Below are 144,179 nucleotides of genomic sequence, written 5' to 3' on the forward strand. Positions count from 1 at the left end.
TTTCTTAAGATTGCTTTGGCTATTCGGGGTCTTTTGTCGTTCCAAACAAATCTGATGATTTTTTGTTCTATTTCTTTAAAAAATGCCATTGGGATTTTAATGGGGATTGCATTAAATCTGTATATGGCTTTGGGTAATATGGCCATTTTAACTATGTTGATTCTTCCAATCCATGAGCACGGAATGTCTTTCCATTTCTTTGTGTCTTCTTCAATTTCTTTCAAAAATGTCTTATAGTTTTCAGCATATAAATCCTTCACATCCTTGGTTAAGTTTATTCCTAGGTATTTTATTCTTTTTGCTGCAATTGCAAAAGGAATTGTTTTTCCTATCTCTTTTTCTGAGATTTCATTGTTGGCATATAAGAAAGCAATGGACTTTTGTACGTTGATTTTGTAGCCAGCAACTTTACTGTATTCATTGATTGTTTCTAATAGCTTTTTGGTGGAGTCTTAAGGGTTTTCTATATATAGCATCATGTCATCTGCAAAGAGTGACAATTTAACTTCTTCATTCCCAATTTGGATGCCTTTTATTTCTTTCTCTTGCCTGATAGCTCTGGCGAGGACTTCCAACACTATGTTGAAAAGCAGAGGTGATAGGGGACAACCTTGTCGTGTTCCTGAACGTAGAGCAAAGGGCTTCAGCTTTTCACCATTAATTATGAGATTAGCTGAGGGCTTGTCGTATATGGCCTTTATTATGTTGAGGTATTTTCCTTCTATACCAATTTTAGTAAGTGTTTTAATCATAAATGGATGTTGTATCTTATCAAATGCTTTTTCTGCATCAATTGATAGAATCATATGATTTTTGTCCTTTATTTTGTTTATGTGATGTATCACATTGATGGATTTGCGAATGTTGAACCATCCTTGTGCCCCGGGGATGAACCCCACTTGGTCGTGATGAATAATCTTTTTAATGCATTGTTGTATTCGATTTGCTAGAATTTTGTTTAGGATTTTAGCATCTGTATTCATCAGAGATATAGGTCTCTAGTTTTCTTTTTTTGTGTTGTCCTTACCAGGTTTTGGTATCAGGGTAATGTTGGCCTCATAAAATGAGTTAGGGAGTACTGACTCATCTTAAATTTCTTGGAAAAGTTTGAGCAGGATTGGTATTAGATCCTCTTTGAAGGTTTGGTAGAATTCACTGGTGAAGCCATCTGGTCCAGGACTTTTGATTTTGGGAAGGTTTTTGATGACTGATTCAATTTCCTTACTGGTGATCGGCCTGTTAAGATTTTCCAGTTCTTCATGATTCAGCCTTGGAAGGCTATATGTTTCTAAGAACTTGTCCATTTCTTCTAAGTTATTAAATTTGGTGGCATATAGTCCTTCATAGTATTCTTGGATAATCCTTTGTATTTCTGTGGTGTCCGTGATAACTTCCCCTTTTTCATTTCTGATTTTGTTAATTAGTGTCTTCTCTCTTTTTATCTTAGTGAGTCTAGCCAAGGGTTTGTCGATTTTGTTAATCTTTTCAAAGAACCAGCTTTTTGTCACATTAATTTTTTCTATTGTCTTTTTGTTCTCTATTTCATTTAGTTCTGCTCTGATTTTTGTTATTTCCTTTCTTCTGCTGACCTTGGGTTTCGCTTGTTCTTCTTTTTCTAGTTTTTTAAGGTGTAACATGAGATTATTTATTTGGGATTTTTTTTGTTTCTTGAGATAGGCCTGTAATGATATAAATTTCCCTGTTAAAACTGCTTTCGCGGCATCCCAAAAATTTTGGTAGGATGTATTTTCATTGTCATTTGTTTCTATGTATCTTTTGAGCTCTCCTCTAATTTCTTCTTTGACCCAGTCGTTCTTTAAAAGTATGTTGTTTAATCTCCATGTATTTGTGTTTTTTTCCTGCTTTCTTTTTGCAGTTGATATCCAATTTCAAAGCTTTGTGATCAGAGAATATGCTTGGTATGATTTCAATCTTCTTAAATTTGCTGAGGCTGATTTTGTGTCCCAATATATGGTCTATCCTTGAGAATGTTCCATGTACACTAGAAAAGAATGTATAGTCTGATGTTTTAGGATGAAGTGCTCTATATATGTCAATGATGTCCAATTCATCTAATGTGTCATTTAGGGCTGCGATTTCGTTATTTATCTTTGTTTGGATGATCTAACCATAGCTGTCAATGATGTATTTAAGTCCCCTAGTATAATTGTGTTTTGGTCAATTACTCCCTTGAGTTCTGTTAGTAGTTGCTTGGTATATTTTGGTGCTCCCTGATTGGGGGCATAAATATTGATGACTGTTATGTCTTGTTGTTGTATAGTCCCCTTTACCATTATGAAATGTCCATCTTTGTCTCTTGTTATCTTTTTCACCCTGAAGTCTGTTTCATCAGAAATCATTATGGCTACGCCTGATTTTCTCGGGGTACCATTTGCTTGGAGTGTCAATTTCCACCCTTTCACTTTGAGTCTATGCTTGTCCTTGTAGCTGAGATGTGTCTCTTGTAGGCAGCATATGGTTGGGTTTAGTTTTTTGATCCAATCTGCTACTCTGTGTCTCTTTATTGGTGAGTTCAGTCCATTTACATTTAGGGTGATTATTGATATGTGAGGATTTCCTGTCATTCTGTCTTTAGTTTTCTGGTAAGGCTGTGTCTCCATTGTTTCTTTGCCTTTTTGTTGTTGTCTGTTATTTCTGTGTGGTGGTATTCTATGATGTTTCCCTCTGTTTCTTCTTTTATTACAGTATATATTTCAGATTTGGATGTTTTTTGAGTGGTTACCCTTGAGTTTATGTAAAAGAAAGTTTGATATTTAGAGTATTCCAGTTTCTTCAGTACGCTTACTTTCTCTATTTCCATATTCCAGTTCAGGCCTTTACGCTCCCCCTTTTTATGTTTCGGTTGCCACAAGTTGTCCCTGTTGATGGTGGTCTAATAGCCTCCTTTAGTATTTCTTGTAGTGCAGGTCGTGTATTAGAAAATTCCCTCAGCTTCTGGATGTCTGGAAAGGTCTTTATTCCTCCTTCATATCTAAAGGAGATCTTTGCTGGATATATTATTCTTGGCTCATGATTTCTCTCTTTCAATAGTTTGAATATTTGGTTCCATTCCCTCCTAGCTTGTAGAGTTTCTGCTGAAAAATCTGATGATAATCTAATGGGCTTTCCTTTGTAAGTTACCGTCTTCTTTTCCCTGGCTGCCTTGAGGATTCTTTCTTTGTCATTGATTTTAGACAGCTTCAATACAATGTGCCTTGGTGAAGGCCTGTTGGGATTGAGGTAATTAGGTGTTCTATTTGCTTCTTGGATTCGAGGATCCAGTTCTGTCCACAAGTTTGGTAAGTTCTCATCGACGATTTGTTTGAATATATTCTCTGTTCCCTTCCCTCTTTCTTCTCCTTCTGGTATGCCCATTATTCTTATATTGCTCTTTCTGATGGAGTCAGAAAGTTCTTGTAGAGTTCTTTCATTTCTTTTAAGTCTCAAGTCTCTTTCTTCTTCCCTCTGTGTAAATTCCAGGTTCCTATCTTCGATGTCACTGATTCTTTCCTCCATCTGGTCAACTCTACTACCTAAGCTGGATATTTTATTGTTAATTTCTTCTATTGAGTTCTTAATCTCCAGAAATTCTATTTGGTTCTTTTTCAAGATTTCAATCTCTTTTGTAAAATGCTCATGGTGTTCTTTGATTGTGTTTCTGAGTTCATTAAACTGCCTTTCTGTGTTTTCTTGCATCTCGTTCAGTTTTTTCAGAATTGCGATCTTGAATTCTCTGTCATTTAAATCACAAAGGTCCATATCTCTAAGTTCCTTTTCTGGAGACTTTTCACTTTCTTTCTGAGCTATCTTGTTGCCTTGGTTATTCATGGCAATCACTGATTTACTATTTCTCTTCCTAGACATCTACAGGAGTGTCTTCTGCAACAGGTTGATAGGTATGCGAAGAGCTTTTGGTGTTCCAAAGCTCTTTCTGCACCAGATTCAGAGCCCGTTTGTTTCAGCAGTTCTGTTTACTCCTGCAGGGATCCGCCCAGATAGGTGGGGCCAGGGGCGGGGTGAGTTGTGAGAGGTGGCCCAGAGCAATGGCGGCGACCACCACCACAGCCAGTCCTGCTTCCACAGCTCCCTCCCCTTTGCCGGAACTAGTTGAGCTGCGAATCTGTGTCTGCGGTCCACAGTTCTCAGAGCAGCAAATATTCTGTCCTTTGATCCGACACTGCTACTTTATTGCTTCTAGCACCGGGCAGGTGGGGGTGGGGCGAGCTCTGGGAGGGTAGGGAGGGGGTGGCTAGTCTCCGTGCCTAAGGCTTCCGTTCTCCGCTCGGCAGTGAGGGCTTAAACCACCGATTTCAGCCCTCTTCCCTCAGTCTTTGCTCCGAGGTCTGCCGTGAGTGAGAGTTGGGTTCAGCGGTTTTGTATGCTGCCCCCTCAGCCCTGTGGGCCGTAAGCGGAGCCCTAGCAGTCCGAGTCCTTCCCTCTCCCGCAGCTGCGGAAGATCTGGGAGCAGCGGGCTCCGAGCACTGAGCTAGGTCTGTGTCCTGCTCCCGCGCGGCTCCGTCTCTGCACTTCTCCTCTCCCTCCTCCCCCGCTCGCGCGATTCACCCACCTGGAGGTGAATTCAGTAGTCGGCCTCTTCGTCTTGCCTGTCTGCTGTGCAAGGAGTCCTTTGTGGAGTTATTGTTGTCCGATTCGTTGTAAATTCCAGGGGAGCATTACAGAGGCTCACCTCACGCTGCCATTTTTCTCCTCTCTCCCCCTTTTCAATTCTTTTAGAAAATATTCTATTGATAGTTGCTTCTTGGATACAATGAAGATTGCATATAACACCCTAAAATTATAACAGTTTATTTTATAGTAATACGAACTTAAATTCAATCTCATACAAAAAGTCCACTTTCATATTTTAAGTTATCGATTTCAAAACTTTTATATTTAGCTATTGTATACACATTAAAATGGATTTATTTTAATTTTAAGCATGTGTCTTTTAAATACTATAGAAAATTAAGAGTAGAGTTACCAGCCAAATTACATCACACCAGTTTTTATGTTTGCTCACATACTAACTTTTACCACATATCTTTATGTCTTCATATGGCTTTGAGTTACTGTCTAGCATATTTTTACTTCAACTTGATGGATTCCCTATAGCATTTCTTTGTGGCTAATTTAGTGGTAATAATCTCTCTCAGCTCTTGATTCTTTATCTGGAAATATAATAATTTCTTCCTCATTTTTGAAGGACAGTTTTGCCACATATAGAATTCTCAGTTGATAGTTTTAATATATCATCGTATTCCTTTCTGACTTAAAAGATTTATAAATGCAGAGAAATCCACTCATAATCTTATTAAGGATCCATTGCATATAATGAAAGTCACATTTCTTTTGTTGTTTTCAAGATTCTGTATATTGACAATTTGATTATAATGTGTTTCTATTGTGGGTGTTCTTTGATTTATTTTAATAGGTTGATTGAGTTTCTTGAATTTTTAGATTCATGTATGAGGTGTGAAAAAAAATTACGGTGAATGCTGCTGCTGAGTGCCATCCAATGGAAAGGGATCTTCAACATGGGAAGCAGCGTGTCAAACTTTAGTAACAGTGTGTGACAAGTTCCAACTTGTTCAGTGTTGTCAGTCGGGTGTGAGATACAGTTGAGAGAAAGTGTGTTTTAAAATGCGCTGTAAATCATCCTCCATTATGAAAACACTCCATGTCAGGCATCGCTTCTGGCATATGCCAATTTTCTGTCAAATTAAAACATTATGGTGTGTCCTCATCCACCTTATTCACCGGATCTGGCACTGTGTGACTTCTTGCTCTTCCCCAAAGTCAAAATGACCATGAAAGGTAAACATTTTGAATCTATTCAAGACATCGGGCAGCCACGACAGCGCAACTAAAGTACTCATGAAAGAGGACTTTGAGAACTGCTTCAGAAAGTGGAAAGGATGATGGGATGAATGTGTTCGAAGCAAGAGGGAGTGATTTGAGGGGGGATTGATGGCAATGTGTCTTTTACTGTAATACATTTTTTAAATTTAAACATTCACCATATGTTTTGATCACAACTCATATTTAATCAAATTTGGGAAGTTTTCAAAATCTCACTAGTTCTTCAAATAATCTCTATCACTTCCTCCCCTCACACTTTTTTTTTTTTTTTTTTTTCTGGTACTCTCATATTGCTATATTTGGTCTTTTAAATGTGTCCCAAAGAGCTCTGGGGGTTTTGTTGTTGTTGTTATTCAGTTGTTTTTTTATTTTTTTGTTTTTTTTTCCCCTCAAATTTGATCATTTTAAATGTTCTTCTTTCAAGTTTACAGATTCTTCTTTCTGTCCAATTTAGTTTGCTATTGAAACACTCTAGTAAATATTTTCAATTTAGTTATTGTAGTTTTCAGCTCGAGAATTAATTATCTCCATTGATATTCCTATCTTGTTCATGTATCAGTATCCTGATTTACTTAACTTTTTTTTTCCTTTTAATTCTTAGAATGTATTTAAGAAAGTTGTTTAAAATTTGTTCTAGTGCATCAGATGCATATGTTTTTTCAGTGCCTGTTTGCCACATTAATTGATTCATATCAATGAGCCATATTTTCCTTGTTTATTTTATACCTTGGGATTTTTTTTTGTTGTGGAAAATGGCATTTTAAAAAAGTTCCTACAGCCCCCCATTCCCCGCAGCCCCAGTTTTCAGACTGTCTATTTTCTGAGGAAAACCTTCAGTAATTGTCAGGATATATTGTGACCAGGTGTCTTGAAACATCTGTGTGTACTCTTTTCAATTCTTTCGTATAAACAGCTGCTTTTAAATCTTAAATTTCCAAAGATCCTAATTGCAACTTCTCATTGGGGCCCCAGATAAGCTAGTGTATGTCTCTACCTGTAATCTCTTATCCCAGGGTCCATGGTTCTGTAATCCCTTAGCATGAGTACATGACTTTTGTTAAATAAATGAAGTGTACTTTAATTACAATGTCTCTATCTCTCTTTCTCCCTCTCTCTCCAATCTAACATTCTGGATTAAATTCACCTGCTCCTAATTTTCATTTGTTATTAATTTTATTTTAAATTATTAAGGTATAGTTGATGTAGAATATTATATTAGTTTCAGTTGTACGACAAATTTATTTGACATTTGCATATCTTACGATTTAATGAACACAAAAAGTCTAGTAAACCTCTGTCACCACACAAAGTTATTGCAATATTATTTACTATATTTTCTCTATTCTGTGTATTATATCCCATGACTTATTTATATTATAACTGGAAGTTTGTACTAATACTCCTTATTTTAGTAAAATATCTGTAAGTGTAAGCTTACTTAGTATTTTATATCTGAAATTGTTTTAATTTTGGCCTATATTTGAATGATAGTTAGCTTTGATAGAGAATTCAAGGTTGACAGTTATTTTATATATGCATTTGGTTCAATTGTTCCATTTTGTTCTGGCATTTATTGGTGATAAGTCATCTAGTTGTCTTGATGATAATACATTCTAATTGTCATTCTCTGGCAAGTAATGTTTCTTTTCTCTATGGAACATTAAAGATTTTGTTTGTTTGTTTTTGTAGATTTTCCTTTTGTATCTTAGATGTATCTTAGATTAGTATATGTTTATTTTAGATTTATTTAGATTCGTCTTCTTTAATACTCCATGTGTTCTTTCAATTTGAGCTCCATGATTCTTGTAAATTCCAGAAAACTCTCAGTCAAAAGCCGATTATGAATATTGATTTTTCTGTCATTCCCTTCATTGTCTACTTATTAGGCATATGTCTTACTAGCCATATGTAATCTATTCTTCTGTTTTGTTTTAAACTTCCTTTTTATAATATTCCTCTTTTTAACTTTTTGATGGTGTTTTACACTGTACTCCAAGTCAATTTAAATATTCTAGATTTCACATCATCCTTTGAAGATTTTGTTTTACTGTCATGGTTTTATTCTCCAGATTTCTATTTGGCTGTTTTGTTTTGTTTTTCCCTCTATTCAGGTCATTTCTCATATCACTGTCTCAAAGAGACCTTTATTATACCACCTTATCTAATGATCCCCTCCCCATCTCTCTTATTACCCTTTTTTGTTTTGTTTTTTGCTTCATTGCTCTTCATAGTTTTTCCTACTTTGTGAAATGTTTGTTCTTAATTTCCTTTTTTCCTTCCTGTCATCTTTCCGGCCTTCTTTATTTCCTTTCCCCAAGTCACTCTTGACTTTCTCTCTCACTACAAGTCAGCAGTTATAGACTTCTCTGTTTTATTCATGGTCATATTTCTAGCTCCTAGAACAGTAGCCTGATAGGAGATGCTCAGTAAATCATTGATGAATGCTTCTCTTTTATTGTCTCTTCTGTTGAATCAAATCTGTCATTTTTTATATTCAAATTTATTTTTTAAATAATATTATTGATTTTTCTAACTTTTGAGGATTTTTAAACATATAATTATCCTTTGGGCATTATTTTCAGTCAGTTAATCTCCTGACTTTGAATAAGTTGAGTGCCTTACTTAGCCTAACTTTATCCAAGTTTCTTGGGGTCTCAGTTTTCTTTCCAATGGACACAGTCTTTTCTCCTTTGCTCCCTTTGTGCTACCCTTTCTATCGAGTAATTCAATGACTCCAAAAATATTCCAAAATCAGGTTTCAGAGTGTCACTTTGAGCTTCTAACTGCAATGCTATCATAGTTCCCTCACTAATCATGAGGGTTCTTTGATGAAATACTGATTGTCAGGTTTTCTCTGTTATTTCTTACCACTCTAATTGTGCAGGTTGACATGAAGAAGCCCTGACAGTGGTGACTTCTTTTCCTTCTTGCTTTTTCATGGATGGGAGCTCTGTTTTAGCTGCTCTTTAGGCACTGAGTCTAGATCTAATCTCCTTCATGAATGAAATGAATTTTCCCTCTGTTATGCTAAGAAGAAAATCTCCCAGTTACCTCTACCTATTTGGGTATCAGGAACTCAGAATTTCAGCTTTTGGCTTCAGCTCATCTACCGAAGTGCATTTTAAGAGTAACAAAATCTTTTTATTAAAAAATAAAGAAGACTACTTATCAAAATTATGTGCTAAGAACAGAAAGGTAAGGAAGAAATTTAAAGCAAGAAAATATGCAAAGTTTATCACTGTTAAGTATAATACAATATGGAAGCACATCGAATAAGTGTACAAATTAGGAAGTTGTTATAATATAAACCAAAGATTAAAGATCAACTAAATCAGGAAATAAAACATTGCCAGCATTCTAAAACCACTTTCATGCTCATCTGTTATTATGCATAGTTATAATTTGCTTCCATTTCTAAAAAAATATGTATATCAGAGCAAAGTATAGTCTGTGTCAAATTCAGCCCACCATTTTTTTAAATAAAGTTTTATTACAACAACCATGCCTTTTCATTTACATATTGTGTATAGCTGCCTTTGTGCTAAAATGGCAGTTGACTAATTGCAACAGAAATCAGATGGTTCAGAAAGCTGAAAATATTTAGTGTCTAACCCTTTACAGAAAATATTTGCCAATCATTTCATTAGATGATTATATTGTAATATTTTATCCATTCTAATATTCATAGAAATATAGACTGTTATTAATTTTTGATACTTGAAGCAATGCCACCATGAACATTTGTCTGTACTTCCCCAGCATCACACATGCATCTATCTATCTATCTATCTATCTATCTATCTATCTATCTATCTATCATCTATCTATCTATCTATCTATCTATCTATCTATCTATATATATATATATATATATATATCTGTATGGGTATATTTAGGAGAGGAGTGATTGGGGTTTTGGTACACATACCTTCAGTGTTATGAGATAATTCAAATAGTTTTCCCAAGTGACTTATCAATTGACATATCTACTATCGATGTGTTGAAGTTTATCTTATTCTGTATCCTTGGAAACACTTGATATTATCAGACTTTTTAATTTTAGTTATTTTGATAGGTGTGTAGTTTGAATTTGCATTTTCCTGAAAACTAATGAGATTGGTCATATTTTCATGTTTATTGGCTATTTGGACATTCTCTTTTCTAAAGTCCATATTTCAAATTTCTAGTCCACTTTTTTCTGGATTATCCTTTTATTTTCAGATTTTAAGTGTAAAAGTTATTTGTTAATTATATATGGATGTGTGTGTGTGTGCGTGTGTGTGTGTGTGTGTGTGTGATATATATGACAAATATTCTATTCTACTTGTATCTTGGCTTTCATCTTTAAGTAGTTTCTTTTGATGGCAAGAAATTCACAATTTTAACATGTTACACTTGATTGAGATTTAAGATTATTTCATTCTACCTATTTTCTGTTAAAAAAATATTTCTCAAAGTTATGAAGTCTCCTATATTAGGCATTAGTTCTAGAAGATGTATTACTTCACATTAAACCTTCCCCCCATTGTTCCATAATAACACATTTAAAAAAAAACCTACAACAAATAAACATAAGTTTATGGTCTCATTTCTAGCTCACTGTCCCAATATATTCTGTCCCAATACTATATTATCTTTAGTCTTGATATTTAGGGGAGCAAGTCCTCCTGACTTGTTTTTCTTTATGTTCTTGAGTCTTTACCTTTTCATTTTAATTTTAGAACTAGCTTTTCAGTTTGCACACATGCACATACAAAGTCTGCTCTGATTCTAATGCAGATTATATGTATAGATCAATTTGGGGAAATTTTTATTAACCTGTTTTCTTTAGCTTCCAGGAATCTCCAAAAAACAATTTTGATTTAATAAAAAATGCATATTTTTTAAACTTTCTCCGTGTCTTTGACCTTTTACTACATTTTGCATATTTCTTTAACATTCTCTCAAATTATTCTTAAAATGAAGTAAGGCATATTTGCAGTTAAAATTGGAAGAAAACAATATGGTGTAACTCAATACTATTTTTTTCTGTGATTAGGAAAATAGTACTAAAACCTGTGTTATTTAAAAGATAATACAGATATAATTTTGGATTCAAGGCATAAATATTTTAATTTATGTACACCTGAGATTTGACTCTGCTATCGATATTTTTATAAGCTGAATAAGTGTTTCAAATAGTAAGTCTAGGTTGAGCACTGTTGTTTTAGTATGTTGTACTAAGGCAGGGCCTCTTTAAATGCTAACAGCAGCATCCCCTCTAGCCTGGAACAATACATTGAAACTTGTATTTGGAGTCACAGTTAATTAATTTCCAAATAAATGAATCATAAGTATGTCTGCCTAAATCTTTATGTACTACAATAAAATTCTGCCACCCTATGGGCATGAATTGATGTGAACATGAAAGTTTAGGTCTTTTTTTTTTCTTTTTCTTTTTTATTCTTTTTATGTGTGTGCACAAACGCAGTCCTCAAAAATTAATTCAGTCCTTGGTGGATAATTTTTGGCATATGTCTGTTCTCACTACACAAACACAGAAGAAATACATTAGACTAAATTAATGAAGTGAAAAAGCAGCATATTTGGTAAACCCATAAATTCTCAAGTATGGATTAAAAATCTTATTTCCTTCTCTATTATATTCAAATGTATCACTTTGAGAAAATTTCTTCAAAAAGGCACTTTTAAGACAAAGTAATGTTTCTTGGATTTGTGTATCACACGATGGGCTTGTTATCTTTTAATATTTAATTGCTTTAAGCAGTCTGAATTAAGCAGATATTTTTATTTTAAAAATTAAAGATATTGAAATCATCAAACTTAAATAAAAAATTTAAATTCTCTGAGCAACTAGGAGCAGAGTCAGGGTTTGAATCTTGGTTTTAGTCTCAGTGTATGGCCCTCGCACCACATTATTTGTCAAAGGGATCTTGATGATGGAAACACTAAAGACCATATATACATATATCAAAAAAGACTATATATGTACCCCCCAAAAGTATACACATTTTAAGAAGGGAAAACTGTATTAAAATTGTAATATTCAATACATACCAAAAACAAAAGATAAATACATGCTGCGTTAGAGATTGCATCAGTGTCCAGACACTTTTGATTATGTCAAACTACTACTTGAGCAGTGTTGAGCAAAGTGTCCACTTGTATACATTTTTTGGCTCTCTCTCTCTCTCTCTCTCTCTCTCTCTCTCTCTCTCTCTCTCTGTCTCTGTATATATATATATATATATATATATATATATATATATACTCTCTTTATATATATACTCTCTCTATATATATATACACACACACACACACACACACACACACTAACACAATGGAATATTACTCAGCAATATAAAAGAATGAATCTCACCATTTGCAAAAACATGGAGACTTCATAATTTTGAGAAATAAATTTTTTAACAGAAAATAGGTAGAATGAAATAATCTTAAATCTCAATCAAGTGTAACATGTTAAAATTGTGAATTTCTTGCCATCAAAAGAAACTACTGGAGGATCAAAAAAAAAATGGCGGCGTGAGGTGAGCCTCTGTAACGCTCCCCTGGAATTTACAACTAATCGGACAACAATAACTCCACAAAGGACTCCTTGCATAGCAGATAGGCAAGACGAAGAGGCCGACTACTGAATTCACCTCCAGGTGGGTGAATCGCGCGAGCGGGGGAGGAGGGAGAGGAGAAGTGCGGAGACGGAGCCGCACGGGCGCAGGACACAGACCTAGCTCAGTGCTCGGAGCCCGCTGCGCCCGGATCTTGCGCAGCTGCTGCGGGAGAGGGAAGGACTCGGACTGCTAGGGCTCCGCTTACGGCCCACGGGAGTGAGGGGGCAGCATACAAAACCGCTGAACCCAACGCTCGCTCACGGCAGACCTCGGAGCAAAGACTGAGGGAAGAGGGCTGAAATCTGTGGTTTAAGCACTCACTGCCGAGCGGAGAACGGAAGCCCTAGGCACGGAGACTAGCCGCCTCCTCCCTACCCTCCCAGAGCTCGCCCCACCCCCACCTGCCCGGTGCTAGAAGCGATAAAGTAGCAGTGTCGGATCAAAGGACAGAATATTTGCTGCTCTGAGAACTGTGGACCGCAGACACAGATTCGCAGCTCAACTAGTTCCGGCAAAGGGGAGGGAGCTGTGGAAGCAGGACTGGCTGTGGTGGTGGTCGCCGCCATTGCTCTGGGCCACCTCTCACAGCTCACCCCGCCCCTGGCCCCACCTATCTGGGCGGATCCCTGCAGGAGTAAACAGAACTGCTGAAACAAAGGGGCTCTGAATCTGGTGCAGAAAGAGCTTTGGAACTCCAAAAGCTCATCGCATACCTATCAACCTGTTGCAGAAGACACTCCTGTAGATGTCTAGGAAGAGAAATAGTAAATCAGTGATTGCCATGAATAACCAAGGCAACAAGATAGCTCAGAAAGAAAGTGAAAAGTCTCCAGAAAAGGAACTTAGAGATATGGACCTTTGTGATTTAAATGACAGAGAATTCAAGATCGCAATTCTGAAAAAACTGAACGAGATGCAAGAAAACACAGAAAGGCAGTTTAATGAACTCAGAAACACAATCAAAGAACACCATGAGCATTTTACAAAAGAGATTGAAATCTTGAAAAAGAACCAAATAGAATTTCTGGAGATTAAGAACTCAATAGAAGAAATTAACAATAAAATATCCAGCTTAGGTAGTAGAGTTGACCAGATGGAGGAAAGAATCAGTGACATCGAAGATAGGAACCTGGAATTTACACAGAGGGAAGAAGAAAGAGACTTGAGACTTAAAAGAAATGAAAGAACTCTACAAGAACTTTCTGACTCCATCAGAAAGAGCAATATAAGAATAATGGGCATACCAGAAGGAGAAGAAAGAGGGAAGGGAACAGAGAATATATTCAAACAAATCGTCGATGAGAACTTACCAAACTTGTGGACAGAACTGGATCCTCGAATCCAAGAAGCAAATAGAACACCTAATTACCTCAATCCCAACAGGCCTTCACCAAGGCACATTGTATTGAAGCTGTCTAAAATCAATGACAAAGAAAGAATCCTCAAGGCAGCCAGGGAAAAGAAGACGGTAACTTACAAAGGAAAGCCCATTAGATTATCATCAGATTTTTCAGCAGAAACTCTACAAGCTAGGAGGGAATGGAACCAAATATTCAAACTATTGAAAGAGAGAAATCATGAGCCAAGAATAATATATCCAGCAAAGATCTCCTTTAGATATGAAGGAGGAATAAAGACCTTTCCAGACATCCAGAAGCTGAGGGAATTTTCTAATACACGACCTGCACTACAAGAAATACTAAAGGAGGCTATTAGACCACCATCAACAGGGACAACTTGTGGCAACAAAAACATAAAAAGGGGGAGCGTAAGGCCTGAACTGGAATATGGGAATAGAGAAAGTAAGCATACTGAAGAAACTGGAATACTCTAAATATCAAACTTTCTTTTACATAAACTCAAGGGTAACCACTCAAAAAACATCCAAATCTGATATATATACTGTAATAAAAGAAGAAACAGAGGGAAACATCATAGAATACCACCACACAGAAATAACAGACAACAACAAAAAGGCAAAGAAACAATGGAGACACAGCCTTACCAGAAAACTAAAGACAGAATGACAGGAAATCCTCACATATCAATAATCACCCTAAATGTAAATGGACTGAACTCACCAATAAAGAGACACAGAGTAGCAGATTGGATCAAAAAACTAAACCCAACCATATGCTGCCTACAAGAGACACATCTCAGCTACAAGGACAAGCATAGACTCAAAGTGAAAGGGTGGAAATTGACACTCCAAGGAAATGGTACCCCGAGAAAATCAGGCGTAGCCATAATGATTTCCGATGAAACAGACTTCAGGGTGAAAAAGATAACAAGAGACAAAGATGGACATTTCATAATGGTAAAGGGGACTATACAACAACAAGACATAACAGTCATCAATATTTATGCCCCCAATCAGGGAGCACCGAAATATACCAAGCAACTACTAACAGAACTAAAGGGAGAAACTGACCAAAACACAATTATACTAGGGGACTTAAATACATCATTGACAGCTATGGATAGATCATCCAAACAGAAGATAAATAACGAAATCGCAGCCCTAAATGACACATTAGAGGAATTGGACATAATTGACATATATAGAGCACTTCATCCTAAAACATCAGACTATACATTCTTTTCTAGTGTACATGGAACATTCTCAAGGATAGACCATATATTGGGACACAAAATCAGCCTCAGCAAATTTAAGAAGATTGAAATCATACCAAGCATATTCTCTGATCACAAAGCTTTGAAATTGGATATCAACTGCAAAAAGAAAGCAGGAAAAAAACACAAATACATGGAGATTAAACAACATACTTTTAAAGAACGACTGGGTCAAAGAAGAAATTAGAGGAGAGCTCAAAAGATACATAGAAACAAATGACAATGAAAATACATCCTACCAAAATTTTTGGGATGCCACGAAAGCAGTTTTAAGAGGGAAATTTATATCATTACAGGCCTATCTCAAGAAACAAGAAAAATCCCAAATAAATAACCTCATGTTACACCTTAAAAAACTAGAAAAAGAAGAACAAGCAAAACCCAAGGTCAGCAGAAGAAAGGAAATAACAAAAATCAGAGCAGAACTAAATGAAATAGAGAACAAAAAGACAATAGAAAAAATTAATGTGACAAAAAGCTGGTTCTTTGAAAAGATTAACAAAATCGACAAACCCTTGGCTAGACTCACTAAGATAAAAAGAGATTAGACAGTAATTAACAAAATCAGAAATGAAAAAGGGGAAGTTATCACGGACACCACAGAAATACAAAGGATTATCCAAGAATACTATGAAGGACTATATGCCACCAAATTTAATAACTTAGAAGAAATGGACAAGTTCTTAGAAACATATAGCCTTCCAAGGCTGAATCATGAAGAACTGGAAAATCTTAACAGGCCGATCACCAGTAAGGAAATTGAATCAGTCATCAAAAACCTTCCCAAAATCAAAAGTCCTGGACCAGATGGCTTCACCAGTGAATTCTACCAAACCTTCAAAGAGGATCTAATACCAATCCTGCTCAAACTCTTCCAAAAATTTGAAGAAGAGTCAGTACTCCCTAACTCATTTTATGAGGCCAACATTACCCTGATACCAAAACCTGGTAAGGACAACACAAAAAAAGAAAACTAGAGACCTATATCTCTGATGAATACAGATGCTAAAATCCTAAACAAAATTCTAGCAAATCGAATACAACAATGCATTAAAAAGATTATTCATCACGACCAAGTGGGGTTCATCCCCGGGGCACAAGGATGGTTCAACATTCGCAAATCCATCAATGTGATACATCACATAAACAAAATAAAGGACAAAAATCATATGATTCTATCAATTGATGCAGAAAAAGCATTTGATAAGATACAACATCCATTTATGATTAAAACACTTACTAAAATTGGTATAGAAGGAAAATACCTCAACATGATAAAGGCCATATACGACAAGCCCTCAGCTAACCTCATAATTAATGGTGAAAAGCTGAAGCCCTTTGCTCTACGTTCAGGAACACGACAAGGTTGTCCCCTATCACCTCTGCTTTTCAACATAGTGTTGGAAGTCCTCGCCAGAGCTATCAGGCAAGAGAAAGAAATAAAAGGCATCCAAATTGGGAATGAAGAAGTTAAATTGTCACTCTTTGCAGATGACATGATGCTATACATAGAAAACCCTAAAGACTCCACCAAAAAGCTATTAGAAACAATCAATGAATATAGTAAAGTTGCTGGCTACAAAATCAATGTACAAAAGTCCATTGCTTTCCTATATACCAACAATGAAATCTCAGAAAAAGAGATAGAAAAAACAATTCCTTTTGCAATTGCAGCAAAAAGAATAAAATACCTAGGAATAAACTTAACCAAGGATGTGAAGGATTTATATGCTGAAAACTATAAGACATTTTTGAAAGAAATTGAAGAAGACACAAAGAAATGGAAAGACATTCCGTGCTCATGGATTGGAAGAATCAACATAGTTAAAATGGCCATATTACCCAAAGCCATATACAGATTTAATGCAATCCCCATTAAAATCCCAATGGCATTTTTTAAAGAAATAGAACAAAAAATCATCAGATTTGTTTGGAACCACAAAAGACCCCGAATAGCCAAAGCAATATTAAAAAAACAGAACAATACTGGAGGTATCACACTCCCTGATTTTTCCTTGTACTACAGGGCTACAATAATCAAAACAGCTTGGTATTGGCGGAAAAACAGACACATAGACCAATGGAATAGAATTGAGAACCCAGAAATAAAACCATATAAATATGGACAGATAATTTTTGACAAAGAAGCTAAAAACATACGATGGAGGAAAGACAGCCTCTTCAATAAATGGTGCTGGCAGAATTGGATAGCTACGTGCAAAAGAATGAAACTGGACTGCTATCTGTCACCATGTACCAAAATTAATTCAAAATGGATCAAAGACTTAAGCATAAGATCTGACACAATAAACTGCATCGAAGAAAACATAGGTACTAAACTTATGGATCTTGGGTTCAAAGAGCATTTTATGAATTTGACTCCAAAGGCAATGGAAGTAAAAACTAAAATAAACAAATGGGATTGTATGAAATTGAAAAGCTTCTGCACAGCAAAAGAAACTATTGACAAAATAATGAGGCAACCAACTGAATGGGAGAAGATTTTCGCAAACAGTTCCTCTGATAAGGGGCTAATATCCAAAATATACAAGGAACTCATGAAACTCAACAACAAAAAAACAAACGACCCAATTGAAAAATGGACAGAGGACCTGAAGAGACATTTCTCCAAAGAGGATATACAAATGGCAAATAGACATATGAAAAAATGCTCAACATCGCTAATCATCAGAGAAATGCAAATGAAAACCACAATGAGATATCACCTCACCCCAGTCAGAATGGCTTTCATCAACAAAACAAATAGTAACAAGTGTTGGAGAGGCTGTGGAGAAAAAGGAACTCTCATACACTGTTGGTGGGAATGCAGACTGGTGCAGCCGCTATGGAAGGCAGTGTGGAGGTTCCTCAAGAAATTACGAATAGAATTACCATATGACCCAGCAATCGCTCTCCTGGGTATCTACCCCAAAAATATAAAAGCATTTCTCTATAGAGACACGTGTACGCCAATGTTCATTGCAGCTTTGTTTACGGTGGCCAAGACATGGAAACAACCAAAATGTCCTTCGATAGATGAATGGATAAAGAAGTTTTGGTACATATACACAATGGAATACTATTCGGCGTTAAGGAAAGATGATATAGGAACATTTGTGACAACATGGATGGATCTCGAGAGAATAATGCTAAGTGAAACAAGTCAGACAGAAAAAGCAGAGAACCCTATGATTTCACTGATATGTGGTATATAAACCAAAAAGAACAAGACAAACAAATGAGAAACAAAAACTCATAGACACAGACAATAATTTAGTGGTTACCAGAGGGTAAGGGGGTGGGGGTGGGTGATGAGGGTAAAGGGGATCAAATATATGGTGATGGAAGGAGAACTGACTCTGGGTGGTGAACACACAATGGGATTTATAGACGATATAATACAGAATTGTACAACTGAAATCTATGTAAATTTACTAACAATTGTCACCCCAATAAAATTAATAAAAAAAAAAAAAAAGAAGTTCACAAACAGGCACATCATAGTAAAAATGCTAAAAATCAAATGAAAGGAATATCTTACAAGCCATGAAAAAACTGGCTCATCACTTACAGGGGAAGCACAGTAAAATTAACAGCAGAATCCTCAGTGTGAACATTGGCAGCCAGAAAACAGTGAGATAACAAATTTTAAGTGCTCAAAGAAAAAACTGTCAACCCAAAATCATAAATGGAGCAAAATTGTGTTCCAAAAATGAAGATAAAATAAAGGCTTTCTTTCCAAGATAAACAAAAGCTGAGAGGATTTTTGCTAGTAGACCTTCCATACAACAAATATTGAAAGAAGTTCTTTAGGGTAAAAGCAAGTAACCCCAGATGTTAAAATCCACAGGAAAAAGACAAAGGGCACCTGTCAAGGTAATAATATAATTATATAAAACAATTTAAAGGCATGCATATTTTCTCTTTTCTTCTTCTAATAGATTTGAAAAGCGATTGTATGAAATAGTACGTCCATAACGTATTGTTTGGCCTGTAACATATACAAATGTAACATGTATAATATATTTGCAGTAATAGCACAAACAACATGAGTGGGAGCAAGGCTGTATTGGCTAGGAAAATCAATATAAATGGTAAAGTAGCAAATATAACATTGTATTATTTAAAAATATGTAACATTAACAGGTATAACTTATAAAAACAATAAGAGAGAGAGACAGAGACAGAGAGAGAGAGAGAGAGAGAGAGACAGAGAGAGAGAGAGAAGGGAATGACGTTATATAGAATCACATCTGTGAATCTCCTGGAATTTGGCTAGTATAAATCTGAAACTGATTCTGATAAGTTAAGATGTATGTGGTAATCCCTAAAGCAACCACTGGGGGAAAAAATTAGAAAAGTATAGTGAATAATCATTAAATAAATTAAAATACTACAATAAAAATATTCAGTTAATGCAAAAAAATCCATAAATGAGGAATAGAGTAAGACATGAAACATAGAAACCTAAAATAGAATGGAGGATGTTTCCAGCTATTTCAATATTTCAATAATAGCTCTGTCATAAGACAGAGATTGTCATATTGAATTAAAATGAAAAAAGCATGCTCTATGTGCTCTTTATAGGGGACACAATTTAGATTCAAAGATACAAATAAATTTAAAATTAAAGGACGAAAGGAGATAAATCATGGAAATAGCACCTACAAGAAAACTGGAGTATTGTCTGATATTAATATCAGATACAAATAAATTTAAAATTAAAGGACGAAAGGAGATAAAATCATGGAAATAGCACCTACAAGAAAACTGGAGTATTGTCTGATATTAATATCAAACAATATTAATATCAGACAATATAGACTTTAAAACAAAAAAAAAGGGTTACCAAAAAAAAAAAAAAAAAAAAAAAAAGGAAACTACTTTTTCCTCAATCTTCAATGCTGAGAAACCTCTATCAAAACAGTTTGACCATCAAAATAAAACTATCATTCAGTTTTTTAAATATTTTTTACTTAAACCAAGCCACTGTCATATCAGCTGGAATTATGTTCACATTGAGTTTTGTTTTACTTTGATTTTAAAAGTCACAAACACAGGATCCTATAGATAAATAATTCATGGCAACTGTATTATAAAGTTAATTCTAACAAGTAACATGTCATTAAAATAAGAATGTGCAAATAGTCCAATTTTATTTTTTAATTAACACTTCAGTAGTAATAGCTGACAACAGTCCTTGATCAGGTCAAATGTTGTTCTTAAATGTGTGATGGTTTCAAGTCTGTATTGGAAATCAATGGGAAAATCTTCCTGAAATGTTTTATGCACTTTTGTCTTCTAGCCTGTTTTTAATAAAGAACAGGACTTAAAAATAACTTCCAGAAGACTCTCTGGCTAGAGTTGTCTATTTTTCCCCTGATAAATTCACAGTAGGCACTTACCCCTCTGGTATCTTCCCCACAATACCCAGCTCCTATTCACCAGTTCCCTTTCCTTTTTTCTTGCTACCTATATACCAGCTTGTCTTTCCAGGATCAACATGAATTCCACTTCCTGCAATCGCACCTCTAGCCCACACTGATCTCATATAATTCAATGTGAGATTTTATATGTGAATTATTATTTTCACATGAAATTTAAATATGCTTTGAAAACAGTCATTTGTAAGCAGCCATTCTAAGAAAGCAAACGTTTACATTTTACATATCACTTCTTCTTTTCAGTGATATTTGCAGTTAGTGTCCTAGAGTGGACACACGACAAGTTCATGACTCTAGTGGGCTTTAGTGAGTCTCTTACTGAAATATTCTGAACCATTAGAGCTTAAGAATGCCTGATCCTGCAGTACAGAAAATAGGTGGAGCTGGGACTCAAGGTATGAAAGTTGGGTTTGGCAACCTGTACTCCCTTTATTTGCTGTGGTCCTGATATACTATGGAAAGGAATTGGGTTTAAGGCTTGAGCTCTTTTGCTGATGTTTATGGCATGACTTACAACATAAAACTAGTAATAGGGGGCTGAGGTGTGCACAGGGAGAGGTGAAGCCCAAACTGTAGCTTGCTAATGGACTGTGTATGAAGAAGACAATAAGTACAAACTCCTGCACCCAAAGAGAAAGTTGATGATATTGTGAAAGGGAGAGTAGTTTTGCAGAGCCATGTCCATGAAGCAAGAATCTACCTGTAATCACTTCATGCCATGGCCTCACATCAGGGTGATGGGTGTGAGAAGGCGAGGTGTGCAGAGCTGACCCTGCCTCTCCTTGACAACCTGCAAGGTCAGTCACATCTGAGAATTGTTAATGGGAAATGAGATTGAGGTTTGTAAATGAACAGTGAGCCTTAAGAAGCAACAACTCTTCTAATAACCCTCTCCCAAAAAAAGTCTTAACTTTATGAATTCAGGAGGAAGTTTTGTTAGGGGAACCCACTATCCAGTAATGAAAGAAAAGTTTGACATAAAAAGGCGTATTTGGGGGCAAATAAAAACAGTTAATGCTTATAGTGCAATAATTTGAGTTTTCTTATTAAGTTGGCTATTTTCTAAGCCTATTTTCCTTCTTCAGAAAAGGGAATAACAATACCTTGCAGAGATGCTGAAAAGTGCTGAGAGAAAAGGGCTACTAACAGTAATCAGAAAATGCTGATTCTCCATACCTGGCAGTTTCAAGGGCACACTTGAGCAATGGAGATGAATTCTATCTCTCTATCAGCATTTGTAATGTGCATATATTTAGTGAATAAATGTTGTCTCACAGTCTGTCTATTCCTGTAATATTCCTATAAGTGGCAACCATCTAATGAGTATCACACACTTGGTCTGATGTTAAAAGAAAACTTCTTTTATCTTTCCATTTGCATTTTGTTCTGAACTGTTTGTGTCAACGCTTCATCCCTCTTATTTGTACTGCCATTTCTCCCAACTTCCTAAATTGTTATTCATTCTCAAATTTCTGGCCTTGGTCTTTCTTTACCTTTGGCACTGATTTCCAGCATAAAACTATGGCTTTTCTTCAATCACCATACGGGTTTTCTGATTCTCAGACTACCTTGGTAAGCATTATTCAGTTCTATTCAGCAAAGCATATTTACCAAGCTTACTCAGGCTAGTCAGAAGTTAACTGGTCATTAATGTTTTGTTATTTTATACATTTATATGTACCAAATCCTCTCTAAAGATTGCTGAATAAAGATTACAGTCTCAACACTCTAAATGAAAAGGTTACTCACTAGCTACCTACTTCTTGACCAATTTGATTGTATTGGGAGGCTTTTCATACAGATTCTAAACAAGTAAACATACATAAGGAATCAACACCAGTTTTCTAACAACATGGATGGAAAGAAGAACAAGGACATTTATGCTGGCCATCAGTAAATTAAAAGAAAACCATATTGGAAATTGCTATCCTCTGATTATTTTAATGTAAGCAGCTTTTTACAAATCTTTCTTTCTCTCCTTTCAAGTAGTTTTTTTTTTTTCTTTTCTTTTCTTTTTTTTTAAGAATGATCAGGATGCATTGAGCAATTCATCATCTAACCATTCATTTATGACTTGAACCTCCAAATCAAAATGATTAGACATAGTGATTCTGAGTATATACTGTGATTATTGCTTTTTCAATTTGGCCTGCTGAAGAGAAATTTATTTTATACATGCACTTATTTTACTCTGCTTTTTTAGATACGTTTTATAAATGTTTTTTAAAAATATATTTTATGGGGATAAAATGTGATTCCTTTGGTACAAGGGAGATTTCTCATAGTAAATTGACAGAAAGAAATCTAATCAGCAATTACAAAAACATTGTTTTGGTTGATTCTCTAGGGTTATTTTCATCCACAGGGCTAGCAAGTAGTTTTTTGTTGTCCCCTACCTGATATTGACCCAATCTTGTCTCACTGTGGAATAAGGCAGATGAAATGTGCTTATGATGTTTTAAGAGGCAGCAAGGCAGGTGAAAAATCAGTCTTTGGGGTGGGTCAAATCTGAATTAAGTACATATTTTATCACTTCATCATTGAATGTTTTTCTGGGACATATTACTGTACCTCTTTGAGTCTCAATTTCTTGGTTTACAAATGGGGTTAATAATGACTCCTACTCTTCAACAGATACTGTCTACTAAGTGACTAGACTAGAGCATTTATAGGATATTGAATCATTTGGGACACTTTCAAATATGGTATTGAGTACACAAAGTGGATATATCATATTTTATCTTCAGCATTTTGAAGGAACTGACTTGATGGGAGACACTTCAATACAGCCAATATAAACAAGCAATTAAACATTGACCTTTATGTGTGATGCAACTAAAAATTAGAGCAGTAACTATATTGCTCAAAGTCACTCACTAGCAGGGCAGAGGAAAGGCCAGACTCTTGATCGCATGGGCTAATATATACATATTTTTATCCTGACTTAAGACGTGTTTAATGCACATTATGTCTGAAAATTGTAGAGGATTTGAGAAATAATTGTCTTTGTCACAGTTAGATGTTTGATTGTATAGACGAGATCTTAACATTAAATAAAATTAATAATTATCTTTCAAAAATAAAATGTTGCAAAACAGAATCATAAAACTAAGTTATGTGATCAGTGATGTTTATGATTGCATTCACAATCTACATATCCTTTCTAATATACTTGACATTTTATTTAATCTTTAAGTGGTACATATTAAGCAAAAGCAGTAATAAAGTTGATGTGTAGTTATTTATTCTTATGGGCACTTTTTCCTATGTGCAAAATGGGAGTTTGGGCTATTTGGTCTCTAAGGTTGCTTTTAAGTTTGTCACTCTTGATCATAATATTTTGGGCATCTGCCTCTGGCAGGTGGAAGGAACCCTATCTATTATTGATTGTCCAATATGTCCCTTAGAAATTTCTTCCACCCCACATATTCTGGGAGGCCTGCTATATTTGTACCACATAAACCTGATCCTCTGGTCATTGTCCCAAGATGGAAGCCTGACAGAGAGAGGAATTAACCCATAGCATGCACTGAACTTTTCTGGTAATCTGCCTTGAGAAATTGAATTTGATTTATTGATTGGATTGTAATATCATATAGAAATAAATGGATATAGTTGACAGAAACATGAATGAAAGCTGCCAATAGAGGAAGGGTAGTTTAGACCCTCAGGAAGAGTGACTTTGAATAATTGAGATTGAGGCAGATGTGACAAGAGATGCACAAGACAAAAGGAATCCTGCAGCTGCAGAAAGAGAAGAGAGATTGGAAAGGAGAGGGAGGTGGAAAGGTTGCAGTCTTCATTAGACACACCTGAAATTTTTGCCTGTGTTTTCTTGATATTTTATTAAATCTTTCTAATAAGTCACTATTTTGGTGTAAATCTGCATTGGTTTTGATTGTTGCAACCAAAGGATAAAGATCCTAAGACGAATTTTCGATTGTCCTTTAAACATATGGCTATCTTCTCAATTCAGTGATGGAGAGAAAAGGTGCTACACAATTCTAGAAGTTCTTCTATTTTTGTCACAGACTCTTTAACTGAGTAGATTCCTAATATGTATTTGATTTGAACACTCAACATTGTGAATAAATGTGCTCTGAAATGATATAAGCTAAACTTTTATGTGTAACCATCTTTTCAAGTCAATTTCTTTGCAACACAGAACAGAAGAGATTTTCCAACATCAGTTGGTAGGACTCATTATCATGATGGGAAAATAAAAGATACAATGAGAAGAAGATGAGGGCCTACAAAACCGAAATAAATAAATAAATAAATAAATAAATAAATAAATAAATAAATAAATAAATACATGCATACATACACAGTGTCAAAGAAACTGGATTTTCTACTAAACACAGAATAGCAAAATTGGAACCTAAAAGGTCTGAAGAAGGTTGTTTATTAAGTAATGCACACACACACACACACACGCACACAAAGGTCTGACAATTAAGTTCACAAATTTGTTGCAATGATATCGGTAACCTTTTTTATATCAGAGGGAGTATTCATTATAAATTTGTACCAACTGGACAAACAGTTCACCAAGTTTGCTATTTGGAAGTGCTAAAAAGGCTGCATGGAAAAGTTAGACAAAAATGACCTGAATTTTTCACCTACAATTCATGGCTCTTGCATCGTGACAATCCAGCAGTTCACACGGCACTGTCTGTGAGGGAGTTTTTAGCCAGTAAACAAATAACCGTATTGGAACACCCTCCCTACTCACCTGATCTGGCCCCCAATGACTTCTTTCTTTACCCAAAGATAAAGGGAATATTGAAAGGAAGACATTTTGATGACATTCAGGACATCAAGGGTAATATGACAGCTCTGATGGCCATTCCAGAAAATGACTTCCAAAATTGTTTTGAAGGGTGGACTAGGCTCTGGCATTGGTTCACAGCTTCCCAAGGGGAGGACTTCAAAGGTGACTGTAGTGATATTCATCAATGAGGTATGCAGCACTTTTTCTAGGGTGAGTTCTAGAACTGAATTGCACTACATTCATGTTTGTGTGCGTGTGTGTGTGTGTGTGTGTGTGTATTCATTTAAAATATGTTCAGTAGATACTAAAACATCTGGTTAAAAAGTGAAATCTTCAGTATCACATCTGGATATTTTCTCCGTAAGATGTCAAACATGAGGATAATTGAAAATGTAGTGCTAAATTACTTAAATGTGAAGCTTTCATCCAGATGCTGCATGCTACATTAAACCAAAAGTAATCTTTACGTTAGAAATTAAAATGATTAGAAATATATAAATGCCACCATACATAAAATAGCATTTCTAATATGGTTCATTGGAGAGAAGTATTAACCAATGATTAGAGACTACACAAGAAATTTGCTTGTTAATTAAAATCTTATTTTTTATCTGATTAGTAGTAACTAGTGAAACATGGAGGATAACTGGCCAAACTGACAAACAACTGTATTTCGTTTCCAAACTGAATACTTTTTTTTAGTTTTTAAGTTTTTATAGATAGGTATCATGAGCTAGTTTTGGGCTATTAAAGAATGTATTAGTTTATTTTTGGAAATGCATTAGAGAAATGGGACAAACTTTTGAATTTCAATGCTTGGCAATGTTTATTTGTAAGGATAAAGTCCAAGTAGGTATAACTTGTGGCTAAAATTGAGCGTTAGAAGTACTAGATGTCATAACCAAGGTTGACACACAATTATATCCTATGGGAGAATGGGGAGACTGAGGCCCAGAAAACCAAGCATAGCAGGAGGCAAGTAGCTGGCACTGCAGGTTTAGACAGATGAGTTGTCTCCTATAGGCAGGAGAGTAGGTGCAGAGAAACAAGGACAGTATATTTTGGGTGATGCTGACAGGAAGCAACATCTATAGTCAAGGGGGCAAGAGGAAGTTAAAGGGGCCACAAAATCATCCTAGTGGTCAGAAGCAAATACTCCTCAAGGGCAAATATTCTCTATGTTTTCTGTTAGATTTTTTAATTGGCTTTATTTATTTAGGATGAATTAAAATGTCTCCCTTCAAAACAGCTCCATTAAAGTGCTGGTAACAAATCATGGAAAATAAGGCCCAATTGCTTAAGAGAAAACTAGGCTCAGAGAAGTCCAGCGACACATACAAGTAGAACACTCAATTGTGAAGTAGCGGGATGTGCACACCAATCCAGGTCTGGCTAACTCCAAAGACCACATTTTGTCTCACTTATCGTGCTTCCTCTTAAAATATCATAACACCAGTTGTATTTTTTTGCACTGAAGTAAAAATTGCTACATTGAATCATTTATGGATTAAAGTAGATATATAGATTATAGATGTGCATCACAAATTGACTTCAGAAACAAATCTGATTATTGAAAAGATTGAACATGTACAGACTACTGTATGTATGAAAAATGAAGTGTGGAATAATGAAGAGATGGTAGATTTTATGGTCAGAAAAATATAGGTTTAAGTTTCAATTTTACCACTTTAAATTTGGGCAGATAAACATGTACAGTCATCCGCTGCATAATGATGTTTTGGTCAATGACGGACCATGTATATCATAATGGTCCCACAGATTGTAATGGAGTTGAAAAATTCCTATTGCCTGCTGACGTCATAACTGTTTTAACATAGCAGCACAATACATTATTCATGAATTTGTGGTGATGCTGGTGTTAACAAACCGACTGCCCTGCCAGTCATGTAAAAATATAGCACTTATAGCAGTAGGCTATGTAATCTAGGTTTTATGTAAGTACACTCTAAAATATTTGCATAAGGATGAAATTGCATAACAATGACACATTTCTCAGAACATATCATTTATAAGTGGTGTATGACTATTTATAAAATGAAGGTGACTCTAAAATGAATTTTTCTCTAGATAATCATATATTTTAAGAATATGTGTTTTTTTAAATGTGTAACTTCATTAACTTGACTCAGTGTTTGATGCATAAAAATCAATAAATAAGGAATGAATGACCACCTGAGGTAGTTAGTTTTCTATCTATGTCTATATTTATAGATATACGAAGCTGTAACCTTACTAGTCTTTATCAATATTCCTCTCAATGTCAAGGTCCAGATTGGAGGCAATACATTAGGGTCCAATTATGTTGTCTCATTTAGGGAATCATTTCAGGAGTAGGTCAAGGGTTAAATATCTTGGCAGACAGAGCATGGTTTTGCCCATTCTAGATTCTTCTCCGTAGTTTGTAACCCTTTGGGAGTTGTCCAGACAGGGGACTTAGATGCCTGGAGCCAGTGCCTTTAGCTGGTTCAATAGTATAGAGAGAGTTTAAATTAAATCTGCCTGGGTCAGTCTCAAGACATTATAACCCAGATGACTTCTGGAGCCTCTCAGCCCTTAAAAGCAATGTTAAGATATTTTAACGTTCAATATTCAATGATATCTTCTTATGTTTTATTTTCTTGTTTGATGTTTTTTAAATAGCAACAAAAATATGTGTGGGAAGGTGGAATAAGGAAAGAACTGTGTTTTTATGAACTTTTTATCAGAATCTGGCTTCTGCAGATTTTAATTTATTAATTGACTTTTTCCTCTTCCTTGTGATGTTTGAGTTTTGTGCTGGAAAACCCATGAGCAGAATTCTATATTTTTAAATATTGGCAAAGTCCTCATTCACAGGCATCTGCATTTTGCTATTTTTACTAGAGATTTAGTAAAATAAGAGGGGACAAGAGGTGGCGTTCACAAAGAGATAACCAAAACCCTTCAAAGTTTTTGATCGATGGTGTTCTTTCAAGTCTGTTGGACATTCCACTGTGAGTACTTTTTCCATGCCATCATGTCCACAATTTCAGAATATGTTTGGCTTGATTCTCTACCTTCTCCATCCCTCCTTCTTTTTTTCCTTTTCTTCTCATTTTTTCACATAATGCTCCTTATCCATCATCTGTGTTCTCCCAATTGTTGTTTTGAGGGTTTTAAATTCTACTGCAAGGTGATTATCAATTATTTGCTTAAATAAATATCTTCCAAAGTAGATTCTTGTGTGAAGCTATTATTTTATCTCTCATTTAATGTAAATTATCTTTTGCTGATATTCACCTAGGTACTTTTCAAATATTTTAAATATCTAATTAGTGACTTTTAGATTTTATTTATTTACTTTTAGGATTTTTGTTAAAATATAGCTAACGTACAGTATTATATGAGTTCCAGGTGTATACCATAGTTACTCAACATGTATATACATAAAGAAGTGGTCACCATGATAAGTCCAGCAACCATCTGACACCGTACCATGCTGTCATAATATTGACTGTGTTCTCTATACTGTACATTATATGCCCATGACTTATTTGTTTTATGCCCAGAAATTTGAACTTCTCCTTCACTCCACCCCACTTTTTACATTTTTCAATTACAGTTGACACTCAATATTATTTTATATTAATTTCAGGAGTACAACATATAGTTAAACATTTATATAATTTAAGAAGTGACCCCCTTGACTTGTCTAGTACCCACCTGGCACTATACATAGTTATTACCATGTTATTGACTGTACTCCTTATGCTTCCCTTTACATATCCGTAACTGTTTTGTAACTACTAATTTGTATTTCTTAATCCCTTCAGCTTTTTCACCCTGCCCCCAAATCTCCCTCCCTTTTTCCACCCTAATAAATCTAGTACCCATCAGACATCAAACATAGTTATTACAATATCATTAACTATATTCCTTATGCTATACCCTACATCCCCATGACTACTATGTAATAACCAATTTGTACCTCTTAATCCCTTCTCCTTTTTCATTTACCCCTGCAACCCTCAACCCATCTGGCAACCATCAAAATGTTCTCTGTATCTATGAGTTTGTTTCTGTTTTTCGTGTTTATTTATTTGTTCTTTATTTGTTCTTTATTTATTTGTTCTTTCACTTATAAGTGAAATCATATGACATTTGTCTTTCGCTGTGACTTACTACACTCAGCACAATACACTCTAGGTCCATTCATGTTGATACAGATGGCAAGATTTCATTCCTTTTTATGACTGAGTAATATTCCATTGTATATATGTACCACATCTTCTTTCTCCATTCATCCATTCAGGGACAGCCAGGTTGCTTTTGTATATTGGCTATTGTAAATAATGCTGCAGTGAACATATGGATATACATAGCCCCTTGAAGTAGTGTTTTGCATTTGTTTGGTCATAACCCAGAAGTGGGATTATTAGGTCCTTCTTTGTCTCTTGTGATAGCCTTTATGTTAAGTTTATTTTGTCTGGTATAAGTATTCCTGCCATAGCTTTTTTGTTTGTTTCCATTTTTTATGAAACATCTTTTCTCACCCCTTTACTTTCCAGTCTGTATGTTTTTTGTCCTGAAGTGAGTCTCTTATAGGCAGCATATATAAGGGTCTTGTTTTCTTATCTATTCAGCCACCCTATGTGGCTGAATGTCTTTTGATTTGAGCATTTAATCCATTTACATTTAAAGTAATTGTTGATAAATATGTAGTTATTGACATTTTATTATTTATATATTTATTATTATTATTATTTTTTATTGGTCTTGTAATACTAGCTTGGTGGTGATGATCCCCTTTTGCCTTTTCTTGTCTGGAAAACTCTTTATCTGTCCTTCAATTCTAAGTGATAACCTTGCTGAGTAGAGTAATCTTAGTTGTAGTAATCTTGCTTTTTAACACTTTTAATATTTCCTACCAATCCCTTTGGCCAGCAAAGTTTTTATTGAGAAATCAGCTGACAGCCTTATGGGAGCTCCCATGTAGGTAACTAACTGCTTTTCTCTTGCTGCTTTTAACTTTCTGTCTTTGTCTTTAACCTTTGGCACTTCAATTATGATGTGTCTTGCTGTGAGTCTCTTTGGGTTCATCTTGTTTGGGACTCTCTGCCTTTCCTGGGCTTGAATATCTCTTCCCTTTACCAGATTAGGGATGTTTTCTATCATTATTTCTTCAAATAGATTTTCAGTTCCTTTCTTTCTCTCTTGTCCTTCTGGTAATCCTATGATGTGAATGTTGGTATGCTTCATATTGTCCTAGAGGCCCCTTGAACTTTCCTCATTTTTTTGGATTTTTTTTTCTTTCTGTTTTGATTGAGTGTTTTCTGATACATCTTTAAATTGCTAATTCAAACTTCTGCTTCATTGAATCTACTATTGATGTCCTCTAATATATTATTTATTTCAGTTATTGTATACTTCATTTCTGACTGGTTCTTTTTTATGTTTTCTATTTCTATTTTTATGTTTCCTATTTCTCTGTTGAAGTTCTCACTGAGATCATTGAGCATCCTTATAACCAGTGCTTTTAACTCTGCATATAGTAGATTGCCTGTCTCCATTTTGTTTAGTTGTTTTTCTGGAGCTTTCTTCTATTCTTTTATTTGGGATATGCTTTTTTCTCTCTAATTTGTCTGCCTCCCTGTTTTTGTTTCTATGTATTAGGTAGGGCTGCAATTTCTCCTGGTCTTACTAGAGTGGGCATTATGTGGGAACAAAGCCCCAGAGAGCAGTTTCCAGGCTCTCGGTCTCATTTGGAGAGGTGCTGGCTTGGGTAGTAGATGGCCGTTGGCTGTGGCTAGTTGGCCGTCAGCTGTAGCTGGTTAGCCAATTGGCCACTGATATAACTGCCGCAGCTGCACTGGGGAGTGGGAGTCAGTCGATTGGCAGGCAGAGAAGCCAACAGCATGTTGCAGGTAGTGTGCCTCCTGTTTCCTGTGTCTCCAACCCAGCCTCCAGTGAGACTATAGTGGCATGACTCCCCTATCCATGGCTCCATGGGTGTTCCTTTTAGGCCTAGCTACATCCTGAATTCTTATGTGTGGAGAAGGAGCAGAGACCCACAGGCTGCCCTGCACGACACATGGCGCAGTGAGCAGGATCCGCCATACAACACCTTATGTAGTAGGTGCCCTGTGAGGCCGAGTGGCATAGTCTCCCTGGTCACCAGAGCCAGGTCCTCCAGGTGTGCATTTTGTGTGGGTTCTGTGTGCCCTCCTGTTGTATTTGACCCTTGGCTGCTCTTTATATATCAGTGGGAGTGATTGACTCTCAGGCTGATTGGTTATGAGGATTGGCTGTGAGTACAGTGGAGGAATTGTTCTGCAGGACAGACACTATAGAGCAGGATTTTCTTTAGCATGCCTCTGCTGCCTGCTCAGTCTGCCCTTTGGGTATGCCATATCCTCGGAGGCAGACCAGTGATGCTCCAGCTCTGTCAGAAGCTGGTCACTGGGTGTGCTAACCCTGAGGCCTCCTGGAAGGAAAACCATTGCAGGCTCAGTTTCACCGCAGCCTGTCTGTGCACAGAGCCACTTGGAATGAGCCACAAAGCAATCTGAAGATGGTTGCCACTCACACTGTGCTTGGAGGTGTCTAAAGAAGCCAAGCTGTGTACCAAAATCAATGATTGCTAATTTTAGGGATGTTCAGCCAGTGGGTAGGGGACATGCTGAAGCCACATGCTGCTTATTTGGATTTTTATGAACCTTTGAGAGATTTTAAGAAAGTCTTCAGCTAGAGGCAGGGCAGGCCATTGTCTGGAAAAGCCACTGGAAGCAGCTTGGGTGTACTGAAAAGTTAGGTGGAAGGGGTCTTAGAATCACCAGGGAGGGGCAAAATGAATGGTATTAGTGAGATTGATGGTGAGTCAGATATGGTGATCACCTGTGTCAGCACACTGATAAGAGGGAGGGCTCAACAAGGAAACAATGGCTTCTGCCAGCTCCTATGTCCAGGAGAAAGCTTCCCCCCAGAACTTGTCCTGAGGCCAGACAGCTCACTTTCTCCAGCTATGTCCCTGACGCCTTACAAGTTGCTCCCCCAGCACTGGAGCTCAGAGTGAGCGAGTCCATCAGTGCGTAAGTCCATGCATGGACCCTTTAAGAGGATCGCCTGGGACTGCAGCCACCTTTCATCTTAGCCACAATCTCTGCTGGTTTTTATAAACAGAAGTTATGGGGACTTCTATCCCTGGCACTGAAACCTTGGGTTGGGGAACCTGGTTTGGGCCTTGGACCCCTCACTCTTTAGGGGTCGGGGGGAACTCCAAAGCTGAGCTATCCCTCTTGATTTTTAATGGTCTCAAATGGGTGTGGGACAAGCCCATTCTGCATCTCTGCCCTTCCTAGTAGTCTAGAGGCGGCTTTTTTCATATGTCCTTAATTGTAAGGGCTTCAGATCAGCTAGATTTCAGGTGATTTTCAATGATGGTTGTTTTATAATCTAGTTGCAATTTTGATGAGGTAGTGAGAGGATCTAAGCACAGCATTTACATACACCATCATCTTGACTGGAAATCTAGATTTTTTTTTATTTTATTTAAGTGGTTTTAATATATATTAGCACAATCTGAATACTTAATAACACGTAGACCAAATGGCTTCAGTAAAATCAGGTATAGTGAATTGTGTAATTCCATTACAATTCTATTCTCCAGTTCTAATATTTAAATATTCTCACCACAGGAGTTATCTATGAATAAGAATGTTTCTTCCTTTACATTCTCATTTGAAGTAAAAAGTGTGCAAAATTCAAGCTAGATTCATTAATTGGCTGTCATACCATATTTAGAATGCTGCTTTGAAGAAAACCCACTTCTTTTTCTACTTTTCTCTGTACCACAAAATATTTGAAATGGATAGATCAAAGTTGAATGTTCATTTTTCTTGCTTCCTTCTCATTTCTGATACTCTATTCTCTTTTGAAGAAAGGGCCAGAAATTTGGGGATTTGAAACACAAAACAAAATTTGAACAAAGATCAATTGGGTCTGTTAGTTGACCAGAAGACTGAAGCAGTACTTAAATAAAGCAAATCAGAGCTGTGATATTTATAAATACTGTAAAACTTGTCATGTTGTCCTTATGTAGCTGAAACCAGAAATCTGTCATCTGAGAAAAGAAAGTCCTAGGTCTAGAGATGAAACAAAACAGAGAGAGATAGTCTCATGAATTTATTTCCTGAGTGTTTGGTGAAGTTATTGATTATATGTCTGCAATCAAAAATGAAATTCCACCTCTAAGAGATTGCCTTCACTGAACTTTTGAGCACAACTATCATCTCCAAGATGGGGGTGTGTTGGTGGGATACAGCTCTACTTTGCAGGTGCAGGAAAGAATTAGTTTACATTATAATTATTCCTCTTGGGCTAATATTTCAAATGCTTGCACTTATTTACAAGTTATTTAACTTTGTATTGAATAAGTAAGTCTTTATGTTGGCTACTGAAGGCTTGGTGAAAAGTATATGTCTCTCTCTCTCTCTCTCTCTCTCTCTCTCTCTCTCTCTCTCTTCCCATCCTTGTCCCTTTACCTCTTAATATAATTTGTCTTATAATTTGTCTTTCTTCAAAACTTTCCCTGGACTAGAGGGCAGGTCCAAGATGGCAGTATGGTTTGACACCGAGTTCACCCCCTTCAAGGAACACATCAAATTTACACCTGTATTTAGAGTAATGCCTCCTGAGAGACAAGTGTGAGCCAAATGAACAGCTTCTGCACAACCAGCAAGAGAGAAGGACTACATAGAAAAAGTCCAAGAGCCAAGGGATCTCTCCAGGAGCTGAAAGAGCAACACGAGACCAGAGGAATGAGTGAGCACTATTGCTTACATTTCCCCTAAAGCTGGACAGTGGGTGGGAGCTCCATTCAGCTTCTATGGCTGACCTGCAGGGCCTGTGCCATGTCACGAGTCACCCCTACTAGAGCTAGATCCAGCAGAAACAGGAGGATGCCATGGCATACATACAGCAAGAAGTGCCTCCATCTGGAGCTTAACCCAGCAGGGTGCTGCTACACGCAGACACTGGGCTGGTGAACACAAGGCGCTCCTCCACCTGAAGGTAGTATGGAGCTAACAAAACAAAGCAGTATCCACCTGCAGGGCTACCATGTCCAGAGAAAGCACAGAGACAGTAGGGAGCTTCTGTGGGCTTATGTGGGGCTACCCCTCTTGGAGGGATTGTAGTGGTACCCACTTACAGGACTGCACCATTCAGAGAAAGTTCAGGGATAGTAGGACACTGCTGCACGTGCATGTGGAGCTGCCCCACATGAAGAAAGTGTGGAGCTGGCAATATTTTGCAGTACCCACATGCATGGCTGCCCTGTGAGGAGTGAGAGAGTGCTGCTGGGTGAAGGCAAAAATCTCAACCCAGAGAAAGGGCAGAGCTAACAGGACATTGAACCACATCCAGAGCAGGCCTCCTCAGACCCTACTGTCACTGTAGGCAATTAAAGCAAGAAGGCACATAGGCAGGGCTGCCCACGTTGAATAAGAGAGGTATAGCTGAGCATGTGATAAACTGTACTGCTCAGAGAGGGAGGAGAATTAGTAAAGTACAGCTATGCACATACACAGGCCTGCCCCATTCAGAGAGGGAGTGGAGCTGATGGGGAGCTGAGATGCAAGGATACAAAGCAGCCCTGCCCACATCCTGCTCTGATCATAGACAGTGAAGGCAACAGAGTACACTACTGTACCTAGCAGCCCCATCTACATCAGGCAGCCCCACTTAGATTAGAAGAGCGTGGAAGCATGCACACAACAGGCTGCCCCACCCTGAACCTATTCCTTCAAGCCAGGCAACATATCAGATACTGCATGCACCTGCCCCAACTTCAACCAAACTGCCAAAACTATCTAACATACAGTCTACACAGAGACTACCCCTTTAAGATTAAGAGGGATAGCTATTCTATCTGACTCATAGGAACAAGCACAGAAAGTTAAACAAAGTGGAGAGACAGAAAAATATGTCCCAATTGAAAGGATAAGAAAAAATTCCAGAGAAAAATCCTAATACAACAGAGATAAGAAACATGCCTGATATAAAATTCAAAGAAATGGTCATGAAGATGTTCAACAAACTTGTGAGTACAATAAAGGAACTCAGAGTGTACTTCAACAAAGAGATAGAAAATGTAATAAAGAAACAATCAGAGAAGAAGGATGCATTAAAAGGAATCGCCATCAGGTTGGGCAATGCAATATCAAGTTAGGTAATGGAAGACAGAATAATGGAAATCAATCAGAACAGCACAGTGAAAAAAGAATAGTAAAAAAAAAAGTGAGGATGGTATAAGGTATCTCTGTAACATTGGCATTATAGGGATTGCAGAAAGAGAACAGAGATAGAAAGGGGCAGAAATAATATTTGAAGAAATAATGTCTGAAAACTTTCCTAATCTGGGGAAGGAAACAGACAACCAGGTTGAAGAAGCACAAAGAGTTCCAAACAAAATGAACCCAAAGAATCCCATGCCAAGATATATTGTGATTATAATGGTAAAGTTAAGGATAAAAAGATAATCTTAAAGGGACCAAGAAAAAATATCAAGTCACTTACAAGGGAAACCCCATAAGGCTATCAGTTGATTTCTCAGAAGTAACTTCAGAGGCCAGAAGAGATATTTAACGTGCTGAAAGAAAGGAATTTATAACCTAGCAAAGGTTATCATTTGGACTTGATAAAGAGGTTCCCAGACAAGTGAAAACTAAAGGAATTCATAAACACTAAATCAGCCTTACAAGACATATTAAAGTGTCTTCTTTATGCAGAAAAGGCCATAACCAGAAATAAGAAAGTACAGGAAAGAACAAAAAACTCACTGGTAAAAACAAATATACAAAATCACTGTGAATCAACCAATTAAAAAGCTAATATGATGATTAAATGAAAATAGTAGTAAAATTAAATATAACTACAACAAATAATAACAGAATACACAAACAAAAAACTATAAAACATGACATCAAAAACATAAAGGGTGGATAGGAGAGAAAAAATGTAGTGCTTTTAGAATGTGATTGAATTTAAATGCCTATCAGGTTAAAATAGACTGCTATAAATATAGATGGATATATATGAACCTCAGGGTAACTGTCAACCAAAATTATACAAAGAATACACAGAAAAAAGGAAGATAAAGGAATCCAATCAAAATACTAAGGAAAACTGACAAGTGAAAAGGAATGAGAACAAGAGAAGGAAAGAACAGCAAAAACCAACAAAAACAAACAAAAAGAAAAAAAAGACAATTAACAAAATGACAATAAGCACATACCTATCAATAATTATTCTAAATGTAAATGGACTAAATGCTCCAATCAAAATACATGGAGTGGCATAATGGATTTTTTTTTAAAAAATGATACATCTATATCTTAGAAAGACTCACTTTAGATAGAAGAACACACATAGACTGAAAGTGAAGGGATGGTAAAAGATATTCCATGCAAATATAAATGAAAAGAAAGCTACGGTAGCAATACTTACTTACATCAGAAAAAAAATGGATGTAGAAAGAAAAAATATAAAAGAGACAAAGAAGGACATTATATCATTTTAAAGGAGTCAACCTAAGAGGATATAATAATAATATATATCTAAACACTCAACACAGGAGCACCCAAACACAAAGCAAATGTGAATGGGCATAAAGGCAGAAATTAACAACAATACAATAATAGTTGGGGGTCTTTAATACTTTAATTATTTCAATGGATAGATCTTCCAGACAGAAAATTAATAGATAAATAATGGCCTTAAATGACTCATTAGATCAGTTAGACTTGACAAAGAGTCATAGAGCATTTCATCTAAAGAACTGTAGATTACACAATTTAATTTTCTCAACTGCACATGGAACATTTTCCAGAACATTTTCCACATACCGGGCCACAAAATAAGCTTCAATAAATTCAAGAAGATTGAAATTGTATCAAACATATTTTATGACCACAATGGAATGAAACTAGAAATCAACTACAGAAGGAAAACTGGAAAAAAAAAAACCACAAATATGGAGATTAAACAATAAACTTCTAAATAACAATTGGATCAAAGAGGAAATCAAACAGGAAATCAAAACTCCCTTAGAACACATGAAAACACAACCTTACAGAATTTACGGGATAGAGCAAAAGCAGTTATAACAGGAAAGTTTATAGCTATACAGGCCTACCTAAAGAAGAAGGAAACATTCCAAATAAACAATCTAGTATATGTGCTGCCGAAGCAAGCACCAAATAAACAATCTAAATCTACACCTAAAGAAACTACAAAAAAAAAAAAAAAAAGGTAAAGGAAGAATGAAATCCAAAGTAGAAGTACATAAATAATAAAGATCAGAGGGGAAATAAGTGAAATAGAAAATAGAAAAGAAATAGAAAACACTGATAAAGCTAAGAGCTGTTTCTTTGAAAGGATAAATAACATTGACAAGACTCATCAAGCAAAAAAGAGAGAGTACACAGATAATTAAAATCAGAAACAAAACAGGAGAGATTGTAGCTAACACCACAGAAATAAAAAGGATCATTAAATAATACAAGGAACAATTATATGCCAACAAACCAGGCAATCTAAAAGATATGGATACATTTCATGAAACATATAACATATAACCTTCCTTCCAAGACTAAACCAGGTAAAAAAAGAATCTGAACAGAACAATTACTAGCCATAAAATGGAAGCAGTAATAAAAAAAACTCCCCCAAAACAAAAGTCTAGGACTAGATGGCTTCACCGGTGAGTGCTACCAAACATTTAAAGATTTAGTACCTATTCTTCTCAAACATTTTCAAAAAATTGAAAAGGAAGGAAAGCTTTCGCACTCATTCTATAAGGCTATCATTACACTGATACCAAAACCAGACAGACACTGCAAAAAAAAAAAAAAAAAAAAGAGAGAGAGAGAGAGAGACAGAATTCTATGCCCATATACCTGATGAAACATACATGCCAAAATTCTCAACAACATACTAGCAAACAGAATTGAACAGTATATTAAAAGGATTATAGGCCATAATCAAGTTGGATTTATACCAGTGAAGCAAGGGTGGTTTAACATTCACAAAGCAATTAATGTGATTTATCACATATACAAAACCAAGGATAAAAATTATATGATTGTCCCAATAGATGCAGAAGAGACATTTGACAAAATTTAACATCCATTTATGATAAAATAACTCAACAAAGTGGAGGAACTTGTCTCAACTTGATAAAGGCTGGTATATGAACATCCCCAGCTAACATCATACTCAATGGTGAAAAGGTGAAAGGTTTTCCCTTATGATTAGGAATAAGACCAGGATGCCCACTCTCACCACTAATATTCAATATAGCATTGGAAGTTCTAGCCACAGTAATAAGACAAGAAAAATAAATAAAAGGCATCCAAATTGGAAAGGAAGAAATAAACCTGTCACTATTTGCAAATGACATGATATTATATATAGTATAGTATATATTTTATATATATATATATATATATATATATATATATATATATATATATACCCTAAAGAATCCACCCAAAATTAATAGAATTAATAAAAGAATTCAAAAACTAGCAGGATACAATTTAATATACAGAAATCTATTGGGTTTCTATACATTAATGATGAACAACCAGAAGAAGAAATTAAGAAAGCAATCTCATCTGCAATTGCACCAAAAAAGATAAAATATCTAGAAATAAATTTAACCATTCTGAATAGTATAAGACCTGCATTCTGAATACTATAAGACAATGAAGAAAAAAACTGAAGAGGACACAGAAAAGAATGGAAGGATATACCTTGCATGGAGTCGAAGGATTAATATAGTTAAAATGACCATACTCACTAAAGCAATCTACAGATTTGATGCAATTCCTATCAATATACCAACAATATTATTCTCAGAAATAGAACAAATTATCCTAAAATTTATATGGCACCACAAATAGCCAAAGAAATCTTGAGAAGAACAAAGTTGGAGGTGTCATACTCCCTGATTTCAAACTATATTACAAAACTATAATAATCAAAGTTGTGTGATACTGGCATAACAACAGACTCATAGATCAATGGAACAGAAGAGAGAGCTTAGAAATAAACCCTTGCTTATATGATCAACTAATCTATGACAAAAGAAGTAAGAATATACAATGGGGTAATGACAGTCTTTTCAAGTGGTGTTAGGAAAACTGGACAGATATATACAAAAAAATAAAACTGGACCACTTTCTTACAGCATATATAAATATAAACTCAAAACGGATTAAAGATTTAAATGTAAGGTCTGAAACCATAAAATTCCTAGAAGATACAGGTAGTAAACTATTTGACATCAGTTTGAGTAATATCTTTTCGGATACATTCCCTCGAACAAAGGAAACCAAAGCAAAATAAACAAATAGGATTACATCAAACTGAAAAACTTCTGCATAGTAAAGGCAACCATCAAAAAAACAAAAAAAGACAACTTACTAAATGGGAGATTATATTCACAGATGATATATCGGATAAAGGGTTGATATTCAAAATATATAAGAAATTCATACAACTCAGAAACAACAAGAACAGAAATGAATAAATAATTCAGTTAAAAAGTGGGCAGAAGAGATGAATGCACTTTTCTCCAAGGAAGATATACAGATGGCCAAAAGACATATAAAAAAAGATTATCAACATCACCAATCATCAGGGAACTGCAAATCAGAATGGCTATTATCAAAATGTCAACAAATGACATGTTTAGCGAGGATGTAGAGAAAAAAGGGAACCCTTGTGCACCATTCATGGGACTTCAATTTGGAAAACAGTGTGGAAATTACTCCAAAAACTAAAAATAGACCTAACCTACAACTCAGAAATTCCACTTCTGGTTATTTATCTGAAGAAATAAAAAACACTAATTTGAAAAAAAAACATGTGCATCCCTGTGATCATTGCAGCATTACTTATAGTAGCTAAGTGTGCGAGCAACCTAAGTGTCTATCAATAGACGGAGAAAGAAAATGTGACACACACACACACACACACACACACACACACACACACACACACACACTGGATTATTATGTAGCAATAAAAGTGAATGAATGAATGAAATCTTGCCATTTGCAACAACATGGATGGACCTAGAGGGTATTGTGCTAAATGAAATTAGTTAGAAAAGGACAAATCCTGTATGATTTCACTTATATGTAAGATTAAAACAACAACAACAACAACAACAACAACAAAACAAACAACCCTGACAGATAAACAAACAAAATCATACTTATAGAAATAGAGACCAAAAGAATGGTTGCCAGAAGAGAAGGGATTGTTGGGGAATGGTGATAAAGGTGAAGGGGAATATAATCACTAATGTTGTGGTAAGTTTGCACCGTGATAATGATTACTAGAATTAGTGGGGTGATCACATTGTGTGATATAAAAATGTCAAATCACAATGTCATCATTAGTTTAAGTTATAATACTTAAACTAATATAACTAATAAAATATACCAACTATACATAAGTAAAAAAAAAAGAACAAACAAAAACAAACAAACAAACAAAATACAAGAAACTTTACCTGGATCCTCCTTTAAAATGGCTCAATATAAATACATACTTAATTTTCTTTTTCTTCCTTATTGAGTACCAGAGATGTAGCTAAAATCTCTTTTGCCTGATATGTGACTGCTGACCCACCTATTAGGGATTGTACACCTGCATAAAACTACCATTGTTTGCTTTCTTTTTTCTTCTCTTCTGAATTGGCTTCTCATCTGTCTCATTGGGAATCAGCATTTGCACAGCTGGTAGCATCAGTGGGTTTCAGTGTTAGACTTTGAGAAATCCATCTCTAAAGTATATTCTCAAGGTTAGCAGGTAGGAAAATGACACACACCTTAAACCTGTTATTACTTGAATGGTACAAGCTCATGGTTTGGAATCATACTGTGGAAAAGATTTCCTGTAGGTGAAGGGTGGTCTGGAGTCTCTCATAACACACCACACAGACTACTGCTGGGTAACGTGGAACACAAGAACAGCATTTGCTAATGCGTGTAGAGAATTTCATTTTAGAGTTGCCTAAATATATTCATTAACATTCTTATGAAGAAGCACACTAAACTCTTTCAAAATCAATTAGATTTTTTAAGGAATTGGCAGGGATAAGTTTGAGTGATGTACAAAATTATATAATATTGAGTAAAGGCTTTTAAAGATCAATGTGAATCTTAGAAATATAATCATTGTCCCTATAATAAAGCTGAATAAAAGGAAAATTGGGTTGTTTTCTATCTCAAGAGTTCTAGGTATTTTCATTTTTTCACATTCAGTGCCCCCCCACCCAAGTTTCTTCTTCATGATAATGTATCTGTATATATGAAGTCTGATAATTAGGTTCTTTCCACCATGCGCTTACATTAGCAGCACTGTACAAACAGCTCAATAAGGTTTCATAACCTTGGTATATCAGTGTCTCACAGCTGTGTTTCTGTCGACATGTGGCAGTGTCTTGCTGAGTGGCGTTCATTATTGTTGTGAGTTTTTGTGTGCCATTGCGAGAATGTCTGAGCTTGAATTAGAGCAATGAATAAACATTAAATTCCTTGTTAAACTTGACTAGAATGGAAGTGAAATCAGGGACATGTGAATTCAACTTTATGGGGATAATGCCACGAAGAAAACAGCAGTGTACAAATGGATTAAATGTTTTCCGAGGGGATAGAATGTGTCACTGACGAAAATAGTTCAAAGCAGCCACTAACAAGCAGAACTGGCAAAAACACTACAAAAATTCGTCGAATTGTGTGTCAAAATCGTTGGCCAACTGTGAGAAGCACAGCAGACCAAGTAAACATCGATAGAGAAACAGGAAAATCTGAACTGAAAATCTTGGCATGAGAAAGGTGAGTGCAAAAATGGTCCTTAAGGAGCTCACCGATGAACAAAAGCAAAGGAGAGTCTAAGTTTGCCAAGACCTTTTGGAGAGGCAAGACGATGTTTTTGGCTGTGTTATCACTGGTGATGAAACATGGGTGTACCAGTGTGACCCTGAAACAAAGTGTTAAAATGCACAATGGAAGTCAGCCAATTCTCCATGACCAAAAAAGTTTCATCAGTCCAAATCAAGAGTGAAAACAATGTTGCTAACCTTTTTTTGATATGAGAGGGATTATTAATTATGAATTTGTAGTAACTGAACAGTTAACCAAGTTTACTATGTGGAAGTGCTGAAAAGGCTGCGTGAAAAGTTATACAAAAACAACATGAGCTTTTCACCCACAATTCATAGCTCTTACATCACGACAATGCACCAGCTCACACGGCACTGTCTGTGAGGGAGTTTGTAGCCAGTAAATAAATAACTGCTTTGGAACACCCTCCCTACTCACTTGATCTGGCCCTCAATGACTTCTTTCTTTACCTGAAGATAAAGGAAATATTGAAAAGAAGATATTTTGATGACATTCAGGACTTCAAGGGTAATATGATAGCAGCTCTGATGGCTATTTCAGAAAAAGAGTTCCAAAATTGCTTTAAAGGGTGGACTAAGCACTGACATCGTTACATAGCTTCCCAAGGGGAGCACTTCAAAGGTGACCAGAGTGATATTCAACAATGAGGCATGCAGCACTTTTTAGGATGAGTTTGTGCACTTAATTGTTAGGCCTCTTACTTGCAGACCAGATTTGTTGCATTTTTGAATCTTTAGGGGGAAAACTCAGGGGTAATTAAAATTCCAAAAGCACATTTTTAGAAAGTTCGTGAAGGTACCATTTTTTCTTTTTACTCTTTGTTTTCTTCATAAAACAAATAAGATTTCTGACTCTTCCCAGACTTTTCCTTCTAATGTGTTCTTGTTCTCTGTCATTAGCCACCAGCCAGCTGGGTAAGTGTTGGCCTGCATCCAAGATGGTGATTGCTTTTTATATGCACTATGTCTGCTGCTGGTACTCTGGTACTGATTTCTGTTTGTAAAGGATCCAATTTGGTATCATTAATTCTCAGCTGATTATAGATGGTGATTCTGAGCTAAATAGGTAAGAATCAATTACACAAATCTGATATTAAATAACACTTTTTTTCTTCTTGTTCCTTGGACTATGGGTTGGAGGGCAGAAGGCTGTTATGACTCATGGAGGGAAGCACTTTGGCAATGTTTCTGGGAGAAATAAGGACAGGAAACATGGATGAATATTCTCTTCAGTGTTAGACTCGCCTGTGTTTTAGCTCTTACAGTGTTATTTGAAAAATAGGCAAGTTGTTTTATTCATGAGCCCCAGTATCTTCATCTCTAAAACAGAAATGATAATACATAATTTGTAGGTTTAGATGAAGATTAATGAAGATTAAGTGACATAATGTATGCAAAACATCTTGCAAAATGCCAAATATGTAATGTTCAGTCAATATATGTTAGTTCCAAATCCCTTCCCTTCTTCCAAATTTAATGCTGAGCATTTTCTTGGAAGTGAAAGATGTTAGCAGAAGGCTTGGGGATTGTAGAAAGGTTTTTTCCTTCTCTGACCTTTAGTAATCCAGAAAAGAAAGATACCAGTTCTTCCCAACCCACCCACCCCCGTAAAACAAAATAAAATAAGGCAAAATAATTGTTAGTTTCAGCCATGGCCACCCTAATGAATTATTTTTAAAAATCGTAAGTCATTGATTGTCATATTTCCAGCTTCCTATATCACTTTCCACAATCTCTGTAGTTGGCCTCCTCTGTGTAGAATTTTGCAGTCTCATTACAAAGAATAAAACAGTATACAACAAAACATGTTAATACAAAGGTGTTATAGGTAATTGACAAATTTCATACTTTAAGCATATGAAGATGATGCAACTTTAAAAACAGCAAAAATAGGAAGCCAGTTGTCTTACAACAAGTAAGACTCGATCTGTTTAGTCATCACCTTTTGCTTGGTTTGCTCAGTAACAAACAATGCCAACATGTCAGTCGTTTATAGAAACAAAGGTTAAATCTTGCTCACATCACACTGCAGCTCAAAGTAGTTCTTAGTTTCATTTTTTACCAGCTGGAGATAAGAAATAATTGTACTTATAAATACTGCTATTAAACTAACTAATCCTTACCTGCACCACTCTTTTTCTTATTTTTGGTTGCATATAATTTATATATCATGAAATGAAGAGTTATTTAGTGTTCAGATTAATGTGTTTTTCCAATAGCATGCATCTGTTACCACCACTTAAAACAATATTTAGAATACTTTGCGTTATCCCCAAGCATCCTTTTTTTTTTTTTTTTTTTGTCTCTTTCTAGTCAGTTCCTGCTCAGGCAAATCCCTCTTCTATGTGTTAGTTCTGCCTAGTCTAGAATTTCCTTTAAATGGGATTATAAAATATGAGTTCTTATGTATCTTTCAGTCAGTGTAATGTTTACATCTTGTACATTCATAGTTTTGTATGTTGATCTGACAATTAAGTTTGCAAACTCATTCTAGCAAAAATGTTACATACCCCACTGCTGAATATCACTACAGTCAACTTCGAATTACTCCCCTTGGGAAGCTATGCACTGACGCCAGTACCTAGTAATCAACCCTTCAAAGTAATTTTGGAACTCTTTTTCTTTAATGACCATCAGAGCTGTCATTGTATTACCCTTGATATCCTGACTGTCATCAAAATGTCTTCCTTTCAATGTTTCCTTTATCTTCGGCTAAAGAAGGAAGTCATTGGGGGCCAGATCAGGTGAATAGGGAGGGTGCTCCAATACCGTTATGTGTTTACTTGCTAAAATTTCCCTCACAGACAGTGCCATGTGAGCTAGTGCATTGTCGGGATGCAAGAGCCATGGATCGTTGGTGAAAAGTGCAGGTCGACTTATTTTTACACACAGCCTTTCAGCACTTCCAAATAGTAAACTTGGTTAACTGTTTGTCCAGTTGTTACAAACTCAACATTGATTCAACAAGTTCATGAACTTAATTGGCAGTACTTTGTGTGTATCATTCATTAACAACTTTGTTTTGCTATGTACTTTTCTATCAAAATAATATTTAGTAATAACAGAATGTGTTTACTCAGTCCCCTGTTAATGAACATGTGGGTCATTTTCAGATTGATCTATTATGAATTAAGTTGCTATTAACCTTGTAGAAGTCTTTGACACAAGTTTTTATTTCCTTGTCAAAAAGACCTAGGAGTGAAAATGCTGAGTCAAAGGATAAGTATATGTTTGACTCTATACACAACTGCCAACATGTTTTCCAAAACGGTGTCTCATTTTTACCAGCAGTGTAATCGAGCTTTGGTTGTGCCACATTCTCATCAATATTTGACTTGGTGTAGTCTTTTTATTGGGACAAGGGGCATTCCAGTTTATATAAAAAGGTGTATCATTGGATTATAATTTGTATTTGTCTGAGGATTAATAATATTTGGCACCTTTTCTTGTGCTTATTGTATATTCAAATATCTCCTTTCATGAAGTTTATGAGTATTTTTGGCCATTTTTATTGAGATGTTTATTATTTTATTGTATATAAGCAGGACTTGTCTGTATATTCCAGAAATTAGTGCTTTGTCAGCTTTATGTACTGTGAACTATATTCTGAGTCAGAAGACAGAAAATTTTTATACCTTGAAATTATTCAATAAAAAGTACTGCATCATTTAAATAAAGTAATGGTGACACTATGGATATGGTTTCTCCTGGGACAAATGTTTTCCATCTGTGGACCTGTCACCTAGAGACTATGTTATGTTTTTTCAAAATACAATGGTAGGATAGAATAGACATTCCCATTCCATAAAGGGGTCATGGGCCCTAAACAAGTGTAAAACACAGCAAGGCAAATCCGGTTAGGTTTAAACGCCTGAGAATAATCCTCTGTGTTGTGATGCTCTACCTTCTAGGCCCAGAGAGGACCCATTAGCTGTGGCATCTGGGCCTATAGAAACCCACCAGCCTTGCCAGCCTCTGAGCCTTATTGGAGTTATCAATCCCTTTTCTTGAAGGATAACACTTGTTCACAATCAGAGTTACCAGCCTATTTCCTGCCTATAGAATCCCAGAAGTCTTACAGCTTTTCTTCATTTTGCCCCGTCTCTGTCCCATTTAGTCTAATTGGTAATGTGTTTGATGCTGTAACATTCTCAACACCCTGTGAGTATTCTGTGTATGTGTATTTTTACTAAAATATATATTCAAAGTATTCTAGAGTAGGTTTTACTGTCATGCACCTCAAAATTCTTCCAGCTTTTACCCCTAAACTAATTACAAAGACACTTCTATATTTTTAGGTGTTTATTACAGCAGCATCCCACTTCCTGGTACAAAAATTTGTATTATTTCCCTAAAGCGGCCTTAATAAATTACTACTGACATGGTGACTTAAAACAACAAAAATTGATTCTCTCACAGATCTGAAGGTTAGAAGACAAAAATTAAGATTTAGGAAGATATTTTTCCTCTGAAGGGAGTGGAAATGCTGGGTTGTATAATAATTCTACACCTTTGCAAGTCTTGGAAATTGGCTATCTGCTGGTATCCAACTTGAACACTTAACCAGGTTTGTACTGACTTTAGGTATCAGCCCATAGTGAAAGCTTAGTCTTCTCAGATCTTTCCTGAGAATGTGTCTCTCCCTGGGCATACATGTATCTTTGCAAATCCTCCAGCATGCATGGCTTCTTCTAAATTTCTTAATTTTCTTAAAAACCTCTCTACAGTTTTTGCTCTGGACCTTATGCAGCCGATTGTATGATCAAAGAATACAGTGAGTGTTTAAATAAATAAAAAAATTATTACAGTAAAAGACATTACTATTAATCTCCCTCAAAATACGCCCCCTCACTTCAAACACACTTATGCCATCGTTCTTGCCACTTTCTGAAGCAGGTCTGGAAGTCCTCTTTCATGAGTGTCTTTAGTTGCACTGTTGTGGCTGTGTCGATGTCCGAAATTGATTCAAAATGTTTACCTTTCATTGTCCTTTTGACTTTTGGGAAGAGCCAGAAGTTGTGCAGTGCCAGATCCCATTAATAAAGTGGATGAGGACACACCATAATGTTTTTGTTTGACAGAAATTGCCATACCAGAAGTGATGTGTGACACGGAGCCTTTCTGTTGTGATCACAAAATATGGTGAATGCTGCTGCTCAGTGCCATCCAATGGAAAGGTAGGGATTTTAAATATGGAAAGTGGCATGTCAAATCTTAGTAACAGTGTGTGATAAGTTTCAATTTGTTTGGTACAGTCAGTTGGGAGTGAGCTATGATTCAGAAAAGGTGTGTCTTAAAGTGTGCCATTAATCATTCTCCATCATGACAAGGTTCCATGTCACACATTGCTTCTGGTATACAGAAATTTCTGTCACATAAAAAACATTACAGTGTGTCCTTATCCACCTTATTCACTGGATCTGGCACCATGCAACTTCTGGCTCTTCCCTAAAGTAAAAATGATTCAGGATATCAAGACAGCCGTGACAGTGCAACAAAAGACACTCACGAAAGAGGACTTTCAGAACTGCTTCAGAAAGTGGCAAGAGGAATGGGATGAGTGTGTTTGAAGCAAAGAGGAGTACCTTGAGGGGGATTAATGGCAATGTGTCTTTTACTGTATATATATATTTTTTTATTTAAACCTTCACTGTATTGTTTGATCACACCTTGTATACTTTCATTGTAATCATTTGCTCAAGCACCTGAGCGTTGTTAGTTTGGCTTGCAGTATTTTTGACCAACACTTGCTACTTTTCCAGCCTGAGTTTTGAATTAGAGAGAACAGAGATGGACACCTTGCATCGATCTTTCAATAGCCCCAGACAGTTTAGAACTGACATACATGATATTTGCAAATAATACCTATTCTTCTCCCTCCAGAACCATAGAAAGGAGGTCACAAGGGGAATTCTGCCTATCCCTGCTCAAGACAGAGACCACTGCTATACCAGGCACAAGGGGGTAGGAGTGGTGGAGCAAGGGCAAATTAAATTGCTATAAACTGTGCCTACCATTTTGAAGTGCCTTTTTCTTCATTCAGTGTTTGATTATTGTAAACTTTTGACTGTTTTCCAGAGTTCTGGTAGTTTTCAATGTTTCTGAAGGAAGATGAGAGGTTAGAGCTGCCTAGTACACCATTTTGTTCATGTCTGGGTTAGAAAGTTCTTGATTATCTCTTCAAATATGTCATCTGTCTTATTTTATCCCCACTCTCTCTGAAACTCTAAATATATACCATATATATATATATATATGTATATATATATATATACATATATATATATTAAGCATTTAATGTTATATTTCAGATCTCTATTATTGTGTCTATTTTACGTCACATTTTAATCTTTGTATTTCTTTTGATAGTTTCTATAGGTGTAAGTTCATTGATTTTTTTTACTCTGCTCTGTACAGTCTGTTAAACCCATCAAACGAATTCCTTATTTAGTAAATTTTTTACTTCTAATATTTTCATCTGTCTTTTTATTTCCATCTCTCTGCTGAAATGCCTCATTTCTTTACCTGTGTTGTTGATACTTTCCACTAGATCCTTTACCATTTTCATTATAATTATTGTATTGTAGTGAATTCAAACAGGGTACACATATATTAATTTTTATTTTTTATTGCAATAACATTGGTTAATAACATTACATAAATTTCAGGTGTTCAATATTAAATATAGTTCAATATCTTTGTATTCTACTGAGTGTTCATCATCAAAATGTTTTAATCTTACCATATATTTGACCCCCATTTACCCATTTTGCCCTCCCTCTACCTCTCTTACCCTCCAGTAACTACCATTCTGTTTTCTGTATTTATGAGTTTGTCTTTTTTGTTTTGTTTGTTTCTTTGTGACTTTTTTGTTTTATATTGCACAGATGAGTGAAATTGTTTTTTTTTTGTCCTTTTTTCACCATGCAGAATTTTTTCCCTGTAAATTTATGGCTTGTATGTGCTCTTTGATTACTCAAGTTTCCCCGGTCTTTACCTCTGAATTGCTAAGGACTTTGGTTTTCACTCATTCTCAGGCTCTTGCCTTTAACGTAATCTCTATGGTTGCCAGAAGTTTCTGAGCTTTGGGTTTGGGACCCACCCTTAGTCAATTTGAGATTCTTTTTGTGCAACACCATAGATATACACAGCAAAAACCTCTCTGACCTGTATCTCCTCCTGCTCCCAACACACACAGTCCTTTTATGCTTGTGTATTTTATTGCATGTTATAAGACACTTAATTACAATGTTACAGCATTGAAATATAGTGGTTGATAATATGAACTTAGAATAGATGGATTTAAATCTCATCTTCACCCTTTACAATCTGGTTGATTTTGGGAAAATTACTTCATTCCTTCAAGTCTTGGTTTCTTCTTTGTGGAATAGAAATAAGATAATCCATCTTATTGAAACATTGTAAAGATTAATTAAATAAAGAACAAAGGAACACAGTCCCTGTGACTCATTAAATAATCATTAAACTGTACTTGTTATTATTACTTTATGACTATAACCTCACTGAGTTTTATTTCTTCATATGAAAAATGAGTATTATGTTGTACAATAATAACTTCGCATCATGTGCCATAAATTCATAGTACAATTTCCAAATTATAAGACATTCTTACATAGATACCATTGCAATAGAAACTGAAAAGTGGTTGTAGTTTTCTCATTTTATATATGGGAAAGCTGATACCAGCAAAGAACTACCATTGCTTATCAGTAGTCAGGGACAAGACAGAAGCCAGCAGTCATGTCCTTTAATCTTGGTCCTGTACTTTTTATGCTGCATGATTCTAAATGTTGTAGCAGCAGGCCTAGGGGAACTTAACCATTTCTATTCTTTGGGCCAATATACACAAATAATGTCATGATTTTCCTTTTATTTCCCTCAAATAAACATTGCTGATTTACTGATTTATGTCCTTCTCAGCTGTATTTTTGGGCATTTTTCATGCTGCATTTCATTTCATCATCTCATCTCTATTTCCAACTGTAGCTATTTGTTCAACATGGTTTTATTTTGTAAGGTATTATTTACAATATCTACTAATTTAATCCTTATTCAGGAAAAATTGAGAGACAATTTTCATACTTTTGCATATCATTGAGAATTCATGCCTGGAAGAACTCAACTATGACTAGATTCCTGCTCTTTATTAGATCAGTGTCATATACATTTTTAGTATATTATACATATTATATATACATATTGTGTGTGTGTGTGTGTGTGTGTGTGTGTGTGTGTGTGTCTGTGTGTATCCCATCATGAGTACAAAAATGAGCAAATGTTATTCACAAAATTGTAATTGTTTGCAATCACCATTTATCACGTATCTAAAATAAAACATATTCCCTAAGTCTGGGACTTCTGGTCAAGATGGCAAAGTAGGCAAACTCTGAAGTCACTTCCTCCCACAATCACATCAAAATTACAACTAAATTATAGGACAACCATCACTGATAAAACATGAACACTAGCTAAACAGAATTCCTATAACTAAGGATATAAAAAAGGGGTCACCTTGAAATAGGTACTGTGTTTCCCCGAAAATAACACCTACCTGGAAAATAAGCCCCACTTAAGATTGTCAGCCAGATGGATACATTTAGTACGTTATGACGATGTTCCACATGAAGATGACATGACTGTATTTGAATAAATGTAGATTGTTGTACATGAAAAAATAAGACATCCCCTGAAAACAGTCCCTAGTGCATCTTTTGGAGCAAAAATTAATATAAGACCCAATCTTATTTTCAGGGAAATACTGTATAAGACCTGGTCTTATTTTCGGGGAAACACGGTAGGAAAGGGAGAGACTCAGATGGGTCAGGTCCCACATCCATATTGTGCAAGACAAGAAATGGGGAAATAATTAATTGCAGAGTTTCCCTATGAGTAGCAAGGAGGTTACACCCCACACTGTGCTCTTCAACCTGGGGTACTAGTGCCAAGAAGAGTAGTTCCCGTAACATCTGGCTATCAAAAACAGCAGAAATTGTGAGTGCATCCAAGAAAGACAAAGGGCTGCTGGAGACCAAGGCACTGATCTTAAAGGGCCCATACACAGACTCACTTGCTCACAAACTCGCTCACAGTAAGTGCAGGGACAGCAGCTCAAAAAGTGTCAGAGTCATACAAGGGGGAACAAAATTGAACATTTTCAGAGGAAGGGATGAAGGGAAAAAAAAAAAAAACAACAGGGCAACTCTCTCTAAGGACAGAAGAGCTGACTGGTGCCATTCTTCCTTTGCTGATCTTTCCTCTCCATCCTAGTGCAGGCAGATGCCATATCTGTGCTCTCTGATAACATGGCTAACACTGTTCACCATGCCCTGGTGATTCCCTGAGACTCCAACCCACACAACTTTTTTGCTGGACCTGAGTTTCTTCTTGGGACTCCTCCACTAGAATAGCCTGCCTTGCCTTGTGCTACAGAACTCATGCAGAAAACTATAAACTCCACATAAGTAGTGACTGCCCTAGACTCTCTCTGTAGACTTTCTCAAAAGATTACAAACCCTACATAAGTGGTGGTCACCTTCAGCTTATGCTACAGACTCTCTCTCAAAGTTTTACAAACTCCCCACAAGCAGCGGCTGGCCTCAGAATATATTGTAGCTCCTGTCAAGCATTCCCAGAACGTACACAAGTGACGATCAGTCTCAGCTTGTGTTGGTACTCCCACCAGGTGTCTCCAAATCTGGCATAAGCAGTAGCCAGACTTGGTCTGCAACATAGCTCAAATTAAGAGTCCATAAGCCTGGAAAAGGTGGTGGCAGCTTATATGATACTGCCCACCAAAGGGTCTCAAGCCTGGAACAAGTGGCAGTCAGCCTTGGTTCACAGCTACACAACTCCCATGTGCTTTCAATTACTACACAAGTGATAACCAAACAGAGACCACTTTATAGCTTTTACCAAGTGGTCCCAAGCTGAGCACAAGCAACATCTGACATTGGCCTGCATCAGAGCCCCTCGTAAGAGGCTCCAGGCCCAACACACCTGGTGGTAAGATTCACACTGCACCAGAGACCCACCCAACCAGCTCCACAAGTGATATACATGAAGGATCGCATTGGCTAACACCAGAGCCCCATTAAAGCCACGACTACTCCATGGGGTCATACCCCACACAACAGCTTGTCCACTGTAGTCAAGTCCAACAATCACAGCTGGACAGTCTGAGGGGTATGCATATTGTGCATTTTTCCCACCCACTAATGTGCCAATAGAAATTGAGAACCGACTACAAGATACCACATTGTGGGGACAAAACCCCAAAAAAGCAGTTTCCAGGCTCTCAGCCTCACATAGAAAGGTGCTGGCTCGGGTAGTAAATGGCCATCAACTGTGATCAGATGCCAGCAGCTGTGGCTAGTTGGCCGTCAGCTGTAACCCGTAGGCCATTGGCCACTAATATAACGGCTGTGGCTACGCTAGCAGGGAGGGAATGGGGGCTAGCAAGAAGATGGTGGCTGGCAAGCGCGGACTGCTGTTAGGCAGAATATGTAGCTCCTGCTTCCTGTGTCTCCAGCCCAGCCGCCAGCGAGAATATATTGGTTTGGCTCCCCTATCTATGGCTCTATGGGTGTTCCTTTTTGGCCTTACCGTGTCCTGCGTTCTTGGGCGAGGAATGGGAGCTGAGACCCAGCATGACAAATGGCGCAGCGAGCAGGGTCCCCTGCGTGACACTTGGCGTAGTCGGCAGGATACGGTGCTGGCCAAAGCTTTCCGAAGGGCAGTGGAGCAGTTTGTGCGTATGAAAGCTCAGTCTGAGGAAGACCAGGAGGAGCAGCTGCCGGAGAGCTCGATCCCCGTGGAGGGGTGGAAAGATGTGGATGGTTCCCCAACCAGCAGAGGCCGAAGAAAGTGGAGAAAGCGAAGGTTGTTGCCGCCCTGTGGGCTGGGAACTGCTTGCTGAGGCAGCCCGGATGCAGGACTTTTAGTCCCAGGAGGAAACGCTTGCTGAGTCCTCCGTGGGAGATGAGGGTGAGGTCAAGGTCATCCCTCACCCCCAGGACAGCCCTGGCGAATGACTATGGACTATGGGGAATTGCCTTCCATCCCTAATTTAATGGACGCTTGACTGTTTGGGAACATACCACCATGTAGTGGGACTGGTTTGATGTTTGCTTTTGTGTCTTGACTGGCCGCCATTGATAATATGTAAGCACCTTGATGTGAGCCGCTGTTGTTCCAGCACAGTACCCCGAGAGGCCCAGAGAGAGAGTGGCAGTGCCCTGAGAGGCCCTGGCTGTGTCCAGGAAGTCTGGCTGTGCCCAGAGAGAGTGGCAGTGCCCTGAGGCCCTGGCTGTGTCCAGGAAGTCTGGCTGTGCCCAGAGAAAGTGGCAGTGCCCTGAGAGGCCCTGGCTGTGTCCAGGAAGTCTGGCTGTGTCCAGAGAGAGTGGCAGTGCACTGAGAGGCCCTGGCTGTGTCCAGGAAGTCTGGCTGTGTCCAGAGAGAGTGGCAGTGCCCTGAGAAACTCTGGCTGTGCCCGGGGAAACAGGTGGTACCCTAAGAAGCCCAGGATGTCTGGCTGTGCCCAGAAGTACTGGGGTGGTGCCCTGAGAAACCCTGGCTGTGCCCGGGAAGACAGGTGGTACCCTAAGAATCCCAGGAAGTCTGGCTGTGCCCAGAAGTACTGGTGGTGCCCTGAGAAACCCTGGCTGTGCCCAGAGAGCCTGGCTGTGTTCAGGATAGTGCATTCACCTCCAGGCTCCTTGCACAGGGCCCCTCGCAGAAGACGCTTGTCGCGTAGATTGTGAGGCGAGACCCTGTAGGGGTGGAGTGTGGGGACAAAACCCCAAAAAAGCAGTTTCCAGGCTCTCGGCCTCACATAGAAAGGTGCTGGCTCGGGTAGTAAATGGCCATCAACTGTGATCAGATGCCAGCAGCTGTGGCTAGTTGGCCGTCAGCTGTAACCCGTAGGCCATTGGCCACTAATGTAACGGCTGTGGCTACGCTAGCAGGGAGGGAATGGGGGCTAGCAAGAAGATGGTGGCTGGCAAGTGCGGACTGCTGTCAGGCAGATTATGTAGCTCCTGCTTCCTGTGTCTCCAGCCCAGCCGCCAGCGAGAATATATTGGTTTGGCTCCCCTATCTATGGCTCTATGGGTGTTCCTTTTTGGCCTTACCGTGTCCTGCGTTCTTGGGCGAGGAATGGGAGCTGAGACCCTGCATGACACACATACACCACACACAGGATACGCCCCAGGAGCACCCAGCTCAGGAGATCGGGGAGACTGTGTCACTGAACCCACAGGAAACTTTCTGCATAACACAACACTGTCAAGACTGGGAGACATAGCAGATCTACCTAAGACAGGAAAAAAAAAATCCAGGAAGTGAGACAAAATACAGAGACAAAGAAACATGTCCCAAATGAAAGAACTGGAGAACATTTCAGAAGAACTAAAAGTAATGGAGACAAACACTCTACCAGATACAGAGTTAAAAACACTGCTTATAAGGAAGCTCAAAGAACATGGGAGATGAATAGATGAAGTCCAGGAGAAAATCAACAAAGAGATAGAACACATAAGAAAGGTGGTAGAAAACAAAAAAGAATTGAACAGATCTGAAAAATGCAATAACTAAAATGAAGAATAAATCAGAATGGGAAAATATAAAATGACAGAGTAGGTAAATGCTATGCTTGCTTCATCCCATGAACACATAAATTATAACTAAATTATAGAACAATCAACATGGAGAAATATCTGAAGTCTAACTGAACAGAAGTTTTATAACTAAGGATATAAAGAAGAAACCATGTCAAGACTGGTAGGAGGTGGAGAGTTGTAAAACAGGCCAGCCCCAAACCTCCCAGTGGTGGATGAAAATTGGTAGGGATATCTCAGCCACAGAGATTCCCCATGGAGGAGCAAGGGACCCCAGTCCCACACAAAGCCCCCAAGTCCATAGTACTGGTGCTGGAAAGAGGAGCCCCCACAACATTTGACTGTGAAAAACAGTGGGGATTCTGACTGTCTAAGTGGGATGGAGGCTGTGGGAAACACAGGTGTCCTCTTAAAGGGCCCACACTGACTCACTTGCAGTCACTCACCTTGGGTTCTGGCAGAGGGATGGTGACTCAGGGAGCCTCAGAGATAAATGGAGTATACACCGAGGTGTGGGTCTTTGGGTGAGGGCTGGAAGGTAATCGACATTTTTCTTTTGTAGGGTCCTGCTCCTGTGAAGCAGGCAGGCAGGTACCATCCTTCCTGTGTTGAGCCCTCCCCAAGGCTCATAGATAAATATGTGTCATGCAGGGTGGCCTGCGGGGTCTCAGCTCCCGCTCCCAACATAGGAATGCAGGATGTGGTGAGGCCAAAAAAGAACACCCACAGAGCCATAGATAGGGGAGTCATACCACTATATTCTCGCTGGCGGCATCCACCTCTCTGCAATCCGCCCTTGCTAGCTCAGCCACCATCTTCTTGCTAGGCACCATTTTCTGCTAGCGTACCAACAGCAGTTATATTAGTGCCCGATGGCTCACTGGTTACAGCTGACAGCCAACTAGCCACAGCTGATGGCCATACACTCACAGTTGATGGCCGTTTACTACCTGAGCCAGCACCTTTCCAAGTGAGGCCGAGAGCCTGGAAACTGCCCTCCTGGCTCTGTCCTCACAATATGCATCTGAATTGGTCCGGTGAGCTTTGCTGGCTCACCCTGGTGACTCACTGAGATCCAGCCACATCTAACTCGATACCACAAAAGGCTTTATTAATGGCTGAATCTTATAAGAGATGGCAAATGGCAGCAGGCCTCAGTGTGTCCCGGTTTTTTATGGAGCTACCCCAGGCCAAATATTTGTGACAGCTGTCCACAGTTCACAGCATAGCCTCTCCCACATGCCTCAAGTTCCAGCAGAGCCAGTAATGAAATGTGGATCACTTTATATCGCCTACCAGGTATTCCCTGACCAGTCACAGGCAGTGGCTGATCTGGACCTAAACCAGAGCCCTCCCAAGAGGCTCCAGAACAAACATACTTGGAGGATAGCTTCAGACTGCAGCAGATCACCACATAATTAGCCCCACAAGTGGCACACCCAAAGGGCAGTCTCAGCAGGTACCAGAGCCCACTAGGGGGAATCCTGCTCCATGTGGTAAGCTCCCTGCACAGCAGCCTATAAACTGTGGATGTGGCCAAATCCCGTAGCCAGTTAGCCTGTGGGCCTATAATATCCAATGACGTGCCAATAGCAATCAAGGCTCAACTATAATAGAAGGGCACACAACCCACACAAGGGACACTCCTGGAGCACCCAGCACAAGTGTCATGCAGGATGGCCTGCGGGGTCTCTGGTCCCGCTCCCCACATAAGAACGCAGTGTCGTGCAGGGTCTCAGCTCCCACTCCCCGCCCAAGAACGCAGGACACGGTGAGGCCAAAAAGGAACACCCACGGAGCCATAGATAGGGGAGTCAAACCAATATATTCTCGCTGGCGGCTGGGATGGAGACACAGGAAGCAGGATCTACATAATCTGCCTAACAGCAGTCTGCGCTTGCCAGCCACCATCTTCTTGCTAGCCCCCATTTCTTTTGCTAGCATAGCCACAGCCGTTATATTAGTGGCCAGTGGCTTACGGGTTACAGCTGATGGCCAACTAGCCACAGCTGCTGGCATCTGATCACAGTTGATGGCCATTTACTACCCGAGCCAGCACCTTTCTATGTGAGGCTGAGAGCCTGGAAACTGTTTTTTGGGGTTTTGTCCCCACACGCAGGATATGGTGAGGCCAAAAAAGGAACACCCGTGGAGCCATAGGTAGGGGAGTCATACCACTATATTCTCGCTGGCGGTATCCGCCTCTCTGCAATCCGCTCTTGCTAGCCCACATTTTTTTCTACTAGAGTTGCCAAGGCAGTTATATTAGTGGCCAATGGTTCAGTGGTTACAGCTGATGGCCAATTAGCCACAGCTGATGGACATGCAATTACAGTTGATGGCCATTTACTACCTGAGCCAGCACTTTTCTTTGTGAGGCCGAGAGCCTGGAAACTGCTTTCTAGGGCTCTGTCCCCACAACAAGTGACCAGGGAGACTGTACCACTGGGCTCCACAAGGCACCAACTACATAAGGTGACCCAGAAAGACTAGGAGACATAGAAGATCTACCTAACACATAGAAACAAACACAAAGAGGCAGCCAAATAAGGAAACAAAGAAATACATACCAAGTGAAAGAACAGGAGAAAACTCCAAAAAGGAATTTAACAAAATGGAGGCAAGCAACCTACCAGAGACAGAGTTCAAGATACTGGTTATAAGGATGCTCAAGGAACTTAGTAAGAACTTCAACAAAGCAATAACAGCAAAACAAACAAACAAACAAAAAACAAAACAAAAACAAAAACAAAAAACACAGAAACCACACAAAAAAAGAACCATTTAGAAGTGAATACAATACTTGAAATGAAAAATATACTAGAAGGAATCACCAGCAGACTAAATGAAGCAGAAGATTGAATCAGTGATTTGGAAGACAGGGTAGCAGAAAACACCCAATTGGAACAGAAAAAGGAAAAAAGAAAAAAAATAGGATAACTTAAGAAACATGTAGGACGTCATCAAGCATAATAGCATTCACATCATAGGGGTATCAGAAGGAGACGAGAAAGCAAGGGATTGAGAACCTATTTGAAAGAATAATGACTGAAAACTTTCTTTCCTAGTAAATGAAATAGACATACAAGCCCAGAGAGTTCCAAACAATATGAACCCAAACAGGTCCACATCAAGGCACGTTATAATTGAATGACAAAGGTCAAAGACAAAGAGAGAATCCTAAAAGCAGCAAGAGAAAGGCAACTAGTAACTTATAAGGGAGCTCCCATAAGATTGTCAACTGATTTCTCAACTTTGCAGACCAGGAGGGATAGACTGGGAATATTCAAAGTGATAAAAAAGCAACAATCTACAACCAAGACCACTCTACCAGCAAAGCTATCATTTAAAGTAAAAATAAATAAATAAATAAATAAATAAATAAGTAAATAAATAAATAAAAATAGATAAAGAGCTTCCCAGAGAAGAAAAAGGTAAAGGAGTTCATTACCACCGAACCATTATTACAACCATTGTTGTGTGTGTGTGTGTGTGTGTGTGTGTGCATAAGTGTGTGTATTTATTTATTTATTTATTTTTATTAGTTTCAGGTGTACAAAACAATGCAACAGAATGTAATAGACGGAAAAGGGACTTCTTTAAGTAGAAAAGAAACAAGCAGAAATGAAAAAGAAAGTGACAGCTGGCACCTCAGAAATGCAAAGAATTATAACAAAATACAACAATTGTATGTAAACACATTGTACAACTTGGGAGTAATAAAATTCCTAGAAGCATACAATCTTCCAAGACTGCATTAAGAAACATAAAATCTGTACGGACCAATAGCTACTAATGAAATTGAATGACTACTCAAAAAACTTCCAACAAACAAATGTCCTGGACCATATGGCAGCTCGGGTGAATTTTACCAAACATTCTAAGAAGAATCAACATCTATCCTTCTCAATCTATTCCCAAAATATTAAAGGATAAGGAAGGCTCCCAAACTCATCTTACAAGGCCAGCATTACCCTGATACCAAAACCAGAGAAAGACACTACAAAAAAGAAAATCATAGGCCAATCCTGATGACCATAGATGCTAAAAATCCTCAATAAACTATTAAGAAACAGAATTCAGCCATACATTAAAATGATCATACACCATACTCAAGTGGAATTTATTCTTGAGATACAAATTTGGTTCAATATCTACAAATTCATTAATGTGGTACACCATATAAGCAAAATGAATGACAAAACCATATGATTATATCAATAGATGCAGAAAAATCATCACCTAAAATAAAACATCAATTTATGATAAAAACTCTCAGCAAAGTGGTGATGGGGGAAAATACCTATACATAATAAATACCATATATGAAAAATCCACAGTAATATCATACTCGATGGTAAAAAGCTAAAAGCTTTTTCATTAGGACCAAGAGGAAGACAAGAATGTCAATTTTCATCACTTTTATTCAGCATAGTATTGGAAGTCCTAGCCATAGCACTAAGACAAGAAAAATAAATAAAAGGCATCCAAATTGGAAAGGAAGAAGTAAAGTTGTCACTTGCAGATGACATGATTCTACATATAGTGAACCAAAAAGATTCCAGCAAAGAAAACTATTATAACTAATAAATGAATCCACTAAAGGGATTTCTTTTAAGGGACTAGCAAGATACAAAGTTAGTATTCAGAAATTGGTTGCATTTTTGTATACCAATAACAAACTAACAGAAAGAGAAATTAAGAAAAGAATCCCACTTGTAATTGTAGCAACAAGAATAAAATACCTGAGAATAAATTTAACCAAGGATGGAAAAGACTTGCTCTCTGAAAATTATAAGACAATGAAAACAAAAAAACAAAAAAACTGAAGAAAATACAAATAAATGCACGTATATACCATGCTCATGAACGGGAAAAATTAGCATCATTAAAATGTCCATAACACCCAAAGCAATCTACAGATTCAAGCCAATCCCTTATCAAAAACCCAATGGCACTTCACAGAAGTAGAATAAATAATCTAAAAATTTACATAAAACTACAAAAGGCCCTAAAGATCCAAAGCAGTCTTGAGAAAGATAAACAAAGCTGGAGGTATCACATTCCCTGATTTCAAACTATACTACAAAGCTACAGTAATCAAAACAGCATAGTACTGGAACAAAAACAGACATGTGAATCAATGGAACAGAATCAGAACCCAGATGTAAACCCACACCTATATGGTTAGTTAATCTATGGCAAAGGAAGCAATGATATACAATGGTGTAAAGACAGTCTTTTCAATAAATGGTGCTGGAAAAACTGGACATATATTCACACACAAAAAAGAAACTAGGTCGTTTTCCTACATTATACACAAAAATGAACTCAAAATGGATTAAAGACTTAAATGTAAGACCTGAATCCATAAACTCCTGGAAGAAAGCATAGGTGATAAACTCTTTGACATCACTATTAGCAATATTTTTTTGGATCTGTCTCCTTGGGCAAGGGGTAAAATAAGAAAAACAAATGTGACTACATGTAGCTAAACATTGTTGCACAATGAAGGAAACCATCAAAAAAATGAAAAGAAAACCTAGTGAATGGGAGAAGATATTCACCAATGATATATCCAGTAAAGGGTTAATGTTATATATATATATATATATATATATATATATGTGTGTGTGTGTGTGTGTGTGTGTGTGTGTGTGTGTGTGTATATATACATAGTGATATGTATATATACTCAACACCAATAAACAAACAGCCCAATTAAAAATGGGCAGAAGACCTAAATAGATGTTTTTCCAAAGAGCATATACAGATGGCCAATAGACATATGAAAAGATGCTCAACTAATCACTAATCACTAATCATCCTGGAAATGCAAATTAAAACCACAATGAGATATCATCTCACACTTGTCAGAATGGCCATGATCAATAAATCAACAAACAAGCGTTGGTGAGGATGTGGACAAAAGGGAAACCTCATGCACTGTTTGTGGGATTATAAATTGGTGTAGCTACTATGATAAACAGTATAGACATTCCTCAAAAAATTTAAAAAAAAACTACCATATGACCCAGAATTCCACTTTGGGGTATTTATCTGACGAAATCCAAAACATAAATTTGAAAAGACATATGCACCCTGTGTTTACTGTAGCATACAATAGCCAAGATATGGAACCAACCTAAGTGTTCATTGATAGACAAATGGATGAAAAAGCTGTGGGAGATATGATGAATTGAACACTGACTAAATATCAGGCACTCGGCTAAATACTTTATATGAATTAAATCAGTGAATTTTCAGGATAAGATTATAACTGGCGACTTTAGACATCATCTGACTTACCTGCTTTCAATTGCCTGCTCCGAAAAGTAGGTCTATTAATACCTGTCTTTTTTCAGTCGGCACTCTTGAGGATAAAATGAAAGTATTTCTGTACATTGAATGGTGTTTGAGTGTTTAACTAAGACCTTATTGTTTATTTATTTATTTTTTTACTTTTTAAGTTTTCTATGAGTAACTGAGAAGCTAATTTAGTATACATGCACTGTTCAGTTTATATGTCTTCCAGTCTTCATGACTTTGATCATGTTAAGTTTTTCCACCTGGAATAGTCATCTACCTTCTATCAAGATGTCTGTAAATCTATTTAATGCTTCAAAGCCCAAATCAAATGCCCCTGTTTTTGAAGATTTTGTGATTTTCCAAACAAGATAATTTCTTTCTCCTCTGAACACTTATGCCATTTAAATCTGTGTTGTGCCAATTGTTTTCTGCTGTGAATTCCCAGCATTTGTGTGCCTCTCTTATTTGCTCTTGTAGACTGTGAGCCCCTACTGGCCAGAACCTGTGTCATGTATCTCTCTCTCTCTCTCTCTCTCTCTCTCTCTCTTTTAGAGAGAGAAAACACTACACTCTAATTCTCTATAAGTGTTTTATAGGCATTGCTGAATGAATTTCAATTTCATTTAATATCAGTAAGGATTACAGAATAATAAGGTTTTTCCTGACTGCCGATTTTTAGATAAAATAAAATGGATGAGCTTTTCAGTAGGACTACATCTTATGTTTGTTGAAGCTCTGTCATTTGGCTGTTGCCTAGGAGACAGAGGGTATTTGTGTTTGGTGTGTGTACTCCCTAAGTCCTGAAAAGGGCCAAGTTAAGACTCATCTTAGTTTCATTTTACTTATGCAAATACATGGAAAAACTGCTTGGAACTGAAAGGTTAAGTATTTTAATTAGTCAAGCAAACTGCGTTTATTAGCAAGATGGTGCCCCGCAGAGCCAGGTAAATTTACTTTGTGTTGTTTTGCTTCTCCTTTAAATGTGGATTTAGAATTCAGTGTCTAAAACCGTTACTTACTTTTGGGAAATGTGTTTCCTCTGCCTAATAATTTGCCAGGGAAATTATGGAGCAGAGTTTTAGAAGGTGACAGAAGAAAGTGTAGGTTTATTTTTACTTTGGATTCTGGGGCACCTCAAAGGAGCAGCTGACAGTGCCAACCCCACATTGGTTTATTCTGCAGATGACTCACAGGAATACTTCTAAGAAAAACAAATAAAAATACCTGATTCTGAGAAAAGAAACCAAAAATTATTGAATATTCTGTTTTTTTGTGCAGAAGGGCCTGCGGGCTAATGAGGCACATGCCTCCTGAACTAGAGACTGGCTATTGCTGTTAGTGCATTGGAGGGAAGCACTTCCCTGCAGATGGGAGGTATCTGTGTTGAGGAAAGTGATATCAAGGAGAGTAAACATAAGGCTTTTGCTGAGAATAAGCAAAATGGAATGTCAAAGCCTTTATGGAGGTGGTGGGGATGTATAGAAAGGTCCAGAAAAATTAGGAATTTTCTAGGGATGGATAATCTCTCTTCCAAATGTGAAATGACCTTTGGCAACTCAGAAAAGCAGCAGACTGAAATGCGTTTCAACTCAGCATCAGGGACTAGGGTTGATGTTCTCTCTCTTGGAGCCCTGGGAGGATGGTGCCAAAGAACAGAGGAGAAAAGCCAGAGCAGATTTCCAGGAAATGTGTGAGCTCCTAGATGGAGCCATTGCTGCCAGTGCATCTGGACATTTGTTTTTGCAACTATGCTCAAATTTTCTGGTATGGGAGTCCACCCTTATTCATCCATGCTTTCAGTTTCTGCAGTTTCAATTACCTGCTCTTGACCATGGTCTAAACATATTAAATGGAAAATTTCAGAAATAAACAATTCATAAGCTTTAAATTATTTGTCATGATGAGTAGCATGATGAAATCTTGTGTCTTCCCCACTACTGTCCTACTCTGTCCTTCCTGGACATGAGTCACCCGTTGGTCCAGCGTATACTTGCTGTATATGCTCCCCACCTGTTAGCGACATAGTAGCCTTCAGTTATCAGATCAGTTATGAGAGAGAGAGAGAGAGAGAGAGAGAGACCACGGTTAGATAACTTTTTATAGTATATTGTTATGTGTTATATTGTATTAGTTGTGAATCTCTTACTGTGCTTAATTTATAAATTAAACTTTATCATAGAGCAGATTGTAATATCATAATTTTGTGACCAAATATCTAGACCTTTCTGCAACTTGATCTCTGGCCCTGCTCAAGGGACTAAGCGGTTTTCCAGTTTGAACTCTCACTATGTCTGTGGGATGAGCTGCACTTCCTGAATTGTCTGTTTAACCACAAAAATTGTTTTAATTAATCCCAGTTTATTTTGCAGACTGCAAGGGAAACTCAGACATTGGCGCATATTGTGTACTGCCCCCTGCTGACTAACCCCTCCCCACTGACTATGTCTTATGACACCCACTGCTGACCATGTCTTATGACTCTACCTGCGGACTATTAGTTGGCAGAAACTGGAGGCACCTCATAGCCCTGACCAAGGATCATCCTGCTTGCACATACTTGCAGTTTCACTGTCTTGACCAATCCCCTTTAAGATAAGTTCTCTGTGATTTCTGCCCTCAAACACTCTGTCTTATCCCTCCCTCTTCCAAACGTAGTTTTAGTCTATTCCGTGGCTACATCTGCCTGGTTTGCAAACCATATATGAATAAAAGTTTTGCCTCCCAGAATGGTCTTCTGGAATTTCTGTTAACAATGCATGTATAGGAAAAAACATGGTATATGTAGTGTTCAACTACCCATGATTTCAGGCATCCACTGGGATTCTTGGAACTTATGGCCTGTGGATTAGGGGGTACTACTGTACTCTAACTGTATTTGTGTTAAGCGTTCCTCAGCAGAGCCTAAGATACAAGGCAAAATAAATGAACTCTTAAATCTTATTGTTTCAGATACATAGAACTTTTAGTGCACAAAATAGAACAAATGAATGCAAATAAAAAGATAACCCACCCCCAAAACAAAACAACCAAACACACCAACAAAAGGATTATGTCTTCTAAGAGAAATTGACTGTTTATATGCATGCTAGAATGTCTGTAATATTTAGTGTTGACAATTATTTTTATCATCCTTTTGTGAACTTTCAGTTTTATCTAGTGTGTCAGTAAATGTGTAATTTTTCTGAAAAATACTGTGCCAAATTGCCTCTGAGACTCCTTCTACCACCTTTAGAACAAGTATCATGTTGCAGGAAAGAGATTAAATTTTTATTTCTAGTTCTGCTATTGCACCAAGCATTTTATATCCGTTTTTTCATTTAATCTTTCTAACAACCCTGTGAAGTTGGTGTTGCTAACTTCATTTTATGGTTGAGCCAACTGAAGTTTAATGGCTTTAGGTAACTTATACAGAGGGAGATCATAAAAGGCTAAGCTGGGGCACAAAGCCAAGTCTATTGGCTTTTATGGTGTGTGTTCTTAACTCCATGCTATGTCTTCTGTGTAAGAGCACTTCTCATTCTAACCTGTGATTCTAGGAAAATTATGAGAATGCCGAGACACTGAAGGATTTTCTGCTCATGACTCAAACTTTGTTACATATCCTTGGATCATTATTTAATCAATTATGAATGTTTTGATTGATAAAAATGATTCAGGATGAGCAAGATAACATCACAGCTCAGAAAGAAAATGAAAAGATGCCAGAAAATGAACTTAATGATATGGAAATATGTGACTTAAGTGACAGAATTCAAGATTGCAGTTCTTAAAAAAACTAAATGAGATGCAAGAAAACACAAACAGGCAGTTTAACAAATTCAGAAACACAATTAAAGAACAAAGTGAACATTTTACCAAAGAGATTGAAATTTAAAAAAATAACCAAATAGAATTTTTGGAGATTAAGGACTCAATAAAAGAAATAAAGAATGAAATAGCCAGCTTAAGTAGTAGAGTTGACCAGATGGAGAAAAGAATCAGTGACATCAAAGATAGAAATCTGGACATGACACAGATGAAAGAAGAGAGAGACCTCAGACTTAAAAGAAATGGAAGATCTCTACAAGAATCTTCTGACTCCATCAGAAAGAGCAATATAAGAATAATGGTCATACCAGAAGGAGAAGAAAGGGAGACAGGAGCAGAGAGTATAATCAAACAAATATTCAATGACAACTTCTCAAACTTGTGGAAAGAACTAGAATCCAAGAAGCAAATAGAACACCTAGTTACCTCAATCCCAATAGGCTTTCTCCAAGGCACATTGTATTGAAGGTGTCAAAAATTAACGAAGAAGAAAGAATCCTCAAGGCAGCCAGGGAAAAGAAGATGGCAACCTATAAAGAAAGCCCATTAGATTATCATCAGAGCTTTAGCAAAAACTCTATAAGCCAGGAATCAAATATGCAAACTATTGAAAGAGAGAAATTATAAGCCAAGAAAAATATATACAGCAAAAATATACTTTAGATATGAAGGAAGAATAAAGACCTTTTCAGATATACAGAAGCTGAGGGAATTTTCTAACACTCAACCTGCAGTACCAGAAATACTGAATGAGGCTATTTGACCAGCATAAACATAGATAATTTGTGACAACCTAAATGTAAAATGGGTGAGAGTAAAGGCCTGAACTGGAATATGGGAATGGAGAAAGTAAGCATGCTAAACAAAATGGAACATTCTAAATATAAAATTTTCTTTTACATAAACTTAATGGTAACCATTCAAAAATATCCGGAACTGAAATACATAACATAATAAAAGAAGAAACAGAGGGGAAAATCATAGAATACCACCACACAGAAATAATAGACAGCAACAATAAAGGTAAGAAACAATGGAGACAAAGTCTTACCAGAAAATCAAAGTTAGAATGGTGGGAAATACTCATATATCAATAATCACCATAAATGTAAATAGATTGAACTTACCAATAAAGAGGCAGAGAGTAGCAAATTGGATCAAAAAACTAAACCCAACCATGTGCTGTCTCCAAGAAACACATCTCATCTACAAGGATAAATATAGACTCAAAGTGAAAGGGTGGAAATTGACACTCCAAGCAAATGGTACCCAGAGAAAATCAGGTGTAGCCATAATGATATCAGATGAAACAGACTTCAGAATAAAAAGATAAGAGACAGCGATGGATATTTCATAATGATAAAGGGGGTTATACTACAAGAAGACATAACAGTCATTAATATTTATGCCTCCAATCAGTGAGAAGAGAAATATACCAAGAAACTACTAACAGAACTAACGGAAGAAATTGACCAAAACACAATTATAGTAGGGGACTTACATACATCATTGACAGCTATGGATAGATCATCCAAACAGAAAATAAATAATGAAATAGCAGCCCTAAATGACACCTTAGATGAAATGGACATCATTGACATGTATAGAGCACGCCATCCTAAAACATCAGACTATACATTCTTTTCTAGTGTACATGGAACATTCACAAGGATAGACCACATATTGGGTCATAAAACTAGCCTCAGCACATTTAAAAAAATTAAATCATCCCAAGCACATTCTCTGATCAAAAGGCTTGAAAATGGATATCAACTGCAAAAAGAAAGCAGGAAAAACCACAAATACGTGGAGATTAAACAACATACTTTTAAAGAATGACTGGGTTAAAGAAGAAACAAGAGGTGAGATCAAAAAGATAAATACAAACAAATGGCAATGAAAATATATCTTACCAAAATTTTGAGGATGCAGCAACAGCAGTTTTAAGAGGGAAATTTGTATCATTACAAGCCTATCTCAAGAAACCAGAAAAATCCCAGATAAATAATCTCACATTGCATCTTAAAGAACTAGAAAAAAGAAGAACAAATGAAACCCAAAGTCAGCAGAAGGAAGGAAATAATAAAAAGCAGAGCAGAACTAAATGAAATAGAGAACAAAAAGACAATAGAAAAAGTTAATCTGACAAAGAGCTAGTTCTTTGAAAAAATTAATAAAATTGACAAACCTTTGGCTAGACTCACTAAGATAAAAAGAGAAAAGACACAAATAAACAAAATCAGAAGTGAAAGAGGGGAAGTCATTAAGGATGCACAGAAATAGAAAAGATCATTCAAGAATACTATGAAGGACTATATGCCACCAAATTCAATAACCTAGAAGAAATGGACAAGTTCTTAGAAACATATAGCCTTCCTAGGCTGAATCACGAAGAAATAGAAATTCTAAATAGACTGATCACCAGTAAGGAAATTAAATCAGTAATCTGAAACTTTCCCGAAAGCAAAATTCCAGGACCAGATGGCTTCCCTAGTGAACTCTATCAAACATTCAGAGATGATCTAACACCTGTCCTACTCAAATTCTTCTAAAAAACTGAAGAAGAGACAGTACCCCCTAACTCATTTTATGAGGTCAACATTACTCTGATACCAAAACCTGGTAAGGACAACAAAAAAAAAGAAAATTACACGTCAATATCTCTGATGACTACAGATGCAAAAATCCTAAACAAAATTGTACAATTCGAATGCAACAATGCATTAAAAAGATTATACATCACGAACAAGTGGGGTCCATCCCCGGGGCACAAAAATGATTTGACATCCCCAAATCCATCAATGTGATACGTCACATAAACAAAATAAAGGACAAAAATCATATGATTATATCAATTGATGCAGAAAAAGCATTTGACAAGACACAACATCCATTTATGATTAAAACACTTAATAAAATAGGTATAGAAGGAAAATATCTTAACATAATAAAGTCCATATATGAGAAACATTCAGTTAATATCATAATTAATGGTGAAAAACTGAAGCCCTTTGCTCTATGTTCAGGAACACCACAGGGCTGTCCCCTATCACCTCGGCTTTTCAACAGAGTATTGGAAGTTCTAGCCAGAGTAGTCAAGCAACAGAAAGAAATAAAAGGCATCCAAATTGGGAATGAAGTTAAATTGTCACTCTTTACAGATGGCATGATGCTATATATACAAAACTCTAAAGTCTCCACCAAAAAGCTATTAGAAACAATCAACAAATACAGTAAAGTTGCCAGCTACAAAATCAACCTACAAAAGTCCATTGCATTCCTACATACTAACAATGAAATCTCAGAAAAAGAAATAAAAGACAAAAACAAACAACAACAACAACAACAAAAAAAAAACAACCAAAAAATCCTTTTGCAACTGCTACAAGAAGAATGAAATACCTAGGAATAAACTTAAACAGTAATGTGAAAGACCCACATACTAAAAACTACAAGACATTTTTAAAAGAAATTGAAGACACAAAGAAATGGAAAGGCATTCCTGTTCATGGATTGGAAGCATCAACATAGTTAAAATGGCCATGTTACCCAAAGCGATATACAGATTTATGCAATCCCTATCAAAATCCCAATGGCATTTTTTAAAGAAATAGCACAAAAAATCATCAGATTTGTATGGAAGCACAAAAGACTCCAGATAGCCAAAGCAATCCTAAGAAAAAAGAACAATGCTTGAGGTATCACACTCCCTGACTTTATCTTGTACTACAGGGCTACAATAATCAAAACAACATGGTATTGGCAGAAAAACAGACACTTAGACCAATGGAATAGAATTGAGAACCCAGAAATAAAACCACAAAAATATGGACAGATAATTTTTGACAAAGAAGCTAAAAACATACAATGGAGAAAAGACAGCCTCTTCAATAAATGGTGCTGGGAGAATTGAAAGCCACATACAGAAGCATGAAACCAGACTACTATCTGTCACCATGTATCAAAATTAATTCAAAATGGATAAAAGACCTAAACATAAGAACTGAAACAAAAAAATGCATAGAAGAAAACATAGGTCTAAACTCATGGACTTTGGTTTCGAAGAGCATTTTATGAATTTGACTCCAAAGACAAAGGAAGTAAAAGCTAAAATAAATGAATGGGACTATATCAAACTAAAAAGCTTCTGCCCAGCAAAAGAAGCCATCAACAACAAAAAAAAGAGGCAACTGACTGAATGGGAGAATATTTTTACCAACAATGCCTCTGATAAAAGGCTAATATCCATAATATATAAGGAACTCATACAACTCAACAACAACAAAAAACAAACAATCCAATTTAAAAAATGGGCAGAGGACCTGAAGAGACATTTCTCCAAAGAGGACATAAAATGGCAAATAGACATGTGAAAAAATGCTCAACAGCACTAATCATCAGAGAAATGCAAATAAATAACACAATGAAATATCACTTCACCCCAGTTAGAATGACTATCATCAACAAGACAAATAGTAACAAGTGTTGGAGAGGATGTGGAGTAAAAGGAACCCTCATACACTGTTGGTGGGAATGCAGACTGGTGCAGCCACTATGGAAGGCAGTGTGGAGGATCCTCAAAAGATTAAGAATAGAATTTCCATATGAATATTCCATATCTCCTGGGTATCTAACCCCAAAATATGAAAACATTTGTCCATAAAGACATCTGTGCTTCAATGTTCACTGCAGCTTTGTTTACGGTGGCCAAGACGTGGAAACAACCAAAATGTCCTTCGATAGATGAATGGATAAAGAAGTTGTGGTATATATACACAATGGAATACTATTTGGCGGTAAGAAAAGATGATATAGGACCATTTGTGACAACATGAATGGATCTTGAGAGTATAATGCTAAGCGAAATATGTCAGACAGAAAAAGTAGAGAACCATATGATTTCATTGATATGTGGTATATAAAACTGAAAACAATGAAAGAACGAGACAAACAAATGAAGAAACAAAAACTCGTAGGCAATAGTTTAGTGGTTATCAGAGGGTAAAGGGGTTCTGGGAGAGAGTAAAAGGGATCAAATATACGGTGATGGAAGGAGAACTGACTCTGGGTAGTGAATGCACAATGTGATATATAGATGATGTATTACAGAATTGTACACCTGAAATCTACGTAACTTTACTAACAATTGTCACCCCAATAAACTTTTATTAAAAAAAAATGATTCATAGTTTTGACTTGTTTTGAGAAATTGGTGTTTTGGGTAGACACATCTTGAGGATGGTGATTGTTGTGTGACCAGATCTAAGAAATTGAAAATGTAAATTTTTGTACATTAATGAAGGGGAATGGGGGAAGGGAGATGAGGGTAAGAGGGATCAAATATATGGTGATGGAAGGAGAACTGACTCTGGGTGGTGAACACACAATGAGATTTATAGATGATGTAATACAGAATTGTACACCTGAAATCTATGTAATTTCACTAAAAATTGTCACCCCAATAAATTTAAAAAAAAGAAAAAATGAAAAGAGCATATAAACATGCTTCAATTCTTTGAAAATATATGGTATCTCTTCAAAAAAAAAAGGAAGTAAAAAATTATCTTCAGGAATCGGAGCTCACATATTTGGGAACTTCCATATACATTATTAACATTTTTGTTTGCACCCAGGTAGTTATTATTATGTAGACACAATTTTGCTTTAATTCTATGAAGTTTATCTTTGAGAAATATAACATTGTTTGAAAGAAATACTATTTTGCACAAATGGCATGAATCAGAGGTTCATATTATTTACCCTGGCAACAAAACCAAAACAAAACAAAACAAAAAACTTGCTTTTTGCCCGATTTTTAAGAGAATGTGATATTTTATTCAATATCTACTTTATAGTATTTAATGAGAAAAACAGTAACAGTAAGATATTCATAGTCAAGCTTTATATGAAATGGCTTACATGCATTATTTAATTTCAATTTTACAGCATCTCCGAGAGAGGGGCTATTAGAACCATTTTACAGTTAGGCAAAATTCGGATTATTATCTTGCTCAAGTTCCTACAGCTCTGGTCTTCACCAGAGCCCACAGTTCTAGCCATTAAGCGTAGTGCCTTCTATAGAGAAAGTAAAACTATTGTCAAAGGACTGTGAGACATAACTTGTGATTCAGCTGCCATCTTAAATGTAAATTATAAGTGAAAATCTTTCATTAGGTCATATTTTTAAATATTTAACATATATTTGGAACAAATTTGGAATGTGTTAAAGTCATTGTCATATATTGAAACTCTAATAAATATTTGCGATTTGAATTATGAGAAAAGTGAAAAAAGACATATTCTGTCAACTTAAAAAATAAAGCAAAAAGAAAAAGGAAAGGAAGGTAAGCGATAGAGGAGAGAAAATGCTTTTCCCTTATATTGAGTATTGTGGGCACTAATATCTATTTTCATTTTTTACAAGGTTTATATTTTATCCTCGGGTTATGTTATATTGCGATCATGTGTAATGCCTATTTATGTTAGTTGAAATTAATATACAAATCATACCTCCCAATTTGACATCAATTATTGTAATAGTATTAAACAAACAAACAAAAAAAAAACCCTTGAGGCCAAAAGTTGTCCTGAAAGAAAGGGCTCGTAGAGACAAATGCTAGCCAGAAAAAGGACTAGGTCCTGGCGCATACAATCTAAACCACAACAGTGGGTTAGGTAGAGTAAACCCGCCATCCTGGAATAGATAGGCTCAAACGAGTAAAAATACAATGCATTTGGAGAAGAACAATGTAAGTAACTTTGAAAGAATTCACTAAATTGGCTATAGGTAAAGAAGCATAAGAAAAGGTGAAACGGACAGTTCTGCAATGGGTGCATAGTCCTTAAGGAAGAAAAATATTTGTTGCTTCTGGATTGGTTGTGGGCAACAGTCTGGAAAATTCATGTGTAAGCAGGAGGCTATGGTGTCTGGTAGTCGGCTATTCTTTCTGGATAGCTACCTGGAAGTTGATTCAAAGTTTCAACACACATTCAAAAATGTAAATAGCCGTTTATTGGTTTTGGCCCACATCTGTTAACTTTTTAATCTCTTTGTCTATCTCTCCCACTCTCCGGCCTGCTGCTATTTAATTTAACATCTCAGAATTTTTCTCTTATTAATAGTAATAGTTAGTGGAAATTAATAATGTTCTGGATGCCTTATAAACATCATTTCCAATTATCCAAACTCCTACAAGTGAGCTATGTCTAGCCCTGTGTTACAGATGAGGTTTAGTACTTTGCAGAAGTACCCAGAAAATGAGTAGTACCATAGAACTGACTTGGGATTTTGTTATTTTTTAGTTTCAGCTGTACAAAAACAACATAGTGATGAGACATTTACATCCCTCACAAAGTGATCACCCCAACAAGTCTACTACCCATCTGATACTGTACATAGCTATTACAATATCATTGACTATATTCCCTATGCTGTGCTTTACCTTCTGTGACTATATGATTTTTAATTACAGTTGACATTCAGTATTATTTTATATTAGTTTCAGGTGTACAACATAGTGGTTAGGCATTTATTTAATTTATGAAGTGATCTCCCTAATAAGTCTAGTACCCATCTGACACCATACATAGTCTTTACAACGTTATTGACTATATTTCCCGTACTGTATTTCACAACCCCACAACTATTTTGTAACTACCAATTTGTAGTTACAACAAAACCAAAACAAAATCCCTTCACCTTTCTCATCCATCCCCCTGAACCCCTCTCTTCTGACAACCATCAGTTTGTTCTCTGTATCCAAAAGTCTATTTCTGAATTGGGATTTAACAGAGCTCTGTCAAAATGATGAACCAGATCATTTTGAACAATCGTGTTAATAATCTGGCAGCTTATACTTTTTCAATGTTAACCGGTGAAGAGGTTCAGGTAGTAATAATGAACAAAAAGCATTTATTAAGCAAAATAATTGCAATCGGAGGGACTCATGTAGCAACCCAAACTGTGCTCTGGTCAGAGGAAAGGAAAGAAAGGGTTTATAAAGGCAAAAAACCACAAAATGTAATTATTTCATGTAAATGGAAGATCTTGGCTAGATTAATAGGGATTGGTTCATTTTGATATGCAAATAAGGGAGGCAAAAACTACAAGGAAGTAGGTAAAGTCCATATGTGTCCATGTAGCAGGCATTCCAGGATGTTTATGGTTCTGCATTGAACTGAGTTTAGCAACAGGTTTAGCAAATTAATAGCAGCTCTGGGAACTGAGGCACAAAATGTACATAGGCCGCGTTTCTTAATATACTCCTGACTCTATTTTAAGGCATTCTTTCAGCAATGTTTATTCCATTTTATTTTCTTCATTATCAAAAAACTGTCAGATTCTACAGGGACACAATCAAAGCTCTTAGGAGGCTGAGGCCCTCAGCTGCTTTCTGTTTGCTGCTGGTTACAGAGCTCCATCCTACCCGGGCTCTGCTCATCCAGGAATGCTGCATGTTCCCTGGTCACGCCTACTCTGCACCACTGAGCGTCCATGTTTGTTAGCCCTTCTGTTGGATTACATGCTGAGATCATCCTTGTGTTTTTAAAACTTTTATGAAGAGGATTATTAATTTTTTTTAGTACAACAAAATGTGTAGAATTTGTATTCTTTGGAAATTAAAAGTCTCACTTATTTATTTATTTTTTCCTCAAAGAAAATGACCCTTTAGAGAGGCAAGGGAATTCACACCTCACGTTTAGACTTTAAGGTGAATACATGTACCTACAAGTTAGGGGGCAAAGGAGCATTCCAATTAAATTCTGAGAAATAGAGGCCTATATTCAATAAATATATGTGCCAGACATTAGTTTATGTGCTCGAAACATAGTGACTAAACAAGGGAGAATGTCTAATGAGAGGAGAGAAACATACAGTAAACAGAGAAGCAAATAAATTCACAATATGATATCAGATAATGGTAAATACTATGAAGAAAAAATGTCAGAGTCGGGGTATAGAGAGTGATGGCTGGGTATTTTATATAAGGTTGTTAGAAATGCCTTATTTTTTCATTGGCAGTTTCAGTAATCAAGAGTTATGTTTGAAACGATTGTTTTCCAAATATGAGGTTAAGTATAATATGAAATGAGGGAAGATTATCTGAATACTTCACCATTTCTGACATGGTTCTAAGGACTTTTCAGAGCTCTTGCATGTATTCCTCAGTCTTGCTTCCAACCTGTCTTCAGGCTGCTTAAACCAGAATAGCCTGTATGTGTTCTGCATGTAGGGCTTTCTGATAGGTTTTTCTTTGGAGATGGGTTTGATATTTAAAAATACTTCCTTAGACAAATTACTCACTTAACACAGGAGACAACTGACCGAAGGGCAGAAGTGACTTGGCCAAGGAAGGCCCAGGCTGAGGACCCTCCTGTGCGCCTTTGGTGGTCGGCCACCTTGTGGGGCAGGGATGGACTGCAGTGGCCTGTGAGGCAACCTATTAACAGCTTTTCTGAGTGTGCAGGCTGAGCCTCCAGTCCCAGCACACATTAACCAGCAGCTTTATCGGAATTTGCGTGGCGGGGTGTGAGCATTCTGCTCACCCTGGTTGCAGTTCAAAAGCCAGCGTTGCCTCTCCAGCAGAAACAAAAGCACAAACTCAACAAATGCCTAAAGCAGAACAAAGCAAGGGCCAGGGATCTAGGTGTAGGACCTGGAGAAGATCTTTTAATTTCTATAATTCTGTGGAGTGCTTGGGCTGCCTCCAGTGCTGCATGTGAAGCACTGAAAGATCACCTCCTGGCAAAGAACTGCTGGAGCACAGGGGGCCTCAACCGTGATGAATCACCTTTCATTCCATCTTCTGTGGCAGCTATTATATTGTGGCTGCCTTGGTGTTTGGCTAAATTGTTACTGGTTCTTTCTTTCTTTCTTTCTTTCTTTCTTTCTTTCTTTCTTTCTTTCTTTCTTTCTTTCTTTCTTTCTTTCTTTCTTTCTTTCTTTCCTTCCTTCCTTCCTTCCTTCCTTCCTTCCTTCCTTCCTTCCTTCCTTCCTTCCTTCCTTCCTTCCTTCCTTCTTTCTTCCCTCCCTCCCTCCCTCTCTCCCTCCTTCTCTCTCTCTCTCTCTCTCTCTCTCTCTCTCTCTCTTTCTTTCTTCTTTTTCTACACCTGTGAAGACAGAAGAAAAGCAATGGTTAGTGGCAGCCTCCCCTAGGAAGCCTTTCTTTTCCAGGAGGTTGACTCCCTCCCAGGGACACTGCTAGGCTCTGGGTCCCTGCAGCCCGGGGGAAGGGGGTCAGGGGGTATGGCAGAGGATATGCCAGGGCCCACACATGCAAGTAGTGAATGGTTTCCTTAAGGAGATGCATAAGGGGAATATCATGCTTCTTCAAAAATAAGACCTAGCCAGACAATCAGCTCTAATGTGTCTTTTGGAGCAAAAATTAATATAAGACCCAGTCTTATTTTACTATAAAACCGAGTCTTATAAAATCTTATCAAATCATATCATATCATATCATTTCATATCATGTCATACTGGGTCTTATATAATATGTAATATAATTAATATAGTATAATATAATATAATATAATATAATATAGGGTCTTATATAAATTTTTGCTCCAAAAGACACATTAGAACTGATTGTCCAGCTAGGTCTTGTTTTTTGGGAAACACATTAAGTAGAGGGAATTCAAAGCAGCAGTCAGGAGTGGGAGTTTTCCTGGCTTCTCTTCCACTTTCTGTTTCTAATTATCTTCTTTTTCCCTAGTGACGGTTTTAATTGAGTGACTACCTGGGTGGTGCAGAAGAAGAATCAGTGAAGATTTCAATAAAAGAAAATGTAAGCTGGAGTGAAAAATAGCTTTCACTGGTTTGTGTGTCTGTGTATGTTAATGCTTTGCCATTTATAGGGCGATGTACTAAAAACAGGATAAACTCTGAGCTTGGAACACAGCCCATTTGATGAAAGGAAGTCTTGGCTCAGCCGACAGCTTACTGTGGTTTATGTGTAACTCAGCACCAGCCTGGGAGCTTTGAGTCCTTCTTTATAAAATAAAGAATAATTTACACTTTTAAAATTCCACTATCAATTATGTTTCTAAGTCACATTTCAAAATAGTAGCTGGGAAGTGACATCATAAATCCACTGATATCATTCCACTCTTCAAAGTATATACCCTTTTATACGTACATGTACACATATGGACATACACACAATCATTTTCAGGTGCCTGAAATTCTATCACCAAAGCCAGCTGTGAATCCCAAATCTAACAGCTTTTGACTGTGCCCTTCTTAGCATTGCTTAATCCCTGCTAGACTAGTTTTCTTTCTTTTTCTCTTCATAATGAGAATATTATCTACTTTATAAATTTGTTATGGGATGTAGATGGGAAAACTTGTATAATGCTAGTTCTTGCCTGAAAAATCAGATGAACACATGGGTCTTATCATCTGATCACAAAATCATTGGAGGAAGAAAACAGAGTGACAGGCAGTTATGCCATTTCCCCAAAGTCATGAGGAACTTGATGTTATTTATTTATCTTCCACACACCTATGTTGGCTGGATCACAGAACGTGGGCTCCTCCTCATGAGGAATGTTTTCTGTGTCAATCTTCTTTAGTTTCTCCTACATGACTTCATCCCCACCTTGGAAATGTCTGTTGCTAGTCCTAGAAGGTCCACAGCAGTGGCCCCATTGATCTGAGGCTTTCTAGAGGTTCTTTCTTTCACACTGGCTTTCCAATATCGATGGCATTTATTGATGTTGGTGTGGGATATAATTGATGATAATGTGAGGGCACAAAAAATAATTTGCTTCCCTCCTTTCTAAGTTTTTCTGGCTCGGTTAATGATCAAATTAACATGAGAAAGGTTAACAGGAGAAAATGTCCAGAATTTATTGTGGGTGTCCATACAGAGTTGCCAAAACACAATGGTCAGTTGAGGCTTATATGTCATTCTGGGCAAAAGAGAGGGGACAAGGGTCTGGGATTTCAAAGGGAAATAGGCAATTCACAGAGTGATAAGAAAGAGCAAACATGTGGTAAACAAATTCTTACTGGGCCCCCCAGAAACAATGGGACACAGAGGGGAGTCCGATGAACAGGCTCAGCTACATTTCTCTCAGTTTGCCATATTTAGTTTATATTACGATGCTAAGGTGATGCTCCCTTTCTTTCTTTCTTTCTTTCTTTCTTTCTTTCTTTCTTTCTTTCTTTCTTTCTTTCTTTCTTAACATCTTATTATTTATTTATTTATTTATTTATTTATTTATTTATTTACTATAACTTTTTTTATTCGTTCCAGGTGTACAAAACAATGTAATCATTAGACATTTATCATTTACATCCCTCACATAGTGATAACCCCCTCCCCCCATCTGCTACCCCTCTGACATCGCTTGCAGCCATTACATTTCCACTGTCTCTATTCCTAATGCTGTACTCTGCTTCTTGTAAATATATATTTATATAAAATTGTAGTTGACACCTCAGAGATGATGTAGATGCCTGATCACTGCACTGTACACCTGAATCTGAAGCTGAACAATGATGCTCCCTTTCTTTAAGCAGGTTTTTCTAACTGAATTCCTTTAGGCTGGTTGGGTGGGGGGGCAAAGTTTCTTTCTGAGTCTTGTTTCTTAATAACCAGCTTAAAATCAACATCCCAAAGCACATCTTTTGGGGTGGGAAAAGTTTGCTCTCCCTCAATAGTGTACACAATTAGAAAAAATAGGGATTTATTTCTTATTTCTTCAGAATTAATTTTCTTGATTGAATATCAGCGACTCAGGGTGTCTTGACTTTCTGGAATTCAGAGTGCAGGAGGAGCAGAATTTGGGGTACACTCTGACACAGGTTAAGATTTGATATTGCATGCCTCCAGTCACAGTTAAACAGGCTTTAATTTTCAGGCAAATGACCCACAGCAGAGCCTGATGAGCTGTCAATTATTAAGAAGAAGCTAATAATAGGGGTACAAAGATCAATATTGGAAAGAACATAGGCTGTGAAGTTAGACCTCCTTGACTTGAGTCCTGTCCATTATTTCCTCTCTTTGGAATCTCAAGCAAGCACATAACCAATCTGACTCTCAGTTTTTCCTTAGGTAACATGGGATAATACCTACTTTATTATCTGTGTTCTCAGGGTTTTGTATCCACTGCTTCCTGGTACGTGAAATATGGCCATACAGCAGAGAATAGTGTATGCCAAAATATCAGAATCTTTCCTGTGGTCCAGGATCCAGAATGAAGAGAAATTAACACCATAGTATAGTTTTCCTTCTTTACTTCTTTTGAGGAAGAGGACATTTGTGTAGTTCAACTGCAATAATTGCATTTGTAGTGCCGTCATGCTGTCACACTGTCTAACCTCCAGGACCTTATTTTCAAAAAATCAGTTAGACAAGTGTCCAAATTGACCAGATAAGCCAAATCTGTAAAATGGAAAGTCCCTTTTCTCTTTATGAGCTGTACCCTGGACACTGGCAGTGCCACAGACTTTCAGGAATGTTTATTGTCAGCAGCATTTCTAGGAATTAGGAAGTCTTTGTTCAATGCAGCATGGTGCTCAGGGGGAGGCGGGTGATTCATTAATTCACTGTGATGATTTGTCCTGATTATTCTAATTACTGCATGGTCTCCTCAGCCCAGCTGGTGCCTGGAAGCTGAGGGTAAGTCACCAGCCGTGAACACGGGCCTGCAGGATCACTGATTGTTCGGAGGTCCTCCCTGGTCTCTGCTACTGCCAGGGCCTGTACCTGCGCCCCTGGGGTACTGGGGTGCATGCATCCTTTTCCGGGTGCCTCTTCTAACTTGTCCCTGATAAATGGTGCTTTTCCATCCTTGCAGTCTGCTGCGTTGTCAGCTGCACGCTATCTGTTGTGTGTTCTTTGTGCTTCTTATTGTTTACCCGTCCCTGACTGAGTGGTTCATAAACTTGATCTGGCCTTTTCACAACTATTGATAATAAAATGCAAACAAACAAACTGTAACTGATTATGTGCACAAAATTTTGTGTAATTTTGTGTAAGGGTGAAATTCAGTGAATCAATAATGTAATTAAACTTAGCTAGTTTACAATTTGCTCCATCCTGATATTCAGCTGTTTCCTCTTTGTTTCTCCTTCCATTGAATAACTGAAGAACTCTTGTCTGTTCCCTTTTACGAGGCTACCCATACTTCATCAATTAATAACATCCTAACCTAAAAAGAGCAGCTTCTTTAATCCTCAGGTGGCCACAGGTTGGGAACCATGATCACAACTCCCTAGCAATTTTTCACAGATGGCTACAGACAATGAGATTTTTAATTTTAATTTAATTAATTAATTTATTTTCTTAAACTTTATTGGGGTGACAATAGTTAGTAAAGAATGTAGATTTCAGGTGTGCAGTTCTCTAATACGTCATCTATACATCATATTGTGTGCTCACCACCCAGAGTCAGTTCTCTTTACATCACCATAATTTTGATCCCCTTTACCCTCATCTACCACCCCCCTCTTGGTGTAATGTGATACCTCATTGTGGTTTTAAATTGCATTTCTCTGATGATTAGTGATGTTGAGCATCACTGGGGGGGTGGAGGTGTGTTCACCACCCAGAGTCAGTTCTCCTTCCATCACCATATATTTGATCCCTTTTACCCTCATCTACTACCCCCTCCCTCCTTACCCTCTGGTAACCACTAAACTATTGTCTGTGTCTATGAATTTTTGTTTCTTCATTTGTTTGTCTTGTTTTTGTTGTTTCCAATTTTATATCCCACATATCAGTGAAATCATATTGTTCTCTCCTTTTTCTGTGTGACTTATTTCACTTAGCATAACAATCTCAAGATCCATCCATATTGTTGCAAATGGCAGTATTTCATCTTTTCTTATGACAGAATAGTATTCTACTGTGTATATATACCATATCTTCTTTATCTAATCATCTATCGAAGGACACTTTGGTTATTTCCATGTCTTGGCCACAGTAAATAAAGCTGCAATAAACATAATGAAATAGGAATATGTGTCTGTGAGTCCCTAAATGATGTAGAGTGAGGCAGGGATCGTGTCTTGTGAGACCGAAGAATGGAAACACGGACCCAGGAGAGGCAAAGAATTTTTAAAAGAAGATATAGTTCATTGAAAACAGAGTCAGAGCTCCCAAGTGGGAGCGGGTCCTAAATGGGGGTACCCAGTGCCTGAAGCAAAAGCTCTCACTTTTATACCTTCCCTGGCCTGTTTGGGGAAGGGGAAGGGAACTATTTGAAGAAGGGAACTGGCACCTTCTAATGAAATAGGCCACTAGGTTTGTTCTGCTTGCCCATCCTGAAGGAATTAGCAAAATAACCTACTCTTATCTATTAGATCTGTTCCATTTGTCAGGCCGAAAGGAATTTTATGATTTGTTACATTTTGTCCTGAAGCGAAGGAGGGATTTCAAAACCTGGAGTTTTAGGATGTGGCTGTCTTTTGTTTACTCCACCAGGGACCTCCCTTTCTACCTAGAAACATGCTAACTAACCTGTCTCAATAGGAGCACATGTATCTTTATGATTCAATGTTTTCAGATTTTTTTGAGTAGATACCCAGTAAAGGGATTGCTGGGTCATACAAATGGCCAGCCAATAGACACATGAAAAAATGTTCAACATCACTAATCATCAGAGAAATGCAATTTAAAACCACAATGAGATATCACCTCACCCCAGTCAGAATGGCTATCATGAACAAGACAAATAGTAACAAGTGTTGGAGAGACTGTGGAGAAAAAGGAACCCTCATACACTGTTGAGAGAATGCAGATTGATACAGTTGCTGTGGAAGGCAGTGTGGAGGTTCCTCAAAAAATTAAGAGCAATGAGATTTAAGATAACATTAAGGCAGACCTGAGGCGTCAAAAGACCCCAGGAGATGACTTCTCAACTATTAGCCCTGAGGCCTGCTTTCCTTTCTTCTTTCTCATCTCCCAGCCTATAAAACCTCTTAATCATTTTGGCTCGTGGAAGGGGTTTTTAGACATTAGTCTGCCATCTCCCTAGCTGCCAACATCTAGAATAATGGGCACTTTTCTCATCACCAACCCTTGTCACTCTAGTTTTTTCTTTGGCTCTTTGGGTGGCAAGAGGCACCAAACCTGAGTTTGGTAACACTACCATGTGCCAAGGTGTGTTTTGATTGCTTTACTTGCACTGCCTCTAAGGGTCTCAGTGAGGGAGTTACACCTAGGATTGAATCCCAGTTCACTGATACCCCCCACCCCCCAAATCCTGGGCCCTTTACATGTGTCACTCTCTCCCTATCACATAAGACTTTCTGCTCATACGCAGGCCTCCAATCTGGGACCACCCCTGAACTCCTTTGCTGCTATCACTCATACTCTGTCCCAGCTTACAACACCCACAGCTGTACATGATGACTCTGCAGGTCAGTTCAGAGTCCCTGGCAGCGGCCAGGACTTATCAGGCCACAGGTGCTTGCTGCAAGCAGGGCCTGTCTTGGAAAGTCTGGGTCTAAGCCTTCTTGATATGCTCTGTCATTTCATGCTGCCTGATCTGATCCTTTACTGATCTCTGGCCACATGGGGTATTTTCACAGCTTACACTTAAGTGGTATTTGCCTTTTAAGTCACTTACTGTATTTCTCTGGACAATAGTAGAATCCATAAAAACACTTAACCTGTGGCTAATCCCTTGGGGAATGAGATGATGATACTCAGTAGGATCTATGACATAGGGCCATGTTAGGAATCAGAAGCCCTGAAATGAGGCTGGGTGACAACACATCAATATGCTCAAATAATAAAATGCTGATATTTGAAAGACTCAACTAAGAAAGAGCCAGGATATCTTATTGTTAAAATATCTTCTCTTGGAGTCATCACAACCCTGATTAGTTTTCTTGACCAACTTTCATTCCTATTTCTATCTTAGCTTAACTGTCATTTTTCAAACAGGCAGATCTTCCCAGCTTTATAGGCTGTAGGGTGCCCTGTTCTCTAGTTTCATAAGAATGGTTGAATTGTCTTTGTGGACAATACACGGGCCACATACTAAACCTGATAAGCTGAGGGGAGGCCTGCATGACAGGCCCTACAAACTCAGAGACCAAAATTAACCACATAGGATGACAGGATCATAAATATTCCTAACTAACTTTGGCCATAGCAGTAAGTCAACATCTTTAGCCTGTAGCTTCCTTGACAAAGGTTGGCCTTTACCTTAAGTGAGCCTATCTGTCATTTTTTTGCATCTATAAAGATAACAGGCCCTTGGAATGTCACAGTAATCCCTTTTACTGGACCTCCCAGGGCACAACCCACCACACCAGAGCAGGAAACAACAGAATCCCTTGTTGTTCTTATTCCTTGATTACAATCTCTATGTGCTGTAAAATGCTATTAACTATCCTGTACCCACCAATGTAAAAGAAGTAAAGAAGTCTCTGTCTCTCCAGTTTACTTTTTATCCAATCCCAGAGATTTCCCTGCTTTGCTTTCTCCCCTTAATCCAGGACCAATCGATTTCAGGTAACCCTTCTCTCTCAATTCTAATGTATAAAGTAAGTTGCAAAACCATCATTTTCCAGAACATTTTCTCAATGTGTTGAGATTTTGCTTTTCAACAATTGTCATCAGTTTGGCTCAAATAAAGTCTTATAAGTTTTCTATTAGGCTGTATGTTTTTCTCATTGACACCTCACACTAAATTTATTTTCCTAATGCTTGCTTACCCAAGTAGGCTGGAAGCTTTGTGAGGCCAGAGGCTATATCTCCTCTGTTACTCTGATGTTCCCAGTGCCAAGAGAAGGCTGCTTCAAAGTAGCTTCTGTCCATATGCTCCACAAGACTAGGACCTGTGTGCCCCAGATGGGTCCCTCACATGTGCATGGCCAGGATCTCTTGGAGATCCCCGGCCATAGTTGGAGATTACCTGCATGGCCTGCATAGAAGGAGAAGTTGACTGGGGAAGATAATCAATTAGAAGAAATGCTGGAAAGCCTCAATGGACAAATAGAGGTCCTTTGGGAAAAATGGTGCTGAACAGGAAAAAAAAAAGAAAACTAAGAAAAGGGGTGAAGGCACCTTGTGTGACAGGACAGCTATCCACCGACATGCATGTACAATTATCATCCCTAGGTACTCTTTTGTGTGTTCTTGGGCTGAACTTGCTCATCAGGTTGACCACAGAACTAGCACCTGATTTCTACATCTAAAGACTTTTGGTAACACCTGGCTTGTTTCTATTTCAAAGATATCAGAAGACTCAATCAAATGTAAGATACATGAAGCTCTATCCACAGGTAGGCTGATTCGTCTTTAGTCATACTTCATTTTCCTAACTGAACTGCAGACTGGCTTGCGGGGCTCCATTCACTCTGTCCGCTGTCCGCTGTGTGCACTCACCTGCCCGGTGCTAGTAAGACCCACACCGATCTCAGTACAGTTTGCAAACTTTAGCCTGAACCCATGAGCACGGTGTGCTGTGCTCACAGAAATACATGGTGTAAGTTTAAATGCAAATTTTGAAGAAAACACAAAAGTAAAATGAAAGTATGAATACTTAGTAAGAAACATTTACTATTTATTAATAATGCAATCCAATTTAATGCAATTCACTTGAACTGTTAAACTGTCCAGTGAGTAGAAATTGTTAGTTTTTTCATCTTTCTTATGCAATTACGGTAATTCTTTCAACTTTTGTAGACTGCAGCTCTGGAGAAAAATACTGATAGGAAAAAAAATCAAACAGACTTCAGGACATCATTTGGCATGATGTCTGAGAAATTAATACTCTTGGTAGTAACCTGAAGCAGAAGCTTTGTACATGCAGAGGTGGCAACGCATACCCAGAGGGCTAGCGCTTCTGCTCTGCAGCAGGGAAAGCAGTCCTGGCTGAGCTGGAAAGTTCATTTCCTGAAGGAGTAGACACATCAAAATCTAGTGTGGTGAGTGGGACAGGCATGGGACTGAGGCTCAGTGGGTGCGTTGTCCAGGTAAGGTAATCATGGGACAAGTACTTTTGGGGATGAGGGGGATTGTTTAATAATTATGTTGGGTCAACATGTGTGTCAATTGGAACTGCCTTTGCCAAATCAAAACCCTAGTTCTCTGTAGCCCAAAGACAGTCACTTAATTCTCTGATTTCACAAAATCTTCTTAGTCTTCCTGGGTCTCAGCTGCCTCATCTGTCTTGATTTGTGTCCATGAAGCCTCAACTGTGTTGCGAAAATTCAGTGAGATCATGTGCATCTGAGAACCTTGAAATAGAAAGGAGAAAATAGCATTTGGTAGCATTGTCATTGTGAAGTGAGTAGAGGTAACCCTCCTAGGATCTGCTTTTTTCCCTATTGAATAGAAGAATGATAGGTAATTGGGATAAAATATTAAATTATTAGGTAGCATCACATAGCCACAAATTCTAAATGTTTAAGCCTTAGGTTTGGGTCAGTAGTTTACATTTCACCACTGTTTCCCTTTTCTTATCTCCGTTCTAAGACTTTCAAGATTTAAGCATCATGACATTTTTCAAACATAAAAATTAACTTTATTTATCAAAAGCACATGTGACTAATAGTTCTGGACTTTTGGTTTTTATGAAAAAACAGTGTGAACACCTTTAGTACCTATAAATTCAGCTGAATGGAAAGAAAACTAATGAAAGGAAACTATGTAGTATTACTTAGTGACAAATTATCATTTTTGGGGGGCTGACTACTGAAAAGAGGCTGAGGATCAAGAAACCCACCCTTCCCCTAAACACGCATACACTGAATCTTCTCTCCCATGTGTCTCTAAGGGCCCCGTGTGAGGGTTGGGTCCCATAGGCCTTTGTGGGACCCACACTGCAGAGCCAGCTCTCTGAGGAATCTGAGGCTCAGGAAACTTGGGCACTGTACCCAAGGTCAGAGAGCTAACAAGGGAAGGAACAGGCATGTGAATCAGTCCACAAATTCTCTTCTCTTACTACTAATTCTGTCATTAAACCCCAGTTCTGCTAGGAAGCCAGGAAAAAGCTAGACAATCAAGGACTTTTTACACTGATGCAAGAAGGAATTTTCTGAAATTTTAGGATACTGTGAAAGATTATTGAAAATTAATAAACACATTATATGCCAAAGTGTGCTTCAAACCAGAACAGAATACAGGTATAAGACAATTAACAAAACCACTGTAAATAAGAGGTTTACTGTTATAATGTAGCAATGATACCTGCTATCTGAAATTTTGCCAGATTCAACATTGGTTAAGCTCCAAAAAATGGATAGCTAAACAGGTCTTTGTGTTTTAATCATCTCTAAAATAAAACAGATCTAATATATTATGACTTCAAGTAAGTTTCACATGCTGATTCAATATAGATAGTCAATATTTAAGTACACATATATTATATTTGAGAATATGCACAAAAGAAAAAAAGTCAATATTTGTATTTTTAAAAGATTTTCATTAAAATATAGTTAGCATACAATATTATACTAATTTCAGGTGAACACAATAGTTATTCAACATTTATATACCTAAAGAAATGTTCCATGATAAGTCCAACAACCATCTGACACTGTACCATGCTATCACAATATTATTGACTATATTCCCTGTGCTATATATTACATCCCCATGACTTATTTGTTTTATATCTGGAAATTTGGACCTCTTATTCCCCTTCACCTTTTCCCCTCCTTTGATTTTTTTTCAATTACAGTTGACAATCAATATTATTTTATATTAATTTCAGGTGTACAGCGTATGATTAGACATTTATATAATTTAAGAAGTGGTTCCCCTGACTAGTCTAGTACCCACCTGGCACTATACATAGTTATTATCATATTATTCACTATGTTCCCTATGCTTTACTTCACATCCCTATGACTATTTTGTAACTACCAATTTGTACTTCTTAATCTATTTCCTTCTTCACCCATAATCCCAAACCCCCACCCATCTGGCAACCATCAAAATGGTTTCTGCAACTATGAGTTTGTTTCTATTTTGTTTGTTTGTTTGTTTGTTTGTTTGTTTTATTCTTTAGGTTCCATATATAAGTGAAATCACATTGCATCTATCTGACACTCCACTCAGCACAATACCCTCCGGGTCCATCAGTGCCGCTGCAGATGGTGAGAACCCATTCCCTTCCATGGCCGAGTAATATTCTATTGTATATTTGTACCACCTACTCATTATCCATTCTTCCATCTACAGACACCCAGGCTGCCTCCACATCTTGGCCAGTGTAAACAATGCTGCAATGAACATATGGATGCACACATCTCCTCCAAGTAGTGTTTCGGTTTCTTCAAATAAATATTCAGAAGTGGGATTACTGGGTCCTTCTTTGTGTCTTGTTTTAGCCTTTGTTTTAAACTATATTTTCTGTGGTATAAGTATTACTAGTCCAGATCTTTTTGTTTGTTTGTTTGTTTTGTTTCCATTTTTATGAAATAACGTTTCCCATCCCTTTACTTAAAGTCTGTGTCTTTCAATCTGAAACGAGTCTCTTATAGGCAGCATATATGAGGGTTTTGCTTTTGTATCCATTCAGCCACCCAATGTTTTTTATTAGAGCATTTAATGCACTTACATTGAAAGCAATTATTGATAGATATGTAGTTATTGCTATTTTATTATTTATGTTGTTGATTTTGTTTTCCCATCTGAAAGAGGTCCCACTAACATTCCTTGTAATGCTGGTTTAGTGGTGATGAATTTTGTTAGCTTTTCCTTGTCTTAGAAGCTCTTTTTCTGTCCTTTGGTTCTAAATGACAGCTTTGCTGGGCAGATTGGTCTTGTTTGTAGGTTGTTGCTTTTCATCACTTTGAATATTTCATGCTAATTCCTCTGGACTGCAAAGTTTCTGTTGGAAAATCAGCTGACAGTCTGATGGGAATGTCCTTATAAGTTACTAGTTGTCTTTCTCTTGCTGCTTTTAGGATTCTCTCTTTGTCTTTAACCTTTGCCTTTTTTATTATAATGTGTATTGGTGGGAGCCTATTTGGATTCATCTTTTTTTGGACTCTCTGTACTTCCTGGGCTTGTATGTCTACTTCCTTTGCCCACCCACATGGTGAGAATCCCTACTGTTTTTCACAGCCAGAAGTTGTGGGGGCTCCTCTTCCCAGCACCAGTACTCTGGGTTGGGGAGCCTGGTGTGAGGCTGTGATCCCCTGCTCCTCCATGGGGAACCTCTGTGGCCGAGATATCCCACCTGATTTTCAACTGCCACACCTGGTTGTGGGACCAGCCCGTTTCATGTCTCTGTCCCTCCAACCAGCCCCAACTGGCTTCTTCTTTATATCCGTAGTCATAAAACTTCTGTTCAGCTAGACTTCAGATAGTTCTCCAGGTTGATTTTTCTATAATTTAGTTGTAATTTTGATGTTTTAATGAATGAGACAAGCCCAGCAATTATCTACTCTGTTATCTTGGATCTATATGACCAATATTATTTTTTAATCAAATTATGTTCACTTTAAAATATGGTCATTGGAATACTTTTAGACCTACACTGATCATGGCAATGAACTTCCTGACCTTTCTTTGTTCTTGTATTTGTCTTTTAAGTAATCTATAAGAATATCCCAGTAATGGTACAGCCAGTAGTATGGCAGAGAAGTTTTGTAGCAAAACAGATGAAGCTGATGAGGGTGTATGAGAAAGGAAAAAGGGTTGAATTGATGTTGAAACTAATTTATTTCATTAGTTAGCACTAGATGTAAATTGCAGTGTGATGAATTCAATCATTTTAAATGGGCTGCTCACTCAGAAATTATAAAAATACTAACATGCCACTTGGTGCTATTTTCTTTTCCACTGCTGAATCAATTTAGTTTTAAAGGATTTGTTTGTATTTAAAATATAAAGAAAGACAAGGGGTTTATATAGGTCTGCTTGGGAACAGGAATGAGACAGGGGAAATAATTGGGGCAGAAGAATATCAATGAACTGAAAACTGAGCAATTAGTAAGGGGAAGTCAATGATTTCTACCTGGAGTAAGTGAACAAAGCAGAATGAACACCTTTAAAACAAATCTCCTAAAGGCTTAATCCATTCAGAACCAAATTGAAAGCCGTGATCCTTAATCCTGGATATACATTGCACCCACCTGGGATATTTTTAAGAACACCAAAGCCAAGACCTGACCCCAATTCAGTTTAATCGAATGACTGAGAGCCAGTGCTATCGAGCAAATCTAATGCCACTTTCCCCCAAGAAACATTCAGATGGGGTTTGAACAAAAAGGTGCATTAATCAAATAAATACATATTTCCATATTTCCTGATCTGCATAAAGTAAGGGGTTAGGGACTATTAGTTTAAATAGAACTTGATTCTCTTAAACAAGGCAGTTACCAGTAGATTAGGGATATAAAAATACAGTCATGTGTCCCAAGGTATTAATTATCAGTTTGTGGAGGACATCCTGCAGCCATAGCCATTCAGAAGGAGAAATGACTTTGGACCAGGAGCATTAGGGAAATCTAAGAATCAGTAGAAGATGTACCAGATTTCAGAGGATGCCATTGTTGCATGGCAAACTATCCCAGGCTTAAACACTTAAAAAGAACCATATATTATATCTTAAGAGTCTAATTACACCATGATGATTTAGCTGTTCTAGGTTAATTTTGATTGGTCTCAGCTTGAGTTCTCTTGCTAATGATCACAAATTATTGTGTTGAACAGTCGATTTCAAAAATAAAAATGCTCAAAAATTCTTGACAAATGTGACCAAAATCATTTTACAAATATTACTATAATGAGATCTGAACAGCTCTTTTTTTTTTCCAGCAGACTTGACTACAGGCTAATTAATGAAATATTTGTGAAGAATAGTGTTTCCTACATTCAATTTTTTGCATGGATGATGAAGCTAGTTGAGAATGATTCACCTGAGTTAGTGTTGGGTTAATTGAAGACTGAAATCCAAGATTTCTGGCTTCAAGTCTATTGCTGTTTCTCCTTTGCAAATACAGATGCTCTTTGAGACAGAGCTTTGTGTACTATCATATTCATATAAGAAATTAAATTTAATTAACCTAAAATAAAATAAATTGTTGCCAAAACAGAGGAGGTAAGAGAGCTATTATCTCTTATGAACTCTTAAGTTGCAGTCAATTATAAATCACTATTTAAAAAAAAAATCTTTAGCACCAATTTTTTTTTTTCTTCCTGTAGGTATTTAACCATTTCCCATGTGAAGAAATTGTCTCAAAGAGTTGAATTTATCCATACAGGATTACACAGAGGGTGGCAGAGCTGGCACTGGAGTCCAGTTATCTGATCTTTCTAACCCTTGCTCCTTTACACTGTGGTTTCAAAATAGGATATATTCTATTTGACTTACTTTTAACTAGAAAGAATAAGTGAATACTAGGTATGGAATTAGTGTCAACATTTAGGGACTGTACATTTGTGCAACTTTATTTTACTGATTGATAAAGGAGATGTTGCTCTTTTTTTAATTAAATTAAATGTCTTTCCAGAAATGGTATTAAATAAATTTCCATGCATGCTCATTTTACATGGTTAAGATTCAGTAGCAATCTTAGAAAAAATCAACATCTGTGTAGGGCAGAAGACAGTCCAAGCACAGGGCTGAAGCTGGGGAGAGGCAAGTGAGGTGCTTAGGGCATAACTTTTAAGGAGGTGGTTCATTTCAGGATCATTCCAGTGCAGGGCTGATCCCTAAGAATGAGGGTGTTCTTAAATGTGCCTTAGTTGCCTTGCTTGCCTCACCATTCCCCTGGCCCTCACCATTCCCCTGGCCCTTCCAATAAGAACTAATTCAACTTTGTCAAGACATTTGTATGTAGAGAGAGACCAACTGGAAGGCAGTAATTGATATGTGTTTTCACCTATCACTGTTGTAAACACTGACCCGAAACCTCCATGGATCTACCTGTGCTTACGTCCATCCTTTCTAGTCCTTTTCCCTTTTGGGCCCACTGTGTTATGTTTTCTTATTTTGATGATATTGAATTTGTCATAGTTCCTTCACACTGGTCCCACGAGTTCTTCACTTTAGCCTCTTCAGTGTCTAGAGTTCATGTGCAGCTCTGATAATACTCTAAATCTGTTGAGGAAATGATGAAAATGGTGTCTCACAAAGCCCAAGGGTGAAATGCAAAACACTGTGGCAGGCTGGGTGCAAGCAGAGCCAACCAGCAATCAGGCCAAAAGAAACACAAAGGTTTTAAGGAACAACAGGAGATATAAACTGGGTCAGGAACCAAAAATACAGACAACAGAGCAGACAGAGACACTGTGGAAAGAGAGACCTAGAAGCAAAGGTCTTTCTGACTGCAGACAGGAGGGAACTCGTTAGGTGGGGAACCTGCAGAATATTGCAGGTGAGCTCCAATAAAGACACATGAACGATCTTACATTGCACAGGTTGGCTGGGAGCAAAGCTGAGAGTACAACAAATGACTTTGGCCTGCAGAGGTCTAGATAAGCCTTGCCTAGGGAAGACATTAATGGGATCCAATTTTAAAAGACCGAACTAGCTTTATAGGTAGTGTTTCCAGATAAAATACAGAATGCTTATTTAAGGTTATTAACAATGAATAATTTTAATACAAATGTGTCCCAAATATTGCATGAGACATACTTACACACACAAAAATAATTTCTATTGAAATTTAAATATAAATGGGCATGCTATATATTTTTATTTGCTAAATCTGCAATAGTGTTTATACAAGATGTTGGAAACTACTTTCTGTACTAATTTGAAGACTGAATATTTCTTTCTAAAAGCTGATGGTTGGTGGAGAGGAAAATATCTTGGCCACATGAACGTTATCTTAATCCAAATTTCTTCCTCTGCAAAATAGACATAGTAAGGGCGCCGATGCCTCATACGGTTGCAGGGGAATATATATGAGATAATATGTGAAGTGCTGAGCCCTGGACCTGGCATGTAGTAAATGCTCAGTCAGCTTCAACTACTATTCAAATAAACGTTTCCTGTGGACATGGACGGGTGCTGAACAAATAAATAAATAAAGGCTTTTGGTAAAGCGGTAACCACGAGAATCTAAGTAATACTCTAAAATATTTCACCACATTTATTTGTTACCCAAAGCTCAGAATCCATGCCATTCTGTATGGGAAACAATTAAAACAAAGTGGCATGACAAGTCCCATGACAGTTGTGTGGAAAAGTCATCTTTCCTTTTTCAGGTGAAGTAGTAAAGTCTTGCAAGTGGCAATTATGCCTTTGACAAACAGGAGGCTGTCAGCACTCGGGCATGGTTGTTGACAAGGTCAAAACAGCCTGCAGTAGGCAGGCACCACAACACAGAAAATAACTTGCATGTTGCTGTTTGTATTGAGCCAGAGTTTAAAGAAATGAAAAAGCTCTCTATATGGGAATTAAGCACGTGAATATCTATTACCTTTCTAAGAAAAAATGTTTTTTATACTGTATGGAATTGTATTGGAAAAACATCCCTAGAAAACGTAACTCAGCAGAATTTGATGGAAAACATTTCCTTTCAGTTATAAACATGTAAATAATCTGTTGTGAATATCAGAAGTTATTGAAATCTTCAATGTGACTATAATATATTCCTTCCTGTAGAATATGATCATGCTTCCTGAAGGTTTATTGGAAAGTGGAAATCTCATATAAAATGTATTTCAGATCATTTAACTTTTCTATCTTCTTTTATGTTCCAATGAATTGTATTCATTTTAGCAGCTTGTACTGAAGCTAAGTACTTTAGGATTAATATTAAAATACTGTGTATCTGGTTTAAGACTAATTTTAAAAAATCCAATGTATTTTTGCTTGTGCATCCACTGTCACTTAAATGAAATGCTATAACTCAGACGTGGAGTATAAGTAAGCCAACTGATTTTCTTTTTAATGTGATGTACATAGAATTTGAACCCATATGGTTCTATTGTTATGAGGTTAATCAAAGTGACAGAATTCCCTCAGAAATCATTTCCTGAAACAATAAATTTGTTGCCCATAACTGTATTTCTAATTCTCTACCCCATGGTGATTTCCATGGGAGAAAAATTAAGACTAATATCCAAACAATAGCAAATATCTTTTAGATTTCAATTTCTATTGGTTGGGTTAGCTAGAGTATATAAATACAAAGTAATGGCTCTGAAATTAGCTATAAACAATCTAAATTATCTGGACAGTGGTGGAATTCTACAAGTCAGGTGGGTACTGGTCAAAAGGAATATTCAGGCTATTTGTCAGACTAATATGTAATCTGAGTTAAGACACTGTATATTTGGAGGTATGTATATAAACCCAGAGGGGACTCCTCTGTCTCCACTAGATAATGAAATCACATAGAAAGAGTATTTGTGATATGTTACTGATCCTCACAACCTTGGGAGAATGGGAACAGCCTAAGGAGGTGGCTTGGGGAGCTGTTGAAATAATCTAACAAGACAAAAATCAATGCACGGACTATGACAGTCACATCTGAAGTGGAGAGAGGTAAATGAAACTGAGAAACCTGAAGCCCGTCAAATAACAGGATTTCTTGGTGACTAGACATGGGAAGAGAGAGTGTAATTCAAGTATGTTCAGGGATCAGGGCTCTCATCATGATATTAAATAAAATAAAGAAGATAAAAGAAGGGAAAAGGGTGATGCAAAAGATGTCGACTTCAGTTTTTTATAAATCAGATATTAGTGAGGAATACTAGTAATAAATCCTAGTTAAGTGATTTGGGATATGAATTTTGATTTTGATGATTGTGGATAATCAGATTGTCCAAGATCAGTTAAACAATGGAAGTCAGCAAGACAAACTGGGAGAATGAATGAATTTGATGTCAGGTGTGAGACATAGTATAAGCAAAAAGGATCTTATCTGTCATTTGAAATGGTTCCACTGAACTCCAGTGTTAATGACAGAGCTGAAAAACACACAGACTAATAGAGAAGGGTAAGCACAGTGGTGTGCTGGAGCTGGTAGCTACTTCTCAGGCATTTTGTAAGCTGGTTGTTAGATACAGCTATTATTTAATATTAAATTGTATATGCTTAAATTAAGTAAATTATGTTAAAACAAAGACAAACTTAAAATTCACCATTTTAAAATTATTTTCTACAATGTCCTAGAACCTATGCTCTTGAGGCTATTGCCATTTGTTGTGTCTGTGTGGTGGGAGACTACAATGGTGTGCTCTCGTTTAACTCTTTTCAACTCTACTTCCAGTGACATCACATTAGCAGCTTGAGATTACACAAAGGTAATCAGCAGGTACAGCAGGTCCTCAAATACATTGTTTCATTAAACATCTCATTTTATTATAATTGATGAGAAGAAAATCAATTCTCATCCAGAGCCACTGTCTGTGTGAAGTTTACACTTTCTCCCAATGTCTCCATGGGTTTTTTCCATCAACCCCAGTTTCCTCCCAAATCCCAAAGAAGTGCACATTGAGTGAATTGGCATGTCTATCTTATTTCAGTGTGTGTGTGTGTGTGTGTGTGTGTGTGTCCTTAAATGGATAGGTGTCCTGTCCATGGTGGGCTCCTGCCTTGTTCCCTGAGCTTCCAGAATAGGCTTCAGCCACCTCTGACCCCAAATTGTAATGAATGGGCAGAAAAGAATGATATGAATCTTTTATATTGATCTTTCTTGAATGTATGTCTAGCTCATATTTATTTAAATATTTAATATTAGAAGTGCTTGGAGTCTTTATAAGCTTGGAGTCTTGATGTTTCTGTGACCAAAAATATGCTATAGGAACTTAACTGTGGTTCATATCAATTAGCCTATCAAAAATATAACTTAAAGTTGATATAACTTAAAGTTGCAGTTTCCAAGAACCTATTGATGACATTAAGTGAGGACTTACTGTACTATGTGAATCAGGGCTTTCCACTCCAGAGAGCTGGTTGTTAAACATTTACCAGCATAGCAATGATTAAGTAGGAGCCACCTTATTCAAGGAATGATAAAAATCTCTTCCACTTACTATTGCTAAATTAAAAATAAAAATCACTCCATATCTTAGTGGCTTACAACTCTTATTTTATTATCATAACTGGAACAGCAGAGCTGGCCATGCATCTCTCTCTTCAGGTAGTCTTCTCTCTCTGTTAACTAGCTTGGGTTTCCTCACAACAAAGTGGTCTCATGGTAGCTGTATTTCTTACATGGTGTTGCAGGGCTCCAAAGGCAAGTGTCTGGAGGAAGAATGTGGAATCTACATCACCTTTTACTGCCTTGCCTCAAAAGCAGAGTCACTTGTATAACATTCTGTTGGTTACAAACAAGTCACAAGTTTGCCCGGATTCAAGGGGAGAGGAGTCAAATCCAATATCAATAAGGGAGTGGAAAGATTTAAGAAGAACATATGGAATGGGAGATAACTTGGGGCCATCTTTAGAAAATACAATCTGTCACACAGCCCAATCTACAAACAAGTTCAAGAAAAACAATGATATGTAGTTGCCACTGTGATAGTCTCTCTGGAGGATGCTTGAGAATTGTTGCCTCCATCAATTTGAGATGAAATTCACATGCATAAGTTAAAGTACTATTTCCAAATGATATGGTTTAGATAGAAGCTGAAGAAGTTTCATTTGAGGGAGTTTTATAGAGTAGGGAAGTCCAACCTTGGATGATGGATGATGATTAACAATAAATATTTGCTATGTCCTTATGGCTTAGGGAAATTTCCATGTCTCTTACCAGGAATTCACTAATTTTCATCTTTGTTCTGCACATTTCTTCTGAATCTATTCCTTGCATGCAATTTTGTCCACATCTTGGATTTTAACTTGTTTGTATTCTGACTCATGGCAAGGCTGGGAGGTCAATCACAATTCTGATAATATTCTCAGGTTGTATCTTAGTTGTTAGTTTATACCTATTTACTTTGATTTTGATTTTCGATGTCTGTTAATTTTGTACTTAGTCCTTTCAGATACTAATAAAAAAAAGGTATGTGTATTTGCTTTATCTGTTATTTTTAGTTTTTTTTTTTTTAATCTCTTAAAGTGTATTTGTTAGAGATTTTTCTTTCTTTTTTATATGAAATAACTACATGGTTTATCAATTTTACGGTTTCTCTCACTACTTTATTTCTGCTTCAGATTTTTTACTTCTTACACTTAGTTGTGTTTGTATTTTCTTTCTTTTTTCATTATTAGTTTCAGGTGTACAAAATAATGTAATAGTTACACATTTAACCCCCCACAAAGTGATAACCCTCTTCCCCCAATCTACTACCCCTCTGACATCATGTATAACTGTTACATTTCCACTATTTCCTATGCTGTACTCCACATCCTGTGTGGAGTACAACTAAATTATAGTTGTATATAACTATATATTGTATAGTTGTATAGTTATATTGTATAGTTGTATAATTTAGTATAACTAAACTATAGCTGACATTCATTATTATTCAGCTTCAGCTTCAGGTGTACACTGCAGTGGTCAGGCACCTATACCATCCATGAAGTGATCTCCCTAATAAGACACGTGTTCATCAGATATCCTACAAAATCTTTACAACATTATTGATTGTATTCCCAAAATTGTCTTTCATGTCCCCATTGCAATCTTGTGGTTACCTATTGTGCTTTCTAATCCCCTCACCTTCTCCCTCATCCCTACCCCCAATAGAATAAATGAACAAACTAATCAGAAACAGTCACCCTATGTCTTTTGATTGGAGCATTTAATCCATTTAGATTTAAAGTCATTATTGATAGGTACATAGTTATTGCCATTTTGTTATTTGTGTTTCTGGTCTTCTTTAGTTTGTTTGTTTTCATCTTTCTTTTAACATTTTAACATTTCCTGCAATGCTGGTTTTAGTGGTATTGAATTCTTTTCACTTATTCTTTTCTGGGAAACTCTTTATCTCTCCTTCAATTTTAAATGACAGCCTTCCTGGATAAAGCAATCTAGATTGTAAGCATTTGTTTTTCATCACTTTGACTAACTCTTGCCACTCTCTTCTGGCCTGCAAAGTTTCTATAGAAAAGTCAGCTGTTAGTTTTACGGGAGCACCCTTGTATGTAACCTGCAGTCTTTCTCTTGATGTTGTTAGGATTCTCTCTTTGTCTTTAACCTTTGCCATTTTTATTGCGATGTTTCGGTGTGGACCTGTTTGGGTTTATTTTGGTTGGAACTCTCTGCACTCCCTGGGCTTGTATGTTGGTTTCCTTCACCAGGTTAGGGAAATTTGCGGTCATTATTACTTCAAAAATGTTCTCTATGCCTTAATCTCTCTGTTCTCCTTCTGGTATTCCTATGATGCGCATGTTGTTGCACTTGATGTTATCCCACAGATCTCTTAAACCACTTTCATTGTTTTTTATTCTTTTTTTTCTTTTTGTTGTTCTGCTTGGGTGATCTCTGCTAACTTGTCTTCTAAATCGCTGATTCGATCCTCTGTTTCATCTAACCTGCTGTTAATTACTTCGAGTCTGTTCTTTATTTCAGTTATTGTATTCTTTAGTTCTAATTGGTTGTTTTTTTATGATTTCTCTATCTGTCTTTATGTTCTCACTAAGTTCTGTAAACATTCTTATCATCAGTGTTCTAAACTCTGTCTCTGATGGGTTGGTTACCTCTGTTTCATTTAGTTCCAGTCGTGGAGGTTTCTTCTGTTATTTTATTTGGGACATGTTTCTTTGTTTCCTCATTCTGGTTGTCTTTTTGTATTTGCTTTGATGTATTAGGTAGATCCCCTAGGTCTCTCAGTCTTTGCAGGGTGGACTTATGTAGTATGTGTCCTTTATATTTGAATTGCAGTCTCCCTATTCTCCTGTTTGTGTGTTCCAGAAATATCCCTTGTGTTGTGTATATTCTCCTGTTGAAGTTGAACTTTCGTTGCTTTTGGCTTGTCAGTAGGTGGGGTTGACTTCCATGCTGCCTAGCTGTGAGACTTGGCTCTGCCCACAGCGTAGGAGCTGCTGTGTGAGGGGTGATCCCTCAGATGAGGCTTGGCCCCTATGTGCTCTTGTGCCTCTAGAGAATTCCCTCTGGGTGTGCCACTTGTAGGTCAAACCTGGTAATATTCTGGTTTGGGCTGGAGTTGGACTCTGGGTGTGTTGATTCTGTGCTTCTTGGGCTGGGCCCAGGTGCAGGGTGATTTCAGAACAAAACAAATCAAAAAGCACAACAACAACAACAAAAACCAAATACACTCACATGTAAAACAACCAACACTCAACACAAACAAAAATATCAGAAATACAAAACAAACAAACAAATAAAGAAAATAGCAACACACCTCCAAAAAAATCAATACAGAAAAATGGAAAGAAGGAAGAAAAGTAGAGCAAGGAAAAAAAAAAGGAAGAGAGAAGAGAGAGAGAGAAGGGGAATATATAAAATGATAATAATAATAAAATAAAACTTTTAAAAAAGCAGTGCCAGTCTTGGCTTAAGCCCACCAAGCTATCTCCAGGTTGTCCTCTGCTGTACAAAAAGTCCATTGTGTCTTATGGAGGCAGAGCTGGTCACCTGACACCCAGAGTGACCCTGGCAATGCAATTCTAGATTGGTGGGGCTATGGGCTTGGTAGTTTTTATAAAGTCAATGCAGTTTCTGCTCTCGGCTGCACAAATGCATGCTGACACTGGGAGGTGGGCTTCTTCCCTGTGGGCAGGTCTCCTGGGTTTTCAGGTTGGGGCTGGGTAGGCAAGTGCCTGGCCAGCCCAGGAGTGTCACACTCTTCCCAGCCTCTTCTGTAGGTCACAGCTGCAAACAAGCTTTTTCCAGCTCTTGAGAGCTACAGCTCTTCTGTAATATGCCAGGACTCCTCTGTTCAAGGACCAGCTTAAGACTCTGGGAGGGTCGGAGTGGGAGAGCTGTGGGAGAGTAGGGGGTGGGGTCCAGGTATGGAGTTTGTTTTCTGTCTGACCGAGACAGCCCAGCCACAGTTCTGAGCTGAGGTTTCTGCTTTGAACGCTGGCCACCACCATCCTCTATGCTGAGCTCTCAGCAGCACTGTGGGGTGTAGGGAGGGAGTCCACTGCCTGGCTGTTGCAATCACTGGTCTGCATCCCGGGCCCCACATCTCCACAACCATGGATGCACGATGCATCTCCATGCTGCTCCTATCCCTCTTTCCCTGCTCATCCAGTTTTTCCACCTTCAGGTAATCCTCCTGCGAGTCTCTTAGCTGTTCTGTGTGGTGACCAGAGAATTTTTTGATGAGTTATAGATGTTCAATTTGTGGTAATTTTTAGGGGAGAAGTCAAGAAGCCCATCTCACTGCTGCCATTTCTATGACATCCTTATTTTTTTTATGGTTGAGTAATATTCCATTATATATATGTACCTGATTTGTCTTTGTCCATTCATCTATCAATAGAGACATAGATCGCTTCCCTATCTTGACTATTGTAAATAATGCTGCAATGAATATAAGGATGCATACGTCATTTCAATTAAATGTTTTGGATTTCTTTGGATAATTACTCAGAAGTGGAATTGCTGGATCCTTCTTTGTCTCTTGTTTTAGTCTATTTTGTCTGATGTAAATATTGCTACCTCAGCTGTGTTTTTTTTTCAATTTGCATGAAATATCTTTTTCCATCCTTTTACTTTCAGCCTGTGTGTGTCTTTCAATCTGAAGTGGATCTCTTGTAGCGATATATATATATATTTTATTTCCTTATCCATTAGGCCACTCAGTGTTTTGATTACAGGATTTAATCTATCTATATCTTTTAAAATTGATAGGCATGTAGTTATTACTTTTTTAGTTTTCATATATTTTATTATTATTTTTTCTTCTTTAAGAAGTCGCTTTAACATTTCTTTTAATACTGGTTTGGTGGTGATGAAATCCTTTAGCTTTTTCTTGTCTGGGAAGCATTTTATCTGTCCTTCTATTCTAAACGATAGCTTTGCTAGGTAGAGTAATCTTGGTTGTACATTCTTGCTTTTCATCACTTTGAATAGTTCATGCCAATCTTTTCTGGCCTGCGAAATTACTGTTGGAAAATCAGTTGACAGTCTTATAGGAGCTCCCTTGTAGGTAAAACTGCTTTTCTCTCACTGCTTTTAAGATTCTCTCCTTTAGCATTTTAATTATGATTTCTCTTGGCATGGACATGTCATGAGGGGAACCCTGCTCGCTGCGCCATTTGTCATGTGGGGCGTCCGGTGGGGTCTCTGGTCCCGCTCCCCACATAAGAATGCAGGACATGGTGAGGTGAAAAAGGAACACCCACGGAGCCATAAGTAGGGGAGTCATATCACTATATTGTCACCGGCGGCATGCGCCTCTCTGAAATCCACTCTTGCTAGCCCCCATTCTCTTTTCTGCTAGCGTAGCCACAGCAGTTATATTAGTGGCCAATGGCTCACTGGTTACAGCTGACGGCCAACTAGCCACAGCTGATGGCCATTCAATCACAGCTGATGGCCATTTACTACCTGAGCCAGCACCTTTCCACGTGAGACCGAGAGCCTGGAAACTGCTTTTTGGGGTTCTGTCCCCACAGGACCTCTCTGGGTTCATCTTGTTTGGGCATCTCTACACTTCCTGTGCTTGTATGTCTATTTCCTTGTCCAGGTTAGGGAAGTTTTCAGTCATTATTTCTTCAAATAGATTTTCAATCTCTTGCTCTCTCTCTTTTCCTTCTGGTACCCCTATGATGCAAATATTCATATGCTTGATGTTGTCACAGAGGCTCCTTATTAAATAAACTATCCTCATTTATCTATTTTATTTTTTTCCTGTTCTGATTGGGTTTTCCCCTACCTTGTTTTCTCAAATCACTAATATTTTTGTTATAGTCCTCACTAAGTTACCTACTCTTCCTTTAAGTTTATTGAGCATTCTTACAACCAGTGTTTCAAGTGTGCATCCGGTAGATTACTTGTCTTTATTTTGTTCTATTCTTTCATTTGAGAGAACATTTTTTTGTTTTCTCATTTTGGCTGACTCTGTGTGTGTGTTTCTTTGTATTAGGTGAAGCTTCTATGTGTTCCAGTCTTGATAGAGTGACCTTATGTCGTAGATGCCCTGTGAGTCACAGTGGCACAGTCTATCTTGTCACCTGAGCTGGGTGCTCCAAGGGTAACTCTGGTGTGTGTTGTGTGTGCCCTGCTATTGTAGTTGAGCCTTGATTGCTGTTGGCACTTCAGTGGGAGGGATTGACCGTCAGGACCACTGGCTGTGAGAACTAGCCATGACAGCAGATGAGCTGTCGTGTGGTGGCTGATGCCATGGAACAGGATTCACCTTAGTGGGGCTCTGGTGCCTGCTGAGTCCATCCTTTAGGTGTGTCATTTGTGGAGTTTGGTGGGTGGTGTTGTGGTGTGATCTGAAAATGGCCACCAGATGTGTTGTTTCTGGGGCCTCTTGGGAGGCAGGCCAATGTCAGCTGCTGCTTATGCCCAGCTGTGGGCCACATGGTATTAATTACAATGTGATCTGCAGATGGTTGCCCCTGGTGCTGGGCTTGGAGGTGCCTTGTAGAGGTTAAGATGTGAACGATGGCTGGCTGCTACAAACGTGGGTCTTGAGGATGCTTAACAAGCAGTACAGGGCACACCAAGGCCAGATACTGTTTGTTTGGGGTTTGTGAACCTTTGAGAGACTTTAGGAAAGTACCCAGCATGAGGTGAGACAGGTCTTTTGTATGGAAAAGTTGCTGGAAGCAACTTGGGAGGGACTTCAAGCTGGATGGGGCAGGATCTCAAGGACTCACCATGGCAGCGCAAATGATGTTAGCCAGGTTGCTGGAGACTCTGACTTTGCCTGTGCCTGCAGGCTGGGTGTGGGGAGGGCTCAACAAAGGAACAATGTCATCTATCAGCACTTCTGTCTAGGAGAAAGCTGCCTCTACAGCCTGAAGCCAGACAATTAACTTCCTCTCCATTTGTCACTGACGCATTTCAAGCTGCTGTCCAGCTCCGGAGCTCAGAGTGAGTGGTTCCATCATTAAGTGAGTCCATCAGCGAGTACATTCACATGTGGACCCTTTAAAAGGAACACCTGAGAATTCAGGGGCCCTTCGTTCCAGCCACAATCCTACAGATTTTTGCAGCTGTAAGTTGTGGGGACTTCTCTTCCTGGCACTGGAACCCTGGGCTAGGGAGCCTGGTGGGTGTGGACCCTGCCCAGTCTATGTCTCTGTCCCTCCTACCAGTCTTGACATGGCTTGTTCTGTATATCCTTAGTTATAGGACTTCTGTTCAGTTATTATTTAGGTGGCTCTCAAGGGTGGTTGCTCTGTAGTTTAGTTGTAATTTTGATGTGGTCATGGGAGGAGGCGAGCATGTTTACCTACTCTGCTATCTTGACCAGAAGTTCAGATGCAATTTAAATGTAAAGAAATTCTTAACTGGGGACACAAACACAAATGGCTTCAGGTGGCAAATAGGTAAAACTAGTGAGGGAAGCAGGTCAGGTGAGGACGGTGGTGAACTGGGGATAGCATGCTCCTCTGCTCATTCAACAGAAGCCACGTGGAAGGTGGGAGCAGTTTGCTAGATTGGATCCTCATTCTAAGGAAGTTAGAAATATGGATTGCATTTGTATGTGCAGCCTGCCAATTTTTAAATTTTAACAACAGATTCACTTTATAAAAACACTGAATAAGTTTAAAGAAACCTGTCTATTAGTTGAATTCAGCCAAAGGGAATACCAGGTTGTAACTTTTCTCTTAATAAAAAGACATTCATGTTGGTATAACATCCTTCCTCAGCTATTCTTGGATTCTTTTCTCAGAAGCTTCATTTAGCTTTGCTCCCATGGAAATGTGACAGTATTGTTTCCTACCCACTTACAAATAATTGAAGGAATGCTTACTTAGTATTCCAAATTTTTACACCCAGTGCAAATATAAGGCAGGTATCAGTAGACATTTCACCTTTATATCACCACACTGAGGAATGAGTGTTAGTTCATTATTTCCATATACAAACCACCCCACCCCCAAAATTTTTTTTACAGTTCTCATGGATTCACAATAAGATAATTAACAATTTATTCACTTCCCACTGAGCACAATGAGTTGAGGATTACCTTCTCTCCATAGAGTACACATTAGAGAGAAAAATGTCAAGCAGCAAAGTAAAATGGAATGCCAAGTCTTCCCACACAAGCTTCTAAAGAGCACTAATGAGCTAGCTCTCCTGTCACATTTACAACCAGCAGGAGATGACCTAAGAATAAGTCAGAGAAACTTTCTATTGGAGCAACTTTATTTTACCTCTAAATATATAATCAAAAGCGGGCCAACTGGTACTTACAGAAGCTATTTTGGTTCAACTGGAGAAAATTAACTGTATTTTGGTAATAACCTTTGGAAAGTTAGTCTTCCTCATTTTGCACGGAGATTAAAAAATATCTTTAATTTGAAATAAACACATTTTCTTTTTTAAATGAAGAAATTTATTTTTGCTGTCCTCACTCCACACATCATGTCCATGTAATGAGGCCTCTGATCCATGACAACAACCACTTTTATATTGTTCATTAGCCTCTTTCTTTGTCCCACCTAACATTTACATCCTATGTTTGGAATCAAATGTTTGTGGGAGCAGGCACATAAGGCAGGGAGGGATGCAGTGCCAGGGGTGTGTGTGTGTGTGGGGGGGTGACAAGTGGCCTCTGTTTAAGATGAACCACAGAAGGACATATGCAGGACCTCTCCGGGTGGCTGTGCTGGAGGGGAGGAAGAAGGGTGAAGAGACGTATCTGTGCATAGTTGGCATTTTCTGTTTCCTACTGATCAAAATCTATCCAAGAGGAATCCCTCTTTCCTTCCCTAGAGTTCTGGATTATGTCATTTGGCTACACTGGAGCTGCCTGGGAAACCAGATCCCATACACTATTGTGTGTTTTTTCATTCAAGTCTGCAAGTGGTAGGAGGAGCCAGAGCTTCTGGGTTGTGATAGGCAGGCCTCTGGAAGGGTCACCAGTCCAAAGAGCAAGTGCCCATGACTGCTGACAGCTGCTAAGGCAAAGCTAGAGGACCAGGCACTGAAAAATAGATGAGTCCAAGAGGATATAAGGAATAAGATGAACAGTTATATCTTATACATACAGGCCAAATCGTCATGTGAAGAAAGAGTAAAACATGTGAGTTTTGAAATGAAGGCAATGTTTGACATCCAGTTCCTTATATGAGGCCATATTAATAGGTACTGAATATAAAATAAGTGATAATATTTACTCTTGCTAGTAGAATTGACTTGGAGGCAAGTGTTTTCTTTTTCTTTTTCATGGTATATAATCTTCTTAACTACAATAACATATAATGATAATTTTTTTTCAGTAAATTATTTTCAATGTTTTCACAGTTCATTTTACTGCATTACTGTAATACTTATCTCAGAATCCTTGACCCTATTGCTTTTTCTACCATGCCTTACAATGAAATGGGAGATATTTCAAAAGAAAAATATGAGACTTGAGGACAGCTCTACCCAATATAAGTATAATATTAACAAAAAATATAAGCCATGTTGAACTTTTAAATTTTTTAGCAGTCGTGTTAAGAAACATAAATATAAAAAAGTAAAGCTAATGTACTTTATTTAATCCAAAATATCAAAAATATAATTACTTCAATATGTCATCAATATGAAAAATGTCATTGATTAAAAACATGAGAAGATAAGCCACAGACTGGGATAAAATATTTGAAAAACAAATATAAAAGACCGTGACTCAAAATATAAAAAGAACAATTAAATCTCAATAATAAGAAAATTAACAACCCAATGAAAAATAGGCTAGAGACCTTAACAGACATCTCAATCAAAGAAGATATACAGATGACAAGTAAGTACATGAAAAGATGTTCCATATCAGAAGACACAAGGGAAATGCAAATTAAAACAACAGTGAAATGTTACTACACCTATTAGAATGGCCAAAATCCAGGACACTTTCACCAAATATTGGCAAAGATGTGGAGCAATAAACACTGTAATTCATTGTTGTTGGAAATGCAAAATGGTACAGATACTTGGGAAGACAGTTTGGCAGTTTCTTATAAAACTAAACATACTCTTATAATATGACCCCACAATCACACTCCTTGGTATTTACCAAATGGATTAAAAACTTTTTTCACACAAAAATCTGTACACAGATGTTTACAGTAACTTTACACTTAATTACAAAAACTTAGAAGCAACAAAGATGTTCTTCAGTAAGTGAGTGGATAAATCAAACCATGGTAATCTAGACAATGGAATATTATTCAGCACTAACAAGAAATGAGTTAGCAAACCATGAGTAGACATAGAGAAATCTTAAGTGTATATCACAGGTGAAAAAAAAAATCTGAAAAGGTTGCATACTATATGATTTCAGCTATATGACATTTTTGAAAAGACAAAACTATTTATACAGTAAAAAGATCAGTGGTTGCCAGGGTTTAGAGAGGAGGAAGGGATGAAAAGGTGAAGCAGAGGGCTTTTTAGCTCAGTGAAACCATAATATTTTGTATGATACTGTCATGTTGGTAAAATGACATTTTACATTTGTGCAAATCCAGAGAATGTACAACACCAAAAGTCAACCTTTATGTAAATTATGGACTTCAGGTGATGTATCATATACAAAGTCAGAAAATTAAGTTTGAGAACTTGTTGAACGATGTTGCTAAACTTTTTTGATATCAGAGGGATTATTCATTATAAATTTGTACCAACTGGACAAACAGTTAACCAAGTTTACTATTTGAAAATGCTGAAAAGGCTGCATGAAAAGTTAGACGACCTGAACTCTTCGCCAACAATTCATGGCTTTTGCATCATGACAATGCACCAGCTCACACGACACTGTCTGTGAGGGAGTTTTAAGCCAGTAAACAAATACCTGTATTGGAACACTTTCTCTACTCACCTGATCTAGCTTCCAATGACTTCTTTCTTTACATGAAGATGAAGGAAATATTGAAAAGAAGACATGTTGATGACATTCAGGATATCAAGGGTAATACAATGACAGCTCTGATGGCTATTAAAGAGAAAGAATCCAAAATTGCTTTGAAGGGTAGAGTAGGTGCTGGCATCAGTCCATAGCTTCCCAAGGGGAGTACTTTGAAAGTTACCATAGGGATATTCAGCAATGAGTTATGTAGCACTTTTTCTAGCACGAGTCCATGAACTTAATTGTCAGCCCTCATAGATTCATCAGTTGTAACAAATGTACCACTCTGGTTGACATGTTGATTGTTAGGAGGGGAGACTACGCATGTGTGGGGGCAGTGATATATAGAAAATCTCTGTACCTTCCCCTTAATTTTGCTGTAAACCTAAAACTGCTCTAAAATATCAAGTTTATTAATCATAACATATTATTGAAATATTTTACATTTTTTAATAAAATCTTTGAAATTTAAACTGATTTTACCCTTACTGCACATCTCAATTTGGACTAGACACATTTCAAGTGATCCACAGCCACACTAACTACTAACTACCGTGTTGATCTGTGCAGCTCCGATGTGAATGCCAGGATTCGAATAAATCCAAGGAAATGATTTCAGATTAAAACTTGGGTATACTTCAGAATCATGTGCAAACAAACGTATGTTAAAATAAATCCTGGACCCCACACCAAAAGATTCAAAAAGGTGTAGATGGAGCCCCCAATTTCCATCTCTAACAAGTTCCCAGATAATACCAGTGCTGCTAGTCTGGGAACCACTCTTTGAAAGCCACTGGTAAAGATGAGGTTTTGGGAAATCAGTTTTGTAATTTTTAACTGGTAAAAGAGGCAGGCGGTTTCTAAATATGACATAGATACCTCCATTGCAATAATGGTCAGTACTACAGCTGGAAAGACTGGTGACCAACTTGTGCCTAAGGTTACATATCTATTCCCCAGTGATATGACACACACAAAAAAAATGTTGGTCTTGTCAACTATTTGTAAGTAAAGATGCAAGTGTATGGATCTTATACTTGTATACACAAATGTAGCAACTTTAGTATAACTTGTGCATCAGAGTAAGAACTGAGACGTGTTTACATTTCCATTGACTAAAACAAACTTCTAGGCATAAGTGGACAATCTCTGTGAAACTAGAAAATTATAGCATAAGCACAATTCAATTCCTTTTAGGTTGACTGTAACTCCCATTAGTCCCTCTTAAAGTAGGGAGACTTACATGTTGTTTCTCATATTTGCTGTTATATTCCTAGTTTTTAACATCTTTGTATACAATAGGTACCCAGCAAACAGATGAATGAGTAAATATTTGCATCATACATTTTTTGGGGGAATTTAGTCTTTGGCTATTCTGAATATTTAAAGGCAGTGCTGAAGTGACATTGTAAAGGTCAGGAGCGTACTCACATACAAAAGTAGACAGCTCTCTTAATTATATGTTCATTTCTGTAAGTATTTGGAATATAATGTAGTTCAGAGTGGAAATCCAAAGACCAACAAGCTCGTTTTCACCCTGTAATTTCAGTTGGCCTGAATTTAAGTAGTCCATTTCCAAAGATTCTCTGACTTCATAGGAGACTAGAGCTGAATTACAAATTGCCTGATGCTTTAGATTCACATTTCACAGTGTGATATCATAACTTTTTAAAGAGATGCTATACATGAACCTTTAAATGATTGAAAAGATATCTCTAGTGATGCAAGAAAGGAACTTTATGAATCTAAATCTTTTTTTTAATTGGATTCAAAATAGATATTGGAAAACTTTAGTCAAGTGAAAACTAAATTAGAGATGTTACTGCTTAGCCTCTATACTTTTTTCAAATAATCTAATGCTATTGCTAACACTAGGCTCCAGGATTCAAAATTTTAGAAGTCACCTGTGAAGTCAAGTTAATGGGTTATCAAATCACATACGTGATGATCCACATGGGACAGGTCCATAATATTGCTGTTTGGAGGCTAATGTTGAGAATGCTCACATCAGCTGAACTTCAACTCTATGCCAGGCAGTACTTATTTATTTTTTTCTAGCTGTATTGAAATATAATGGACGTATAACATTGTATACATTTAAAAAGTACATGTTAATTTGATACACGTATATATTGCAAAATGTATTAGCTAAAATTATATCCCTTCACATGATTACCATTTCTTTTTTGTGGTGAGATCACTTAAGATCTATTCTCAGCAACTTTCAAGTGTAGAATACAGTATTATTAACGACAACCACCCTGTTGTACTTTAGATCCCCAGAAATTATTCATTTTAAACCTGTAAATTTGTACCCCTTGCCAATATCTTCCCATGTCCCCCATTCTCAGCTCCTGGTAACCATCACTCTACTTGTTTTCTTAGTTTGACTTTTTCTTTTCCTAAGATCCCACCTATAAGCCATATCATACTAAGTCTGTCTTCCTCAGTATGACTTATTTTACAAAGCATAATGCCCTCAAGTTCCATTTGTGTTATTGCAAATGGCAGAATTTATTTCTTTCTCTTGGCCAAATAATATTTTGTTGTGTATAAAAACCACATCTTCTTTATTCATTCATCTGTTGATGGACCCTTAGGTTGTTTCCGTATCTTGACAACTGAGAATAATACTGCAATGAACATAGGAGTGCAGATATCTCTTTGAGATCCTTTTCTTCTTATTATTATTTTTTTAAAGATATATATACAGAGTGGGATTTCTGAATAATATGGTGGTTATATTTTTATTTTTTTGAGAAAACTTCATACTGTTTTCCATAGGGGTTGTGCCAGTTTACATTCTCATCAATGGTGCACAAGAGTTGTCTATGCCAACACTTATTATATCTTACCTTTTTCACGATACCCATTCTAACAGATGTGAGATGGTATTTCACTGTAGTTGTGATTTGCATTTCTCTGATAATTAGTGATGTTGAGCACCTTTTCATGTACCTGTTGGGCATTTGTATGTCTTCTTTGAAAAACTGTTTATTCGGTTCCTCTGACTATTTTTTAAATATAGGTTGTTTTTGTGATTTTCCCCCTTTGCTATTGAGCTATGTGAGTTCTTTACATATTTTTATATTAACCCTCTTTCAGATGTACAATTTGCAAATATTTTCACCCATTCTATAAGTTGAATTTCCATTTTGTTGATTGTTTTTTATTGTGCAAGAGCTTTTTAGTTTGATGGAGTTTCACTTATTAATTTTTGTGATTTTGGTGTCATCTGCAAAAAATAAACATTGTCAAGACAAATGTTAAGAAACCTTTTCCCTATGTTTCCCAAAAGTTTTATGATTTCAGGTCTTATGTTTAAGTCTTTAACACATTTCAAGTTAGTTTTTGTGAGTGGTATAAGATAGGGGTCCAATTTCATTCTTCTGCATGTGGTTATCCAGTTTTACCAACACCATTTATTGAAGAGATTATCATTTTCCCATTGGTATTCTTGACTCTTGTTAATATTAGTTAAAGCAGGAACATTTTCATCACTCAAATACTTGCTACAACCATCTTATGACATAGAAATGATCATTTACTCACATTTTATATGGAGTATACTGCAACTTAGTGAGTTCAAGTAATTTTCTCAAAGTGACACAGATTGTAATGGGTCAAATTAGCTTCACAATGTTTCTCAAACTGTACATCTTATACTCCCCACATCGAGCTTTTCTAGTTAGGCAGGAGACAGAAGGCATTTGGTAAACATCTTTCATCAGGGGAAAAGAAAAAGCCTTTTTATAGATAAACATGCCTAAATCATGTAGATACACAACAAAGTAGGCCATCAAGCAAACAAATCTTTAATGGCCACACTGTACATCTCTCTTCCCCTAAAACATGTCACCAAAAAGGGTATTTTTAAATATAATTGGGCTTTTAGAGATGGATCCAGCCTGAATGAGCTGATATGTCAGAGATTCGTGCTGACATAGGTGACTGGAGTGTCTGAACCATGGAGATTTCCAAGTTGGCCATGCAACTATTTCCTTTCAAAAGAGTCTATAAAAAGCAATTTTTATGATATTGCTTCTGCTATGACAGAGAACGAGAATTCGCAGTGGCTTTATTTCTACAATTTTGGGGATCAGAGAACAATTTTTACTTCCTTCATGTTAAGGCGCTGGAAAGACTTTTGTCAGTTATAATAAATTACAAGAAAAGGACTTTCTCATAAATATTAATGAATTAAAAGAGTTATGTAACTAAAGTACAGATAAGAAAAAAGACATAGAAATATGTTAAAGAAGAATTAAATTACTATTTTTTTCTTTCCTACTTTTGACGTGAAACCTGTGATCTTTGGCCATAGCAGTCTCAACAAACATTTTCTATACTGTTTGGGCCTTGAGGGGGCAGTGGCTACTGTGCCTTAAATCTGTCATCATTATTTATTTATTTTTTTTTCCAAAGACACAGCTAGCTGTTCTTGAGATAGTATCGCCAGTGAACCATATTTCTTAAAAACATTCAACAAACTCCTCAGAGAAAATGGTTTATTCTGCTTAGAAGTTATGCATCAAGATCTTGTCTCTATGAAGAGAGAATTCTAAAAGCAGCAAGAGAAAGACAGAGAGTTACATACAATGGAACTCCCATAAGACTATCAAATGACTTTTCTACAGAAACATTGAAGGCCAGGAGGGAGTGGCAGGAGATATTCAAAGTGATGGAAAACAAAGGCCTACAACCTAGATTGCTTTATCCATCAAGGCTATCATTTAAAGTTGATGGAGAGATAAAGAGCTTCTCAGAAAAGAATAAGCTAAAGGAATTTATTACCATCAAGCCAGCATTGCAAGAAATACTAAAAGAACTTCTGTAAATAGAAGAAAGATGAAAACAATCTAACTACAAATTTAAAAAATGGCTATAACTATGTACCTATCAATAATCACCTTAAATGTAAATGGATTAAATGCTCCAATCAACAGACATAGGGTGGCTGAGTGGATAAGAAAGCAAGACCCTTGTATATGCTGTATACAAGAGACTCACCTCAGATCAAAAGACACACACAGGCTGAAAGTGAAGGGTTGGAGTAAGATATTTCATGCAAATGGAAATGAGAAAAAAGCTGGAGTTGCAATACTTATATCTGACAAATAGACTTTAAAATGAAGAACATATTAAAAGACAAAGATGGGCACTATATAATAATAAAGGGATCGATCCGACAAGAGGACATAATCCTACTAAACATCTATGCACCCAACATAGGAGCACTGAAATATATAAAACAGATATTGACTGATATAAAGACAGAGATCAATAGTAACACTATCATAGTAGGGGACTTGAACACACCTCTGACAACAAGTGACAGGTCTTCCAGACAGAAAATCAATATGGAAACAACAGCCTTAAATGATACATTGGACCACTTGGATGTAATCACTATTTTCAGAGCATTTCACCTCAATGCTGCAAAATACATGTTCTTCTCAAGCGCACATGGAACATTTTCCAAAATAGACCATATGTTAGGCCACAAAACAAGTCTTGATAAATTTAAGGAAATTAAAATTATACTAATTGTCTTATCTGACCACAGTGCTATGAAATTAGAAATGAGTTACAGGAAAAAAACTGGAAGACACACCAATTCATGGAGGCTGAATAACATGTTACTAAGTAATGAATGGATCAAGCAGGAGATCAAGGAAGAAATCAAAAGATATCTCGAGACAAACAAAAATGAAAACATGACGACCCAAAATCTATCAGAGGCCGCGAAAGCAGTCCTAAGAGGGAAATTCATAGCATTGCAGGCCTACCTAAAGAAACAAGAAACATCCCTAATCAACAGTTTATCTTCACACTTAAGGCATCTGGAAAAAGAATAGCAAAATAATCCCAAAGGGAGCATAAGGAAGGAGATAATAAAGATGAGAGCAGAACTAAGTGAAATAGAAACCAGAAAACAATACAAAAGATCAATGAATCCGAGAGTCGGTTCTTAGGGAAGATAAACAAAATTGACAAACCTTTAGCCAGACCCATTAAAAAAAAAGAGAGAGAGGACCCAAATTAATAAAATCAGAAATGAAAGGGGAGAAGTGACAACAGACACCACAGAAATACAAAAAAAATTAAGAAATTACTATGAGCAACTATATGCCAACAAATTTGACAATCTGGAAGAAATGGACAATTTTCTAGAGACGTACAACCTTTCAAGGATAGCTCAAGAAGAATAGAAAACCTGAATAGACTGATTACCACCAGGGAAATTGAATTAATAATCAACAATTTCCCAACAAACAAAAGCCCTGGACCAGATGGCTTTACAGGTGAATTTTACAAAACGTTCAAAAAAGAATTATCAACTATTCTTCTCAAGCTCTTCCAAAAAATCCAGAAGGATGAAAGATTCCCAAATACTTTTTTTAAAAATTTTAATTTATTAGTTTCAGGTGTACAAGACAAGGTAATACTTAGATGTTCATCATTTATATCCCTCACACTGTGAACCCCTCTCCCCCCATCCACTATCCCTCCGACCTCACACTGAGCCATCACATTATATATATAAAATTATAGTTGGCATTTATTAATGTTTAGCTTCTGGTGGACAATGCCATGATCAGGCATCCACAGTATCCCTGAGGTGGTCTCCCAAATAGGACACATGTCCATTGGATACCCAACAAAATCTTTACAACATTATTGAATACGTTCCCCAAATTAATTTGCAAAAAACGCTGAGGTCATCTTCTGGTTATCCGCTGCTTCCTAATCCCTTCACCTTTCCCCTTATCCCAAACACTTATTATGAAGTCACTATCAACCTGATTCCAAAATCAGACAAAGACACCACAAAAAAAGAAAACTACAGGCCGATATTGCTAATGAACATAGATGCAAAAATCCTCAACAAAATACTAGCAAACAGAATTCAGCAATACATTAAAAAAATCATTCACCATGATCAAGTGGGATTCATCCCTGGTATGCAAAGGTGGTTCAACATCCTCAAATCAATTAATGTGATACACCACATTAACAAAATGAAAAATAAAAATCACATGATCATATCGATAGATGCAGAAAAAGCATTTGATAAAATCCAGCAGCCATTTATGATAAAAACCCTTAAGAAAGTGGGAATAGAGGGATCATATCTCAAAATAATAAAGGCCATGTGTGATAAACCCACAGCTAACCTCATACTCAATGGGGGAAAGCTAAAACCATTCCCCCTAAGATCAGGAACAAGGCAAGGTTGCCCACTTTCTCCACTTCTATTCAACATAGTGCTGGAAGTTCTAGCCACAGCAATCAGACAAGAAAAAGAAACAAAAGGCATCCAAATAGGTAAGGAGGAAGTAAAATTGTCATTATATGCAGATGATATGATACTATATATAGAGAACCCTAAAGACTCCACCAAGAAACTATTAGATCTGATAGATGAATTTAGTAAAGTAGCAGGATACAAAATTAACATTCAGAAATCACTTGCATTTGTATATACCAATAATAAAACATCAGAAGGAGAAAGTAAAAAAGCAATCCCATTTACAATTGCTCCAAAGACTATAAAATACCTGGGAATAAACTTAACCAAGGAAGTAAAAGATCTGTACTTAGAAAATTATAAGACACTGAAGAAAGAAATGAAAGCAGATACAAATAGATGGAAACACATACCATGTTCATGGATAGGAAGAATTAATATAGTTAAAATGTCCATACTGCCTAAGGCAATATACATATTCAACGCAATTCCTATCAAACTACCAAGGACTTTTTTCACAGAAATAGAACATATAATCATAAAATTTATATGGGACCATAAAAGACCTTGGATAGCCTCAGCAATCTTGATAAACAAGAGCAAAGTGGGGGGTATAACAGTACCTGACATCAAATTATACTACAAGGCTACAGTAATCAAAACAGCATGGCACTGGCATAAAAATAGACACATAGATCAATGGAACAAAATAGAGAGTCCAGAAATAAATCCATGCCTTATATGGCCATTTAATCTATGACAATGAAAGCTAATATGTACGGTGAGGTAAAGACTGTCTATTCAATAAATGGTACTGGGAAACCTGGACAGACACATGCAAAAAAATGAAGCTAGACCACCTCCTTACACCATATACAAAAATAAATTCAAAAAGGCTTAAAGACTTAAATGTTATATTTGAAACTATAAAATTCCTAGAAGATAATATAGGAAGAAACTTCACCGACATTACCCAGAGTAAGATTTTTACTGATATATCCCCTCACGCAAGGGAAGTAAGAGAAAAAGGAAACAGGTGGGATTACATCAAACTGAAAAGCTGTTTCACAGCAAAGGAAACTATAAATGAAACAAAAAGGGATCCTACTGAATGGGAAAAGATATTAGCCAATGATATATCTGATAAGGGGTTAATATCACATATTTATAAAAAAACTCACTCAACTCAACTCCAAAAAAAACAAACAACCCAATTAAAAAATGGGCAGAGTACATGAAGAGACTTTTTTTTAAAAAGGATATACAGATGGCAAACAGACATCTGAAGAAATGCTCAACCTCACTAACCATCAGAGAAATGCAAATAAAAACCACAATACCACCTCACCCCAGTCAAAATGGCTATCATCAATAAATCAACAAACAACAAGTGCTGGCTCGGATGTGGAGAAAAGGAAACGCTGTACACTGTTGGTGGGATTGCAGATTGGTTCAGCCACTATGGAAAACGGTATGGAGGTATCTCAAAAATCTGAAAATGGAACTATCTTATGATCCAGCAATCCACTCCTAGGTATCTATCCGGATAAATCCAAAACTCCAATTCAAAAATCTGTATGCACTCCTATGTTTATTGCAGCACTATACACAATACCCTAGACATGGAAACAACCGAAATGCCCATCGGTAGATGACTGGATCAAGAAGCTCTGGTACATTTATACAATGGTGTATTACACAGCCGTAAAGAAGAAAGAAATCTTACCATTTGCAACAACACGGATGGACCTAGAGAACATTATGTTAAGTGAAATAAGTCAGACAGAGAAAGACAAATACCATATGATCTCACTTATATGTGGAATCTAAAGAAAAGAATAAATGAATGAACTAATCAGAAACAGTTTTGAAGACAAAGAGAAAAAACTGAGCGTTGCTAGATGGGTGGGGGAGTGGGGGTAAGGGGGAAGGTGAGGGTATTAGAAAACAGTTGGTAACCACAAGATGGCCACGGGGTTTTGAAAATTAATTTGGGGAACGTAATCAATAATGTTGTAAAGATTTTGTAGGGTATTGGATGGACACTTGTTCCATTTGGGAGACCACCTGAGGGAAGATGTAGATGCCTGATCACTGCACTGTACACCTGAAGTTGAACAATAATGAATACCAACTATAATTTTACATATATATATATATACATATATATGTATATATAAATACATATATATATATGTATATGTATATATATGTATTACTTACAAGAAGCGGTTTATAGCATTAGGAATAGAGACAGTGGAAATGTAATGGCTCTGTGCGATGTCAGAGCGATAGTGGATGGGGGGAGTGAGGTTCACACAGTGTGAGGGATATAAATGATAAACGTCTAAGTAAAAAAAAAAAAAGATCTTGTGTCTACTCCAGAGAGACTAACCTCAGTCATTATGACAATTTTTACATACTTATACTTGATGTCAGGTCACACATTTATGAAGCCAGCTGAGATATGGCTAAAAAACATTGGTCTTTATTTTCTTTGGAGAGGAAGATGATATGAAACCATGTTCAACTTAAAATTCTGGATCAGTAACTGACTCATTTGAAATAAAAATCAGTAGAAGACATAAAGATGTTACAAACTATTTCCATCCCATTGTTTAATTTATCCTTTTGGTCAAGTTGAGAATGTCACATTATTTTTCTTTTCTACTTAGTGAAGCCAAGCTCATTCTTAGAATGAGATTAAAATCTAAAGGATTTTAGACTTTTGCAACCCAAGCCTTTTAGTGTTGTTAACCAGGAAATTAATAAAACATTTTCTTTACGCTGAGGTTTCAGGAAACGCATTAGATTCAAATGAATGTGTATTATTACATAAATCTAATTTTAAGGTTGATATGAATGGCCAATGAAACCCTACAGTTTCAAATCGCTTCAAAGAATTTTACCATAATAACTATACTGTAATTTTGAGTTACAGACCAATGCCAAAAGCTAACAGATTTAAACAAAATAAAGATATTTTTAAAATATCTATTTACTCAATACAATCTTACTAGTTAAAATGTAATTTAGTCATAATACAGAAGGTTAGCCTTTCATTAATTTATTATCTGTCCATTATGTATAGAGCACTGGAAACATTTATTCAATTGAGCGCTTTTCTGTGCAGAGTATTGTTTTGGAGCTGGGGAAACAGCAGTAAAACTCACACACAAAATTTCTCCCTTCATGGAACTTATATCCTAATAGAAAGGAAGCAACATAAGTAAGATAAAAAGTAAATACATAGTATGTTTGAAAGTGTTAAGTACTAAAGAGGAAAAATATAAAAAGGGGAAAAAGATAGAGACTATTGTAATGGGAGAGTGGGGGGCGGTCACATTTCAGATAGGCTGTCAGACGAGGACTCTTAGAGAAGGTGACATGTGAATAGAGACCAGGAAGAAGCCAAGAAATTAATCATGAGGATGTCTAGGAGAAGAACTCACAAGGTAAAAGGAATAGTAAGTGAGAAGAAAACATACCTAACATTTTATGGAAAAGTAAGGAGTTCATGGTCACTTAGTGAGTGGTGTGGCATGAAAGGGAGAATGGTAGAAGATAAAGCCAGAGAGGTAAAGAGAATGGGTGATAGAGAGAGTTAGGGGTAATATAAAAGATTTTGAGTAGATGAGGAACCACTGGAGGGTTCTAAGCAGAGTAGAGAGCTAATCTGAATTATGATTTACAAGGATCACACTAACTACTGTGATGAGACTAGAATGCAAAGATAATCAGATATTGTCCTAATATTGATTAACTCACACTTCAAAAGGCTAATATGGATATAGGATTAATGCAGTGAGATGAGTGTTATTGGAGAATTCAGAGTGCTGTGAGAGTTGAGAGTAACAAGTAAGACTACTACTCACTCCTTAATCTACTCAAATCTGAATCCCATCTTTGGGAATCTACTGACATGATTAATTAAAGATTCTGATGACTTTATGTTTCCAAGCTCTTATGTTTCCAATGTTTTTTAATATTATCATCATCTTACATGGTGTCTCAGTAATAGTAATAACTTTTTACATTGCCCTTCTTAAGATACTCTCTTCTCTTAATTTCCATTGTCATACATTGTCATAATTTTCTCATTTCTTTTTACAGACACTCATTTTGCAAGTTTATCTTCCTCTCCATTAGTCAATAGGTCCTTAAATCTTTATGCAGGGCTTCCACATTGAACAACTGCAAGGGACTCATTCACAGCATCGTCTAAGGGACTGGTGCCTTTTTTGAAGTTGAATATTGCTATCTGGTATGACATATGGTGAATGCACTCATCTCTCTCCTAATCTTTCATATGTTTTGGTTTTCTTTACCTAAGCAATCTTAATCATGCATGAGGCTTCAAATAAGATTTATTTACAAATTTATATCTCTATCTAGGATGCCTTCCTGTATAACACACTCAATTCAATTGACTGCTTGACATTTCCTTTTGGGTATCTCAAATGTACTTTAAGTTTATTATGTCCCAAAGTAAACTCAAAGACTTCCCTTCATACAGGGCATTTTCAGTCTTCCCTGGCTATCACCCATCCTGCTATACAAGCCAGAAACCTGAGTCCCTTTGACACTTCTGTACCCTCTAAATACAATCTATTATGCAATCTATTAATTCATTATCTTAAACCTTCACCATAGTTCATCTCCTACCTTTATTCCTCCAGGAATCCTTTCTTGGCATCATAGTCACAGAATTTTTAAAAAATGCCAATAACATCATGTCATCAACCACCAACCTGTTTACATACTGTAATGAGTTTTTTTCTTAGAAAAAAATGATCATAATCACCAAGTTTCCACGTGTTGTAACTTTTGTCTATCTCTCTAAGCTCATCTTGCTCTGATGCATTCACATCCCACTTTTCACTCTGACTGCTCTGGTCTTTTTAAATTTATTTGAACAAGGCTGTTACACATATGAGCCTCTCTACCTAAGAAACCAACGTAAATTCTATCATTTATCTACATTTTTTGCTCTAAAGCAAATAATCACTGAGACATCCCAAGTATCCAAGATACCTGGACCTTGGCATTTCAGGCAAAAATACTTTTTTTATAGCGGGAGTGACATCAGCATCGTTGTAGAGTGAGAAAACTCCTTCTTTTCTCCCCTCAAAGGTACAAGTTGGGCAACTATTGTTCAACAAAGTGTCCTGTGCTCAATACTCAAACATGTTTGAGAGATATACACATTATGCTATTTGAAGGTTGGCATATTGGAATGAGCAGGGGAAGTGGTTTGGGGGAGAAAAGCAGAGATGGGAACCACAGACATAGTCTGATATCCTCTGTGTCCTCCACTGACATGGTAGCTTTGGAGGAGTCAGGTTGCAACCCTTACATGGCAGTCTGCAGGGTAGGATGGGCAGAAGTAATATTCCAGTCCGAGTAGCTGGTTCCCATTATAGCTAAACCCAGGGATGAAGTGGAGATGTGGCACAGCCTTGTGGCAGCCATGGACTATCAGCTGCCATAACTATCAAGATGGTAAAACACAGATTTCAGAACCCAACTTCCCTTGCTTACCCTCACCCACCCCTCTCTACCCCTTGCTGCAGAACCTGATAGATGCCACCTCTAGCACAGCTAGAGCACAGCACAGCACAGAATAGCACAGCACAGCTGGCAGCCTCTGGGTACAAGGAGTCAGCAAGGTAACAAGGTAACTCATAAAGAATGTCAAAAGTCTCCAAAAACAAAACAAAACAAAACAAAACAAAACAAAACAAAACAAAAAAAAAACTCAAAGGCCTGGAAGGCTGATTTAAATTACGGAAAATTCAAGATTGCAGTTATGAAAAAAAAAAAGATACAGAGAAACTCAAAATTGACAGCTCACTGAGCTCAAGAATAAAATCAACAAACAAAAGGAGTGCTTTGCCAAAGAAATTGAAAAAAAAAATACTGGAGCAGGAGAATTCAATAAATGAGATGAAGAATGTATTAAAGAACATTGGAAACAATAGTTCAGATGAAAGACAGAAATTCTAAGCTCAAAAATAGAAATCTGGAAATGACTCAAGTGGTGAAAGGGAAAGAACTGAAAGGGAAAAACAAAAGAAAAGAAAGGTGCAAAAATTATCTGACTCCACTAGAAAAAAATGGAAGTGAAAAAAGAGAGACGGGAGTAGAGAGCCTATTCAAACAAATAATCAAGAGAGCTTTCCAAACCTATGGAAAGAGCTGGACCATCAAATTCAAGAAGCTAACAGAACACTGAATTATCTCAACGCAAAAAAGACATTCTCCAAGACACATTATATTAAAACTGTCAAAAGTTTATGACAAAGAAAGAGTTCTCAAATCAACCTGGGGGAAAAAAAGACTGGAAACTACGAAGAAAATCCCAGTAGGTTTTCATCAGATTTTCCATCAGAAACCTTATAAACCAGGAAGGAGTGGAATAAAGTATTCAAAATATTGAAAGATAGAAACCAGCAGCCAAGAATAATAAATCCAACAAAGTTATCCTTTAGCTATGATGGAGAAATAAAGGCTTTCCCTGACAAAAATAACTGAGGAAATTTATCACCACAAGACCTGCATTATTATAGGTTGAAAGGAGCTCTTGCATCTGAAACAAAAGAGAAAAGTATACAACACTTTGAGTAAGATATACAGAAGCAAGAAATTGCAACTCTATTGCACAATAGGGTATTAAACACTTAAGTATAACATAAAAGTTAAAGGGGAAAAATACTTCAATTTCTGTAATTAGGAAAAAAATGCACAACATCTAAAAGGATAATTTGTAAAAACAAAAATGTAAAATTGAAGAGGAGAAAGGACTGAACTTGCACAGGTGAATGGAGATAAGATGAAATCAGAAGAAAAAAGACTATGTATGAAACTTTTTGTAAACATAAACATAATGATTACCACAATACAAAAATCTTGAGCTGAGACTTAACATAAAAAGAAAAAAATGTAGAAAAAAAGTCATAGGAAATCACTGAACTAAAATAGAAGACAGAAACACAAGGGAAAAGAAACAATGGTGATAAAGATGCAGACTAAACAGAACCAAAGGTGAAATAGTTGTAGTAGTCTTCATATATCAATAATCACCCTACATTTAAATGGACTGAACTCACAGTCAAAAGGCACAGAATAGCAGAATGGATTAAAAAAACAAACAAAGCACAACTGTATGTTGCCTTCAGGAGACCCATTTCAGCTATAGAGACACATATAGACTTGAAATAAAGGGTTGAAAGGTGATACTCCAAGCAAATGCATCCAGAGTAAAGCAGGTGTAGTTGTACTGATATCAGCAAAATAGATGTTCAGATAAGACAAGGGACAAAAATGGACATTTCATAATGATAAAGGGGATAATTCATCAGGAAAATAGCACATCTATATATGCACCCAACTTGGGAGCACCAAAATATATAAAACAATTAATAACAGACTTAAAGGGAGAAACTGACAAAAATACAATTACAGTAGGGGACCTAAATATCTCACTGACAGCAGTGGATATATCATTCAAACGGAAAGTCAACAAGGAAATATCAGAAAAGGGCATAATTTATATTAATAGAACTTTCTATCCCTAAGCAACAAAGTACATATTCTTCTCAAGTACAATTGGGACATCCTCAAGGATTGAGCATATATTAGGCAGAAAACTAGTCTCAATAAATTTAAGAAGACTGAAATAATATCAAGCATATTTTCTGACCAAGATGCTATGAAACTGGAAATGAACTACAAAAAGAAAGTTGAAAAAACCATGAATATGTGAATATTAAAAAATATATTGCTGTACAAGTATTGTGTCAAAGAATAAATAAAAGAAAGGTCAAAATTATATACATACAAATTAAAATGAAAAATTTTGGGGATACAGCAAATAGGTACTAAGAGGAAAGTTTGTAGCTATACAGGCCCACCTCAAGAAACAAGAAAAACTGCAAACAAACAATCTAACATCACACATTAAAGAACTAGATGAAGAACAAATAAAGCCTAAAGTCAGTAGAAGGAAGGAAATAATATAAATGAGAGTGGAAATAAATGAAATAGAGAACAAAATGATAATAGAAATAAATAATAAAACAAAGAGGTATTGAAATAGGTATTCTTGTTTGAAAGAATAAATAAAATTGACAAACCTCTGGCTAGACTCACTAAAGAAAGGAAAAGATTCAAATGAATAAAATCAGAAATGAAAGAGGAAAAGTTGGACACCACAGAAATACAAATTATTATACAAGAATACTGTAAACCACTATAAGCCACAAAATATAATATTCTAAGACACATGGGGAAATTCTTAGAAATATATAGCCTTCGTAGACTGAACCGTGATAAGTTGGAAAAACCTAAATAGACTGATCACTGGCAAGAAAATTGAAACTAATAAAAAAAACCTCCCAAAAAACAAAAATCTAGGACTTGATGGCTTCACTGTGAATTCCACAAAGCCTTCAAAGCAGATTTAACACCTATCATTCTCAATTCTTCCAAAAAATTGGAGAGTATAGATTATTTCCTAAATCATTTTATGAAGCCAACATTAACCTGATACCAAAACAAGGCAAGGACAATACAAAAAAAAAAACAAAATTACAGGCCAATATCTATGATAAACATAAATGCAAAAATCCTAAATAAAATACTAGAAAATTGAATACAAATATACATTAAAAGGGAAATACTACACAAGCAAGAGAGGTTCATTCCAGGGATGTAAAGATGGTTTGACACATGCAAGTCAATCAATTTGATACACAAAATATAAAAAAAAAATAAAAGCTAAAAATCATATGATCATATCAATAGATGTGGAAAAAGCCTTTGGCAAGATACAACATCCATTTATGATTAGAACACTTAATTAAAAATGGCCATAGAAGGAAAGTACCTCAGCATAATTAAGCCCATATAGAACAAATTCTCACGTAATATCACACTCAATGTTAAAAAAAAAAAAAAAAAAAACTGAAAGATTTTCCCCTAAGATCAGAAACAAAACAAGATGCCAACTCTGCCCACTGTTGTTCAACATAGTACTGGAAGTCCTAGCCAGGGCAATCAGGCAAGAAAAAGAAACAAAATGTATCCAAACTGGGAATGAAGAAGTAAAACTGTCCATATTTGCAGATAACATGATTCTATACATAGAAAATCCTAAAGACTCCACCAAAAGACTATTAGAAACAATAAACAAATACAGGAAAGTTGCAGGTAACAAAATAAATGTGCAAAATCCATTGTATTCCTATATAATAACAACAAAATACCAGAAAGAAAATTGAATAAAACAATCCATTTTACAATTGCAACAAAATGAATAAAATACATAAGAATAAACTCAACAAAAGAAATAAGGACAGGTACACTGAAAACTACAAAACATTGTTGAAAGAAATTGGGAAAGACACAAAGAAATTGAAAGATATTTATGTTTATGGATAGGGAGAATTAACACTGTTAAAATGTACATTGCCTAAAGAAATATACAGATTTAATGCAATCACCATTAAAATCCCAATAGAAGTTTTTTTCACAGAAATAGAACAAAAATCTTCAAACCTGTTTGGAACCACAAAAGACTCCCAATATCCAAAGCAATCCTGAGAAAAAGAACAAAGCTGGAGGTAGAACACTCCCTGACTTAAAACTATACTATAAAGCTAGGATAATCAAAACAGTGCAGTATTGACAAATAAACCAACACATAGGCCAATGAAACAAAATTGAGAGCCCAGAAATAAACCCACATATATCACATATATACACAGAGGGATCAATTTCAACCAAGAGGCCCAAAACATACAATGGAAAGTCACTTCAATAAATGGTGTTGATAAAACTGGAAAACAACATGCAAAAGAATAAAACTAGACTGTTTTCTGACGCCATCCAGAAAATTGACTCAAAATACATTAAATACTTGAATATGAGAAACAAATATACAAACACAGAAAAATACATAGAAAAAAAAACAGGCTCTAAACTTACGGACCTTGGTCTTAGTGTCATTTTTGTGATCTTGACCTCTAAGTGAAGGGAAGTAAAAGCAAAAACACATGAATGGGAGTATATTAAACTGAAAAGCTTCTGCACAACAATAGAAATCAACAAAACTAAAAGGCAACCAACAAAATAGAAGAAGATACTTGTAAATAATACCTTTCATAAAGGGGCAATATCCCTAATATATAAAGAACTCATATAATTCAACAACAAAATAGAGAGCAATAATAGCAAAAAGGCATAAGACATGAATAGACACTTTTTAAGGAAGACATACAGATGGCCAACTGATACATAAGGATACTCAACTTCACTAGCTATTAGGGATGTGCAAGTCAAAACAATGAGATACCACCTCACACCTGTTAGAATATTTATTATCAACAAGACAATAACTAACAAGTGTTGATGAGGATGTGGAAAAAATGGAACACTTGCACACTGCTGTTGAGAATGTAAATTGGTGCAGGCACTATGGGAAAGAATATGGAAGTTCCTAAAAAAAAAAAAAATAATAATAAAGGTACCATATGACCTAGTAATCCCTCTTCTAGTTATCTACCTGGAAATTTGAAAACATTTATGTATCCCTATGTCCATCACCGCGTTATTCATGGTGTCCAAGATATGAAAACAACCTAAGTGCCCTTCAATGTATAACTGGATAAAGAAGTGGCACATATATACAATGGAATATTAGCTATAAAAATGATGAAATATTGCCATTTGCGACAACATGAGTGGATCGTAGAGTGTTATGCTAAGTGAAATAAGTCGATGGAAAAGGAGAAGAACCACATGATTTCACTCATATGTGGGATATAAAACAAAAGCAACAAATGACCAAATGAAAACAAACAAAAAAAATTCAGAGACACAAACAAAACCTAAACTCAGATATAGGCAATGGTGATTACCATAGGGGAAGGGAAGTCGGGGGAGGATGAAATGAGTAAATTTGGTCAAATACATGGTGATGAAAGGAGACTAGACTTCAGGTGGTGAGCACACAACAGAGTGTACATATGTTGTACACCTGAAATATATATGCTGCTAGCCAATGTTACTCCAATAAATTTAATAAAAATAACAAAGAAAACAAAAATACTACTTCATAGAATTTATGTGATTTAAAAATGTAATTAGATTTGAGAATATTATGGACAAAATTGGAATTTCATATACGCCGGCAGTTGTATGGATGGCCCATAGCATTTACTTAGGTTGTAATCTAACCACCAACTTCAAAATATGTTATTCTAAACAACTTGCAAAAGGTCTTTTTTTTTACTCTTTTTTTTTTGTTAAGATTTTATTGGAGAAGGGGAACAGGACTTTATTGGGGAACAGTGTGTGCTTCCAGGACTTTTTTCACATCAAGTTGTCCTTTCAGTCTTAGTTATGGAGGACGCAGCTCAGCTGCAGGTCCCGTTGCCCGTTGTTAGCTGCAAGAGGCGCAGCCCACCATCCCTTGCGGGAGTCGAGGAATCCAACCAGCGCCCTGCACAAGGTCTTTATGCTTCATTTTCTTCTTCCATAAACAAAATTTCCATGAATATTAAAAAATAAATATAAATAAATAAGATAGCTAACATATATTTGGCTGATTCTCCTCAAATATTAGCTCTACATCCCTGTAATTTTTACAGCATGTCAATTTAATTTCCCTTTCATCAAATGTCCTTCCTGGTTAAGATAGTGCTTCTTTGGTTTTAGGTATGGTATAGTATTTTTGTTTGTAAGGCCATTCTCTGCTGGAATCTGATGAGCTTAAATTAAACAGTATGTACACAAAATGATGTAGATCAAATAGGAAAAATGAGACAGGATTATCCTTTGCAATGTGTGGAAAGGAAGGCACAACACTATCAGCTGCAATTAAGAAAGTTGTCTGAGCCATTAGGAGACATTTCAGTCTATCATAATGTTTTAGAATCTGTAAGAATATCTCTCACTGTAAACAAAAGGGTAATAGCTGTGTTTTTTCAGCTGTTTCACATGAGCCAGATGTCTGAGTACCCCAAACTACTTAGCTGCATGTTAGTGTCACATACACTCCCAGCTGCTGCATGTCAGGAGAGTTGTTAATTTCTGTAGAATGTTACATTGAATGTCTTTAACGTTTTAATGAAAGTAAATTTGCTAAGCGGGTTTTATGTAAATGCTGGTACAATGATTAGTCCAATGGAAGCAAAAATAAATAACTTATCTTTTACATAATTTCAGTAACACTCTAAGGCTTTAGTCATACCAACCTCTCTCCACTATCAGTATTTCCTGTCTGTTTTTCACAGATTCTGTAAGTTACCAGTACTGATGCATTATGTATAGCCAACACATTCTATCAGAACTGAATTTTATACAGTGTAAAAAATTCTTGTAAAATGTGTTTGGTATTTATGTTTATTGGGACTATTGTTATAACAGCGAACAATTATATAGTGTTCTACAAGTTATAAATAATAGCATTTCACACGTGTATTGAATTTGGACTAAATTTCAGGTTCAGAGTTCAGTTTTCTACATACTTTATCCTTAATTTAGGATCTGCAGGTCACATCTCATATGTGGTCCATTTTTATACACTCATCTATTCCTCATAATTATTGAAAGAGGGAGTTATATTTGCTATTTTTGTGTTCTTAAAGAAGAAAGTGAGATCTAGGTAGATTGTGAATTTACTGGTTGGTGGTGACACTGGGAGTTTAACAACAAGACTATAATGCCATAGACCATGATTTTTGTATTGTTTCTTTTTTTTTTCCTTTTTTTTAAAATTTATTTATTAGTTTCAGGTGTACAAGACAAGGTAATACTTAGACGTTTATTGTTTCTTTTTTTGAATGAGTACATATTGTTTATTTTTAGTTTGCTTCTTCTGTGGTAACTACCAACATCCGGAAACTGCAGGAATGAAGATTTTGCTGGTTGGGCTGACTGGAGAAGGGTGAGAATTTCAGAGTTCAGAGACCAGCCCAGTGAGAGCATCTCTGGGATGAAAGCAGCCTGGCTTGGATTAAGTTCTTATATTCAACACCTTCTCCTTTTCCAGTGTGCTTGCATTTGCCACAGTAAGCAGTTCCTGTCATTTTGAGCTAAGGTATTTTTTAACTAGAATCATAAGGTATCTATTTAAATTGATGGTATAGAACTACTCACTCTGCAATAGAAAAGAAAATACAAAACTCATAATTTTAAAACAAAATTATTTACTTAGTAGTCTGGGATATATAAAATGTTTACTTTTTTCTAAAAAGAAAATTTGCATTTACACAAGAAAGGGAGAGCTTACGTGTATGTGTTGTGTATGTGTGTATATATACACATATACATGGAAGTTATGCTAATTGTATAGAATAATTTTTACTTAATTATTTTACTTAACTATCATAATTATTTTACACAGATAAATATATTATCTACATTTCACAGAAAACTTCAGCAAATTTAAATACCATATGCAACTAGCATTCTGTTTGTATTCTTCTACCTTCTCCATTTTCCTCCTTAAAAGATAACAAGATAACTTCATCTTCCTTAATAATGAAATGTGGCATGAAATTAGTTAAGAGCCCTGTCTCTGTCTTTATAATGTAAATAACTGCATTAGATTGTTAAACTGAAGCATTTATATGTATTTCACCTGGATATTAAGGTATCCAGGACCTGTAGAAAAAGTGATAGAAAATATAAGATCAGGACAGAATAAAACATATTAAGACATTTTAAAACAATGCAAAATGAGGTAATTACCAATTACCAAAGAATGCACAAACGTGTTAAAATTATTAGGAGATGTGTTTTAATTAGAAGTCATATTTTAAGAAGTGTAAACACAGCTATTCCATTTCTAGTTCCATATAACTGAGAGAAAATAAAAAACCCTTCCTTATCTCTTTTTAACCAACAGAAAGGCAAATAAAATTGTGTTTTTATGTTAAACAAAATACACACACTTGTCTTTAAAAAAGGGAGAGGAAATCTCTGCCAATATCAGGATAAATAAAAATAACTTTAACTACCTATCACAGTGGGAAGAAGGCAGATTTTCCAAAAGGCAACAGCAAAGAGATTGACAAAAGACTTTTCATCACTAAAAGTAAGCAGGGCAATAAGCTATTATCTTTAAAATATCTAACTTAGAATGCTTATACTAGTTATACTATTATACTACATGGTCAGTGTCAGACTAACGTAAAGGCATTTAAGAAATATGAAGACTATAAAAGCTTATATACTAATTTACTCACCTAGAAGAAGCCACTAAAGGGTGTAGCTGAGGAGGAAATCAATGAATTTAGGATGGAAAAAATGAGGTTCAAATAGAATTGTAACAAAAGAAACAAACAATAACGTTTCAAATATGTAGTACTGTTACTGAACTCAGGTTTGGCTGCTCGCTGTTTGTGAGCTAATGATGGAGAGACAAGGGTTAGAGTACAGAAAAGTAGATTTCTTCAATGCCAGCATTCTGGGAAAATGGCAGACTGTCATCACAAAGACCTCCTTTCCTGTTCCTAGAATGGTCAAGGGGTTTTATAGGTACACAAGAAGAAGCAGAACAAAGGAAAGAGGGAGTTAGTCAAGGGACTCCTTAATGTTGACATCAAAGAGAATGTCTCCTGGGTTCTGGTTTGTTCTGCCATGGTTATTTCCAACCAGGTCATAGGGGTGATTTATATGACATCTGATGGAAAATTATAGCCTGGAAATTGCAACCTGTTTTGCTGGTTGAGGGCTAAATCAGTTTCTTTCAAGTTAGAGTTCTTCCAGTTAATCAGATTAGTGAGGTATGCATGCAGCCTCAAAAAAACGAAGTTACTGAATCAGGTAGAAGGAAAAGGAAAAAACAAAAACAAAAACAAAAACTAAAAACAGTAAGATTTTAAATCTTGAAAAGTACACTCTTTTCCCATTGTTTCTGGAATAAATATCCATAAATATAATGTCTTAAAAAACACAAATTTATTATCTTTCAATCTGGAGTTCAGAAGTACAAAATTATTCTCGCTAGACTAAAGTCAAGAAGTCAGCAGAGCTGGTATATTTCAGTTACCTTAGTGAAGAAACCACTTGCTTGCCTTTTAAGGGCAGGTGCTTTTTAAGGCTCGGTGCATTCCTTTAATCATGACTCCTTTTTCCATCTTCAGAGTCACAAATTAGCATCTTTAAATTTTTATTCCCTCCAACCTCTGCTTCCAAAGTCATACTTCCTTATGTGTGTCTCTTGCCTCCCTTTTATTCTTCTAAGGACGCTTTTGATTACTTTGGGCAAACACAGATAAGCCACGTTAATCTCCCCATCTCAAGCTTTCTAACTTAATCACCATTCAAAAGTCCTTTTTTTCCCTATTAAATGACATAATTACAGGTTGCAGAGATTAGGACATAGACATCTTTGTGGGACCCTTTATTCTGCCAACTGCACATCTTGACAGAGCTAAAAGATTATGACTGTAAAAGAAAAATAGGAAAAACCGTCATATTTCTCTTAAAATAAAGCAATATGAGAAATGATATTAATAATACTAGTAAAGCACATCAAATTAAATGTAAGGAGAATGTAGAAAATTATTTAAAAATAAGTGAATGCATAATTGAGAAAATCAACAGAGCAAAACAGATACTTTGAAAGTACTAATAAATTAGATAAACTACTAGCAAAAGTAACCAAGACAAAAATAGAGTAATGCATAAATCACCCATATCAGAACTTATATAACTGAAAGTTTAGTAAAAAAAAAAATATCAGAAACAACTATGCAAATCATTTTGGAAAAAAAATAAATAAAATCCAAGGAAAATATGATTTATCAAAACAGACACAAAAAGAAACAGAAATTCTAAATAGTCTATATTTAGACTTTAACATCTGTTAAAGAATTTGAGTTCATAATTAATGGGGAAAAATTACCCAATTTCTTTTGTGAGGCCAGAATAACCTTGAAATCAAAACCTTCAAGGTATTATGAAAAAGGAAAACTACTAGCCAATTTATTTTTCAAAAAAATAAATAAATAAAAAAGAAAATAACAGGACATGATATTGGCAGTTTAAATCTAGAAATATATTAATAAGATAAGACATCATAAATAAATTAGTTTTGTTCCAGGAAACAAGGTGGTTTAACATTTGAGAATCAAAGAATGTAATTCGGTGACGTCATAAAATGACAATGTGAGGTGAGCCTCTTGAAATCTCCCCTTGCAATTTACAACAAACTGCACAACTATAATTCCCAAAAGGACTCCCTGCACAGCAGACAGGCAAGACTAAGGGGTGTGCAACAGAAATCATCTAAAAGTGGGCAAATTGGGTGAGCAGGGGAGGAGGGAAAGGAGAAGTGCAGAGAAGTGGGCCACATGGGCGCAGGACACAGACTGAGCTCTGAACTCTGAGTTCACTGCATTCCAGAGCTACCACAGTCAAGAAAGAATTCAGACTGCTAATACTCCCCTTATGGCCCACAGTCCTACCTGAGGGATCAGCATATAACACGGCTAACCCCAACGCTCACACTAGAGACCTCAGAGCAAAGACTGAGGGAGGAAGGGTAAAAACAGTGGTTTGAGCCTCAGTGCTGAGCAGAGGATGGAAGGTTTAAGCATGGAACTTAGCCGCCCCCTCCTCACTCTCCCAGAGCTCACTCCACTTCCACCTTCCCAGTGCTAGAAGCAGAACGGTAGCAATGCTACATCAAAACAGCAGAATATTTGCAGTTCTGAGAACTATAGCTGGCAGTCAAGAACTAAAAGCCCAACTAGTTCTGGCAAAGGGGAGGGTGCCTTGGGTGCAGGGATGGCTGTGCTAGTGGTCACTGCCATTTCTCTGGGCCACCTATCACAACCCACCATGCGTCCATCCCCACCTATCTGGGCAGATCCCTGCAGGAGTAAATAGAGCTGTTGCAACACACAGGCTCTGAAACGGGTGCAGGAAGATCTTTGGAACTTAAGAAGCTCTCCACATCCCCCCATGTAGGTGGTGCCAAGTGATCGAGGAGACCTATTCACAGAGGAGAAACTGACGTTCCAGGGAATGGGGGAACCATTGTGTGAGAAGCTGGAACAGTGCAGAAAAAATACAACACTACAGCATGAGAGAGAATAAAAGGCTGCAATCAGAGAGAACATAAAACATTTGACCAACAACTGATGGAAAACAAAAGAAAGACCTCTTTCTATCACCCTGTTGCAGAACCCACTCTATAGATGTCTAGGAAGAGAAATAATAATGCATTCATCGCCATGAATAACCAAGGTAACAAGGCAGATCAGAAAGAAAATAAAAAGTCTCCAGAAAATGAACTGAAAGACATGGAAATATGTGACTTAAATGACAGAGAATTCAAGATTACAGTTCTGAAAAAAACTGAACAAGATGGAAGAAAACACAAACTGAAGTTTAATGAACTCAGAAACAGGATCAAAGAGCAAAATGAAGATTTTACCAAAAAGAGTAAAATTTTTAAAATGAACCAAATGGAATTTCTGGAGACTAAGAACTCAGTAAAATAAATGAAGAATGAAATAGGCAGCTAAGGTAATAGAGTTGACCAGATAGAGGAAAGAATCAGTGACATCAAAGATAAAAATCTGGAAATGACACAGATGGAAGAAGAGAGAGACTTGAGAGTTAAAAGAAATGAAACAATTTTACAAGAACTTTCTGACTCCATCAGAAAGAGCAATATAAGAATAATGGACATACCAGAAGGAGAAGAAAGGGAGAAAGGAACAGAAAATATATTCAAACAAATAGTCAACAAGAACTTCCATAACTTGTGGACAGAACTGGATCCTCGAATCCAAGAAGCAAATAGAACACCTAATTACCTGGGTGCCAACAGGCCTTCTTCAAGGTACATTGTATTGAAGCTGTCAAAGATTAATGACAACACAACAATCCTCAAGGTGGCCAGGGAAAAGAAGACAGTAATCTACAAAGGAAAGTCCATTAGATTATCATCAGATTTTTCAGCAGAAACTCTGTCAGCCAGGATGGAGTGGAATAAAATATTTGAACTATTGAAAGAGAGAAATTATGAGCCAAAAATAATATACCCAGCAAAGATATCCTTTAGATATGAAAGAGGAATAAAGGCATTTCCAGACACATAGAAGCTGAGGGACTTCTAACACATGACTTGCACTACAAGAAATACTGAAGGAGGCTATTCAACCTGAAACAAAAAAGCAAAATAATACAAAACCATAAGTAGTATTACAGATAGATAGAAGTAGGAAATGGCAACTCCTACACAAAATAGATCACTGAACACTTAAACATGACATACAGGGTAAAGAAGGAAAAAAAAGAAAAGAAAAAAAAACTTTAAAAAGAGGAAAAAGACAAGTTGCTACCGCATGCAGAAATCAACTCACAGAATAAATAGTGATAATTTGTGACAACAAATACATAAAAAGGGAAAGAGTAAAGATCTGAACTGGTACAACAGAATGGAGAAAGTAATCATACTGAAAAAAAAAAAAAGAAAATGGAATACTCTAAGTAAAAATTTTTCTTTTAAATAAACTTAATGGTAACCAATCAAAAAATATCCACAACTGAAATATAAAACATAAAATAAGAAGAAATAGGGAGAAAGAAAATCAGAGAATACCACCACACTGAAATAATAGGCAGCAACAAAAAGACAAAGAAATAATACAGACACAATCCTACCAGAAAACCAGAGATAGAATGATAGGAAATTCTCATATATCGATAATCACCCTAAATGCAAATGGACTGAACTCACCAATAAAAAGGCACAGAGTAGCAGATTGGATCAAAAAACTAACCCAAGAGACACAGCTGAGTTACAAGGACAAATATTGACTCAAAGCAAAAGTGTGGAAACTGACACTCCAAGCAAATGGTAGTCAGAGAAAATCACTCTGTATACACTATTAGTATAGTGTAGCTATACTAATATCAGCTAAAACAGACTTCAGGATAAAAAGGTAGCAAGAGACAAAGGGAGACATTTCATAATCATAAAGGGGAATATACAAAAGAAGACATAACAGTTATCAATATTTATGCCCCCAATCAGGGAGCACTGAAATATACTAAGGAACCACTAACAGAACTAAAGGAAGATTTGACCAAAACACAATTACAATACGGGACATAAACACATCATCAACAGCTACGGATAGATCATCCAAACAGAAAATCAATAAATAAATATCAGCCCTAGATGACACATTAGATGGGATGGATATAATCGACATTTACAGAGCACTTCATCCTAGAACATCAGACAATACATCCTTTTCATGGAATATGCCTAATGATAGACCACATATTGGGACATAAAACTAGCTTCAGCAAATTTAAAAAGATTGAAGATGATCCCAAGCCTATTCTCTGATAACAAGGCTTTGAAATTGGATGTGACATGCAAAAAGAAAGCAGGAATAACCACAAATATGTAAAGATTAAACAACATACTTTTAAAGAACAACTGAGTCAAAGAAGAAATAAGAGATCAAAAGATACATAGAAACAAATGACAATGAAAATGCATACTACCAAAATTTTTCAGATTCAGTGAAAGCAGTTTTAAGAGGAAAATTTATATCATTACAGGCCTATCTCAAGAAAGAAGATAAATCCCAGATAAATAACCTCAAATTACAACTTAAAAAACTAGAAAAAGAACAAATGAAACCCACAGTCAGAAGAGGAAAAAAAATAATAAAAATCAGAGCAGAACTAAATGAAATGGAGAACAAAAACAACAGAAAAAACTAGTGTGACAAAGAGCTGATTCTTTTAAAAAATTAATAAAATTGACAAACCCTTGGCTAGACTCACTAAGATAAAAAGAGAAAAGACATAAATAAACAAAATCTGAAATAAAATAGGGGAAGTTACCATGGACACTACAGAAATACAAAGGATCATCCAAGAATACTATGAAGGACTATATGCCACCAAATTCAATAACCAAGAACAAAGGGACATGATCTTAGAAACATATAACCTTCCAAGGCTGAACCATGAAGAACTGTAAAATCTAAATAGATTGATCACCAGTAACAAAATTTAATCAGTCATCCGAAACCTTCCCAAAAGCAGAAGTCCAGGACCAAATGGCTTCACTAGTGAATTCTACTAAACATTCAAAAAGAAATGAACACCTGTCCTATTCAAACTCTTCCCAAAAATTAAAGAAGAGACAATACTCCCTGACTCATTTTATAAGGCCACATTACCCTGATACCAAAACCCGTTAATGATAACACACACAAAAAAAGAAAATTACAGACCAATATCTCTGATGAATACAGATGCAAAAATCGTAACAAAATTCTAGCAAATCAAATACAACAATGCATTAAAAATATTATACATCAGGACCAAGTGGGGTTCATCCCAGAGGCACAAGGATGGTTCAACATACACAAATCCATCAATGTGATACATCACATAGACGAAATAGGGAAAAAAATCATATGACCATATCAATAGATGCAGAAAAAGCATTTGACAAGATACAACATCCATTTATGATTAAAACACTTAATAAAATGGGTATAGAAGGAAAAACTCTTAACATAATAAAGGCCATATATGACAAACCCTCAGCTACTATCATAATTAATGGTGAAAATCTGAAGCCCTTTGATCTATGTTCAGGAACACGTCAGCGCTATCCCCTATCACCTCTGCTTTTCAACATAATATTGGAAGTCCTAGACAGAGCAGTCAGGCAAGAGAAAAAAATAAAAGTCATCCAAATTGGGAATGAAGAAGTTAAATTGTCACTCTTTGCAGATGACATGATGCTATATATAGAAAACCCTTTTATTTCTTTCTCTTGCCTGATGGCTCTGGCAAGGACTTTCAACACTATGTTGAAAAGCAGAGGTGATAGGGGACAGCCCTGTCGTGTTCCTGAACATAGAGCAAAGGGCTTCAGTTTTTCACCATGGTATTAGATCCTGTTTGAAGGTTTGGTAGAATTCACTAGTGAAGCAATCTGGTCATGGACTTTTGCTTTTGGGAAGGTTTTGGATGACTGATTCAATTTTGTTACTGGTGATCTGTCTGTTTAGATTTTCCAGTTCTTCATGGTTCAGCCTTGGAAGGCTATATGTTTCTAAGAACTTGTCCATTTCTTCTAGGTTATTGAATTTGGTGGTATATAGTCCTTCATTGTATTCTTGGATGATCCTTTGTATTTCTGTGGTGTCTGTGATAACTTCCCCTTTTTCATTTCTGATTTTGTTAATTAGTGTCTTCTCTCTTTTTATCTTAGTGAGTCTAGCCAAGGGTTTGTCAATTTTGTTAATCTTTTCAAAGAACCAGCTCTTTGTCACATTAATTTTTTCTATTGTCTTTTTGTTCTCTATTTCACTAAGCTCTGCTCTGATTTTTGTTATTTCCTTTCCTCTGCTGACCTTGGGTTTCACTTGTTCTTTTTCTAGTTCTTTAAGATGTAACATGAGGTTATTTATGTGGGATTGTTCTTGTTTCTTGAGATAGACCTGTAATGATATAAATTTCCCTCTTAAAACTGCTTTCACTGTACACAAAAAAATTTGGTACGATGTATTTTCATTGTCATTTGTTTCTATGTATCTTTTGATCTCTCCTCTAATTTCTTCTTTGACCCAGTCGTTCTTTAAAAGTATGTTGTTTAATCTCCATGTATTTGTGTTTTTTACTCCTTTCTTTTTGCAGTTGATATCCAATTTCAAAGCCTTGTGATCACAGAATATGCTTGGTATGATTTCAATCTTCTTAAATTTGCTGAGGCTGATTTTATGTCCCAATATATGGTCTATCCTTGAGAATGTTCTGTGTACACTCGAAAAGAATGTATAGTCTGATGTTTTAGGATGAAGAGCTCTATATATGTCAATGATGTCCATTTCATCTAATGTGTCATTTAGGGCTGCTATTTCATTATTTATTTTCTCTTTGGATGATCTATCCATAGCTGTAAATGATGTATTTAAGTCTTCTAGTATAATTGTGTTTTGGACAATCTTTCCCTTTAGTTCTGTTAGTAGTTGCTTGGTATATTTCAGTGATCCCTGGTTGGGAGCATAAATATTGATGACTGTTATGTCTTCTTGTTGTATAGTCCACTTTACCATTATGAAATGTCCATCTTTGTCTCTTGTTACCTTTTTCAACCTGAAGTCTCTTTCATCTGATATCATTATGGCTACACTTGATTTTTTCTGGGTACCATTTGCTTGGAGTGCCAATTTCCACCCTTTCACTTTGAGTCTATGCTTGTCCTTGTAGCTGAGATGTGTCTCTTGTAGGCAGCATATGGTTGGGTTTAGTTTTTTGATCCAATCTGCTACTCTGTGTCTCTTTATTGGTGAGTTCAGTCCATTTACATTTAGGGTGATTATTGATATGTGAGGATTTCCTGTCATTCTGTCTCTAGTTTTCTGGTAAGGCTGTGTCTCCATTTTTTCTTTGCCTTTTTGTTGTTGTCTATTATTTCTGTGTGGTGGTATTCTGTGATGTTTCCCTCTGTTTCTTCTTTTATTACCGTATTTATTTCAGTTCATGATATTTTTTTTTTTCTGAGTGGTTACTCTTAAGTTTATGTAAAAGAAATTTTGATATTTAGAGTATTCCATTTTTTTCAGCACGCTTTTTTTCTCCATTCCCATATTCCAGTTTAGGCCTATACTCTCCCCCTTTTTATGTTTTGGTTGCCACAAATTGTCTGTGTTGATGGTGGTCTAATAGCCTCTTTTAGTATTTCTTGTAGGGCAGGTCGTGTATTAGAAAATCCCCTCAGCTTCTTTATGTCTGGTAATGTCTTTATTCCTCCTTCATATCTAAAGATATCTTTCCTGGATATATTATTCTTGGCTCATAATTTCTCTCTTTCAATTGTTTGAATATTTGGTTCCACTCCCTCCTGGCTTGTAGAGTTTCTGCTGAAAAATCTCATGATAATCTAATGGGCTTTCCTTTGTAGGTTACCGTCTTCTTTTCCCTGGCTCCCTTGAGGATTCTTTCTTTGTTGTTGATTTTGGACAGCTTCAATACAATGTGCCTTGGAGAAGGCCTGTTGGAATTGAGGTAATTAGGTGTTTATTTGCTTCTTGGATTCGAGCATCCAGTTCTGTCCACAAGTTTAGGAAGTTCTCATCAACAATTTGTTTGAATATATTCTCTGTTTTCTTCTCTCTTTCTTCTCCTTCTGGTATGCCCATTATTCTTATATTGCTCTTTCTGATGGAGTCTGAAAGTTCTTGTCAAGTTCTTTCATTTCTTTTAAGTCTCAAGTCTCTTTCTTCTTTCATCTGTGTAGTTTTCAGGTTTCTATCTTTGATGTCACTGATTCTTTCCTCCATCAGGTGAACTTTACTACCTAATCTGGTTATTTCATTCTTAATTTCTTCTATTGAGTTCTTAATCTACAGAAATTACATTTGGTTCTTTTTTAAAATTTCAAACTGTTTTGTAAAATGCTCATGTTGATGTTTGATTGTGTTTCTGAGTTCATTAACCTGCCTTTCTGTGTTTTCTTGCATCTCGTTGAGTTTTTTCAGAACTGCAATCTTGAATGCTCTGTCATTTTAGTCACATATTTCCATATCTTTAAGTTCCTTTTCTGGAGACTTTTCACTTTCTTTCTGAGCTGTCTTGTTGCCTTGGTTGTTCATGGCAATTCCTGATTTATTATTTCTCTTTCTGGACATCTACAGGAGTTGCTTCTGCAACAGGTTGATAGAAAGGGGTCTTTCTTTTGTTTTCCAGTACTTGTTGGTAGAATGTTTTATTTTCTCTCCAACTGCAGCCTTTTTTTCCTCTCTCACACAGTAGTGCTATATTTTCTCTGCACTATTTCAGCTTCTCATAAAATGGGAGGATTCCCTGGGAGACGGGCTTCTCCTCTGTTAATAGTTCACCTGGGTCACAGGGCGCAGTGTCCATGTGAGTATGTGGAGAGCTTTTGAAGTTCCAAAGCTCTTCCTGCACCAGAGTCAGAGCCCATATGTTTCAGCAGTTCTGTTTACTCCTGTAGGGATTCGCCCAGATAGGTGGAGTCAGGGGCGGGGTGAGTTGTGAGAGGTGGCCCAGAGCAATGGCATCGACCACCACCACAGCCGGTCATGCTTCCACAGTTCCCTCCCCTTTGCCGAAACTAGTCGGTCGCAAAACTCAGTCTGTTGTCCACAGTTTTCAGAACAGCAAATATTCTGTTCTTTTGATCTGACACTGCTACTCTTCCACTTCTAGCACCAGTGGTGGGGGTGGGGAGGGGGTCTCTTGGAGGGTAGGGAGGGGCAGCTAGCCTCAGTGCCTAAGGCCTTCATTCTCTGCTAGGCAGTGAGGACTTAAACCACCGTTTTCAGCCTCTTTCCCTCAGTCTGTTCTCTGAGGTCTCTGCTGTGAGCATTGGCTTCAGACAGGTTATATGCTGCCCCCTGAGCCCAGTGGGCCATAAGCGGAGCCTTAGCAGTCCGAGTTCTCCCCTCTCCCACAGCTGAGGTAGTTCCCAGATCCAGCAAGCTCGGAGCACTGAGCTAGGTCTGCGTCCTGTGCCCATATAGCTCCGTTTCCGCACTTCTCTCTTCCCTGCTCCCCCACTTGCACAATTCACCCACCTTTAGGTGAATTCAGCCATGGGCCTCTTTATTTGCTGTGCAGGGTGTCCTTTGTGGAGTTATTGTTGTTCGGTTAGTTGTAAATTTCAGGGGAGCTTTACAGAGGCTCACCTCACTCCACCATTTTGATGACGTAACCGTACCACTCTAAAACATACTCTTAGTGTGAGAATTATACTGCGGCAGAAAGAAGACTTCTGAATTTCCAGCAATTACTAAGAAACAAGCAGAAAATAAAAATTTTAAATTGACAAAGTGACTAAAAGTCAATTAAAAAATTGCTAATGAATGTGAAAATGCTTCATATGATCAGTTATTTCAAAATGATATTATACTACTATTTGATCCTATTGCCTACTTATCAGAATGACTATAATTGAAAACAAAAGCAAAAGAATAGTAACTCTTTAATTCTAAAATTTTCATCACTGCTGGTGAAAGTGTAAATTGGTACAATCCTTTGGAGGTATGTTTATAGTATCCACTAAAGCTCAACACATGCATACTGTATGACCCAGCAGTTTCATTGCCAGGCATGCAGCCAATAGAATGGTATGCATATATTCATGCAAACATATATATGTATGTAAATGTGCATAGCTGCGATGTTTATGTAAATCCAAAATGGAAACAACACAAATGTTTATCAACACAATGATTGCAAGTAAATTTTGGTATGTTCATACAATGCAAGACTATAAAGTAATAAAAATATGCAAACCATTCCCAAAGCCAACAGCATGAATAAAAGAAGCCAGACATAAACAAATAATTCTGCGTGATGCCATTCATATACATTTTATATGAAATACAAAACTAATTGTGGTTCTAATAATTGACCTGCTTTTTTCCTTAATCTCTATTTAATATGTTAACAATATTAAATCAGCTTCACTTTTATTAAAATGCCCCTATTGACCATTTTTTTTTCTTTTTACTAACATTATATACAAATGATTTATTATATATGGGTACATATAATTTAAACAGCATGCGCGTGATTGTTTTTTTGTTTGGTTTTATTTTATGCAATCTGAGTATCTTTTTTTAAGAATTGGGTTTAGCTCATTTGTATTAATTTTGATTTTTCATATATTTAGTGTTCTGAGTTAAAAAGTAATAATCGTTTACAGTTTCAAGAGGACTTCTGTTGTACTCTAATATTCTAGTTTGGGATTGAGCTGGGGTAAAAATGCATCAATTGGTACACTTAATATTATGTACCTTTTGGAACATATACTATATGCCAATAAAAATGTTTATTTAAAAATGCATCTGAAGTAAATGAGTCCTAATGAGACTTTGAGAATTTAAATATCCCCCTCAAACTTATATGACTGTGTGGTATGTCAAACATTATAATTATAAATAAAAATATTTACTCAACCCATAGGGTAAGCAAAAAATTTAAAGGTGGATTTAAAACAAAAATATGAAAGAGGAAGCATCAAAATTATTAGAAGAAATAAAAAAGAATAGATTTATGACATCAGGGTAAAGAATATGTTCTTCAAGAAGAAAGTAAAAAATCCTTAATTAAAGAAATAAATATAGTGCAATCTGACTTCATAAAAATATAGTCCTTTATTATCACAAAAACAACAACAAAAAGAAATCATATGTGAAGTTAAAGGAAATATGGTCAATTAGGAAAATATATTTAGACTCTAATAATGTTTAGAATGTTTTATGGGAATGTAAATTAGTATTAAATTTGAAGAACAAATTTTAATATTTATTAAAATATAAAATGACTAATAAAAGAATATATATATCACACACGCACACCTCTAGGGTGCCAAAAAAAAGATACACATTTTAACAAAGGAAAAAAGTGCATTAAACTTGTAATACAATGAATGATGTTAGATTTCATTTAATTAACATCATCTTTTGAGTGAACTTCATACTACACATCGCTACCGTAATTTGATTCAACTTCAAAAAGTAACACTATGCTCAAGCAGTAGTTCACCGTAATTAGAAATGTCTGGACACTGGTGGTAACCACTTTGAGCAGCTCTTGTAATTGCAGAAGTCAAAAGTGACTTGTACTCATCTTTCGTTATTGGTATATATTGACTATTACAATTAATATACAATTAATGTAGTTTTTCTTTTTCTTAATATGTGTATACATTTTTTGGCACTCTCTGCATATACTAATTCAGGCACAGGTGCATAATAATATTTACTGCAGCAATACTTATAAACAGAAAAAATATGACCTACATTTTTTTAAAAGATGAATTAAATATAATTAAATATAATGTTGTTAAATATAATATAGTAGTTTATATATCAGATTAAAAGAAACAATATATTAATGATTATATAGGACTAGGTGTCAAAACACATTTTGAATGCAGCATGATATGTCAATAATGCTCACATTTATATACATTAAAAATACACACATACTCAAAATGCTAATTTGCTAAACCAATATTAATATCACTCTTGGTAATGTGTATGTGTGTATGTAAAACTATAAAAATGGGCTGGGTTCCAGATAGACATTGCTTCTGACCAGGGCTGAGATATGAAATATGGGAAAGGAGTAGGGGAGAAGAATGACAGAAGGTATGGCGCTAATTGGAATTTACTTTATCTGTACATATATATATTCTCCCTAAATTAGGAAAGTCAGAATGGGCAGAATGGGAACTAATGCTGAATCATTAATTTCTGCCTTTTTGAGAAATCAGAAGTTCTCACCAAACATTTGTCTCATTTGTTTATGTCAAGAAATTGATTACTTCTTTTGCCTGAAGTGAAAGAGCTCTGAAGGGACTTTGTCAAGGTCTGGAGTTTTGAAAACAGTGATAATCTTGGTTTCAGTACTGCTTTCACACATATTTAATAGCCATGTTCTTACAGCTAGGGCACAGATTTTGAACAATAAATCCAAATGTCAATTTAAAGATATGCCTGCAAAATTCTTGAAATCCAATTAAATTGTTAACTCTTCAGTTATGCTTCCCCTAGCAAAAGTGATTCTCATTTTCTGAATTTCAATTATATTTTCTTTTTCCACTTGTAAGATGTCTTAATTAGAGACACAATGTGAACTTTCATATTTGTCTATTTTGTAATAGTTCATGGGGCTGTGTCACTTTGCTCTTAGGTAAGTTTGGAATCAAGTTGTGGAAAATGGATATTCCTAGTGTCAATCATTATCATAAGAAGAATTATACTTAAAAGGAAGCTAGATTAGCCATGGTTAGAAGGAGTCCATGCAGATGACACATGCATAACCTCCACCTCTGCCAAAATGGCCCTTTTGTTTCTGTTGTCATCATGCCAGCACTGCATGCCCAATGTCAGAGGCTGGTGGCTGTCAACTGGTTGGGGCATTTTGTCAGATAGCGATTTAGTGCCTTTTCTATGGTGAATGCTCTCTGTTGGGCATTAACATGCAATACAAAGATTTTCATACTTTATGCCCACTTCCATATGCATGCACCTTCTTGTGCCCTGTCTTCTAATCTTTCTCTACTCAGGCCCTTGGTTGTTTGAGCAGTCCACTGGCCTCTGCTCATGAATTCACATATACTCAAATCTCAGGCTATTTCTCTTTTCACGCACAACAGATGACCAGTTATACTGTTTGAAGCTCTGCCCGCTGGATTTCTTTACCATTCTATTTTAAGACCGCCCTCAGTATTATTGCAATGCAATTGTAGTCTGTGTTTACCTTGTATCCACATCTCTAATCGAACCACAAATTAAGCTGGGGCTTTTTTCCCTCCTCTGTCATTTGGTTGTAAAGGCTCACTCATGGGGCCAAATATGTGTGGGCTGAAGGAAGTCAGTGCTGGGTCAACAGTGGCCAATGACATGGGCTTCTCAGATGCTTGCTCACACAGCTCTCTTGTACCCTCTTTTCCTGCTCATACACTTGATATACTAGATTCATCTCACATTATCCGCCATGCTAGACCTGCATCATGGGCATTTGAGGACTCAGTCTCTACAGAACCCTGCTCATGGTCAGTCTCAGACTCATGATCACTTGGTATCCCATGGTTGGAGGCGCTGTGCCCAGGATCCAGTAGCCCAAGAGGAATATTTTTTTCAAAACGTGTGTAATTCTCCTCTGATAATGATACTGACTTTCTCCAGAAGACCAGAAGCTTGAATTGGGCTGTGACAGAGCGTCTATACTGCCTCGTTTTCTCCTCCTGCTCCCCGGTTATTGTAGCCATCTGTATTTTAGGGATCGAGCGGGAGGGCTGCTTGCAGAGTCTAGACTGATGCACAGTCTTTTTCTGTTCTGGCCACACTCAAATCAGCCAGCCTTTTGTGTGATCTGGTTCTTGGCCAGAGCTGTGTTCTCAGGTGTGGGAAATGCTATCTGCAGATCCGGGAAAGGCTTATTGTTCTGGACCAAATGTTTGTATCCTCCTCTAAATTACTATGTTTAAGCTCTAACCCTCATTGTAATGGTATTTGGAGATAGGGCTTTGGGGAGGTAATTAGAGTTAGATGAGGTCATGAGGGTGGTGCCCTCATGATGCCCTTATAAGAAGAGAGCTCTCGGTCCCTTCCTCCCTCCTTCTTTTCTTGTGTCCCTCCCTCCTTCCCTCCCTCCCTCTCTTTGCAGGCACACAGAAAAGGTCACGTAAGCACAACACATAAAAGTGGCCATCTGCAACCTTAAGGGAGAACTCTCTCCAGAAACTGACCATGTTTGCCTCTTGATCTCAGACTTCTAAGCTCTAGAATTGTAAGAAATAAAATTCTGTTGTCATAAGCCCTTCAGTCTATATATTTTTTGTTGGCACAGCCTGAGCAGGCCAAACTTGGTATTATGACAACTCCTTTATGGTGGTAAGTGGGAGACGATACAGTGATTTGACTTTTACATTGGATGAGATGTCTCAATATACGGACCCTTAAAATTTTTACTGATATGCAGGTCCCTTGAATTTATGTGGGATTTATCTCCTACACTTAGAAGTGCATGTGTGCAAACTAAGGTTTCTGATGTGCTACCTGTTTCTTGCTTGTTTGTGTCAGTTAGCATGATGTCATTGATGCGGGTTGTGTGGCATTGAATGGGATGTATAGATGGCTCAGATCTCTTTGGATTACATTAGAACAGAAGTTGGGGTTGTTAATGTAGTCCTGTGACAAAACTTGAACTATTTACTGATGTTCATTTCTTGTGATAAAAAACATTTCTGAACCTCTTTTTGATAAGAATAGAAAAGAGTGTGTTCATCGAATTAATGGCCACGTATGTGTACATGTGTAAAGCCATGCTAATGAGCTTTTGCTGAGATGAACATTTGACATTGTGGCTGCAATTGGGGCACATATTTGTTTTAGTCTGTAGTTTAGTTTGTGGTTTGTAGTGATAGCTTAATGTCTTCGTTTTGAAACTGTCTGGTTTGTACAGAGACCAAACTGGTAGATCAAATGGTGTTTATTGGCACCACCAGTCCTAGAACCTTTAGAGAACATTAAGGTGCTACTACTTTAGGTCATCCCTTCACTGCCTCCATCTCCTATACCATGATGCAATATGCTTTTAGATGATGTGCCATCTAAGTGGTACATCTCTATGTCCTTCACACAAGGCTTCTGCTAATAAATGCTGTATTTGTTTTTATGTTTTTCCAATTCATTAGCCACCCCTCAGCCAAAATGAGGCTTTGTTTTTCATCTTTTTTATTGGGGTAAAATATACATAACAAAATTTACCATTTTAACCGTATTTGAGTGGTCAGATCTATGGCACTATGAACTTCCACATTCTTTTGTAACCATCACTGCTGCCCATCTGTAGGACGCTTTCATCATCCCAAACTGAAGCTCTGTCTCATTAAACACTAACTCCCAATTTCTACATTCCCCCAGGCCCTGGCAACAAACATTGTACTTTATGTCTCTATGAATTTGACTACTCTGGACACCTCATGTAAGTGGATTACACAGGATTTGTGTTTTTGTGATCTGCTTAATTCAATTTTTCTTTTTTTTTTTACATATAAGACAATGTAATGTGTGATCAGACATTTTTAATTTTTCTTTCCAATTTGGATACTTTTATTTATTTTTCTTGCCTAGTTGTTCTAGCTAGAATTTTTAATATGATGTTGAATAGAATTGACCAAAAGTAAGCATCCTTATCTGGTTCCTGATCTTAGAGGAAAAACTTTTAGTCTTTTACTATTGAGTACAATGTTTGTTGTGGGATTTGCACAAATGTCTTATTATGTGGAGGTAGGTTCTTTCTATTCCTGGTTTCTTGAATGCTTTTATCATGAAGTGTTAAATTTTGTTAAATGCTTTGCATCAGTTAAGATCATCTCTGTTTATTTCCTCCCTCATTGTGCTAATGTACTATGTTACATAGATTGATTTTCATATGTCGAACCATCTTGTATTCCAGAAATAAATCTCACTTGGTCACAGAGCAAGGTCCTTTCAACGTGCTGCTGAATTTGGCCCGGTAGTATTTTCTTGAGAATTCTTGCATCAATATTCATCAATGATATTGGTCTGTTTTTCTTTTTGGCTTTGATGTCAGGGTAATGTTGGCCTCACAGAATGAGTTTGGACCTGCTCCTTCTCCTTAAAGTTTCTGGAAGAGCTTTGGAAGCAATGTTAATTCTTATTTAAATGTTTGGCAGAATTCACCAGTGAAGCCATCTGGTCCTGGGCTTTTGTTTGTTGGGGAATTTTGATTACAGATTCAATCTCATTACTAGTTATATGTACGTTCAGATTTTCTATTTTTTCATGATTCGATGTTAATAGATTTTGTATTTCCAGGAATTTGTCCATTTCATCTAGTGATCCATTAGATTAATGTATGAGTGTTCATAATATTATTTTATGATTCTTTTCATTTTTGTAAAAATGGTTATTTGGTCGTCTCTTTTTTTTTCTTATTGATCTAGTTAATGGTTTGTCATGTTGTCATGTTGTTATGAGTGTTCATAATATTATTTTATGATTCTTTTCATTGTTGTAAAAATGGTTATTTGGTCGTCTCTTTTTTTTCTTATTGATCTAGTTAATGGTTTGTCATGTTGTGTTATCTTTTCACAAAATCTACTATTTTCTTTGTTTATTTTCTCTATCATTTTCTATTTCTATTTCATTTATCTATGCTGTAATATTTATGTTTCCTATTCTGCTAATTCGGGTTTTAGTTGTTTTGTTTTTCTAGTTCTCTAAGACATAAAATTAGGTGGTTGATTTGAAGCCATTCTTTTTTAAAGTAAGAGTTTGCAGCTATACATTTCCATCTTTGCACTGCTTTCTCTGAATCTCATAAGTTTAAATATGCTGTGTTTTAATTTTTGTTTGTCTCAGATGTTTTCTAATTTTTTTCTATATTTCTTCTTTTATCTTCTGGTTGTTTAAAAGTGTGATGTTTAATTACCACATGTTTTTGAATTCTACAGTTTTCTTTCTGCTATGGATTTCTACCTTCATTCCATTGTGATCAGAAAAA

The sequence above is a fragment of the Rhinolophus hipposideros genome (genome assembly GCF_964194185.1).
Source record: "Rhinolophus hipposideros genome assembly, chromosome: 6".
NCBI classification, from domain to species: Eukaryota; Metazoa; Chordata; class Mammalia; order Chiroptera; family Rhinolophidae; genus Rhinolophus; species Rhinolophus hipposideros.